The sequence below is a fragment of the Lethenteron reissneri genome, chromosome 20 (genome assembly GCF_015708825.2).
Source record: "Lethenteron reissneri isolate LAM-NWPU_2019-01 chromosome 20, ASM1570882v1, whole genome shotgun sequence".
NCBI classification, from domain to species: domain Eukaryota; kingdom Metazoa; phylum Chordata; class Hyperoartia; order Petromyzontiformes; family Petromyzontidae; genus Lethenteron; species Lethenteron reissneri.
Window position 1 is genome coordinate 16,215,772 of NC_083798.1, and position 123,363 is coordinate 16,339,134.

General features: G+C 48.3%; 2 protein-coding genes across 3 annotated transcripts; both read right to left on the reverse strand.

The window, feature by feature from the left end:
• Positions 1-3,433: 3,433 nt before the first annotated feature.
• GLI2 (GLI family zinc finger 2) lies at positions 3,434-90,485 on the reverse strand. Its single transcript, XM_061555151.1, is given in 21 exon segments — positions 3,434-9,340; positions 10,589-10,934; positions 12,672-13,013; positions 14,641-14,805; positions 15,994-16,143; positions 20,583-20,651; positions 20,653-20,742; positions 21,192-21,305; positions 22,212-22,383; positions 23,310-23,351; positions 23,353-23,524; positions 26,447-26,645; positions 26,647-26,714; positions 27,204-27,324; positions 27,326-27,413; positions 38,519-38,624; positions 54,076-54,111; positions 54,936-55,008; positions 55,010-55,293; positions 73,911-74,054; positions 89,611-90,485. Coding segments are annotated over 20 exon segments (5,550 nt in total). The 5' UTR covers positions 74,023-74,054; positions 89,611-90,485; the 3' UTR covers positions 3,434-6,539.
• Positions 90,486-95,039: 4,554 nt separating this feature from the next.
• On the reverse strand, positions 95,040-102,016 carry C20H7orf57 (chromosome 20 C7orf57 homolog). Of its 2 annotated transcripts, none has more exons than XM_061555153.1 (8): positions 101,871-102,016; positions 100,958-101,019; positions 99,898-100,047; positions 99,263-99,365; positions 98,694-98,853; positions 97,809-97,912; positions 97,162-97,368; positions 95,040-96,377 (listed from the first exon to the last, which is right to left on the reverse strand). In XM_061555153.1, the coding sequence occupies exons 2-8, from the start codon at positions 100,986-100,988 to the stop codon at positions 96,326-96,328; spliced, it is 807 nt and encodes a 268-aa protein (XP_061411137.1). In that variant the 5' UTR covers positions 100,989-101,019; positions 101,871-102,016; the 3' UTR covers positions 95,040-96,325. The 2 variants fall into 2 exon arrangements, with proteins under 2 accessions (XP_061411137.1, XP_061411136.1); XM_061555152.1 differs by having other exon boundaries at positions 99,898-100,050.
• Positions 102,017-123,363: the final 21,347 nt, after the last annotated feature.

Below are 123,363 nucleotides of genomic sequence, written 5' to 3' on the forward strand. Positions count from 1 at the left end.
GAGGAGGGGGGGTATGGGAGGAGGGGGAGGGGGGGTATGGGAGGAGGGGGAGTGGGGGAGGAGGGGGGGGGGAAGGTGAGGGGGGGAGGGAGCGTGGGAGGAGGGTATGGAGGGAGGTAGAGAGAAGGGGAGGGAGGAGAAGGGGATGGAAGGAGGAGCAGAAGGGGAGGGTGGAGGAAGAGGGGAGAGAGGAGACCATGGGACGCCTCCCACGACTCAGAACGCAAAGAGCAAAGGGGGTGGTGGAGGAGGGGGGGTGGAGGAGGGGGGGTGGAGGAGGGGGGGTGGTGGAGGAGGGGGGGGTGGTGGAGGAGGGGGGGGTGGTGGAGGAGGGGGGGTGGTGGAGGAGGGGGGGTGGTGGAGGAGGGGGGGTGGTGGAGGAGAGGGGGTGGTGGAGGAGGGGGTGGTGGAGGAGGGGGGGTGGTGGAGGAGAGGGGGTGGTGGAGGAGGCGGGGGTGGAGGAGGGGGGGTGGTGGAGGAGGGGGGTGGTGGAGGAGGGGGGGTGGTGGAGGAGGCGGGGGTGGAGGAGGGGGGGTGGTTCAGGAGGCGGGGCTTCGTGGGTGGTTGGGGGTAACGCCCCCCCCCCCTCCGGGTCCGCGGCTCAAGGCCCCCCCCACCACCCCCGACCACGTGGCTCACATCGCCATGTGATTGGTGGGCGCGCGCTTTTTTTTTGCCGCATTTTCTGACGTCATAGGCGCGGCGACCAATGACAGTGGAGAATGGCGTTGCGAAATGACGTCATTTTCGCGGGAAATTCCAGCGTGGGTCTTGTTTACATTTGTTTGTTTTGCTTTTAGTTTGGAGTTTACTTGATGTTGTTGGATATCTGACTTTCTCAACTGTTTGTGCATCAATTTAAAACTGTTCGTATGTCACCTTTCACGTTTTAATGCGACAGTGCGAAGTACGGTCTCCATCAACCAAACTATCGTGTGTTCTGAAGAGCCATTGCCTAAAACGTTGGCCCATAAATGATCGCTGTGTTGTTAGGCAATGCTCATGATGAACTTGGTGAGATCTTTTTTATATTTGTGCACGACTGCCAATGTCTTTTTGTGTTTGTGCTGTAATGAGTGGCGTGATATTTTTACTTTATTTATAACCGAGGATTAAAAACTACACTGCATTACACCTATCTGAAACCATAAAAAAAACTTACCAATGAGATTATCTTTGCTGTATTGTACATTGCAATGCATGCGACTGATCAAATCACCCGTAATGCCCCGCGGACTAGGCAGCCCAATAGGACTGAGCCTGAATAGGCGACGTCCCTTACACTTGGATGGGCGACCGCCATGCATAACAGGTGCTATAGGCTGCGGGGCTATGTAGTGGGTAGCAGAGGGCAGTGCACCTCGTCTGTGCCCGCCGCACTGACCGACGTGGTGAAGTATGGTCAAATCCTCACAAACCGCCGCAATGCGTGGAGAGACCCTCACCCAGGAGTGGATTGACAAAGGGCTGTATGTGTACTCAGTTGATGTATGTCTTCACTGGCCTCTCTCCACATAAGCGTAAGCCTTTAATGCAATTTATATTCATGACTTTTACCAAAATGTGTATAAAATATTTTAGAGTCGAGTACTGCACGTATATTTATCCTCGCCATTACCCTGAATTTATGTCCATATGTCGAGAGACATTTGCATACTACAGTGCTATGTAAATATCTGCAGGACATGATGACCTTTTTCTGACCCCATCCTGTGTTTGTATTTTGGCCGTGCTTGTAATGACGTCTTTAAATGGCCCCACACAAACTGTCAAGAACAGTAGTCTGTAAAATGGGGTCAAGATAAGTCCACTAATGGATAAGCCAAGATGAACAAAATTTTGGTACAGTATACCTTTGTGTTGCTAGTAGGGACCTACCCTATAGAAACCCGGTCAAAGGGTTTGCCAAAACTTGGAAAAAAAAATCAGTGCCAAAATAACTAATTGGCCCGACTGCTAACATTCGGCTTCTGTACTGTTAAATAAATACTTCTGAGGATAAACCCATGTTGGAAAGTGTTCCATAATCCATGCATATTCATGATTTTTCTTGCTTTTTATCAAGCCATTGTTTTTGAGAGCCTGAATGTCCTTGTCATGTCTACAAAAGCCAGACAATGGTATTTTAAATTAATTTGTCATTTCAAGAATCTGATAATGTAGAATGTAGCCATCAAGAGAAAACCCTTTTCTGAAACCAGCAAGCATTGAGTACTAATTGGAGATATAAGATGTGATTTTATAAGCCACGTGTTTGCTATGTTAAATAAAAAGCTGTGCATATGTAATTGGTAGTGAATCCATAAATCAGGAAGCAAACCGTCACATTGTTTTACCTTGCTTCCTTATTTGTGCTACATTGAGTGAGTCGTGATTGATGAAGCTGTCAGGCCAGATCAAGTAATCCCAATAATTAGTGTCTGAGCTTATAGACTTCTGCTGGCAATTAAAATTTTAACATTCTAAAGCAAGCAAAAATAAAATCAATGAATGCCAAACATAACTTGGTAGTATGTGCAATAAATAGCAGCTGAACTGGTTACACATACTCTGCATATCCTGGAGCATTGTAGATTCTTTGTTAAATGTACAGTGATTCAAATTAATAGGCATACTTTTTTCAGAGGTTAAAATATTTGCTCAAATACATTAAACATTTGGCTGCATAAAAACTCCAGCTTACAACAAAATTGTAAAGATGGTATAATAGCATACTCCAGCATGCGACTAAATCATCCAGAATGGGCCCGCCAGATCCTGTCAGACCTCAGGATCTAATCAAGTTTGAGCCTGGACAGTGCTTTGATGGGTAACCAGCATGCATAACAAGGCTGTTCGTGACAACTGTGCTACACTACGGGCAGCAAAGCGCAGTGCAGCAAGTCTATTGGTGTGCTGTACTTTTTAAATCCTTTATATTAAGTTCACTTGCTTGCTTGCTTGCGCGCTTACGACCGTGCAAATCTTTCGGTCGTTATTTTACCCACTTCCCGTGATCCAATCGAGCTGACATTTTGCACACAGGCTCGTTGTGCGTGACAATTCATTTTCGTGAAAATTTTTTTCCAAAATTTTACACTTTTTAGGAAAAAAATTTTTATATATGTAATTACCAATTGCTTAATGGTGGCAAGCAATCATCTGACCCATAAGTGGCAGCCATCTCAAGCCAGAGGACGAGAGGACTCTAGCCGCCACGCATATAAAGGATTTATAGTGAAAAACTTTGTTTTTACGGGTTAATTTTTATCCTCCCATATCGGTTCCCCAATTTTACCATCTACACTGACCAGCGTGGTGAATTTATCAATTAACCCCCCACGGCCCACACAGCATGGGGAGATCCTCATACAGCAGTGTAGTGACAGAGGGGCAGCTGTATATGTACATAACAAAATGAAGGGGAGGGGGGAAATGTAGCAAAATGATATTTTTATTTTGTGTAAAAAAATGGGTCAAGATTTTGTAAACGTTCAAAGTTGCACAAAGAGAGGTCGTATAATTTATGCAAGCTCACAGAAGTCGGTGTGTATTAATGGGCCTTTTCACACGAGCACAGTTACTGTAATGTCGACTTAAAAGAGTGTGGACACAAGTTATGTTGACTCAACCGGCACGTGAAAAATTATTATTTCAGTATGAGATGTCGAATTACACTTCATCCTCAAAGGGGTGGGTGGCGCTTGCGTTTTTGTTGCAATGTGACGGCACAGCAAGGTTGCGCACTCTGGTGTAAGGAATATTACGGGGGCCCATATCCCAATTCTGCTCCCCCACCACCCACCACCACACCTATTTGCACCGAGCACCTGGGCCACTCTGACCAAATGGGCCCCGGTGAGTTACACCGGCTGCACACTTGAAAGCTAGGGGGCACTGGGGTTTCGTGTTGGTTTAACTGTGCCGAGTTGCGTAGCTCGTGTGAAAAAAGGCTCGGAGTGGTGCGGGTTATCATCGACTCATCGCTGCGTGTTCATCTCACGTCTGTGTTGTATTTACAGGTGCTGTACGGTTTGCAAATCAGTCATGCGTCAAATGGTGCTTTTGCCAAATAGAAATTGATAAAAATCTAACGTTTTTATAAATGACTTCCACGCGCGATTAAAAAAAGATGTCTTTTCCATGTCATTTTTTCCCCATAATTATGTATGAACCATATTTTTCTCTCTCTCCGAATGCATTATTCTCAATATATAGACACACACGCACCACAGTGTGTCTTTATTTTCGGTACTTAAAATGGTAATGACATGGAACACGTCAGTCATTTTTAAATCAGTATTTAATATTGCTAAAGTTAAACAGCTGGTACCAGCCAACATGACTCGTGACGAAAAGTAAGGCAATGTTAGGTCATGGAAACAGAATAAACACGGGAAGGCGGAGTAGAAATGCTGCTACGATCTGGAGTTTAAGGCACAAGCTTGAAAGTAAACCGCGGGTGGTGTTTGTAAGCTAAATTAAGGCATATTTTTACAAGCTGCTATAATACACGCAGCGAAGAAGAACCATTACAATCATTGCGCATTTCTGAATGTAAAAAAACAGGCGATACAATGCTTAAAAAGTATACAGTATGTAATACAAGCATGCAGTACACAAAACATGGTTTGACATTTAACGTACAGTACACAGAACATAGGTAAAATAAACTGCACTGAGATTAAAAAAAGCCTATACACAGTTGGTAAGTAACGGTGTAACACGACCCCCTATTGGCATAATACATCATCTACGAAGACAAAACATTTGCATGGCAGTGAGCAAAGCATGCTTTTTGTCAAATGTGTTTGTATTTGGTGGTTGAGCGATTGGCAGCAGCTTGCTGGGCATGCCTCTTGTGAATTTGCCAGAGTAGAATGCAGCATGACACATCACTTGGAATGCACCTATCAGAGAACACCGCCTTCCGAGCAACAACCCTTGCCTGAGTTTTAAGATCAATAGGTCGTGTGTTTCGCTTGTCACATTAAGGTTTCAACATCATCTTAAGATAGCTGCCAAACACTGCAACATGTGTGACTCTCGTTCGGTATTTCCTCCAACTGGCATACACAGGTTGGGAATAGTTTTACTCAACACGCAATGGAAGCCTCGTTGGGAGTCCACATTTTGAATGTTGTCAGCCGTTGAGGTTCTGAAAGTTATACAGAATTTTCAAAAAATGTTAAATACCATATTTGCATTTTTCCATTAGTTTGTACGAAAATATAAAGATTTTTGTCGAGGTAAGGCAAAGCACATGTTCAGGGCACACACTGCATGTCCTGGGAGGCAGTGGAAATGCAATCTGGCTCCTTAGGCTAAGGTTGAGTTGCTCTGTGGATTCTCGTGCAGCAGCCGTAATAAACAGGAATGTTCCTGCGCCGGGCGACTGCACCAGAACGTGTCCCACGGGGTCGTAGTCCAAAAAGAAATGACGGCCATCCAGGCAATTACTTACAAACAGTGCATTCATTTTTTATTGCGACGTAGGTTTTCCCGGTCGTGCTGTACAGCTTTCTGACAGTCTTCGCGGGTTGTTGGGCACAATGTCTGTCGTTTTGATCCACGTGCTGGGGTGTTGCTTCAGCATTAAGAGGGAACCGTTATAAAATCACGCCAAACGAAACTTGGTACAACCCAAAAATGCACTCGGCGAGATCTCTATATTATTGTTTGTTTATTTTTGAGCTTTTTTACAATGCTAATTTTATTTTATGTTGTTTTTATTGTAATTGCTATTACCACTGTATTTGGAATTTCATATATCACTTAGTGTTTTTGTGTCCGTGTGACTTCCGCGTGACTTACTCATGAGGAATGTGTTTTACAGGCGGTCATGAAAAGTTCCGCTTGCATAGGGGAATGATCTACAGACTTGCGTGTCACCTACTTTCGTGTCAACCAAACCAGGGTATAGGTTTTGCAATCCACTGGCCAGAAGCAAAATAAGACCATTTTATTTTGGTGGTTTCTCTTTCATTTTATGACATTTCCACCCTTGTATCATCGGTCCTTCAAAAAATGCCTGCACGACGAACACAATCATGCGAGTACTTGTCAGCCAGCAGGACATTCCACCAGCAGTCCTGACCCTAACCCCTTCTTACAAAACAAAACATGTTCCCGATATTAAAATAAATTCTGCATTGTAAAAAAAAAATGGCTTTACCACCTTGGTCAACAACGGCAGAATTATACAAAGGGTCCTTTTGACCAAGGTGTGTTCAAGAAAGCTGTTTAAATTCATCAAGTGTCAACATTCAACACTGCACATCTTTTATTTAATGACTCCTTAGCTCTTGAGGCAAAACGCATCGTTTTTAGACGCTCCCTCAAAGCAAGACCGCCACAGGCCTAGACTCTGCATTGCAGGGGACTAGGAATTAAGGCCAGGGCTTTATTTCAGCCGGGTCACATGTCCAGTCAGCGATTCGGAAAATATTTCCATGCTCGGCAAACTGCATCTTGTATAAGTGGGCCTTTGCTGCGAGCCCACCTGCCTACTCCAGTCAACCAGCGACCCGGAAACTATTCAGTGAAAAAGAAAGCACCACCTAAGGCATCATTGTGAGGAACTTGCTCTCTTCCACCAGTGTTGACAGCATTGAGCTCATGTCTCCGATGGCCATGTTGGACATCCCGGGCGCCACCGGTGCGACGGGCTGGCCGATCCCGATGCCGGCAAGGCCCCCCGCCGACCCTGCGGCCGCCCTGCCTGGCGCCAGCGTGACAGAGCCGCGCGGCGTGGTGAGGCGAGATGAGGCCTGCGAGAGGCTCTGCAGCAGCCCTGGGCTCAGGGGACCGGACACGAGACTGAAGTGGTCTCCGTCGTCCAGGATCATGGCCTCAAAGTCGATCTGCGATGGCAACGTAGCATCGAGGCTTGCCATCGCTGCCGACGTGCTGCTGCTTACTTGCCCGGTGCCTGGCGACAACATCGCCTCTGTGGGTTTCTGCAGACCGGTGGCCGCCATTGACTGCTGCGCAGCGCTGCTCTCCTGGCCGTGGTAACTCGGCGCGACGCTACCGCCGCCGCCATTCTGCTGCCCATATTGCACCATGCCCCCGTCGTACATCTGAATCTGTCCCGTGTAATGCATGGGTTGGCTTTGAATGTGCATGCCGCTGGAGTGCGCCTCTCCCTCCACCTGCATGGGCCTGTTGGGACTGGCGCCAATGGCGCTGTGCGCGGGGCTCAGTCCGTTCGTCAGCTGCCCGTGGCTCCCTGAGTAAGCCTGCTGCTGAACAGCAGCGCTGGTCAATGCGGTGGCAGCTTGGACGGTACCGGGTTTTCTGTAGGCAGGAGGGTGAGGCTGTATTGTGCTTTGGACGTGTTGACCTGGGCCATAGCTCTGCTGTCTGGGGCTCAGCATGGGATTGTGCGCATGCGGCGACTGGTAAGGCACGTGATTGGGACTCTGATGCACTGGCGAGTTGTAGTTCGAACGAGCGGCTGCACCCACCTTCGCCTGCACGTTTCCTCTATGGGCACCCATCATCCCCGCATTCTGCTCACTACCGTGGTTCGCCAGCAGCTGCTGCGACTGCGCGAAGCCCTGCGGAGCTTGGGAAAAGTTCTGGTTCACGAGCGGCTTCCCGGAGCAGACACCAGTCTGCGAGCAAGGCTGCACCCCGGTCCTCAGCGGCGACTGTTGCTGTTGCTGCATGCAGCTGGGATGATGGATTGGGCTCAAGTGGATGCCTCCACACGCTGTAGGTCTTTGGCTGGAGCCTGGATTCAGCGCCATTCCATTCTGACATGAGCTCATCTCAGCCTGGGCTGGGCTCACTTGCATCACATAGCCCTGACCTGATCCTGCTGTGGCTCTCGTTTGCTTGTAGCAATTATACTGGCCCTGCAATTGCTGCTGCTGTTGCTGATGGTGCTGTTGCTGCTGTGCCATGTGATTCCCATTGGGCATGCCTTGTTGGTAGAAGTTCTGCTGTTGCTGCGTAGGATGTGGCTGGTACTGAATGAAAGCCTCGTTTTGCCGAACCAAGCCAAGGTTCGCTTGCGCCGGCCTGCGTGGTGCTGTTGCGGCATGCGCACAGTTGGCGCTGGGATTGTTCCTCACGCTGCCTGAGCTCACCTCGTTCCACTGTATCGGCAAGTTCTTATTCGTGTCCGGCGACATCATCTGGCCAGGCATGCGATATTGAGTCTGTCGATTGGCTGCCTGCCCCGACTGGCAATGGCCCATCATGGGATAGGCCTGGCCGTAGTTGGCGCCGCTGGACATCGCTATGGGTGACTGCTGGGCCTGGTGATTAGCCGGGTTGTACGGGCCGTGGCCCTGCCCGTTGAAACCCGCTTGGAAGCCCTGGCTCGGCTGCTCCCCGTACGCCATCCCGTTTCCCACGGCCCTGGCTGCCATGTTGCTCTCCTCGGCGGCGATGTACTGCATCAGGTCGTCGGGCAGAACCATGTCCTCCTCAGGGATGTGGGCTTCCGATTCCATGGCAACAGCCTCCATGACGACGTTCTCGCTGATGCTGGGCGGCCGCGGAGAGTACGCGCCCCGGTGCAGGCTTCCGTCGGAGCGCGCGTATCCCGTGGCCCTGAGCGGGCCCCCGTGGCGCTGATCCATCATAGCTGGCACCGCGGGGGGGTGCGGCACCAGGTTCAGGCTGTTGTACCTGTGCTGCAGCTGCGGGCCGTGGTGGAGCGGCACCGTGGGCAAGCCCTGCAGTCGGTGCGGTGCCCTCCGCACAGGGTCGCTCGCGCGTCTCGTGCCGATGCCCGGAATCTCGTGCGGCAGTGGTGTGTGGCTCGCGCCGTAGCCGCACGCGCCACCGTCACTGCACCGCCGCTGATGCAGCTGCCCAGCCACCGGTGCCGGATTGAGCCGTGCTCCTCCCTGGAACGGCGACTCCGTGCCCGGGTCGCGCGCGGCTTCCCTCTCGCCGTCCGTTGCGATCGTCGCCATCATCGCCACACGCGTCCGCAGCGCCATCCTCTCCATGTGCGGCAGCGGCGTGGGCGGGGGCCCGCCCGTGGCCGCCGCGTACGTGGCCTTGAGCCGGTACTGCTGCAGCGGCGTGAGGCTGAGCAAGCTCGGAGGAGGCCCCCCACCATCTCCGCCGCCGTGGCTGGCTTGGCTGGATCGGCGCGACGTGTCCGTGGAGATGGGGTCGTACGAGTCGGCCGTGCTGAGGTGGCGGCGGCCCGTGGGCGGGTGGCAGGGCGATGCCCCCGACGAGCGCCGGCTGCTCATGTAGGCCGAGCTTAGGTCGCTGGTGGCACTGTCGCGGCGCTCGTTAAGCTGGTTGAGCGCGGCGACGTCGTTCAGGTACGAGTCCTGGACGCCCGGGTTCTCCGGCAGAATGGTGAGGCAGCCCGAGAAGTTCTGGCGGCCTGCGGAACGACGGCAGAGAAAAGTTAAAAATCTTTGAAAAGCAACAAGGTGTTAATGCCCGAAAATTATACGCATACGTGATGCTCACTGTAGGTGTTTCAATATTGCAGTCGAATTTGCAAGTGTGTGCTAATAGATGGGATGCCTTTTAACAATTTATAGGTACGTGATACTTTACAGCTCTTTGCCAATCGACTGCTAGATGAAAACCTTCCCATGCTGTTTTGGTCATGGGGGTTGTTTGATCCGTGTGAGGTGAAATTGGGCAACATAGATGATGGAGGATAGTTCAGTTTAACAATGGGGACCTGCGGGCTGGTTAAGATATCATTAGCCACTGATGTTAGCTATGGTTAGGAATTGAACTCGTGTTGCTGGGACCATAGCACAATGCTACCACTCCACCCGATGCGTCAATAATATTTCGAGGATAAGTGAACACATTGGTGCAAGATAAGTTTTCATTTCATTCAGAAAAACAAATATAATCTCACAGCCACTGACATCAAAGGGTAACTGCAGAATTCATGCAAACACCTGCACTCACACGCAGATCCGATGCTTCTCATCTGTTACAAGTGATAAATAAAAGATGGGAGCATACAAACAGTCTCCCAAAACAAGAGCATTTCTATTGACAAAAAAGCCTCGCCGAGTCTCAAAATTTTTTTCACGAGGGCCCTGTAATGAGATGTTTGACGCGTTACATTCGTGAGTGTTTGAAATGTGGGAGGAAAACGGATAATCTTGATTAAAAAACATGCATGAAAGGGTAACACATGAAGCTCTGCAGGGACAGATTCAAGCATGACATTTGCTTCGCTGCCAAATGCTGGTGACCTCACAGTCCAAGACTACAATGCCTGGTATTTACTGTCCAAGTACTGACCTGGCAAAAACCACGCTTTGTTTTTAATATCCTACGAGATCGGGCACATTCAGATTGATTTGGTCATAGGCAATAGTGTGTAAACCCAGCCAATTCTTTACTAAATTTACCTTTTAGGTAAGTTGTGATCAGGTAAGTGCACGTGAGCTTACAAAGAAATATGGGTAAGCGCTGCTGAAGAATATCAGCTTGACTGGCATTCTTCTATTCGGTCAAAGCACGGTAATCATCCTTACCAACGTGAACACCGTCCACTCGGTCACGTTATAAAGCCCTAACCTAGCTTCCGAGATCCCACGAGATGAGGTGCACCGAGGTCGATTCGGTCAAAGGGACCCTTGGGAATAAAAAAACGCACCGTTGATGGGAGGCAGCCGTGTGATGGCCGCGCCCTCGGGCCCCATCCGGCCGCGTGCGTCCGTCCCGCCGACGTGCCGCAGCCGTCCCAGCTTCAGCTGCTCCAGCCTCTGCGTGGCACACGTGGTGGCGGCCGAGCGGCGCGCAGGCAGCCCCACGGACACTCCGAACCCGGCCATGCCATCCGTCTCGCCGGGCGCCGCCCCCTCGTCCCCGCCGCGCTCGTCCGCGTCGTCTCCCGGCAGGTCGCCCTCCTCGCCCATCTCCGTCCCGTCGCCCTCCGTGGCCTCGTGCTGGCTGAACGGCGAGAGCTCGCTGCTGCACGACGACTGGCTGCCCGGCGACGTCTGGGGAGGAGGGTTGGCGGAGGGCGTAAGTGGATTGCGAGATCCGTCACGCACGGGAAGATGGATGAGCGCGCGGGGCATCGCGCTTTCCCACGTGACGCGTGAACGTGAAACAAACGACACCACCATTTTGCTTGTCATGCATAAACACGTGAAAGTGAAATGAGCTTACGACATTAACGGGCTACCAAATGCGTGAATGAGCCGCAAAGTGCTCCCGCCACCTACACCATTGGACATCTGTGAAAAAGAGCTTCATAGCTCATCGGATTTCTCCAGGATAAATAAAGATGTTGACTGGCTGAGCACCTCAAACTGAAATGCAGCCAATTTAGGAGCTGCGCAGCCCGAGCAGCAAACGCACGGCCGAGCGAGCGAGCGACTGAGCGAGTGGCCGACCGACCAAGCGACCGAGCGAGCGACCGAGTGAGCAGCTGAGCGAGCGAGCGACCGAGTGAGCGGCGGAAAGAACGGCCGAGCAAGCGAGCGGCCAAGCGACCAAGCGAACGACTGAGCGAGTGAGCGAGCAGCCAAGCGACCAAGCGAACGACTGAGCAAGCGACCGAGCGAGCGACTGAGCGAGCGGCTGAGCGAGCGGCGGAGCGAGCAGCGGAGCGAGCGACTGAGCAAGAGACCGAGTGAGCGGCGGAAAGAGCGGCCGAGCAAGCGAGCGGCCAAGCGACCAAGCGAACGACTGAGCGAGCGAGCGAGCAGCCAAGCGACCAAGCGAACGACTGAGCAAGCGACCGAGCGAGCGACTGAGCAAGCGGCTGAGCGAGCGGCTGAGCGAGCGGCGGAGCGAGCGACTGAGCAAGAGACCGAGTGAGCAGCGGAAAGAGCGGCCGAGCGAGTGAGCGAACGACTGAGCGAGCGGCCGAGCGGTGTTGTTTTCAGTGCCAAGGTCTCCGGGCCTCGCAAGTCAAAATGTGCATTCGTTTAAGCAGGGCGCCGTGCCAGCAGCCACTCATCTACTAATTTTGACACATTCTGTGGTGGCCTCTGACTAACTGAGAGATTCTGGCACAGAGTCAACGCTACGATTTCTTAAGCCAAATCACAAATCATACTGAGGCAAAGGAGGGCAATGAAAACACATTAATATACACTATCGAGAAAATGTGCTGTCATTTTTATGGTTTTAAACCGACTCGCATCAAATGAAGGCAACGGACGATGGAAACAATATTTACAGTAGGCGCTCTCTCATTCCTTATTTGGTCAGTGTTAAATAAACAAATGGTCAGTTATGAAATAGGACTGGTGACTAGCAGCCCTGTGTACGAGCGTTATAACTGTTGCTCTATACACTGCGACGCCGTGGACTGTGTGTACATGCAGAGCCCTATGGTCAGCATGAACATTCATTCACATTTCTTTAACACAGGTGCTGGCTGAGACCACGCGTAGGTGGTGGGACAGCGAGAGAGCACAACATCCTTGACTCGCTTTATACCCGACCCTGTAGAGTGATCTTTTTTTATTAAAGTGGGGGCATACGAAAAACTAAGCCACTCCGCTCCCCGTGCGGTCAGTGCTAAGCAAACTTTAAACAAATCTAAATACAGATTGAGTAACGTTAAGATCTGTTTTTTTCTATCGTGCATTCTGCTCTGACTCTCACCACCCCCTGCCTATGCGAGGATATGCCCATGTACATCTACCACAATGTTCGGTCTTGACTATAAGAATCTAAAAGGGAGGGCTTAGCCTTCAGCACCCTCCAGCCCTCCTGCTCACCACAGACTTCTCCGTCTTCACCGATCGAATCTGCCCATCCTCCGCATCACGTCCCCTCTGCTCCCCGTGTGCTGATCCCGGGCTGTTGATGCCAAGCTTCCCCGCGGTGGCACCGCCGCCACCCCCTCTGCCACCGCTGGTCGCACCGGCGCCGTCCCTGGTGCCGCCACTGCCGCCTCCACCGGCCCCGGGGGGCGCGCGGGGAGTCGGGGCATCGCCGGCGCCGCGCTGCTTCTTGGTGACGTGAGCGTCGGGCCCGTGCACCGTCTTGACGTGCTTGCGCAGGGAGCTGGGGTCCGTGTAGCGCTTGGTGCAGCCCGAGATCTTGCACACGTACGGTTTCTGCGGGGCGGACGCGGGTGGGGTGGGGGAGGGGGATGGCGTGCGGCCGCTGTTAGTGGAGGCGTCCCTCGCTCGCTCAACCGCTCTGTGTTGCCTGCTGGCCCGCATGGCACAAGCCATGGTGGAGACTATTTTAAATCAGTCCACTGCGGGATAAGGGCCTCCTCACACTGTTATCTCGCCATGCCTCACCACGCTTGTCAGTGCTGGTTGGGGAAGATGGGGAGCATCATGGGCGGTGTTTGGGGGGGGGGGGCACGGGGATGGTAACAACCCCCCCCAACTGGAAACCTTTATTAATATATTTTCAGTAGTTTACAATTAAGATTAAAAATACATTTATTACATGCACCCACGATTCCAAATGTGAGGGACAAAGCAAACTCCTGCAAATGGACAAATGCCGCGGCACTCAAAAGCCTTTCTTTGCCAGTCCTGCATCAGAGGTGGAAATTCCATATTTTCATGACGGGAACCGGTTTGTCCGTTAAAAGGACTCGCAAAAACGCGAAACTGTATCCAAGGTTACCATTGCATGCAATGCATTTGATGTAGGCTGAGAAATTACCACGTTGTAATCTGTTGTAAATAACGTACATGACGGTAATTACATTTTTTTGTATTATCGTAAAACACCGCACGGAACATTGTGGTTGCTCACAGCGTTTTTAAAAGTGTCTAGAGAATTCGAACAATCTATGTTGGCCAGAATTAATTAATTCCTTTATTCATGACCACCCAGGGGGGGAGGCCCCTCTGCTTGTGATGCAATATCTAATGTAATTTTAACAATACGTAATAAGGCACACAGCCATTAGAGTTGGAATTATTCACCAACTCCCCAGCATCGTTAATGTTCATGACTTGAACTGGCAATCGATAAGTTTTTCTTACACCGTGGTGAATTTAGCAGCCGCAAGTGTCTAGCGGAGCTTGACGTGGACCTCACTGCATGCAAACATTCACCGATTTCTAATGCGTGCAATTCGCAATTCAATTGCATGCATGATGAATAAAAAAATTCTAAATACTATCATAATAATTGAATCAATGCATCATTACACCTCTAATAACCACGACCGCATATTGCTGATTACGGACAACAAATAACGCTAAGCATTATAGAAACCATGACTTAAAATTTAAAGGGAAATTATCAACGGCACCATGTGTCTCTTTGGCAGTGGAAGAAATTGCCGTGTCGTCAATCTTTGTCCGGATCAACATCACAGCGAACGCTTCGCTTCATCTGGACATATCACGTGAGCATAACGGATTTAGTGCGGGTTTAACGACACATTTATATATTTACCTGATCTAACCCAAGAAACCTGTATTATGGATGATATTGGTCGCGAAAGCCTCCGTGTTAAACTTAGTGCCGGCCACTGAAACACCAGCCAGGTCTTAATTTCTCACCGTATATTTCTAAAGGCAGATCTGCAGTGGGTGGGTGGCCACATAGCAACAGGTATAGTTCGTGTTGTGCAGAAATATTATCCGGGTCACTGACCCAGACCAGACCCAGCTGAAATTAAGCCATGACGCTGGCACGCCGGGGTTCTGACAACGTGAAAAGGTTTTCCGACCGTTTTGAAGAGGCGTTGGCGTCGGTGTGCGGAGTCACCTCGTTGGAGTGCGTGCGGTTCTGGTGCTTGGCGCGATCTGACGCGTTGGAGAAGGCCTTGTTGCAGCCCTCGTGCTCGCACACGTACGGCTTCTCGCCCGTGTGTGAGCGCAGGTGCGTCTTGAGGTTCTCCAGGCGAGAGTAGGCTTTGGCGCAGCCCTCAAACTGCCAATGACGACGGCAACAAAAAAATTAACCCGTAAAAACAAAGTTTTTCACTATAAATCCTTTATATGCGTGGCGGCTAGAGTCCTCTCGTCCTCTGGCTTGAGATGGCTGCCACCTATGGGTCAGATGATTGCCTGCCACCATTAAGCAATTGGTAATTAAATATAATTTTTTTTTTCCTAAAAAGTGTAACATTTTGGAAAAAAAATTTTCACGAAAATACATTGTCACGCACAACGAGTTTGTGTGCAAAATGTCAGCTCGATTGGATCACGGGAAGTGGGTTAAAAAACGACTGAAAGATTTGCACGGTCGTAAGCGCGCAAGCAAGCAAGCAAGCGCGCAAGTGAACTTAATATAAAGGATTTAAAAATGAACAGTCACGAATGCCATCTCGTCATTTCGGTGATGCGTGTTAATTTTATTCTTCTTGCCGTGTCAGCATAATGAAAGGAAATCGTTTCTTGGTGCGATTTTCTGAACGCTACACAAGCATAGGTGTAAGACACACACATCTCTAGCCATCAAGGTTCCTACTCGGCATGTTCATAGATTAAGATTGATTCTTATGCTCACGTTACACGCATTGAATTGCGAATGTGAGAACGGATTGTTTAGGCTATAGACATATTCTAAAATTATCATGTGCTACCATGGCTTTTGGATGAGAGTACTAACAAGTGAAAAGTAAGAACTTAGCAGACAAACAATACAAATGACATGGTAGAAATTAGATTTTAAAAAGACTGCTGTATATATATCTTGAATCGAATTGCCTGCATGGATCATGACAATTCATCGAATGACTATTGACCGCGTACTGAACCACATTCAACATAGGCAATTAGAAATCATCTGCATAGCAACTGAAGCCATTTCTTGGCAATTTCACGTGGACACGGACTTATGCACTGCAAGTCATCCAGCCATATTCAAGACACCATAAGCGGTAGACTGCCGATATTTAAACACTCTTTTACCGCTTACCTACTTTCTGTATTCGTTTTCAAATATAGCCACAATTTTTGTTACTTTTAAAATGGATATGCTGTAAAAGGGTTCAACAATTGACAGCCTACCACTTACAACAAGCGTGGCACCCCTAGTTCATGCGTGCAGGCCTAGTTCAAGTGTTGCACGCCTAAACTAGGCGTGCATGCCAAGTGAGCAGCGCCGTCATCTCACCGTGCACTTATGTGGCTTCTCGCCCGTGTGCCGCCGCATGTGCACCACCAGCATGTACTGCGCCTTGAACGGCTTTTTTTCCCGGCTGCAGTCGCGCCAGCGGCACACAAACTCCTTGCGCTCCCCGTGGATGTGCTCGTTGTTGATGTGCTGCAAGGGGGGACAGGGCGGACGATGGGGTGTTAGCGTTTTGCGCATTCTGTGCAGTCAATCTGACCGGTTTTCAACAGGTAAGTGCCTAACAGCAACACAACTTGATACTAAAGTTGCATTCAGATTGGACCACCTTAACGAGATTTTCCATGCAAGAGATGGGTGTTTGGGAGGTGTAAGGTAAATGGAGTATGCAGAAAAAAGCCACCACGAATATGGAAGGGATCTCTCAAAGCTGTGCACAGATAGATTCAAGAATTTCTGTAAAGCCATCCTTTGGCCACCCAGGCAGTCTCCCATACAAGCACGAAACAGGCTTCAATTTGTTTCGTTTCCGAGATTAGATGCATTCAAGGTGACTTGTTTGTAGTTAAAAATCCGATTGATTGACCAACAGCTTCTGGCACATTTGTGACAACAAACGTCACTGACGGATTAGCATTCAGTGCTGAGAGTTATTCTGCGTGAAGGTCACCGTGGAGAAAGTGAATGCTCAGAACCTTATGACTGATGGCTGTGTGCACCCACACATTCACGCACAGAAAACCAATCTGACTTTCTAGTTTGATCGCCTGCCACAAGAAAGCAGATGGAGAACATTAAAACATTGAGCCAGCAGCAGCAGAATGCATAGCTTCAACCCGACATGAAAAGAAGGAACGATGCTCACATGACGAGGCTGCTAATGAAGAACATTTGGTAATTTTCATAAGGTGATTGCACAGTGAATTGGAAGGGACCACATATAAGTTACTTGATTAGTATATTAAATTATTTCCATTTGTTCATCTCGATCCACAGCATAGGTGCACAATCTCTGTCCCAGTGTGTTGCCGCAGACCATGTTAAGCTGTGCCCAGGTGTTCCGCATTACCCTGAACGTGAACAAAAATTTTACTAGAGGAAGTAAGCGGTTTTCAAAGAGCGCCAATGGAAACCAGAAGTTCCAACGGAGCGTTTTCCTCATTGAACACCGGGGCTCTGGAACCATCGTTCACGCTTTTCGAGATTCAAAATTGGCGCAGCCTTCAGTGCGGCCCTAAAGAACATTAGGTAACATAATCTGAGACTAAACCTGCGTTGCCTGTAACATTACCCACAAGCCACTCACTGTCAGCGCACTGCCCTTTACATAACAAAACTGCCGACAGCTGACCGGCACGCGGTAATTACAGTGGGATGAATGGGAGAGCGGATTGGTGGGGGGCAGGGGAGGTGGGGGGTGCTGCTCGCTCCCAAACAATTTCACATTCGCGCACGTAACTCGACTCCGCTGGCTTGGGCGCAGCAAGTGACCCAAAAAACAAATTAGCCTGTGGGCTGTGCGATCTCTCACTGAGACTCGGTGAGTGGGTACCGGGGGCCATGCTCGCCACCGCTCAATTGGCAGGGCTCGCTCGGTAATTATGAAATCACCACCGCTTGCATGGGTCCTTCTTACCGAGAAGCTCTGGGGCACGGCGCTGACGACAGACTTGGAGGGTGTGAATTAATCATTTAAAAGAGTGCCCAAAGTTTAGATTGCCAACCTGACAAAGGTGGGACAATTGAACCGACTGATACGGAGTGGCAGATCATACTCCGACAGGGCTCGTAATGTGAAACCCCTCGTCAAGGATGCGTGGGAGCTGGACTGTGTAGAAGCAGGTCCGATCTATTTTGAGGTCTTGTCAGTGTGGATTTTCCAAATCTAAACGTGGCACACTTGGCCTGGATGCAGACGGTGTATCTGGGCTGAGGTACAGCCGAATTTAGATTTGGCAAATCTGCAGTGACAGAAGCGTCTGAAAATAGAATTTCCCCTACTTTTAACCCCCTCTCCGTGGGAGATGCGTGTTGTGCAGGGGTTGAGCAGCCAGGGGTTGAGCAGCCTGGGGGTGGCAGGGGTCGGCTCATGTGTTGCGTTATTACAGCCAATGATGCTTTACACGCCAGGGAGGCTGACAGAGGTCAGTGGTCTCGCCCTCGCTGCCCCGGCCTCGTTTCCTTGTGTTAATCTGCCTAGCTTCAGTGAGACCATGAAACGCACACTTGTGCATGTATGCGGACAGTCTCGACTCACTGTGGCCAGTGTTGCCAACTCGCTAGATCTAGCAACTTTTTGCGTCTCCCTCTTGAGAATTTTTTGCCAAAGTGACTACAGCGATAAATCTAGCGCCTCTCTGCAACATCATGCAGATTTTTGAGCGATTCCATAGAGCGTATTTTGGGTCCTGCATCAGCTTATGATATGTAATACTTGCTGCATTGTCTGATGACATTTCTGACGAATTTTAGAAGGTCTGCCGAGCGATCATTTGAGGGTTTGTTTGGCGACCCTCAGCTTTATGGAATTGGCAACACTTGCATTTGATGCCTGCCCGGGTGACAAATCGTCACCGACGCGAACGCCTAAAATGCCAGGGGGCTTCGGGGGGAGCGCGAGGGCTCGCCCTGTAACGTAGTGTCTGCAGGCGCGGAGGCCCGTGGGCAGGAGCTAGCGTTAAATATTTCCAAAGAAAACAAATGAGCGTGACACAACAGCACGGTGGCTTTTGTTTCTACTTCGCTCCGAAGTTGCCGTTGGTTTTCATTCCGCCGAGGATCGTGTCCAGCAGATGGCACTGTGTGTACACGGCGCAGAAACTTGAGAAAACAGCCTCCCACGCGCTTTTCGCTGAGAGTAGGGGAACTGGCAATGGGAGGGAAGGCAAGTGGCGTAGCGTGGTTGGCATGGGCCCTGGCGCAAGGAATGAAATGGGGCTGCCTGGGCAATCCCATCCCCCCCCACCACGACCATCTATTCCCATCTTCATAGCCAGGTGCGTGCTGTGACCCCTCCGACCTGTTGGCCCTGGTGCGATTACACCGCCTGAAGACTGGATGGTTACGCAAGTGAGTGAAGGATGCTGTTTGCCTGTGTGTTGTGCTTCAAAGTGCTCGACTCAAAACGCTCGTGACAGTTTTTTTCTTCTTCTATAAACGACAGTGTACAAATAAATTCACAAGAATGATAATCACCATTATCACAACAAGAAAGCTCAAGTCTTCTTGGAATCCATTTGAAATCCCGAAATCCTGCCTTAAACTCTCTCCAAGGAAAATGTACCCAATGTGTATACTTTTTTCCTCACAATGTCCCCGGTGTATCAGAGTGCCCATGTAGTCCTATAAATATTCAGCACACTAATAGTGGCCGTCCCACGGGACCTCGTGTACAGAAATGTGCACCGGCGCAATCAGCGAGGTTTCCATGTTTAGCGCGGAAACGAGAGGAAAAACTGACACAGTTAATTTACGAAACTATTCCCATACTCCCCACCGCACTAAAAGGTCTTGCGGTGAGAAATCGTAAGGGTGCAGGGCACAGTGCGGGACGAGGGCATGTGCCTTTCAAGACATCGCATTCCTCGCACAAACAGTAAACAGCGTATCAGATTTAAACATTAACTGCTCTGAGAAAGAGCCAATGCCCAAAATGTTATCCGCCGTATTTATTTTTTTCTTTACTATGCGTCTACATGTACTGCCCGTTTTGTGATCCACTGCTGGATGTTGGGCTCCGCACGTCATGCTGTGGGTTTGGTGGAGGAGCATAGATGCGGAAGCATATAAACGAACAGTACAACAAATGCATTTTATGCACTGCCCTCTATTGTCCAAGATGGAGATGTTTGTAACACAGCACTGCTAACACCATCCGTCAAGTTTCATTGGTCAGGTTCGACGCGGCTCGTATTATCATGTCCATTTTTTTTATCTGAAAATTGTCCCCCCCACCACCATTCTATCCTCCGCATATAAACTCTCATGCTTGCGCTCGCGGTCCCCACCTGGATGGGCCAGTGAACCCAATTTCCCCCCCCCCCCCTCCTTAACTCAGGAGCACTGAGCCCTGGGCTTTTGTCTGTGGAGTTTGTGTGCCCCTTCTCTGCGTGGTCACGGTTTTTTTGCTTTGTACCGGGCTCCTGTCGAGTTACACAAAAAAATTACTAAAGAATTAGGTAGCCAAATGGCTCGGGGGTCAGAGCACAGAGCAGGCACCACTAACATTTTAAGTTTGAATCGAACCATAAACCGTGCTCTCAAGTACAGCAAGTCGTTTGGGTGTCGGCCCGGTCGCACTAAGGCTCCTGAAGTGGCCCGCTGAGCTGCAGCCCGCTGACAGATATAGCTCTTTGAGCCATAGACAGAGTGGGATGAGATAGCAACAGACTAGACATGCAAGAGCAGTTGATACGAGGTTTAGGATACACGTTAGCGGTCATGTACAAAGGCTATAACGTCAAGACGCCATGTACATGCGCGAAATAAGACAGCATGTAGTTCCGCCAGCACGCACCAAATATGTTGTGTGGTGCATTAGAACAACGCAGATGGAGAGCCCTGCCGGTCTCGCCAGTCTCGGCGGTCTCGGCGTTCTCGGCGGTCTGTGGCGCGCGGTGCCGGGGCCTCACGTGCACGAGCTGCTCCTGCGTCTCGTACTCGCGCACGCACTCCTCCCAGCGGCAGTTCGTCTCGTACAAGTGCCTCGGGCTCCTGCTTCAGCTCGTCGCGATCGCAGTCGTCCTCCAGTTGTCCACTCTGCTCCAACTCCTGCTGCATCCTCTGCTGGTGCTGCAGACGAAGATAACGCACGGGCAGGCAGGGTTTAGCGATCATATGACCACACTGGCCAGGGACAGCGGGTAACTGGAAATGTGCGCCGAGGTGCGGCGAGATGCCGTAAATTTGGTGTTCGCGTGCGCTGCTGCCCATGTCCGAATCTGAATGTCATGTGCGATGGATGGAGCGGTGGTAAGCACACCGTGCTATGAACCCGGCTACTCGAGTTAGATTCGTGACCGCCGCGAAATAAAAAAACAAATACACAAATTTGTGGTGTACACAGCTTTCGCGAGATTCAGTCTGGGTCTCCCCTAGGTCAGCTCGCACTGAAATGAATACCAGGTGCGGTGTGTAAACACGAGTCACTCTGCATCTGGGAATCTAATAACCACCGGGAAGCGTACGCAAGTTGGACACCCCCAACGTCTACAGCGCGGCAGCTGTGGACGTGGCCTGACCTGTGCAGCGCGTGCGCAGGCCAGTGCCCCCGCCTCGCTCTTGGCCTTGGAGCGCTTGGTGAACGCCTGCGGGTCGCCCGTGCTGCTCACCGCCATCTCGCCGCTCGGCTTGCTCTGCATGACATCAATATCAGGGCGAGAGGCGAGCGCCGGTCTTCAACGAGGCTCAGTGCGGACGATGTCATCATCGTCACGCCGAGCACAATTGCAAGCGCCGCCACATCGTATGCAGGCAGGAGCCGCCGCCAATAAATGTGGTATGAAGCTATAACTCAAATCCTTTATTAATGATACTCCCTGTAAGGTTTTGGCATACCGATGGGGTGACTTTGTGTAAAACCTTCACAGTGAAATGTGGTGTGGCTGCATGCATGATATGGAAGCACGAACTACGGCATTCTGAGCATCGTGTGTCTCGAGCTTCTCTATGATTGACCCAGTCCATCAGTGTCTCTCTGCTGGGACTTTGTGGTCATGTGTCTCTCTTCTCTGTGGTTGACCCTGCTTTTCTCTGTTGTGAGCACTTGGTGAGTGGAGAAGGTCAAGGTCACAGTCATGGGCCTCCTGGCAGCAGCGACTGACAACTGCTGTCAAGGGCTAGGGGGAAAGCAAGGGAAACTCACATGGTGGAATGTGCCAGGAAGGTCCCTGTGGGTTGACATATGACGGTGGATGTTACTACGTAATGTCTGGGCATACGTTCCCACCAGTGGCCATTCAACATTAGCGGCGGGTAGGGCCACGATTGAAACAAATATAAAAAAAAATTTATATTTTATAATATTGATAAGATTTACCTGCTCATTATAAAGATTACAACTGCTTACATCCCCTCTCTCTGCCGCATTCTCCCATCCCCCCCACCCTCCCCTCCTCACCCTTTCCCCACCCCCTCGGGTCTTGAGACATCCGTTCACCACCAATATATTTACCCACCGGGTCGACCGCCGGTTCCCACACTCGGATTAATTCTAGACACTCAACCGCAAATTCCACACTCGTGTTTTCTTTCTTCGCTACCTCCATGGCCTCGGAGCAGGCGCCGGGCGGCGCCGGCGGGAGGCCAGTGAGCGCGTGCCGGGCGGCCGGGTGGTGCGGCAGGGGCGGCGTGTGTCCGAAGGCCGAACGGTGCCGGCTCACCATGTGATGGAAGGCCGCTGGCGTGGCCGCGTGGGCGAAACCCAGGCTGGGACTGCGGCGAGAGTCGGCGCATTAGGAGCGGGAGGTGGGGGGGGGGTTAGCGACGTGGCATTCCTGCGCGCTCTGCGAAGAGCAGCTCGCCCGCATATCAATCATCCGATATGTTTATACGTTTTAGCCCCTTAGATCCGCGGGTTCATTTGACTGAAGTGAAAACCGGGATTTATCGTACAACTGGTGACCAGGACCGAGCCTGTCAAAGTCGCTGCACGTGACAACCTGGTTTATATGAGACTGCGAAGGCCTGTGAATGATCCCACTTGTATATAGAGGCGGTCCAGCCCTGGCGGCTATTAATCACGCCACTGCTGGCAGAAGGGCCTCCACAAGAGAGATCTCGAGAGAGAAAGCCCTTTGCGAGGGTATTCGGTCTCCTGACCAGACGTCTTGAGAGAGGTGGCGGGGAGCCTGCACGTTACCCCACCATACCCCACCGTACCCCACCGTACCCCACCGTACCCCACCGTACCCCACCGTACCCCACCGTACCCCACCATACCCCACCATACTCGTTCTACTGACATGACGAGCTGTGGTGGTGCCCCCTGTTCGTACTGCTGGGTGGGCGAGGGGGCGAGGGGGATTTGCAAACGATGACACCTCTGTGCCAACCGTTGCATGACGGCAGCATCCCACATCTAAATATATTTCTATAAATTACATACTTCTAGAAATCCACTGCTGGATGAATGCCTCCTCATATTGTTCTTTTCATGGTGGTTGTGTGTGACCACACTGGTAAGTGCAGATTGGCGAGGGGATATGGAGGGGGCGGGACCAGTTGAGACATTAGGTGGCCAAGCGTGGTGCCCTCTCATTCGCTGTGCCGGCCTTCACCAGGAGATCGCTAACAGCACTTGCCCCGACAGCCCAAAGTCGTCTAAACCCGCGGGAGAACTTTGCCTCTGTGCAGCGCACCTGGCGGCGCCGGCCGACAGGTGTCCGTAGGAGCCACTGGCAGGCGGAGCTGCTGCGCGAGCTACTGAGGAAGGCGAGGAGCGAGTTGGGCGACGAGCGGATCATGGCGTGCAGGTCCAGACTGCCCTCCGAGTGCGGCGAGATGGACAGCGCGCGCTTGCGGCTGAGCCGAGCGCCGATGCTGCCGGGGCGAGGGCTCGAGTAGCGCGATGCCACTGCTGTGCGGAAAGTTCAGGGGGCGGCAGTCAACGCTTGCGTGCGTGCGGGCAGGCGCGGGCAAGAACGCGCAGGCACGCCACGCGAACACACCCACAGCCACGGACAGACGCACGCACAGTGCAGCCACACGCGCAAACACACGGGAGCACAAATAAGTGCAGTGCAAGCACCGAAATGCACAAGCGCAAGGACTGTGTGAACACGCGTATAATCACACGCAGCCACGAATGTGCACACACTTACAAACACATGCACCCACACATGCCGACATGTGAATACACTTAAGACACAACGTTTGCAAATTTGATCAATAATAAATAAATATAAATCCATGCCTCTTTACACGCGATATGCATATCCCACTATTTCCAACAGCGTCCAGACATGCGGTTGGTTGCATTTAGAATATAATCCACAATGTAAATTGCCAAATGTCCTGAACAGGACCGACGTGAAAACTGAGCCCTGATGCTCGGTGAAGCTTTTGCTAGGAGAGGTAAAGGTTTATTAGATGGAAATCCTTCCTCTTGATAATTGTAAAACTAAATATATATTTGAATTAAAAGGCATTTTACTCAGATTGATTTGGTTTAATTTCTTCAGTTCGTAACTTTGCTTTTCATCAACTTAATTAATTCACCCACAAATGATAAACTCCTGCCTTTATTAAATGCTAATCCTCCCTCTTGATAATTATATTGCAATGTAAAACTAAATATAAGTTTGAATAAACAAGACGCATTTTACTTAAATATAATTGTTTGGTTTTTATTCTTCAATTCATAACTTCGCTTTTTTTATCAACTTAATTAATTGACCCACAAATCATCAACTCCTGCCTTTATGTTCACCATAACGTTTATTTAGTTTCGGTATTAATGCATTCATCATCTTGCATCATAACTTTCCCTGCGGGCCGAGCCCAGCGAGTGCTGCGAGCTAAGGTCACGCATTGCGGCGTGCGGTATTGTGCCAGCAACCGATTACTCCGCGAGGGAAACGCAGCGCGCTCGAGTTATGACAAACGAAGGTAAGCGTTCCCACCGCTGCGCCCGGGGTCCCAGCGACTTGCGCCGGGCCACGGGAATGCGAGGGGCGATTAGAGAGCGCGCCACCTGCATTGTATTAATAACGACGTCAGCTAACCCGGGCTGAGTGACTCCAGGCTGCTCGCCGGCATTCCCGCGCCACGGCCCCCCCCCCACCCCCCACCACTTGATTTACGATCGCGTTGCAGCGGTTGAACGCCTCCATCATTAATTCAGCGTAATTCAGCCGAACTCAACGCCTGCCTCTCCCCACCACTCCTAAAGACTTCCACCCCCCCACTACCACCCTCCAACGCCCCCCACCACCACCACCACTTCTCCCACGCCACCTCCTCTTCTCAACGTCTCCACCGATCTCCTTGCCCCGAAAAGAAAAAAAGGGGGGGGGGGGGGAAACCCCTTGCCAAGCGACTATATGCACGCGGGTAAAGGCAGGCCACGCGTCTGCTCGCTCAGATTGAGATGTATGACCCTGTCACGCGGGGAATGGATGTAATATTAAGGATTTCAAATTCGTGGCAGGAACACGCTATTCGGAGGTGATTGGTTACAGAAAGAAATGCACGGGGTTATGCACGGAGAGCTGGCGCCAAGCACTCCAAAATGCCACGCTTCACATACCTGCCACATTGGCTTATTTTTCACGATAATTTATTACCCGCCCAAATAGCCTTTGCCAAAAAATCGTGGGTCCGCCGAAAACTAGTGTATAATATTTGCCTTTGTTTTATGGTAATGTTATAATAGGTTGAAAGGATTAAATAATTCTAAAATAACAAATTGCATTTTCATTTGTGAAATGCACGCTCCCTGGAGCGATGAAGCAATCGTTACGGTAATTTCTACTCGACGGGGCTGGTGGTGGCAATTAACCTACTACACGAGGAGGGCAGACCCTTGATTTAAAGTCCAGGCTATGAGACCTCTTTTCCGTCTGCCTATGATTGACCGCTACCATCAATTCGAAAGTCTCGCTCGGCACAGAAGTAATTTTCCCCAGGAATTGTTTCCTGCTCAGCTGATTCCATGGAAAAACTTAAGTTTTGGCTACAGAGATGAAACCGTTATCTACTCTGCTCCTCCTAACTTCTCCTCCCCTTCATTCAAAATACTAAAAATCATCTTTATACACCAGAATGTAATAATGCCCAAGTTTTTTTTACAAAGCATCTTGAGATGCAGTCGCATTTATATGCTTCATAAAAAATTCAGACTGTTATTCTATATAATAATTTGGAGCGGACTGATCAATGCCTTGACTCCCAGCAGGGACGACATCCAAGAGCGGGGAAAGTGTCGTGAAATAGCTTTTGGAATCCGGTGAAAGATTAGCACAACCCTCCTCCCGCCCGTTGTGTACAATCAGCAGCCGCCGCCACCGCCGCGTGTCTCCTACACCCCTGTTTCTCAACCCCAGTCCTCTTGACCACCACTCCCCCACCCATGGTATGGCCTTCTCTTTGATTACCACTTATCAGGTGTGTACAGTGTGAACTAGCATAATTTGCATATTTGTAAAGCAGTTGCGCAATGATTAGTGCGCTGCGCTATGAACCCGGTAACTTTAAGTTCGAATCCGGGCCACTGGTTGCTAACATCAGTGGAGAGCAATTTCTGAACCAGTGCTGGGCCGCCATCCTACTGCAACCATCATTCATCAGCGAGGTGAAGCTTGGTCGTGACCGACACCTGTGACCGACACAAAGTGGGGAGGCCCTTGTCCAGCAATGGATTAAGAGTTATTTTTGTTCATGGTCATCGTACGGCCAAGGGACCATGGGAGATCGTGAGGCCTGGAGTTGAGAAGGCCCGTCTTAAATGAGGCCGGGAGCCAAAGAAAATATCCGTGGGGCTCAGCCAGCGTCTTACTCTCCAGGTGGCGCATGAAGTCGAGCGTGGAGGGGGGCGGTCCAGCGGCGGCGGCAGCGGCGGCGGCGGCGGCGGCGGCAGCGGCGTGGTGCGGCAGAAAGCCGCCCGCGTAGCCCGCCCCCCCGTGGCTCGCCATCAGTGCCAGCTGCTGGTAATATTCGGCGGCCGTGCTGGCGGACGCGGGGTGCGGTGGCGGCGGCGGCGGGGGGTGGCGGCGGCGGCGTCGGGAAGGGGTACGCTCCTCGCTCCTTCAGGCCGTCATGGGGGGCTGGCGCAAGGAAGGGAGATTGGGGGGGCGTCGATGAGCCACAGGCGTAATCATGAACCTAGATCGGGACGAGATGTCGCGGCAGCGTTTGTTTTCTTTACGTTAAGCCAGGTGAGAAGACATTGAAAGAAGGGGAACCTTCCGCTCTTGCCCCTGTGGGCTGTGACGCATGAGTGTGCTTGTGAGCGAGCAGGTAAGTGGGTCATTTGGTAAGTTTCGCGATTGAGTGAGAGGGCTCATGAGTGAGTCAGGGAGCGAGTGTATGCTGTAACAAGTAAGCAGGTTAGTAACTGAGTGGGTGAGCGAGCAAGTGAGCGAGTTGGTAAGTCAGTTTGTGAGTGAGTGAATCGGTGAGTTGGTGGGTGGATGATTGAGACAGGTGAGTGGGTTTCTGAGTGAGCAAGCAAATTAGTGAGCGAGTTAGGTGAATGTGCAAGCGAGGAAGCGAACCATTAAGTGAGCGAGCGAGCGAGTGAGCAATTACACTACCATGCGCGGGGCTGAGTCCCCGGGCAGCCGAGATGACAGACAAGGATGGGCTCCCATGCACGGAGCGCAGGTACTGGTCCACATAGGGCCCCACGAGCGCCTGCGCATGGGCGCTGCCGAACTGGGGTCTCCAGGACGGGCGCGTGGTGCGGAGAGAAGCGCAGGAGGGACACGTCCGGGAACACCGGGCTCGCCGAGATCACGGGGGCCCTGCCGCCATGACCGCCGGGGGGGATAGTGGAGGTGGGGGAGGGAAGCAGGGGAGGGGGGTTAAATGCGAAAAACAAGGAGCGCGTTGACCAACTCTAAAGGAGTCCCTTGCCAGGTCGAAACAATATTCCACTCCGGTACCGATTGGTGTGGACTATATTCTCCCATAGTGATGGATGAATATCAATCATCAGCCATTTCGAAGTAGTTGGCCTCATGTGCCCGTAGGTCATAGGGTTGCCACCTGTCCTGGTTTTTCCAGGATGGTCCTCTTGTCAAGGTAGTCTTTCCGGGATATTAAAAGTCAGTTTTTTGTCAGTACCGTAAAATAACACACCACTCACGACAATGCATGGCCAGGAGTCGAGTGCCGATGGAATGACGGTTGACACAGCGCCACGAGAGGAGGGGGGTGGCCGGACGCAGTCGGGACTTAGGGACATCGGGGGCGACAACGACCTTCACACTTCCAACGCGAGATTTCACGAGGAGGACGCCACGAGCTCGAGAGGCCGTGCCTCGCGACGCAGCTCCAGGTGACAAAGACGAGGTCGCAGCGAGTGGAATCGATTGAGTGTCGCGTGACGCTGCGTTTCGCCTGCGACTGAATCATCCCAAAGGCCCTCCCCCCTGTCTCGACAGATCTCGCAAGCCAAGCAGGTTTTGCAGCCTGGATCGTAGCTTGCATAGGTGACTGATGACGTGGATGTAACATGTGTGATGGCAGAGGGCGGATGTAGCAAAATCCATTATTGTACTGTACAATGCGCCAATATCTATGCTCCCTTCCCCATCTTTACAACCTGCACTGACCGGGGTGGTGAAGTAAGGTCAAGCAATGCCCACGACTGACACGGCATGGGAAAGCCTTCAAACCAGAAGTGGACCAACAAAGGGCTATACATTATTAGTAGTCATATTAAAATAACTCGTGTGGCAGATGGATTATAGTTTTTAAGATTGAGCAGAAAATATTCCAAGGGTAATTAAAACCGGATTAACATATTTTGCTCCAGTTGGTATATACTCTTTCAAGCATTTTCATATTAATTTCCAACAACGCATGTGCCACTGTGAAGCAGCATTCAAAATCCCCAATCCATGGAATCCGTAGAAATGCCATTTGTGAGCACACCAAAAACAACACAGTCACATTCCTCGCATACACTTTTCAAAAACATATTTTGAAAAAAATGGCACGACTTTGAAGAAAGACTCTTGTTGGGAATTCTTTCCACCCGATGTTAGGATGAAGTCACAGGCCGTGCTTTCTGACCCGTGTCGGAAATTGCCTGAAACCCACGGCAGTGACAGCCAGATTTGTGCCTCACAGTTTGATTGGACGTTTTGACACCGACCGAAATTGCTGAAGGCTATTACGCGAGGATACATGGGGCCTTCATCTCCGCGGCCAGTGAGAGCCATACTCTTAGGTTTTTTCGGTAAAGTCACGTTGGTAAAAATAAAATAAAAGTTAATAAAAGTAATAATGGAAATAAAATAAAATAATAAATCACGACTTTTCGGAGGCAACACAAGTCTCCGTCATCAGGTGGGACCATCACAGCTAAAATTACTGCATCAAGTGACGGTCCCACCTGATGACGGAGACTTGTGTTGCCTCCGAAACGTCGTGATTCATTATTTTATTTTATTTCCATTATTACTTTTATTAACTTTTAATTTATTTTTACTTACGTGACTTTACCGAAAAAAACGTAAGAGTATGAATCCTTGCAGTCACGAAAGCTTCAAATCTAAAATTAAGTGGGAGCCGTGTTGGTATAGAAGTTGCGCCAGAATGGGGTCCAAAATATCACATTTGGACTACAGCCTAGACTGTTCATCATCAGCCATGATATCTCGATTGCTGTATCATGGCCTTCCCAAGCCGTTGCCATCTGTCATGCACTCACGCACTCCCAACGCAACAATCCACCTGGCAACTGCACACGAGCGGATTGCATCACTTCATCTTCATGGTGGACGTACTCTCCCATTGCACGTTTCCTACTCTGTCCATACCAATTCCAGTTTAGCAACAAAAACACCCAACACGTTCATCAATAATACTGCCTTAAAATTATATATAGAAATAAAATATCTTAAAATATATTTAAATAATATAGAAATATTTCACAGGTCACACTTAAGGCAACGGTCCTTCTTTATAACACACCATATAATGATAACGCTGTTTTGTGTATTCAAGAAAGCCTTGTGGATTCTTTTGAAATCTCATTTCTCGAGAACTGCTTTTTATGTTTAGCTTGATGTCCTTCCCTCGTACCTCCAATTATCGCGGTTGGCTACGTACGGTGCGAAAACAGTTCATACATTAAAAAACAAGACTCCTGTTCAAGAGGAACTTGCACGGAGATGCTTGGATAATTTAATTTCAGAGCGTGTACCACCAGCACTGGTTAATCAATAGACGTTCCCATACTGATCCATGAACCTAGAGCTGGGATGATCCTGGAACCAGTCGCAATGTCACAGGGTGAACAGGAGACACGTGCACTGTGACACCACTCGCATGGTTCACCTTCCCGGCCATATCGCAGCGTTGAAAATACAAAACGTAAGAATAAAGATGTTTTAGTCAAAGTCTAAGCCATGAGTGTCACATTGCAGGATCATGAGATGGCGACAGCATGGAGAGGCTTTCATCCTACAGTAGATAGATCATGACCGGTGAAGATGATAAACTCAGAAAAGGAGCGGGGGGGGGGGGAGGGGGCGGATTGAGCCCATTGAACCTCATGGTTCATTGATTGACCATGGGCACATGGACCCAGATCCTAGTGCTGTTCCTGGGGCATCACTGGCCCACCAGTGCCCATCTTAGATAGTCATTAACATAAGGCATCAGTAACAGAGAAAGCCACACAGGCTCAGCGAAGTGTTTTCTGTGGAGCATGAAGCGACGCCTCGTGTCCTCACTCCAGTGTGCTCTGCCTCCAACTGAACCTCCTTAAGGAAATCATTGCGGCTTCAGGGAGGCATGGCAACACACAACTGGAGACCAACAAGCTAATACAAATATTTTTTCTTCCTTTGTTTTGTTTTTCCATGCTTGGAAATATCGATTCAGATCGCTCGCACAGCAGCGCAACAGTTCGAGTTAGAGCGTGGTCCCCAAAAGCAGACATCACAGGGCTATTCATAATAAAGGTTATTGGGTAAATATAAATGTGTCGTAACCCTCCACCACCCGACACAACCAGTAAGGTTTGTCACGTAAGCAAAAATGTGCCAATTAGTTACTACTGCAGCCCACCAGTGTGTTGGAGAGTAAACGCACCACATTTACAATTTGAGTACGACGTTTCGCAAGTAATTGCATCCAGCATCATCGGGCGATTTGCAAGAATAGTGAAGCAATCCACCTGCTTGCGTTCTTAAATAGAGCGAGATAATGTCGTCACCGTGAGCCAATCGTGGCTACTTCGGACATCGCTTGAAGTGACCTTTTCGAAACGTTTTGCAATTTTAGAGCAGTGTTCGTCGCATTACGAAATGACATTTTATATACCTCAGAGCTGGCATTTAACCAAATTAAGCACACATCGGTTTTTTTTTAAGAATAGGTTTTACCCGAACACTTTGAGACGAGGCTCTAAAGAAAGCTGTCTCTGGACCAATCAGTTTCCAAGACAATGCCAATATATAATTATCAGAGCATGTGTTTTGTTTGCATGTTCACCACAAGTACGTGTGGTTAATGCAGACAGGATTCCTTGCAACAAAAGGTTTCTGTTTGGTGTTTAAACATCTTAACACCTGTTTTATTGCCAGAAAGGGTAAAACCTATTCTTATATTTTGATACTGGCATGAAAAGTCCCATATTGGGGTTTTTTTTCTACACAGCAATTGGTTACCCGGGTGAAAACGTCAACTTGCTACACTTCAGAAGCTGGTTTAATCATAATATGCTGCCTGGATTCGAACCCTATATCTCATAGACACCAGCTCACCATTTGGACTTGTGAGACATTTGGTTACCTCTGGCTAAAATAAAAATAAATGTTTATGAACATATATATGCAGTACTGTATATATGCACGATTTTTAAAAAAAAATTGTACATTAGGCATCAAATGTGGACATTTTACTACCTTATACAATTTTTTTTCCTGTATATCGAATATTAACACAGAAGTTAATGGTTTTCAAATGTGAATAATCCTTCGAAAGCCGATTTTTTTTGTTAATATTAAATACTAAACACCTTAGCAACTCTACAGGGCAGGACTATAAAATAATTACCCCATTTAAGCTGCTTTAAGCAAGCCCTGCGGTAAGAAGGGGCTTGTGATTTTAACACCACATCAATGAGAAGCTAGCAGCAGCTAAATCCATGCCAAGCTGCATATCAAAGCTCTTGGCATGCTCAATACAGCAGGAGGAGCATCACAAGAAGAGTGACGGCTTAAGAGAGGGATCCCACGACATGTACAGACCCTTTCCAATCCACTGCTGAATGAGGGCCTTCCAGCGTTGTGCGGATCACGGCGGCTACTCGGTCACATGTCATCACGCTGGTCAGTGTGGGTTGCTGCATGAGAGAGGGCATAGACGTGGCAGAACACAAGTACTGTGGAATACATCAACACAATTTGATGCACCATCCTCTGCTGTCCACCACACAGCCATGTAGCAACCTGTAGCACCTATTTTATGCATGGTGGTCACCCATCCAAGCACTATTGGGCTCAACACCTGCTTAGCTTTCTGAAATCTCATATCGAGTACATTACGGGAGATTTGGTCATAGGCAAGCTTACACTGAACACTAAATAAACCACTATGCTTTGTGCGTAATGCTAAGTCTCATCCGCAAGTCAGCGTCTTCAAAACGAATTCTGCTTCACGTGCGCGGGTGGAAAAATTGTCAGCGACGCATTCCGTCTCACCGCGCTGTGGGAACAGCATCGCGGGTTTCATCAGCGGTGGTGAACGAGCGATTCACACAACGTTAACTTAAGAAAGTGCCTGACTCGGAGACAGAACCTTGACTAGGAGGGAGGGCCTAATTCATCTGCCTCACATCCCAGGCCATGTTGTGACTTAACAGCTTCCAAATTCCATTCCAAGCCCCCAAGTTGACCCTTCCCTCTCCCCTGCCAACCCCATGAAAACTCCGTTCTCAGATCCCCTTCTGCCCCCTCCCCCCCCCCTAACCCAGTAACACCCTCCCCCCCCCCCCCCCACCTGCTCTGCCCCCCACACGTGTCGGAATGATCACGGCGAGCAGTGGGGCCGTGTCGGAAAGCGAACCATCAGGCCGGGTGCCCAGTGCGAGACAGCTGTGTCCCTTCTGTCACACGGCACTGACATCTCTCCCGCACTCCCGCCGGATGGCTCTATCCTGTCGCAGCGCGGTCCTCAGCGCCCTCTGTGACTCTGTGATCTCAGTCGAGTGTCTGAAAGAGGCTGCCAAGGGCCCAATAGCTACGTCAATGAGAATCAAAGTTTGTCTCTTTCCCAATTTTATTCCCATTGTGCTCTCCAGCGCTATGTAATGAGATGAAGAAGTGCCTATTCAGAGCACTCGCAGGCACAGAAGAGCCACAAAACTACTTCTGGGATCCCGTCAAGTGTCCTCTCAGCCACACTATTGACAATGCACTCTTCCACGTGTCCAGCATTTATCAAGTGGATTTTGTAAAAAAAAAAAAAAAACTGTAAATCAGGAATTATTGATGTAAAAAGGTCCCATGGCATAATGGGCAGTCTCCCATTCTTATCCACCCTACCTCTCTGGCATATGTGCTATGAACAAAGGCCATTTCTATAACATCACCAGTTTCTATTTTTCACGTTAAGGCCATGTCATTAACAAATGTATTGCATTTTCTACTTAAAGAGATGTTCATAGCATATCCATCAACCCTGAAATGTGTAATTCTTAAAGCTGAAATCTTCTCAAATTAAGCGACTAGGCAAATGTAATATGGTGGGGATTGGTGGTGTGTAGAGAGTCATTAGTGATCTGGCTGAGACCAACAATTGCACTATGGATTCAAATTCTTGGTTCTTTCGGTAAAGTCATGTAGAAGGGAAATAATAAAATAATAAAAATAAAACAATAAAATTCTCACGACGTGTCGGCCACAACGCAAGCAGCCGTCCTCAGCTGAAGAACAGGGCTGTTTCAAAGACAGCGTCATTAGGACGTTGTGGCCGAAACGTCGTGAGAATTTTATCTTATTATGTTTTCTTTTTATCATTTTATTATTTCCCTTCTACGTGACTTTACCGAAAGGACCAAGAATATAGTTGCACTATGCTTGAAAACCACGTTTCATGTGACAGACTGAAACCCGGACTCGGACGGATGCAATATCGCAGTGATGCTCGCTCAGTCTCTCAGATCTCCGAGACACCCGGCCACCTCCTAAGGATTAATTTTAACTAATTCCACCATATTGTTTTGATGGAGCATCTTTGGCCACTAAACCATGGCATTTTGATGATCATCAAATAACAGGAAGTTGAATCAGAGGTAACCAACATTGTGTTGCCATCAAAAAAATATTGAGGATCCTGAAAAGTAGAATATCACTGGCAGCGCGCAAACGGTGTTCGGCCACTGAACAGGCCTAATACCGTACACGCTGTGCAAAAAAACTTACTTGGCTTCTGTCTTTTTTCCTTTAAGAATAGAGTCAAGTTTTTACTTATTGTGCAAAACATCCTGAGAATTTTGACCGCAAGGATTCAACGGAAGGATGGTCGAGTCACCGCTCATCACCTCCGTGAGTTAACGCAATGGTTTTCAGCAGTGGAAGAATAAGGGACACGTTTAATGGAGCGTGAATCGGTAACGGTGCCATGCTGTATCGGCTAATCGCGCAGCTTGGTGAGTCACGGTGAACGGCACCATTCATCGGACGAGCAGTTCTCACGAGCTGGTGAGAACGTGGGACTCGTGCACGCTTCAGCGGGGGGGGGGGGGTCATTGCACGCGTGGGCTTTCTTTTCCCCTTCCTCTTTATGTTTCTCCATCACGGCCTGACAACGCAGCCACGCACTGCTTATGACTCGTGAGTAAACCATGTCACGGGGATGCAGTGAGGCAGCGACGGTGTTGGCGGGGATGGGGCTTGCTGCACGCAGTCGATCAACCTCACGAGGTAATTTACCACAGTATCAGTAACGCGCGATTTCTCATTGGGTGCGGCCACTTTCAAAAGCAACTGTATTTCAACTGCCCGACAGATTGTGAGAGTGAGAAAGCGTTTGTGGGCGATACAGTCGATGTTATTTCAACTAAACTGTAGGTAACTCCAACGTCTCCCAAGATGTCTGGCCAGTGTGGATGAGCAAAATAAAATACTCACAAGGGAGGGCTCTCAAGAGCTCCCACAGTGGCTGTCAGCAGCAGCGTCAGCAAGTATTTGCAGGGCGGCACCTTTACGTTATATTATTAATATGCAACTTGTTTTTACCTTTGGATTATTTCATTCGCTTGTACTTTCATAAAAAAAAACTTCAAGTGCTCCAGGAAGTGTTTTTTTTTGTCCTTGCTAACAAAATGATCAGACTTATCGTGCACAGCTTATTCTACGCACCCTCTGTTAGCAATACCACCGGCATTTGCAGGACAACCCCACAATGCACCCCAAAAATAAACAGCTTCAGGCACGGCTTCCTCGGTTTTCAACCTAAAAATCACAAATTTTCGTCGGATTTTTTTTTCCACCCAAGTTGTTTCTCTGTTGCTCAGCCTCAACTATTTAAAGATTTGCGTTATATATTTTCTTGTTGTTTTTACCACTCGCCAAAAAGATCTCCGCCGCTTTTCTTTTGTGGCCATCTTCCCAGGCCGGCTGCGGCGGAGGCGGCAGCGTCATTACGTAAACGCTCACAGTGGGCCCCGGCAGGGGTCACCAGCACGGCCACTTGGCGGGAGGAATGCGAGTAATGGTGCAAACGGGAAGGAGCAGATCTTAAGAGCAGATCTCAGGCGCTGATAACGAACGGGCTCTGGTGAAAAACCGACAACAACTAAAACAAAATGATACATACGGCCACCACTTGCTTGTAACGAGTAAACAATTCATTTTACGGGCCTAATTTTTCCCCCTTTTCTTTACCCCAACGTTTACTCCTGCGATTTGTGCTATTTTTTGTATTAAAAAATAAAGATTGACATTGCTAAAACAATCGTGTAACTTTAACCGCTGATTGTTGGCGATAGTCTATCCGAAAGCGGACAGTATGTTTATAACGCCTAACTCTTGCTGAGATGCCGTTAGCTATTGAACACGTAATGATGCACATATGCATCGATGCATATCAATTCTTAAGTTCACGATATGTCCATCAGGAGCGTCGTTTTTTATTTGTATACATTGTATTGGTAATGAGTTTGTGCGACACCTGCAGCCACGAGTGGCCGCAATTTCACCGCGATGAAAAACAAAATATCGGTTCTCAACTCCTGTTGAGGACCGCGATTCATGACAATTCATCCACTCGCCAAAGTTCTGCATCGTTACACCTCTCCTAGTTGCTATTACTTTATATCCTGACTCCGATTGACATTTTCCTATTGAGTAAATAGACACTGACGTTTTTTGTTGTTGTTGTTACACTTTCTTCAATGTCTCAGCTTATCTCTATGCAATCTCCTGGCCTCGATTAAACGATTAGCTCTTAGTTTCTATCCAGACCTTAAGCTTTCACTGCGTGGCTACAGACAATTTTCGGCAGTTACCTACTCTGTTTCCCATTAGAGCAACGAACACTCAACTGGTGAACAAATACCACCCTCACAGACAGACCACTATCCTGTGGTGGTGCAGCGGTTTGTGCACTGCGCTATAAACCACCCGAGTTTGACTCCCGGTCACGGCCAACGTCATTGGCAAGCGATATCCAAGCCTGTTTCTGAGCTCCCTTCACCAACCTGCACTGACCAGTTTGGTGAAGTATGGTCAAACAACTCCAATGACTGACATGGCGTGGGGGAGGCCTTGATATACAGCAGTGATTTGACACAGAGCTGTCGGGTTTGAAAGCGTATACATAACAGACTACAAAAAAAACATCACTGCATTTTTTTTTTCCCCCTTGTCGATTTAAACACGTTCACTCCGATAATGAATCATGGTTTCCCCATGAGCTGACACTAATGGATGGGGAAGGAAGATGTTAACAGAGTGTAGGACTGCTGCGTAGAATAGCTTGTCAATAGCACGTCTGCTTATGCTCACACAAGTCCGTGACCCCGGAGGGGGAATTTGGATCCCGAGTCCCTGGACGTGGTCAAGAGACGCAGCCAAAGACCGCTCCTCTGCGGGGTTGTCGTGCAGCTCTTCCCACAGCCACACTGCCCCTCCTGTCCCGTCGTCAGACTGATACTGGCGTGGTTGATCCAGGGCTACAAAGCCAAATTCACATTGAGAGCAAAAGAGAAACAGTTGCCCCTTTCGATGTCTCCACACACCTATATATAATATTGTTTAGTTCACAGGCCTATTGGCTTTCCAGACCAATTTTATCAAGCAGCATTTTGTTCCAAGCTAGCAAATCCTGCTCTGGTTTCAACCTTCTGGGTCCCATCAGCAGAGCCGCAGACGTTAAACAAATCTGGGTTATCAGATGTTTTTGGCAAGAGCACTCCTTAAGCCATTTTAAGGAAGATTCAACCCCAAAAAACTAATATTTATTATCTTGTGGATAAACAGCTCTTATCTTGTCGATAAGGACCAAGAAGGACTGTGTTTTGCAGGTTGTCCAACACAGAGTTTGAAGCTTTGATGAGGAACACTGCTTTAAGTTACAGCTGGATGTCCAATTATATCACTTTTGTGATGTCACTGCAATGACACTACCATAACATTTGAATGTCAGTGAATTGAGGTCACCACAATGCTTTGGCGGTGCACCGCATTGCGACTTCAAAGTCTTTCTTTTCTTATTAATTCAACTTTAAACCCAGCGTTGGATAGTTGAGGTCAGACCCAAGCCACGTGTCAAGAAGACAATAGCTTTTTATATTTCGAATAATATATCCATGTATATACAAGTAAAATGTATTTTACTTAAAACTTTCGTGACTGCAGGAATTCATATTATTGGTTCTTTCGGTAAAGCCACATAGATAGAAAATAAAATAAAAATAAAAAATTAAAACTATAAATTGCAAATAATAAAAGTAAAAAACCCACGACGTTTCGATCGCAAAACAAGCGGTCTATCTACGTGACTTTAAAGAAAGAACCAAGAAGTAGAATAAACTTCACAAAAGGCGGCTATGTGTCTCCACGACATGAAGCTTAAGCTTGTGCTCGGAGCCAACCAATCAAAATGCCTTCTATCCATAAGCATAGAGACACTGAATAGCGTCAGAATTTCCATTGCTGTGGATCTACAGCAACATGCAGGGAGATACTACACAAAGCAGAATCATGAACTCAAAATAAACACACATAGAGGTTTATATGATGAATAATTCTAATATGCCATAGCCGTGGTGCGGCTGCCTAATATTTGGTTAAGCACACGTCGCTATGAACCTGGCAACCTGACTTAAACTCCAGGCCATGGTTAACATCGGTCACGATTAATATCTGAACCAGTCCTGCACTGACCATTGTACATTATTATTAAGTTAGCAATACGAACTCGCACTTGGACAGCACTCGAAACGTAGCAACTGACGACAAACCACCTGCAGAACGGGCAAGCCAAGATGACCCCGACAAGAACATGTTTTTCTCTTTGTCATCGTCTTGCATTCCCCTCCCCGTGGCGGTATTTATATGAAAAAGGTTGCGTGTGCGTGCTGCAGACATAGTTGCCACCTATCCTGGTTTTACCAGGAACATCCTTTTTTTGAGGCATCTGCCCTGGAAAATTCTGCAAGTCTGCCCAAGACATTAAAAGTCCACAGTTAAGGTCAACCGCATAACACTACACTACTCAGCACAATGCGCGTACATGTGGTTCTCCTCCCCGCATCCGGTACTTGAGATATATTCGTCTTTTGATGACACGTCCCAGTTGATTACGTATCTACGAGGTGGCAACCTCGAGTGGTCACAGAGCGGCGCAAGCGGGCAAGCGGCCGAGGCTCGGCCGCGCGTCTTACCCATGCAGCGGGTGTAGGGGGGGAGGCTCGTAGAAGTAGCGGCCCTCCTGGTGGCGGCTGTTGATGGGGATGGGGGCGTGCAGCGCATGCAGCAGCGGGTGAGGGCCTGCCGTGGTGGTGGGGACGCACACACACATCATCGCACCTCGTCAGTCCGAGCAGCTAAAGTTGAGAGCAGTGCAAGTATGGGGAGGGGGGGGGGAGAGGTGGGTGGTAGGGAGGGCGTTCAATGTGTCACATTGCTTTAACCCCATCGGCCTTCTCCTCCTCCACGGCTCCTACCTCCGCCATCGACCCTCCCTCCGAGCTGTGCCCCACCGTTCCCTAAAATTAGTTACACAAGTGGCGCTTCAGTGGTTGGTCTGCAAAGTGAATGGTGGGGGTGAAAAGAGGTGCAAAGGTCACCAAGAAATAACTCCCCCCCCCCCACAGCGCTATGAAAATGAACATTCCGCAGCAAACTCCCAACATGTGCGTCGTCTACAGGTTTGGGCAGCGAGCGAGAGTCGTGTTCAATATTGAACCCGAGCTTTTAACATCTCTCCCGGCGGTTGATTGGTCCCCCCCTCCCATATCCTCACTCCCCTATCTATGAACAAATAATAATTGTGTTTCTTCTCTCTTTAAATAATTCACGACATTACATCGTAACTCAAAATCACACCATAATTAAAACAAGAAGAGTGATGCCTTGTTATAACAAAAAAAAAACCGTCTACAATACAAGCACTTTGCAACCGCTAAATCTCTCTGCCACCTTGTGAGGGGTTGCGTTCATTATTTGTTTGTGTAAAGTTTTACGTTTCACTCTTGTGCATGGGCCACACAGCTGCCCTATCTCATGTCCCAAGTCACATTCATCACATTTAATGCTCACAGAGACACACAGACACACGCACACGGCCCCACGATCAATCGGTCTGCAGCAGACAGGGTGCCTGGAGGCTCCCCTGGCAGAGAGGCAGGAGGGCCTTCAGCCAACGTGGGTGTCGTCAGCGTCCAGACACCCCTGACGTTTTTGCACGTGGCTTAGAGATGCCCGTATAACGTACACAAATCACGGACATATTTTTTCCGTAAACATACATATTTATCCCTTCAACAAGGCGACATCAATGTTAATTATGCCGATGACTCAAGCACACAAATAGGTTAGTAGCCAGTAGGTACATAGATTTTATATAATTATAGTGCATTAGAACTCCTCTCGTCTGCGATAACATCGGGGGGTGAACTTCGTGGACACTATCTGTAATCTGAACAATAACAACCGGGAACCAATCACTCGTGGAATCCCCCCCCCCAACCTTCCAAAGTGTGAATGTGCCCCTGCACCGAGGCCCACATCAAGACCGTTGGACTCCACCACACAACAACAAATTCTTCCTAAAACTGCATGCATGCACCGAGTTCAACCATACCCAGTTCTGAGAGATATACATAAAGAATTTGCCCGTGACAGTGAAACTTAATTTCCTACGCAGATATAGATCGCCTACCAGCGGAGCAGGTCACAGACTCGCTGAGCAGCTCGTCTAATCAGATGATTCTGGAGTTGTTTTCTGTTGGGTGCTTTGGGGTGAAATTCCATCGGCATATATAACTGTTGGTGGAGCAGTGGTACAGTGGTTAGTGGGCAGCGCTATGGACCGAATTACCTGAGTTCAATTCCTGGCCAGGGCAAACGTGAGTGGCAAGATACATCAGCAATCATAGCCACCCCTACCCCCTCGTCCCCACTACTTCACCACGCGCTGATCAGTGCGTGGTGAAGTATGTCCAAAAAATCCCAATGATCTATATGGCATGGCGAAGCCTTCATCCAGTGGAAAATTGAGAATGGTTGGCTTTTATTTTTGTGATATTTTATGCAGCACTCCTGGCATGCAATAAAAAAACAATAAAATAATACTGCATTTGTGAAAGGTGTTAATGAAAGACATACCGCACATATGGCACTCCATTTCGAAAATATGAAGTTAATTTACCGCGAGTTGGGCTGAAAATGCAATCCAGGAATATTTGACAAATGTGCGAACGATTCACACACATTTCCCTCATCAGACTTGCACCTGGCCAGGCACCCCTATCACAAAGCAGCAGCAACAACGTGGAAACCACGGCGCTCCAAAGCCCGCAAATATTGAGTGTGCTGTGCCACAATAAGATTGTCACACGTCTTTACTCCGTTTTCTAATCGGGTTCGTCTGCCGTACCTCGTCCGTGCGGTGCTTGCGAAGGACCCCGAGCGAGACTCTCACGCCCGCCCTGCGGGTCCCGTGGGCTTAGCTGCTCAAGGGCATGTGGGCGCGCAGATGGTGCTCGTGAATGTACCCACAAGCGGGGTCCCGCTCGTTTACTCTCTCGCTATCCGGGCTAACGTGTTCTCACGGGCGGGCGGTGCGAGCACTCCTTCGTGCTCACGCGCCGCAAAGCTGGCTCGTGCGAAGCTACGTTACCGATCATCAACCGGATCAGTGAGATAATTTAACACGTAGGCTTTCGCGACCAATATTATTCATAATATAGGTTTTTGGGTCAGATCGCGTTATTTAAAAATGTGTCGTAACCCTCCACCACCCGACGCGGCCAAACAGTAAAAAATGTGTCACGTTTTCAAAGGACAAAATAATTCACTTCTTTAGCCCACCGGTGTGCTGAAGAGAGAATCAACAGTGAGATAATTTTGGTTCATTGTCAGTGCTTTCCAGTTAAGGTTAAAAATGTTTATGCATTAGCGATGTATGTCCACCCGTACGCCCATATGTCTGGAACTACCGAGGGGCAAGTACAACTCCCGTAACGATGAGCGAACGTGAATGAATCTGCAGTACAAGGGTGTGCTGCTTTCACGGACTTAACTTCTTGAAAAATGGCCAAATTGATAAAAGCGCTGCCCAAAAAGCACGGAGACATAAACCAGGATAAATCGGACAATTTTCAAATATGCAAACGCATTTCACCCTGACGGCTACCCAACCAGCTTCCATACTGCAAAAATAAATACTCACAAAGACAAACGCATGTTGAAAAACATTACGGAATCTACGCGCATGCATGATTTTTCATAATTGTTGTTTATTTGTTGCTTTTACAGCTTTATTCCGACTGTGCCACTGAAGTCACGAGGTGAAAGTGTCAGTTGGGAACGCTCAGAGCGAAGTGCCACCCCCGAGTGTAAGGGAAGGAGGAGCAGGAGCCGACCTCTGAGATCCATTTAAGTGTCCTTTGTAATTACACGTTATGCCAGGATGATGGGAGGATAGAAGGATCTGGCCAAGATCGGTCACCACAAGAGGGGGAACAACGCTCAGACTCACGAGAGCTCAGTGTTTATCAATGAGCCCACGTTATGTAATAAGGCAACATGACGATACTTACATTAGCAGGGTGCGGACGTTAAATAGGAATTCAAAGGAAGGAAATTCCGACCTCAAACTCCTGTGAGCACAACTGCCCTGCCTGGCTACTCAAGGTACAAAGCAGCGGCACTGGCAATAATTAACCAATTGAGTGAGCAAAGCCCTTGTAAATGAGCATTTGTGACCCGGCTGTGAGGAGGACAGATAGAAGGTTTTATTGGTGGGGGGGGGGGGCCGGGGGGGGGGGGGGCTTGTCCTCTGGGCCCAGGCTGAGCAACAGCACCCCATTAATTCAGCCGAATAAATAAATAAATAACAAAGTTAAATAAAGCAGTCCCAGGGTCCCCGTAATTGTTTTCTCATGTGACTGGGTTCATGACTGCCCCTGACCGAGAGGGCTTCGCGTGCTGCCATAAAGCGCCAGGCAAGGGGGGGGGGGGTAGGAGGTTGGCGAAGGCGTGGGTGGTGCATGTGATAGAGGGTGGGGGTGGCTGTGGGAGGGTGGGGGGGGAGGGGTCATAGGTGCGTGCACAGAAATGGCTGTGAAGTTCAGGATAGGTGCTCACATTGGCTGTGCCCTCGGGCGACGAGCCAGCCGGCAGCTGTATTGGCACTTCCTGCAGCTGTGTGTCGGTGGCTCTCTCTCTCTCTCCCATCGTCGGCTCATTTCAGCCAACCCCTTGCCCTATATGGCCAACATTCCATTACATTAGTCGGCCTTTTCTTCTCCGTCTTCCCACAACCCCTTGAAGTGTCAGTAGCCACTAAATGTCAGCTAAAGAGACGCACAACTAGTTTGGTTACAGGCCCCTAATTAGCCTTTTGGTCATGATTATTAATCGTTGGCGATCGAGGCAGGATTGACAATGTTGACATTATTCCAAACGTTGAACAAACAGGGGGAAGCCATCGCTCATTGATGAAACATTCCGCGTTGTTTAAAGAGCCACGCTGCTTCCAAATTCAGGACGTTCGGCAGAACCATGGCATTCGCAAACATCAACCTGAAATGTGCCAAACATCAACCTGAAATATGCCAAACATTTTCCTTTCTATCCTTGTTCACGTTTAAACCGCCATTGCTATTCGTGTTTCGGCACAAGACCGGCAGCGCTAGGAAGTAAAGTGTATATTTGTAAATTAACTATAAATCCAACATTGCACCCAGGTTATATAATAAACATCATTGGTTTGTATGTTTTTACTTTTTCCACGTCAGATATTTTCCTGCAATTTGCTCTCAAAAAAACATCCGCGGAGGCAATTTTTTGGTTCCTCCCCGAGGTTTATTTCATTCACCTTGTTTTTTTTACAGCTTCAGTGAAGCTTCCTCTGCTTCCCACTGTCCATGGTCTCCTTCACCCCCCCCCCCCCCCCTCAAGTAATCGTGATCAGAGCACAGGAAACGGCCTCGGAGAAGGCCCTGCATGGTCCTGTCCAAACAATGGCTGTCGAATTGCTTCCTGAAAGCTGCTGGTGATGAGAAGCAATAACGTTAGGGCCGTCTGCGGGGGGGGGGGGGGGGCGTCTGCCCTGCGCGCCTTCGCCCCCCCCCCTGCCGCTCCCCCCACCACGCAAATTCGATGCGAGGCATTGCAGCTATTTTCTCAAACATTTCTTTTAAAGGTCAAAGAAGGAGAAAAAAGTACAACCAAAATTTCAACATCCTCGGAGAAACCACAAAAGCGGTGCAGAACAAGCAAAGCCTGCGCTGACAGGGCGGTGATGAATGGGAGGTCTGATTTTTGCCTCAAAGCCCCCGTGATTAGGGAGAGAAATTAGGCTGTGTGCTGCAGCAGCATCACTGCCAGTGACCAAATCGCCCAGCATTTGGCCGATCTCGTGCAGATCTCGGATGCTAAGAAGGCCCCAGCATGGTTAAGCGCTTGGACGGGCCGCCACCATACATACAAACACAGGCGTTGTAAGGGTGCTGAGGAGCTACATTATGGGCAGCAGAGGCCAATGCTGTCAATTCCGTTGCTGTACTGTACTTCTATGCTCCTGCGTCCACGCTCCGCTGCTTGCAAAGACCAACCTGGCGAGGAACGGTCATGTGACCCTCATGACCCCCACAGGGCGTGGGGAAAAACCTCATCGACAAAAGGGTTGTACGTGTGTGTGCGTGTAATATTACCGTACTCGATAATTATTAAATGTTTCTTTTCAGGAGATATTTTTGTTTGTAATCCATCATTGACGACTTCAAGAGCTCACAGGGCAGTCTATACACGTGGACTGCTCGATTCGGCTTAAATTCAACGGATGAAGTTGTCACGGTCGCTCGTGGCCCAAGAGCAGCCGCCCACAGATGCGTGCGGGAACACAAAACATGCTGCGTGTTTTAACAAAAATACGAAAAAAAACTACAGCAGCGCTGGGGGTCGGCATGTCGGCCGCAGGGCCTCGCATCGGAAACCCAACCTCGTGCTCACGGGAAGTGGCCTCATAAGGAAAACAAAACTGTTAATGAATGGGTGGCGATCGGCGCTGCTGGCTTACCCACACGCAGTGCCACCTCATCGCTGAAACGTTCTTCTCTCTCTCTTGATATTTCTATCAACATGTTGATCGCTGGAAAGCACGTGACTGTATCCTTTTATCAATGTAATTCTGGATAAGGGCCTCCCCATGCTTCCGTGAGTTGTGGGGGTTACGTGACCTTACTACAACAACGATGAACCAACTCCTACTGGTAAACATATAGGCCCGCAAGAACACGACCTGTTTAATGTATGGTGGTCACTCACCAAAGCACAATTCTGGCTCAAAAAATCCTGCTTAGCTTCTGAGATCTGATTAAAATCGGGCGAATTTCTGGTGAATGATTTGGTCATGGGTAGCCACTGGGATACTATGTACTAATTGCGCTAATTAGCCCCGGACAATTCCACTGCTGGGAGAGCCACGGTAACAGCTGCAATCTCTTGTCGCGAAGCTGAGGGCCACATCAGTTTAAGTAAGTGAACCGTTAGTCAATCCACTTACGTGTTAAAAATCAAACCGCAGGCCACCCAATTATGGCACCAACGCTGCATCTCTATTGTTCTCATGTTCCGAACACGGCCAAAAAAACACGGAATCTCTCTCTCTCCTGTGGGGGAACGATGCTTTTGATCTTGTTTGCAAGCCGCCGGTGGAGAACTGGCGGTTTGGGAATTTTTTTTTTCCCGTTCCGTTTCCCCATCTTGACGTTAATCGCCGTGAGGCTTTAATTGCAGGGGGAGATGCAGAAACGCGCAGCCTCGCTCTGACTGTTCTCATGGTCTAATTGTCTCAACGCTGGATTTTAATGAGTCTCCGCGATGTGCGCCATGCTACCTAATCGCCGGATGCCACGAGCCGGATGGCGTTACTGGGGGGGCTAGAGTAGAAGTGGTGGTGGTGGCAGTAGTAGTGGGAGTGTGGGGAAGATGGCGTTACTGGGGGGGCTGGAGTAGAAGTGGTGGTGGTGGTGGCAGTAGTGGGAGTGTGGGGAAGATGGTGGATGGTCGGTAGGTACAGAAGTGGGTGAGGGGGGGTTGTGGGGGTAACCAGTGAGGGAAGAACTGGGGGGATGTCAACCAGAACATTGCAATGTGAACGCCAGCAGTTTTCCCAACATCTGCCAGGATTATCACAAGCGTCCCCTGAGTACAGCAATTACCGTTCTCTGACAAGCCCGCAGTTTACAAACCACGGTAACCGCTTCTTCATCGCAACAGCGGCTGACAACGTTTGTCAGATCCCCCCCTTCCATGCAAACACAAACACACGCGCACGCACGTGCACGCACGCGCACGCACGCACACCAGCTGAGAAAAACTGGTCACGTAATGTGTTATTTAGTTTTGGTAGATAGCGGAGTTAAGTGTATCTGTACAACTAACGTAGCTCTGGAATATATAGATTTGTTGTTATTTCCACCCCAAGATAACTGCGACAACGTAGATACTGAATTAATCAACGTGCTTATTTTGCACGTAGGAACATTTTTGTAAAGGTGCTTGCTCACGGTATTCACTCTCTCATTTAAGATTGTGTTTTCGCTTTTTATTTTTTTAATGTAGAAATATTTAACTCTATATTTTTTTTAAATTGAAGTTGTATTGCTTATTTTCAAATATGCATAGTTGCTGATGTGCATGTTTTCACTTTAATCTATTGCATTTTGGGTATCCCCCCCCCCTCATAGTTGACCCCAGGTTTCTTCTGCAAGAGGGATTTATTTTCTAAGATATAAAGATAGGGTGGCTTTTTTTACCGGGTAAGAGTCAATTGAGACCAGAAGTATTTTCAACAAGCGACCCGAATTTAATAAATATACCACACAGCAAACCAATTTGCTCTCATCTGCTTCAACATTATCAATTTCATTTGATTCCACAAACATCATGCTGGGTCATTATGTCCGGGTAATTAGCTTCGCTGTTTCAGGTGAGCCCGTGAAATCAAGAAGCCCTTTACCCCGCGCAAGTGTGTGTATGGGGAACGATGAGTACCTGGCGCGGTGTGTCACAATCAGTACTATGTCGACAAAGGTGGCCACGTGTGGTCCTGGACACCCACCGCCCCCTCACGTGCCATTCCAGCCTTGAAAGGCGGTCGCTACCAGTAAAGAACTCGCCTCAACGGTCTACGTAGGCCGGGGGTGTCTTTGCGATCACTGAGGACACGAGAGAGTCCGAACGAGGACTTTACTGAGACAGCAGGGGCTGCCTCATGTCCAGTGGCAGCATGGAGCATTACCAAAGTCATCTCATACTGGGGGTCCCAAGAGGCTCAAGGGGCCCCACCAAATGCATGAAGAATATTGAATCAACTTTCTGCTCAAATTCAAATCCGAATTAACATCAACATAAAAAGCGAATTGACGATGAAAGTGAATTAACCCCTCGTTCCTATCTAGTCCGTGTCTCACTTGTCTCATCAAACTGCACCTTTGTCCCCGATGTCTACATCTCTACCACCCTATTGTTTGCCTACATTCCTCAACATTATCTAAATGTGTCTCATCGCACGACATCTAAAACTCACGCCTGTGTTGCCTTCTGTTATCTCACTCGAGAATGTATCGATCGAAAGGGACGCCCCCCAAACATAATATCTTAGAGCCCCCACCCCCTGCCCCCAATGTGCCAGCACCGCCACCGCTGCTAGTGTCCCGGGGTCAGTCGGGATGGGGGGGGGGGTGTACGGGGGGGGGGGGGTGCCCACCCAGAGACTGGACCACGTGGGCGAGAGCCGTCACTCCTCGGTGACGCTCCCAAAACAGGGCATGGACTTTAATAAGGAGCCACCACCTGCTCTGGCGAAGATGAATCATTCTGTTTGACACGACTTTCTGCCACGTGTTAATTGCAATGACCATTACTGGCGCTGATGGCTTAAAACAAATAAACAAAAACCCAGCAGCAGCCTTCTTATAACAACATGAGAATTGTTTTAAATAGGCTTTGCGAGAAGCGGATTGCTGGCACGGGGAAATGTCGTATGCATTCCTCGTGCAACTTTGCATTGTTTCAAATATAAAACTGCGTTTGTGGAACGTGAAAAAGGTGGGGGTGAAAAAAGTGTCCTTTTTATGAGATGGCTGTGTTTTTGAACCCCGCTTGGGATTTCAATGAGACGTCTGAAGAGTTTTTACAGCAAATGCCCCTCTAATCTGAATAACTCACTAAGCCCTGGCGCTTTATTTAAACACTTCTCCCACCCCCCCACCCCACTATTAGTTTGCCAAAGTCATAAACGAGTGCTCTGCTTGTCCATGTGAAGTGCTCTCCGTTGACACAACGGCATTAATCAGCTTGCCAAAAGGCTGGCACAACAGCGTTCGGGGAGAAAAAAAAATTGGATGAATGAAGCGGGCAAATGCTCGTTAACAGAGGGACGGACACCGGTTATGTTTGGTCTTTGTCAATATGGCAAAGCAAACACGCGTCGGTGGCATCTCCAGTCCCCGCTCTAAGCCAAGCAGGGCTGGGCCTCTACATGAGCACCACAATTTGACACTGGGACACCCACACTGACACGCTTCGGAAGTTGGGAAATGGTTCCCACAGGTTAATGGTTAGATTACAGATGCAAAGGAACCCGGTGTTTGATAATACGATCAGACCTCGATGACGATACATGGAAATCTCTTTTTAGCTAACAGATCTCTCCATGAGAGTGAATGAGGTCGCTTTATATCCTAATATATGTATATGCAGGCAAACAGCCACACAGTGGAAGTTGTGGGAATCCTACCAGTGACTGGTTCCTAGTGGTCATTGGTTAAATTACACATAGGTTCCCCAAAGCTCGCCGCCCAACTTTGCAACACATGAGGAATTCTAATGCACTATAATTATATAAAATCTGTGCAACCACTGGCTACTGACTCAAGCACCGAGCGGACTGTTCTTTGCGCGACTGTTTATGTATTTAGAAGCTTCCGTCATCAGCATATAATCAGCATTGTAAAACGCGGGCCCAAAAAAACCCATAATTTTTGTCCAAAACGTTTTGGGCGACTCTTAGCTGTACCCCAACATGCTTGTGGTTTCCGGACGGCTCACGACAACCACAGTGGCCATGCCGCTGAGTCCGCCACGCCGACAGTGGCCTCTCCCGGGTGGACAGGGAGAGACAGTGGCCTCTCCCGGGTGGACACGGAGAGACAGTGGCCTCTCCCGGGTGGACACGGAGAGACAGTGGCCTCTCCCGGGTGGACACGGAGAGAGCGCATTTGCGGCTGGACGTGCAGAGCCGTGCGTGCCAGAGTCGCCGGGAAAACCCAGACCGTTTATAAACAACCCGCCAGAGAAACTTGTGGCGACCAGGCACTGAGCAAGGTTTTTTTTTGTTTTGGCTGAGCCGGGGATGCAGGCGAGCGCGCAAGGTGTTAAAAGACGGGTGATGCCACCGCTCGCTCGGTCGGTCGCTCGGTCGATCCGCTAGCCGCGCGACGTCGTGCAAGCTGGTGGCCCACTCTCGGTGGAGCGCGACGCTACGGGTGGGACGTCACGTCGGTACGGAAGTGAAGACAACGACGACACAGGTTGCCTAAGCCGGGGAGCTGAGTGACTCACTTCATAGCTGTGATGTCATCCATTTAGCTACGTCTCTCGTCACTGATTCGTATTTTTAACCTGCTTTGTCCCTTCATCACAGTGTACAATCCGCCGTGTAACGTGCATATTACATTCAGATAACAGTCAATTTGCGCTAAGACCGTGTGTGTAAATGTGCCTGTGCATGTGAATAATTGTTATAAACTATGTTCTTATTTATCAGAATTTTCTTCGTTACCTGTAACCATTTGGATCAGGAATATGGAAACCGACATGGCAAATGGAACAAAAACTGAAAAGTGCCCAAAGAGGCACGTAGAGATCCACGGTTGTGATTAAATTGAGACACAGAAAGAAGGACATATTGATTAGAGAACATGCGCTAATTCGAGACATCTCATTGACTGCTGAGAAAAATAAGTAGGGGCTTGGGCAGGACATGTAACTAGTGGGGATGATGGCCGGTGGTCGAGACTAACAATTGAGTGGCAGCTAAAGGACAGAATGCGCTCACGAGGACGTCCATGAAGTGATGAAATTAGCTCTCGCGTGCAGAAGCCGGATGCATCGTTACATCACGAGACTGAGAGGGATGGCAATGGCTCTGGGGGTCCAGTCAGTAGTGGACAGAGCATGGCTGATGATGACGACTACCGTAATTATTGTGATTCGAAGCTTTCGTGACTGCAGGAATCCATACTCTTTGGTTCTTTCGGTAAAGTCAATTTTATTTTATACCTACGTGATTATACCTACGTGACTTTACCGAAAAAATCAAAGAGTACGTAATCATTGTCTTTATTTACACTGGAAATCCCCATCAAGTAGCAATGGACCAATACCCTGGATATTTTTCCATGTGGGAGGAAATTGGGGGAGCCTGTTGAGAACCATGCAACGAGGCACGTGCACTATAATTGCAAGGTTACAGGTTACAAACCTCTTTGCTCTCTCGTCTCATTCAAGTCTCACACATGATGGGTTCAATCTCTATGCATTCCACCAACCCCACTGTCAAGTCACCGGATAACAAACATTTGTCACCACCAACACGAAACTCGGTATAAATCCATGGGGCTGATAGGGACACAGGCACACTCTTCATCTCTCTCACAACGCAGACAAATCAGTCTGGCACAGACGTCTGTGGCTTATCGTACAGTGTATCTTGCACTTTCTCTCTGTTGCTTTTCACCTGCGCTTGCCTGCCTGCCTCTCGGAACTGACAAGAGGGGGCACACGTCAAACTCCAAAGCCACGAACATGAGAACAACTCTCTTCACCACGTGAACCCACAGCGAGGGTTGAATCGATTCACCTTTGGTAGATTCGAGAGGGTGGACAACATTAAAACGAGGCGGAGACACAAACGTGTGAGAGGGGGGGGGCACCTCTGGGCAATCCTCGGTGATTGCCCCAACCTCAAGGCCGCGCAACAGTGAAAGTCTAAGCCCTGCTTGCGCTCCCAGGAAATGTCCTCACGTGTGAAGGGGCCCACTGGAGTTGAGCAAACAGCGGTCGGACAGACCATCGCTTTAGCGATCGGTGGCGGCCGGCCATAGTTTATTTGTGCTTCAATTGGCGACAGCCTTCACGTCGTTTGAAACTTGTCACTCAGTAATTTTTACGGCTGGCGGTGGAGAAAAAAACTGCCCCCCCCTCCTCAGGTCCTCAGTGTGCACTGGCAAGCGGGCGTGATAAAGCAAACGCAATAGAGCCACTCTTCAACAATTATATAAAAGGCCAGCACGCCACAATAAACCTGCCAATTGATACCTTCTTTTGCAAATACAGAGAGCAGCATTTCTTGCGATTCCCTCTGAGGGCACGGTTGTGACAATGCAAACCTGCAGAGACGTATGGTGACAAGGAGGCCTTTGTTGAGCCTCTGCTTTAATATCCTGGGAAAGAATGCATCCTTGTGGTGCGCACTCCGTTTGGTTTGGCGCTACGAAAGCGGAGCAGGATTTTTTAAAGTTTCTTCTGGCCAAAAACAAAGAAGAGATCCCCTTCAGGTCGACGCTTACATTTAAGTCTAAGAGCTTTTGTGAATTGGGATTTTTCTTTCGGAATTACATTGAAAAACTGTACGTTGTTTTGAAATAAAAAGGCCAGCTCTGCATACTTGAACAAAAAGGTGAAACATCCGGGCTACGATGAACAAAATATTCATTTCGTGACATGTTAGATTTTGATTAATTATGATTAATTAAAAGATGCCAACATATAACTCAAAAGCAGTGATTTAAATTCCGATCAAAACCAAGCAATGCTTCATTTTTAGCCGCGTTAATGTTTCACCGTGTTCATGTTATCATTTTCTGGCATCAATCCCTTTGCTTATCGTGCCAATTACACATCCTTTGCCACAAAAACCACTTGTAAATGAGCAGATGAGATTAAATGCCGATACACCTCATCGGAGCCACTTACCGACAGACGCAGCAGCAGCCTCGGCTCACGGCGATCCAGAGCACACGGCAACGGTGAGAATTAAATCCCCGTCTCGGGCGACACGGCCCGGGTGACACGGCCCGGGTGACACGGTGCGGATGGGCAGACGGCGGACGGGACAAACCGGGCGGACAGCGCAGGAGATGAGGGGCCGTGCGGCAACACGTCCACCACGCCGCCGTCAGTAAGAGAGCGCCTCGGCTCGCGGCGGTAACCCCAGTGCCTGCCGCCGCCCCCTTTCCAGGCGGCCCCCTCCCCCCCCCAGCCTGTCCCACATGTTTTTTACTTTGGCCTCAGATCGGCGGCGGGGCCCTCAACGTGGGTGTTCTCGTTTAGACTCGGCCCTGCCCCCACGCGACCAATCCCGCATTTCTTTATAAAAGCTCCTCCCACCAGCCTCCTCCGCTCCTCAATTCTGCACCCCGGCAGGGTCCTTGCCACGTTAAGGCCAAGATTCCAAATTTGGCCAGAGATGAACATTGTTTGTGGCTGATTTACAAACCGGCACTCTGCCCTTGGCGCAGAGCCACGGCGTTTGTTCTCCCCTGTCCCGAGAACGTCTTTTCTGCAAATCTGCGTATTTCATTTGTGGCTTTTTTTAGTGCCTCGCTGTTACGGGGGCCAGATCCAGTTTCCGCGTCGCCGCTAAACGCGGAGTTGCGCCAGCAGCTGAGGGTCGACTTTGCCAGAACGGCAGTCCAAGCACGGCGCACGACGTGCAACGATCGTTGCAAAAAAAGCGACGTTAATCAGCCGCCCACTGCCCAGCCGATATAACCAATATTTATAAGGCTTTCGATTAAAAATTAAAATTGGACTTCAACGATACATTTCAGTACAGCGGCATTGTTCAATATGCCGCTGTATATTTTTTCCGCACTCCAGTGCTTGCCGAGTAAACCCTAGCTCATCTGATTTGGCGGACTCCCTGGAGCAGGCGTGTTGTTATGCGTGTTAGCATTTGGAAAAATTCACGGGCAGGACATGCCTAAGTGACACCGCGAAGCCTCCTTAAACCAAAACCGACGGCGAGCCAGCATTCCCCAGGGGCAATTGACTCCACAATGTCTTCATTAGCTTTTGTAACAATCCGCAGGCTCCTTTTTTTTTAGCTCGCAAAGTTTTCGTTCCTAAACATAGCACAACGAGCAATTTGGAATATTTCTCACAAACCATCATGGCGCTTTCCATTAAAACAAAAGCAACCAACGGCGAGACGAGATAAGTGCAAGCTGTTAAAATTCCCCTTCGTGTGCAACAAATTGTTTGCGGTTTTCCGGCGTGCTGCCAGAATATGACGCAAATTCAAGATGAAGTGGGGGGTGGGGAGGTGGGAGAAAGAGAAAAAACAACACTCCCCTTTACCAACCTCCCCCTCCTCTCCCTCAGAGGTACGGGTCAGAGTTCAGAGTTCGTGACAGCATCTGTCAAAAAATGGCCCCCAACCCCAATTACCAGGCTATCCCCGCTGAGGCAGCGCATCAGCGGGGCGAGCCCCTGAAAAAACCCCGCGCCGCGATCTTGCCAAGCCAGGACGCGCCGCCAACCGCCGCCGCTGCTGCCACACGTGCACGCGCCGCCTTTCAGTTCAATCGGCCCCTTTTTTCGCCGGCCGCCTCGATTGCAAAATAAATAATTGATTCACCGACCGCGGCTTTACAAGTCGCACAAAAATACGGCGTGTTGAGATCAGAAACGCACGCAGCGCACGGCCGTCTGCTGGCATACCGCGCGCGAGGCGCTACGTCAGAATGGGCGAGCGCCGCGGCACTTTGCTTTGCGTTGCCTTTTTGAAAATTTGCCATAAAACCCATCTGCGCGAAGGACTTATTGTAGAGATAAACAAAGAGCAGAGTCTGCCCACAGGGGTCTTGGCCTCACGTCTTTGAGCTCCCAGCCTTCGACTAGCCCCAATTTCCGAAGTCATAAAGTTAACAAAAACCCCGTGTTGTGCCCCCTTTCGTGCCTGCGTCTTTCATACAAACACACATATACACGTACATACATGCAGTGACAAAGAGTTACACATATACGTACGGAAATATATACACACATGCGTGCATAGACAGACACACCCTTGCACATACTTACATGCACACGTAGACACAGACAACATACGCACAGTCATAACGGCCCAAGTAAGGGGTCATGAGCCGTGATGCTTCACTCACAAGTTTCTTTTATAAAAGCCCCCCCCCCCTCCCCAAGGCCTGACAACATCACGCCGCACTGACCTTCAACGCTGGCAGAGCTAAACACTCAGTTTGGCACCCACCAAAGGGCAGGATGGGGTCATGTTATTAGACGCGGTCAATAGGAGGGGCACGAGAGAGTGCGGGTTTGTTTCCTTTCTGCTCATGTCCTCTTTTGGAGTTTTGTATTCCCCCCCCCCGCCTCTTATTATTGTTAAACACGAGGCTGTAAACAGCTGAAACTGCCAGCAGCCCGCCTGATGACCTCACAGCTGTCCGTGTTCCATCCCGACTCCCCAAATTAAACCTGCAGGGAACTTTCTATTTCCAGGTATCACGGGCCTGGTAAAAGCAAAGCGGCAAAAGCCCCGATTTGAAACGCTCATCGGTCAACAGCCCGATCAATCTCTGCCCTTAGCGGTGGCAAGAAGCAGAGTTCAAACATGCTCGGGTAATGTGGTAAAAATGTAATAATGCTATTTGACGAGGCTTTTCATTCAGTGTGCGTGTGTTACCTGCGAGGACATATAGATCAGAAAGATGCGTGGAACCTGACAACAACAAAAAAGCAACAAAAAGCTGAAACGTTTGCAAAGCAGCATGGAGCAATGCCTGCTGGGAATTACACTGAACAATATCGAGGGAAAACACATGGGTCGTATTACGCATACAAATTTGAGACGTCGCGTTAAATGTTACGAAATATAAAATAGGTTGGGCAGTACACGTCATTCGAATAGATGACGGCTGATCGTCAAGCCTGGTGATGGAATGGCAGCTAAAGGAGGGAAAATCACCCGAGAAGGATGACCACTGCAGACATGGAGTAGAGAGGTCAGCCACTGTGGATGAGACCATGATGGATTGGTGCCGGCATTGGGATTCCTTCATCTAGCAGTGGATTTATTACGGCTAATGATTGCGATGAAGCACAAGCATGGAATGAAGCAAATCATACAAATTAAGTATACTGACGTACAACAATGGTAGCCATCTTTCATCGAATAATCACCGCCGATGACCGATGCTAAGCTGCCGTGCATTCTTGACGCTGTATGAATTCCCACTCCTTCTGATGTCGATGCAGAGCAACAACTACAATGTCACATGCAGGTGGTCAAGCAAGACAACCGTGTCAGGAGCAGCTGAGTGTATCGTCGTAATGCCTCCTTTGTACTTGTGAATCGGGCATTGCATAGTTACATGTTGTATGGTCTATTCTGGAAAACCATTTTCGATTTGTGCATCAGTCCGGTGAGTGTGGACTCTGTGGACAGTGAAGCGGACACCGCCGTCCCGTGAGACTGGCCCAGCGGACGCCGTCCACTCCTGGGACCCCCTCGCGTGCCAGCGGCGGTGCCGAGCGTTCTCTCACCGTAGGGCGAGTCGAGGCAGGTCGCGCGCGGGTCGGGAGGCGGGTACCCGGGCGGTCGGTACACGGCGTGCGGGACTGCCCGCCGCCGGCACCGACCGTCCCATCGAGGACCTCCGGGCCGACTCGGACGACAGCGACGAGGTGGAGGAGGACAAAGGTGGCCCCACGGAGGGCTTGGCCGGCGCCGCGGCGCGATGCGTGGTCGTGCCCGGCTCCTCGCGGGTCCGGCCGCTGCCGCCGCCGTTGCCGTCCTGGCCGGTGCCGGAGCTGGAGGAGCTGGGGCCGGGAGCGCCGGGAGCCAGCGTGGGGAGGGCATTGCGACGCTCGCGCACGTAGCCTGCGCCCAGCGCCTCGTCGTCTGTAGTGGAGGAGGGCAAGAGGGCATAGAGAGGTTATGAGCACGGCCTCCACGTCTCCCTGGTGCCCGAGGTACTCACGTTTTTCATCCTGGTTAAATGAAAACAAAAATTCAAACGCATTTGTCGATAACACTGTGGCCTTAAGTGAAAAACATGTTGAACAAGGGCAATAAGCCTTTTTTAACGGACGTTTTTTGGTTAACAAATGTAACTGTAATAACAATTAACGGTACATTAGTTTACGTATACAAAATATGCCTGCTAAAAACAATTATTTTCAGACATTCTCAAATTAATAAATGGAGGAAGGCTTCGCCACACCATGTCCAGTCATAGGAGTGTTGTTACCACACTTGACCGAACTGGTCAATGCGGGATTGTGAAGAGGAATGAGGCCCGGACCAACTTTGATATCACTCATGTGCCCACTAATTATAATGCAGCTAAAACTTTAGATTTTAGAGCCGATGAAAAAACTAATTCAGGAAAGAAAAAAAACATCTACGCGCCTGCAGACGTCTCAATTTATTTTCAAATGTTTAAAATGGTCCACAATTTTGGCGATTTGGAATGTTTTGTTTTAAAATGAACATGCAAAACAAACAGCAAAGACGTAGCTCGTCGAAATCAAAACATTACATGTGGCAGCGCAGCCTGACGCGGCGCTAAAAAAAAGAAACCCACTCAACTCAGAAATAAACAACACTGGCACCAAACTTTGTCCCAAAAAAAAAGTAAATTCAAACATTCGGGGGCCACGTGACCACGCGCAGTTTCCACCTCTGCAAACGAACGTCAAAGGCGCGTTCGCCCGATGAGGCCATGAAAACGTGGCTCTGTGCCCATAACCACTTCATTATTGCTTTTTTTAACAACTGCCCCAATCCCACTCACTACCTTAATCCTAATGCATGCGAACAGATGTGTTTCCTTATTAAGTCATTTTTGCAGATTTAATGTTACATGACTTTCCATTCCAGGGGAGTTATTTCAGAAAGACGCTGTCGCCGGGGGTTTTGAAGCCAAGCCCGTTACATTTTGAAATCTGCACCGTGCACTCTCCCTACTCCCCCCCCCCTCCTTCACTTGTCCCCTTACTCCCCCGCCAATCACGGCACACCGAATCCCCAACGCTCTCCTTTCAATGCGGGCGAATGGTGCCTGCGGTTTTTTCTTTTAAGGATCCTGCAGTCTTTTGTTTTGTTTGATGTGTTGTACATTCCAGCTGTTGATAAACGCTCTTCATAAAACACTTTCCCGACCACCTACTTGTCTCCAGCCATCGTCTCATTCGCACTCGGCCACACATTTCCTGCGGGATGCGTATTTCACCGCGCCACAGTACGATGTGGGCGAGAGCAAAGCACGGCGCGGGGACACCCACTGGCGTCTGCGGCAATGGTGATGTGGGTCGCAGTAAACACGGATATTTACGTCTAGACAGCGAGTGCCATCACACGCATAGTCGTCGTCATCGTCGTCGTAAAACGCGTCTGCGGTGTCCGTTGGTGTGGCAATTCGCTGAGGTGTCTCGCGGTTTCAAAACAACAACGAAGCGAAGGCACGACGAGCAATACTGCTAGCAGGAGATTCAATAATGCAGATCTTCTCATCTTCTGAGCACCTGTTTTATTTCCGTATTTTTTTCTTTTGCCGTTGTTAAATGAGAGAACAAATAAATGTACAACGTTAAACACGAAACGGAATGAGTAACAACGCCATCTGATTTTATCCGTCGTGCATTCTGCCCAAGCTCTCACCTCCTCTGTACAAGAGGAAAGGTGGTGGCACACATCCATTAACTTCAAACATTTTCGTATTTTTTGCAACCCCAGTTCATATTCCAATTAACTTGGCCATAAGAATTGACAGAGCGGGGTTGGAAGGCAGAGGGGGGGTGTAGCCTCCTCCGTTCCTCCACGCCCTGCCCACACTACGTGGCTGGCGACGGCACTTCATCAGAGGAACTCTTTGAGCAGGCGTCGTGACGGAGGTGCCACCGGGCTGCAGTGTGCACGACAGTTCCACAGCGGTGATCACAGAGGCGCTAAGCCCCCCGGCCTCTCCTGCACCAGAGTATCTTTCAGCCGAACAATCTGGCACATTTCCATATGAAGTCCGCGCGAGCCCTGATCAGAATTCCGAGTTCTTTTGTTCGCACCCGGGCTCTCTTTCCGCGCCTCTGCGCTCTTTGCCGCGAGAGAGGCTTGGCGGCCAATTATTAAATCAAGTCGCACTCCCAATGGCTGTTTAAGATTCATGCCAAACTCAAGAGAGACACGCAGAAAGAGAGCACATGAGAGGGAGCCAATGGGAAGGCAAACCCGCGCCTGTGTGCGGAGAGAAAGAGGGTCTATTATCCTCGTTTACTCCAGACAAATCACTTCACAAACGCGCGGAAGGAGAGGGTCAATAATAGACCTCAATGGGCAACACAAACTTTACAAAAGGACGAACCAACGCTGCAGAGCGCGCGCGCGCATGTTAAGTGTGCACGCACACATGCTTGCTTGCTTTGCCCACGCGCGTGTGCGTGCGTGTGTGTACGTAGGCGATAAACGCGTGCGGATCGGGGTAGCATCGTCTCCAGTCGATGTGGCTGCAGATGAAGCAGCGTTTCTACTCGGCGAGATGTTGAAGAAAAAAACAAATTCCGGCGCTGTAGGTTTCCGAGAGCTGACTCATCATCATCAGCTTATCCTGGGCCGCTCCGCACTTTTACAGAACCTTTTCCCAAGGGTCACCCTTTTTTTTTCATTCTCCACGTCCTTTCTTCCGCGCACCCCCCACGCCCACCCCACCCCTGGGCTCCCTCATTCTCGAGCTGGCACAAACTACCCACAGCCCGCCCCCCCCCCCCCCCCCGGCGTCAATGGAGCAGCTCATGCATGAGAAAATCTCTTTGGCTTCTAATGGCGGGGTGGGGGGAGGGAAAGAGGGATTCCATCAATGTCTTTTCATTGCTTGCAATTTTTTTTAATAGTCACAGCTCCCCATTGCACCCCCACCTCCCACCAACGTCTCTCCATCACCCTACAGCTCCTCTTCCCATCTGACTCACCCCGAATCTTCTTCCAAGACGGCACCTCTCGACCGAATTCTTCCGACAAAGTCGGTCTGCTGGTGGGAGATGACCCCCCCCCCCCCCCACACCGCTTGTTGCGTGTGCGCAGTGAGAGCCGCGTTCGAAGAGGGAGACGCGAGCTCATCTCCCGACGTGACTCACGCCGCTCGTTTTCCAGAGCGGCGTTTTTGTTACGGGGACCGATGCGAGCCACTCGTGCGGCTGTTAACAGCCTCTTGAAGGCGCGCGAGGGCTACTTGGTGCCACTTTTGACCGCGGGTGTAACGCTCCCCCGCGCGCTCTCTGGCCGGCAGTGTCTGGCGACTGCGCACGCACGCGCACGGTCAGCATTCCTCGGGGAAGTGTTTAACGCAGGGGAACCCTTCCCTCCTGAGGCTTCTTCTTATTTCCCCCACTGCAAGCACCGGCACAAAGACACGTTTGGAAACACCCACGCTTTGCCAGAATGACCCTTATCTGATCAATCATTAACGTTCCAGCAGCATAAATTGCCCCTTATCCCGTAATTGCGAATTAAAGTGTAACCCAATCAGTAGGTGGTGGTGGTGATGGAGGAGGCATGAATGAGGGCTGGCTTGGGGTGTGTTCTCCATTCAGTAAGGAGAGCAAGAAATCTTCTCGCACATTTATCTTCCTATTCTCTCTACACCGATTACACTCGGAGGCCGTGCACATATTACATTACTGCCTTTAGAGGAGATTAGCCCAAAGTAATAACATTTAAAGGTAAATAAATTATTGAATTATATAGTTTTTCTTTGCAGCTGCTTTCAGGAAATGGAGGTGACGTTATTGATGGCAGACCATCCTGCGTGTTTCAACACTCGTAGTCCGATAGCCAGGAGCAAAGCTAAATGTTTTATTTGGCACTCGAAAGAGGATTTCATGTTTCTATTATGTGATTAATGTAATGAAATGTAATGAAAATCCAGAACCTCGCTACCGGCTCGCAATAAAGTGTAATTTTACTTTTGGAGCGAATTCAAATGTGCACGGCTCTTTTTAAAATTCTTCTCAGGTTCGCTGGCATCTTCCAAAACTCGCCACTGTTACAATTAAGTCCTCCTTCGTTGTTGAATACGTTACGCACAAACATAAATGGTTTACTTTCCACGCTTAGTTTGTGTTAGGTACCAAATTTATAATAAAAACCAAATGCAGTCGATAATTCTGCTTCTTGGGGAAACTACCATGAATAAGTGTCCAGTAACGTGAATCAAAACGATTCAAATAAAATGGTGTGAAATTTAAAACTGCGACTGGGAAATATGTACTGAGTAGTATAGACGTTAAACCAAATTAGCAAGAGCTGTAGATACGAGAAAGTGAAATAAAGTAAAAATCTAAACAGTTTTTTATGACGCTTTACATTCCTGAAATTAAAAAAATTAAGCAAGGTGCAACCCAAAAACAAACAGCCCTTAGCTCCCAAATATGTGACTAAGCTCTGCATCCTAATCTGTCTGGCACGAGGGTTTAAGTTTTGTTAATAAGAAAATAAACTTTACATCGTGGTCAAACGCTCACACAGAGCACTCCATTGACATCACTGGACTAACATGCTATTAAATAATATGGAATGATGTCACTATAGTGTCATCATTACGTGATTGACCGCAACTTTAAAGTATTTTATCCATGGAAAAGAAAGATTCACTCGGACAGCCGGGGGACACAGATTGTCGAGGTACAGGATCTACAAGATAAGAAGAGTTTGTTTTTCGAGTTGAATCTTCCCTAAATACATTAAACAAACTCCAATCCGCTATGCACTACTCAAACTCATTGCTTTGTGAGTTGAACGGGGGCCCCATAATTTCAATAGAGTGCTCTTGCCAATAAGATCTGGTAATCCAACGGCCTTTGTTTAACAAGCCTGAAACTGCTGATGAGACTCAGAAGGTCAAAACTGCTCCAATTTGCTTAAACTAATTCGGCTTAAAATGATTGGTCTGGAAAGCCAATGAAAATGATGAACTAAACCAGGGGTTGTGCACCAACATAACAAGAGCCATTATTTTACGAATTCGGTAAAAAAAACCCTCAATATTTCAAGAGCCGCAATGCAATGTGTGTTGAATACGAGACGGTGGTCCTTAATAAATAACGTCACGAAGCAGTCCTTAAAGGGCCGCATGCGGCTCTGGAGCCACAGGTTGCAGACCCCCTGAAATGAGCTAAACTAAACAAAGTATGTTGTATTTTGTATTTGCAACATTCTTGTCGGTTTCATCAGGGTGACGCGTCGGGCCCGGAGACGCGGCATGGCCTGGCAGTCCCACTCAGGGCCCACAAGGCTCTTGAGCTCAGCACACGGGGAGGCCAAAGGTCTGGCACCCAGTCAGGGGAGGAGGCAGCGAGGGGGTAGAAAGCTTTGCAGAAACTGGATTAACTTTTATTTAACGCGGCCATTCCAGGCTTTACTTCTTATTGGTGGGGGCGGGGTGAGGGGGCGGGTGGCACCGGGAGGGAGCGAGAGAGCCGGAGACGTGAGCCCTGGATAATCCCGCATTCCTCCTGACTCCAGCAAGCAGCGAGCAGCCATTGCTGACACCAACTTCGCGAACCCCGGCAAAAGGTCATCTTGGATGAATTCAAAACTTGATTTGTGATTAGTAAGGAGAGAGTCAGCTCTTGGCAAAAAAATGTGTCCGTATGGGGAAGAAAATGACAAAAGAAAAGCTGAACCGCCACAGTAAAAAAAAAAACCTTAAATAAAAATCTGCCGTGGAGAATTCGCTCGTAAGGGATGTTTCTGGCGATTCCGTTATTAAAAGCAGACTTTCTCAGTGCCGCTCATTGTGCTCTCGGCTAGACGGGCTCGCCGCTGCCACACAGCGCCAGAGGTTTTATAAACACGGCCGGCGTAACTCTTATTAAAAACGCCACGAGGTCGGCCCTGGACCGGGAATGCAGAGCCCTGATCAAATTCCAGCTGTTAGACATTTCCTACTGTCTTCTTAACAAGTCCCAAAACTATAAATACACGCAGGTCCGACTCTTGCTCACAGTAAGCAGTCTCAGAAATCAGCAGAAAGCTGATCTGGAGTCTACTAAAAACCTCTTGGAGCCATTCTGGCTCTCAACATGTGTCTCGAATTTATGAATTTGCGATGATGAACGACAACACGAGTGTTTATTTCTGCTGGATGCTTAAATAGCGTGCGGCTTTGAAAGTCTGTTGACTCAGTGTGTTTAGTTACTTTTTTTTCATATAAATATCATAACAGTGTTTATTGGTAAAACATTAAACTGTTATACCGGCTCATTAACACGTAATAGTTGAAGAGCTTTGCATATCACTTTAATTGCCAAAATATGTTATTTGCTTTTTCCCTCCAATTATATTTCAAGAGCGTTATCAGAACCACGTCATGGGAAGAAGAGCTTTCAATTCAGATGCTGTGCAGCGAGCGGGCAATGTAACACCGTGACAGAGAATAGCCCCAGAAGATGACGTAAAAAATACTTTTGAAGTCACGTTAATAAACATCTGTATCCATACCAAGAGGACACATTTTGCATGCCCTGCAAAGAATATGTGTCCCATGTCATTCAAAACTGAATTTGTTAATTCTCACGGCTGGAATAAGTCAACTGAATTGACGAGCAATAAAAACACTTTTTTTTAGGATGATGCCTTTTTTCTACGGTCATTGTTGGCTGATGAGGCCATATATTCGTACACTAATCATGGGTGACTCAAACCCAGAATAGAACCCAGGACCTCCGCAAGAGAAGTCAAATGTAGGTGGACACGTTGAGGCGAGCACACGTTGCGGTTATATTTAGTTTCTTCACATGCTACATTTAGGGAAGGTTTCTTTTTATTTTCACTGAACACACATTTTTCAAGACGTACTTTTTTTTGTTTCATCGCTGCCACGAGAGGGTAGACCAGGTCTCTTGGCAGAACAAGCAGTGAGCAAAAAAAGCAAAGCGTAATACCGTGTTGGCATTTCGGGCAATTGCTCTTCTTTACAGAAGAGAATTTCACGTCAAATCCTGTAGGAAAATGCTAAACAAATGGTCCACAAGAGAGACTCAAAGCTGGCACGGGCTTCCGAGTCGGAGTTGATCACTTTCACTCTACGATGACAACAATGGAAGCGCAGTGCACGGCAAGCGCATTCTTGGTGGAAAAAGAAAAGGTTTATCTTTGAACTGTACCAGGGGGGTGCGGAGGACAGACAAAGCAAAAAATACGAGGGATATTAATATTTCTGTAGGGAGATGGGGGGGGCACGGGGGCGACCACTGGGTGTCCGGGAGGAAGAGAGCTGGTGGGGAGGGGGGTGGGTACAGAAGTCTGCCCCACGGCAGGGTGCTCGGAGAGGGAGTCTCGTACAAAGGCAGAGGATGTCGGCGTTCATAAAAATTCCCTCCTTTCGCCACCATCAATACCTGGGCAACGTGCGGTAGCGGACAGCCTCCACGCCACAGACCATCCTGCGGTGACACTGACGTGTCGTAAACAGAATCCTTTCGCCATTGAAACCGAGTGCATACTCACGATTCTCTAATAACGTTTTTTCAGGAAGAACAAAAACAAATGCATGCTTTCATTGTTAACGAATCGTCAGGATTCTCATTTTTTTTTACTTGTTGAGGAATGCTTTTTTCAACTTTCCTCTTTACAGATTTTTAGGGGGCTGTGAATCAAGGTGTTTTATGACAATAGGAGGCGGTGGTGAGATGGCCCATGAGAGGGTGGCTATAAATCTGAAGGCCCTAGTCCTCGATGCTATTTCCTGACTTTGATGTACATGTGCGTGCACTCCCTCGCCTAGCGAGCAGGGAGTCAGCCCAGCGAGTGAGTGTGGGGTGAGTGATCGAGGCCCCCAGTGAGTGAGCGTGGGGTTAGTGGACATGGGTGACTCTTGTGTAACCATGGGAATGGCCGCAAGACTTGCACCAGCGTGGCTTTTGCCCCCCCCCACCAAACACCCACCCCGACAACGAGCAGACCCTGCAAGCAGATTAATTAGTCCCAGCGGAAATTTTTTTGCAAAGAATTTCAGATGAAATCCTGGAGAAAAATGCTTTAACAAAGGGTCTACAAGAGAGGGCCCAAGCCAGCGCACACTTCACTGCACCCACTGCATCAATGAGCATGAGGGTGGAGAGAATTCAAGCTGTTTTGCGCACCCAACACAAATATTTTCCTTTGTTTACAAAAACGTTCCATTTTTTCTCGTATTTTTTTTTCATTCGTGGCGACATATCGATAGGTATCATTTTTGCTCTCTCTGTGAAGCGTAAACATGCATACCCAAAATAACATTTAAAAAAGGCTTGCAGCTCTCGCGCCTTCTTGTTTTGCCGTTGCAAGCACGTTGCCCTTATTGTCACGATAACCAAGGTTTGAATCCTGCTCTGTGGCATGACCAATAACAATAAGAGTCCAGCAAAAATAATAATGATAATCGAGGACATCAACGCGGGTCTGTCCTCTGGATGCGGAGGCGAAGCTGTGACCTGAGCCCCCTCCGCTCAGTCGGCCGAGCAAGCGGAGCAAACAGCAGCCGCGTTCTCCGACACCGCTATTTACAAGGCCACTGACAGACACGCCAACGGACAGCCCCGTCACGCTGCCTTCACTCGCTCCCAGCAACACGAGTGTTGAGTAAACCCTGCCGCAGGTCGTGCGCGTGAGGCATGCGGAGCATCTGCCCCGAACGTGTGTCACATGGTCACGCCGTGCAGTGGCGGCAACCGGGCAGGGCCATGGAATGGGGCGGCAGGCGGAGGAGAGATGGGGGTTGAGTGGTGGGGGGGGAATGGGGGAAAGGTAGTTGGGGGGATAGGGTTGGGGGACCAGGGGGCACAGCTTTCCGGAGTCGGGGGGGGAGGTGAACGAGCTAAATAAAACCCCACAAGAAATTGAAAACTAAAATCTCTTAAGAATCAAAAATCCTAAAGAAAGCCGATGGGATTGTGTGGGAGTTCGAAATTTAATTTCGATGCTCGGGGGGACTGCTGTGAAAACCAAACCAATTTTTTTTTTTTAAACCAGAGACAGCGACTTCAGACAAGAGATGTATTCAACAGTCTCCGTGGAGTTGCTTCAAGAAGAAGAAAAATATTAACCACCAGCGACCCCTATGCCTCTGAGTCACGCCCAGGACACACATGGCAGAGAAGCCACTGCATGCATCACGGGATGAAGTAAACACTTTGCGGTGTGTACGTGTGTGTTGAACTTCTTTTGCAGCTAATCGGAGGTTGCTCATGAAACCGGAGCGTTGAGATCAACTCGTCTGGGGCAGACCTTCGTCCGGTACATTTCACCATCGCTGCGACAATTTTACACGTGGGAAAGATTATGGAAATTAAATAAACATTTAATTATTACAACAATAACTATTCAACAAGTACTGTAAACATCTCCAATGTAAAATAATCGCCTGTAGAGCAACGCAAGAGATTGCGTGCCATCGTTGCATTTGTATTACCTTCTCTTCTGCACGAGTGCTGCTGACCCAGAGTATTACATATACAAACAATGCAGAGAATACTGGATTAAGTAAATATTCAAATGTACGCCATGAAGAAAAACTTGTATTTACAAAAATGTACGCCTACATATTTACATTTGAATAAGGGGCAAACGAAAACATCCAAAGTAAAATTAACTTGAGATAGACATTTTTACAGGGGCCCAACATGAGCCATTCATTACTCACTAAGCCTATCACAATAACGACTGCATTGACGAGAGGGAGAGAGAAATAAATACTCATTGAAAATAAAGCAATAAGATCCACCGAGAGCCCACTTTTAATGAATATTCTGCCAGGAAAAGCTCTTTGGCCACCGTTCGTGACTAGATCGCGTGCCCTTCGACAGCAGACAGCCACTTATACAACCGAGGGTCAACGCGAGCTCCTCCATGCAGTTCCTGAAGATGTCAGCACGTGGAGCGAAACGTCGGACATCACGCCAAACAAAGCACGGTACAACGTGAAAACACGGTACAACGTGAAAACACGGTACAACGTGAAAACACGGTACAACGTGAAAACAACATGCAACTGATGCTATCCTGCACACACTGTACCAAACGGCCGTCTGGAGGCACACAGCCAGGATCACACATTCGGCCCGTCGCAGTTTATTTTAAAAGTTTATGATATTTTTCTTTCTGTTATCAACGGTGGCGAGTCAACGTGGCCACACCAGCCTGGGAAAGCTGTGCAGGCTTTCCTTGTGTGGAACTAATGGAGCATGAGCCGCCTCTCTGCTGGGGGAATAATTTATTGTGGTGAAGCATCCAGACTTTGTTGTTTTTTTTTCTCTTTTAGCCAAAAACAAGCCTCGCCACCTCCCTTGTGACTCTCCTTAAATCTTTCCAAAAGGTTTGTTTTGCTTTAAACGATCCAGGGGGATGCGGAAGGGGTGGGTGGGGGATGCGGGTAGCCTGGGGGGGGGGAGAAGGGAGCAGCGGTTTCTGTCTCACACCAGTGCCATTAGAGAGCGGGCGTCGAAAAACATTCCAGCCTCCTTAATTTTTGGGGGGAGAAGATTGACAAGGACGATCGGGGGTTAGTGACGCCCGGCGCCATGCGCTGGATGCTCAGCTTCCTTCCCAGCTGCTGACCTCCAAGGCTCTGCCAAAGCCTGGCAATTAATGGTTGTCAGCAGAGCTTTTAAATTTCCCCACCCGGCATAGCACATCCAGTATACTTGTCACGGTGGATGTGGGTACTAATGAGTCATGTGTCACCGACTCCAGTTTACCAGCGACCCGGGAAATATTCAATGAAAAGTTAAGTCCAGGCCATGAGTGTGGAGGCTTCAATCATCAACATCTGTCAAGTGTGAGAGAATATGCAACAGACCGCACAGTGTTCACGATTGGCGCTCATGATTTGTCGCTTGTGATGATGATGATGATGACAGCACATAAGGATCATAACAATGATCATTATGATATATATTTTGCAACCAACGCAGGAATTGGAATTTTTTTTCACTGAAAAATGTGTTTTTATACTGTACAAGCAAACATAAGCCAGCATATAAAATGTCTGGAAAAGCTCATAACATATAAAATATGTGTAAAAATGTATTTCCAAGGCAGTAAATGACAAAGGAACATGGAAATCAAAACAACACAAAGCTATTTTCTTTTTTAAAGTATTCGCAACCGAATACTGTACTCGTTGGCCATAAATTTCACTTAATCTCCGCACATCTGCAAATATCCCTTGAGTCAGATACCGCACGTCAAAGCCCACTGTGTGCGAGGCACGTTATGCGGCTGTGCACGATCAAACTTATAACACTCGTGCTCCAAACAGTCAAACACTCCCATCAATAGTCACACTACGTTAGGAAAAAGTTTAGCCGGCTGGCTGTAAGGATGGACGGACAGTCACATCCAAAGGACGCGCGGGCTGCTGTATTAGGAATACGTTTTGCTGGCTGGCTGGCTGGCGGGACGGATGGACGAATGGATGGTCACATCAGCAGAACGTGGGGGCTGCTAGTTGTAATAATAAGAAAGATACAGAATTACATTCCAAGTTGGCTGGAGGCTGTTCATCCTTGCAATACAGTATTCAATATCAACAATACAACTGTACGAAGAAAAAAAACACCCGTAAAACATTACAACGATGATCTTTACTTTGGGCCCGTCGCTCCACCGCCGTGTGTTTTTTTTATTAACGGTTTTGCCGCAAAATCTCATGCGGGGCTCCGCATGCGGCGAGGAAAGCATGCCCCCCCCCCGCTCCGCTCCTGCCTCGGCTCTCACGAGCGCCTCCCCCTCCACGGTAAGTTCCGCCGTGAGCTCGGCAAAAGAATGCGGGGAAATTAAAAGCACCTGTCGGTAAAAACGAAAGGGGGGGGGGGAAAGCCAGGCCATTACCCTAGTCCCAAGTTGGAGGAGACTTGGATCACAGTGGCGAATTTCCAGTAACCTGTTACCCACCGATGCCTCTTGACCAAATGCAACAATTGAACGCTATGGTGGCCACACAGCATGCGTCCGAGATCTAAAACAACGAACTCGTCGCTATTATATTTGATCGAGGGTTGCTAAGCGCATGCTTCCAAAGGCCCACAATGCCAAATGGCCAGAAACAAACAGCACCAATGAAGATGTAATAGGTAAGAGTGAACGCGTTTCTTGAATTGAGCAAAGTTATTCGAAGAGATCAGGAACAGAGATGATGGGAGGGAATTCCAGAGTCGAGCAGTGGTGGGTAAGCAGCAGAAAGAGAAGTGTTTTGACCTGCAGGGTGGAGGTTGAACACAGTGTGGAGGAGACAGACGAAACAGTCAGTGTCCGGTGAACCAACATTAGTGGAGGAAAATAATAAAATTATAAAAATAAAACATAATAAAATAATTCTCACGACGTTTCGGCCACAACGCAAGCAGCCGTCCTCAGGTGGAGAACAGGTCTGTCGAGAAGGCAGACAGACCTGTTCTCCACCTGAAAACGGCTACTTGCGTTGTGGCCGAAACGTCGTGAGAATTATTTTATTATGTTTTATTTTTATTATTTTATTATTTTCCTTCTACGTGACTTTACCGAAAGAACCAAGAAGATGAATCCCTGCAGTCACGAAAGCTTTAAATCGAAAATTAGTGGAGGAATCAATGAGTGAAGCTCATGTGCAAAAGTAATCACGGTAGAAGAGTGATAGGTAGGCGACTGACCACCGGTGTGTGAGTGACGAGAGCAATAATGCAGCAGCAATAATAATAATAACGATGATTAAGAGAATGGCAGTCCCATTGAATCATGCAGTTTAATATCTAGAGTTTCCAATGTAACATCTGTTGCTTTTAGAATTGTTGGCACGAGTAACAAGGAAAACAGAACACAGGATTGTTTTGCATTAAATGTGTAGCCCATTTCTCTTGTTCCTCTACATGGAGAGTATTTCCCCCTCACTCTACCTTGGCAAAGAAGACTTGTCTCAAAAAGCTCTCACGTGGTTATAAATAAAGGATAGAGACTTACTGCAAAACAACTCACATTTGCAAGGGGGAGTTCCGGGGAAGCAGTGGTTAGCGCCCTGCGCTGTGAACCCAGAGAAATGAGGCCTACCTCGAAAATCTTGATTTCATGCCACGGCTAACATCAGTGGCGAGTTCTATCCGAACTGGTCCATGGAAAGTCCTGGCCCACCCAATTCTCTTCACCGATCCGCACTGAGCAGTGTCGCCAGGTTACGGTCAAACTACCCCCACATCATCACAGCCTTAAGCCAGCAGTGGATCGACAAATGCTGTAAATTATTAAGGGTGTGTATTTATCACCATCATTCATAAACAAACCACTGCTGGATGAACAACTTCCCAAGCTGTGATGTCATAATCCACACATCACCTCCTGCACACGAGCCGATTTGATGGCTCCATCTCCAAGTTGGCCCCTTTCGGAAGAGTTCCATTCCTTGGCTGCCACTCCAACATTATGTCTTGATCATCATCCACCATCCCTTCTAGCGGCAACGTGTCCTGCCCAATTCCACTTCATTTTTTTGTATTATTAACATCCAATGCGATGCGACCGACCTGCGTATGTTCTCTAAACATTAATTACTTTGGAAGACAAACGCATGTTGAAAAGCGTTACAGCATCCATGCAGAGGCATGTTTTTTGTGTATTATTTATATTTGCGTCATGGTGGCGGACCGTACGGCCGTGAGGTTGACGATGAGCTCTAAAAAATATATATATACAAGAAGAGATGTCCCTAAATGGCTGCTGGCAGTGGCTTTGGCTCTCAGCGTGGGTCTGTTTTGTGCGACGCAAAAGCCCGATCCCTGTTCCATGGACACAAGGGTACGAGCGAGGGCGGTCGGAAGGGGGGGGGGGCAGAGGGGTGGGCGGGGGGGAGTGGGCGGAGGGGAGAGGGGTGAAGACTCTGGATTTACTGCACCTTCAGCCACAACCGGCACAAAGCGGGAGCCATGGCCTGGGCTGGAACAAATCGCATTATCCCGGCCCACGTGGACTTGAAAAGCTTATAATGAAAAATCCCTTTTTTTAAAGCCCGTTTTTTTATTTTATTTTTTTGCTCCTTAAAGGGTTTGGACATTTTTAAGCAACTCTTCCAAGAGAGGGCCACACACGACGCTCATTCACTCACAATTAGAGAGCGCAGTCAAGCATAAAGGCAAAAGGTCTGCAATAAAGTATTTTTTGGGGGGGAATTGAATGAAAATAAAAGGTTTTGTTTTGTGTTCCTTGTAAAGTGCTCTATTTATTTTTAAAAAAACGTTTTCACGATTAACAACTGATGCAACATCTCATTTACGAAGTGGTCTGGGCGTTTTAATAATTAGCAATGCGTTGTTGCCACTCATCAAAGGGTCCGAGTTATCTACAGTTTCCCTAATTGGCAGCTCAGGCCCGTTGTTTGATACTAATTATTATCAATTATCCATAATTACTGATCTGAAAAGATTTGAATTCAGCGGAGCAGAAAACTTCAGCGCAATGACTTTTGGGCATTTGGCCATCTCACTGAAGTCAGACTGCGGTCATTCGTTTAGGCATGTGTATGTACGTGTATGCCAGGCGGTTGCTGGACTTGACAGCAGCTGTTCTACAGCAAATTAACCACACATCAAGGCGCGCAGTCATATTTCAGCCACCGAGATGAAAAGTGGTTGCATTTATCGATATCGCCTGTGTGTTGGAGTTGCCGAATGCATTTGTTAAACCGCAAGCTGTGTATTGCCCATTTGATTTGCGAGTCCTACACACATCTCACTCGATTGGAAGAGAAGGCTTTAACTCAATTGGGTGTCAGAGGGTCCACAGTTTACTTTGCGAAAGTCTTTGCGTCATTGCTAAGTTCCTCGGAAGAGAAAATCATTCAGTTGGTTGACCACAGGTTGAGCTTCCAACAATCTGATAAATAGAAATGTGCATTCGTACAAGGGCCAGGGTGGAGGGCGCATTTCATAATTCCCTCCCACGCGCAATCGAATTAATTTGCGCGCACGTGAAACTGCCGTCGTGGTATTCTCCATTCCGCACTTGATGCTCGCGATCCATCTAACCCGCCGCCCCCCCCCGCCTTTGGCTGCCCCCCCACTCTCCTCGCCCCTTCCGTGCCCTTAGCGCTCGCACACCCCAATGCCTCTGAGCTGAGAGCCAGACAGGCCCTGTTTACTGTATCGCGTTTCTCTCCCCCAACCCCCCGGAACCAACAACACTGGGGCGGGCGGCCCGTGAACACGAGCCGCCCGCCGCGGCGGCCTCTCGCGCCGCCGGCCAGCGGCTTTGTTCTCACCTCCTGATGGATGAGCCGTGTTGTTTTAATGGAGAACACAAAGTGTTTGGGAGTTCAAATGTTTTCTCCAACAAGGCCATTTTTTTCCCCCTTAAAAAAAATAAAACATTACTTAAGCTGTCGGTAAACACCACAATATATTTCAACGCAAGCACAAGTGTTTTTTTTTTTTACGGATATAACGTGGAAATGGCAGCATCATAAAGTATTTTGGTATTTGACCATTTTCAAGTTTGTGCGGAGGGCATTAAAAATGTTTATTATTTTCATTACAGCAGGAGGATTTATTTACGTAGAATTATGCAAACTAAACAAGTCTCCACTATCCAACATTCAAACTAAAATTGCAACGCCTGGCTGAGAACATTTAATGTTCTGCAGCATTGCACTCCAAGCACAAAAATAAAAGAAAACGAGTTCACACAAATTTACCACAGCCTGCGTAAAGATTTACTTCAGGGTCTCTCAGTGTTTTTCAGCCATAGTCGATTTATTTTATTGCTTTTCTCAGTAAGGTCTCACTTAAGAGCACACAGTGCATAAAGGTAAGTGTTTGTTGACCGTCGGACTGTTTAAAGAAATTTAATCCGAGTTGACCACTTGGAGGGTTCAGCAACCCCAGAGCTCAGGCGAGATTAGGGCTCAGAAAACGCGGACAGATATCCCGCGCCTGCTCGCTCGTTAGGGTTTTAGTGCCTCGGACTATCGTCCATCTCCACGTGAAGCCGTGTCCGTCGGCTCGAGCCTGGGATCCATTATCGAGATATTCGGGGTCGGTCCCCCAGACCGCAAGAAGCGTCTGGTGTCTGGTCTCTCCCGTGCCTCACCCTCGACGGGTCAGCCTCAACATCAATCGCACGTCAAGCGATAAGCGCGCCTTTAAATCCATACCCAACAGCCTTTGCCAAAGTCGCCGCGCGAATGTCAGAAGAGACAACGGCTCGTCTGTCGCCACTGACGGCGCGGAGCACCGGGGGTGAGCGCCGCCTTGAGCCTGTTTTTTTTGCAAGAGCCGGCGGAATATCTCCAAGTGAAAGCAGGCGGAATGAAGAAGCCAGAGCCTTAGCGGGGGTTACCATTATTCTTGAGAAGGCAAGGGAGGCGAGAATCAGGTGGTTTGGGCACGTGTTGAGAAGGCACAAAGAAGATGCAATTAGAAGGACTACATGGATTAGAGCATGCAGAGACTCACACAGAGACCCACAGATGCACACGAGACCCATAGATTAGAAGGGCTATGGGGATGTCACCGGTGCAGGGGCAGAAGGAGTAGAGGGAGAATGAGGGTGACGTGTAAGGATGCGGTGGAGCGAGATATAAGAATGGATGTGAATGGAGAAGAGGCACGAAACAGCAGCACGTGGAGGAATATGTTTGGCTTAGAAGGCACAAGTGACTACAGTGGTCACTGCTTAGCAAAAACGTCATCAATATGACATTACTCCACTGCGGGAAACACTACACATTCGTGGAGAGTTGGGCACAGTGCAACTTTCACAGAGTTGCTAGCACATCTCATGCCAGTGCTTTGATTATGCCAGAGACAAGACGGGAGCAAATCCGTACAACCCTCTTAACCTCTTTATTAGGCGAAATGCAACACCTCCTTTGACCCCGGCCGCACAATGCTTTGCGATGACGGCGGACATGAAAGACATTCTTTAATTCCCTTTTGGGCGCGAGCCCTGCTGCAGCGTGAGTAATGAAATTTGCACAGGTGCGAGCTGAATGCGCCCTCCAGATTCAGCTCCCAAGTCACTGATGAATGGGTGGCGCATTTCCGAACTGGTATTTTTTAATAAAACAGGGTCAATTACCTTCTATTTGTCCTTCACCATTCCCCGTGTTTATCTTTGAAGTACGCACGCGAGTCTTTGGCAGATAAACACATTACGCACCTAAGCGAGCAGAAAGCGGCATTTTGTATCGTCGCGTAAAGCCGTAGTGGATGCCTTCTGAGCGAGCGCTGCCCAGTTGGGAACTGTTTCTTGGCTCGGCACGTGAGATTGTGGGTGGGCAGCATCACGCATGCCCCAGCGCGCTCATTCCATCGCCAGCAGCACGTACGACGCTGGCTTTCGTGTTTCAGCCCGAGGTGACCCCCAAAAGCGGTCGGTCCTCGACAGGTACAATAGCTGGAATGGACCCCAATTTTTTTTTGTACAAAACAAGTGCTACACCAGCCTTGGCTGAGCATAGAGAATTTAATTTGTGGGGAAGGGGGGGGGTTGCCTTTTCTGCATCCCCTCATTATCGACAGGAGCCGAGTGTCCTTACAAAGTACGATCGTAAACTTTTGTTCTAACGTCTCCGAGGTGGCAGGAGAGATGACATTGTGTCAGCGCGTTCACACTCGAGTGCAGTTTCACCTGCGACTTGGGCACGGGCTCTATGGTCACAAGTGAGTTCGCATTTAAATTCAATGATATTCCAACATACCCATATAACCCTGACCAAAGCACCATCATGATGAGCAGGGAGACATGGGGAGAGAGTAAAACGGGAGAGAGAGAGAGAATGAGACGGTGAGAGAGATGGGCAGTACGAGATTAAGAGTGATTGAATAAAAGAGATGACAGAGAACTGGGCATGGGGAGATGGGGAGAGAAAGATGCGTAGAGAGCAATGGGCAGAGAAAGCTGACCAGGGAGAGATGGAAAAATGAGATATTCCACAAGAGAAAGAGAGATGGTCAGGGATTGTCAACTTCTTTTTGCGTTTAGTATGTTATACTTCCCCCGGCACCTACGATTTGCACAGTTGGCTACGCATGATGCGAAAACAATTCAACACATATATACATGCATAAAGAATAAAGAGATGGGCAGTGTGAGATGGACAAGGATAGATGGATGGAGAAAAATTGGACGGGGAAAGATGGGCAGGGAAAGATGGGCAGGGAAAGATGGGCAGGGAAAGATGAGCAGGGAAAGTTGGGCAGGGAAAGTTGGGCAGGGAAAGATGAGCAGGGAAAGATGGGCAGGGAAAGTTGGGCAGGGAAAGTTGGGCAGGGAAAGTTGGGCAGGGAAAGTTGGGCAGGGAAAGATGGGCAGGGAAAGTTGGGCAGGGAAAGTTGGGCAGGGAAATATGGGCAGGGAAAGTTGGGCAGGGAAAGTTGGGCAGGGAAATATGGGCAGGGAAAGATGGGCAGGGAGATGTGGACACGGTGATGTAGCCAGACGGAGGCAGAAAGCCGAGTGTTGGGACCGGCTGTGAGGTGCAGCGCTGCGATGGCGTGTGGGGGTGACGGCCGTGCCGGGCTGACCGTGAGGCGTGGTGCTGGAGGCCGGGGCCCTCTCCGCCGCCACGTCCTCAGCCTTGCACCCGCCTGGCGGCGCTGCCGCCGGCCGCTCCGCCGTCTCCATGGTAACCGGCATTGCTCAGGGCCCCATCCCAGAGGGCAGTAGGCCTCAAAGGACAAGAGAAAACAACAAAAACTGAAGCAAATGCCGAGATAAGTATTAGGCAAATGTTTACTTTTGAATTTTTCATATATACACAAACAGTGTAGTGTTTTCACAGTGGTTAGTGTATTTCACCTTGATCCCAGCGACCTGCGTTCGATTCCTGACCAAGGTAACATCATGAGCGAGTGATATGTGAATAGGTGATGTTAATTCCATTATTCACCAACCCACACTGACCAGCATGGTGAGGTCTGGCAAACAACCCTTATTCACTCATAACCAATATGTTGTTGGGAAGCATTCATCCAGCAGTGAATTGACAAAAGATTGTAAATTGTATATACAGTATTCATTAAAAAAAGACCTTTGCATAGGGAAAATGTACTCAGCAATTACCTAAGAATGTACCTTGGAGAAATTTGATTCACATTGCATCCAAATACAACGACGCCTCAAGATTACGTTTCAGACTGTGATTCTAAATAGAGGTTCAGGTTAAAAAAGTGAACAGATGTTTTGTCCCCAAGGGAAATGTTTAGTTTGTGGAGGGAAGACAATTACTGCTAAAAACCTATCCAGAAACCTACTTACTCTACTGCCTCCTACAGGCACAACTCTGTCCCTGCAAGCGGGTATCTCATGAACACAATCTGGTCACGATCCACTAACCCCATCGGTCAAGTCACCGCACTTTGCAAACCATTTCTAAACTGCGCCCCTTTGTAGAGAAGAAAAGCAAATCCCCCATACAACCGTTTCGAGTCAAACACTCCCCTCCACCAGTCACTTCGCCACACACGCGCACACACAGGAGCTGTGACCTTTGAGAAGCAGCGATTGGGAGCTACTAGCCATAATTAAATTTCATAGCTGTATTGAGGAAATTAAAGGCGAACGGGGGGGTGGGTTAAGTCAAGGGCCCTTCTCCTCAGCTGCTGGAGAGCCCTCACACGTGTTTGCTCTCCGTTCTGGTGGCGAGTGGCAGGGCGGACGTCACCCCCATTGTGTCTCCCGAGAAAGAGCAAACACCGAGATCATCGTGCCTCCTCCGCATCGGCGCCGCACTCTGCATAATGACGATACGTGCCCTCAGTCGCTCGCTCGCCCTGCGGAGTGTCTGCCAGCCAGCCACACAGGAACCACCGCACTCGTCATTAATGCCGGCGGATAGCGGGGGAAAATGTATACAGCCAGCCAGATGTTCCAAGCAATGGCCCTGCTAAATCAGAGGGAACAGAAAGTTTGACCGACTTAGAAGTAAAACGGCACTCATAGTCGGAGATAGCTCCCGCAGTGTAAATAGGGTTTTCCCCTTTTTTCTGGCAACAAAACAGGTGTTAAGATGTTAAAACAACAAACTGAAACCTTTTACAAGGAATCATGTCTGCATTAACCACAATGCTTGAGGTCAGAATGCAAACAAAAAACACTCTGATAATATATGCATTGTCCTTGAAACTGATTGGTCCACACCAGAGACAGCTTTCTTTTGTTTTGTTGCCAGAAAAAAGGGAAAAAAACAATTATCATATTTTGGTACTGGCAAAGGAGGTCCCAGATGCTCACCCCGAGGTCTCATTACTCTGATAGTGCATTGTCTTTGGGCTATATGCCTTTTGGCGTCCTCTGGTCGAACACCGTTTGAGACAAGGCTCAAAAGAAATCTGTCTCTGGTGTGGACCAATCAGTTTCAAGGACAATGCATATATTATCAGAGTATGTTTTTTGTTTGCATTCTGACCACACGTATTGTGGTTAATGCAGACATGATTCCTTGTAAAAGGTTTCAGTTTGGTGTTTTAACATCTTAACACCTGTTTTGTTGCCAGAAAAAAAAGTGGGAAAACCTATTATCATGGGAGCATAGAATTATCATACAACAAATATTTTTTGCGGCAATGCCCTCTGCTAACCACCAAAGTGCACGGCCTCTCAGCCACCTATGACAACCTGGTATGCACAATAATCACCCATCCAAACACTTATCCAAGCTCAAATCCTGCTTAGCTTCTGCGGCCTGATGAAATCGGTTGCGTTCTGAGTTATTTGTTCATAGGCCAGTCAACTATTCTCAAACATATACAGTATTAATTACAAATATGCCGAGTAGTTTTGAGTTGGGCCTCTGCACGACTGCCAGTGCAGTCCATTACACTTCTACCACACGTTGCTCATCACGCAACACATGGCCACACCACGACCTCAATCGATTTCTTTTTTAAATGTAGGTTAATTTGCTCTGGAAGTTATCAGCGTGTCAAAGCGAAGACAATTTGTATATACATTCAGATGTACTGTAATTATGTTGCTCTCAGACATATTTTCCTATGTGTACTCTAAATTTTAGGTCTGGCAGAAAAGGGAAAAGCTGATAGAAGCGAAGAGAGCCAAGGACAGAATCATCGTGCTGGGAATTACACTCAAGAGACAAGAATCTGAATGCAGAGAGCACATGCAATTCAGACACATTACATTGACTGTAATGAATGTGGGCTCGATAGGGATGATGGCCGATGGACAAGAGACTAATGATGGCATGGCAGCCGAAGGAGAAGAACACATCTGAGAGTTTTACCATCAAAGAGAGGCAGCAATGAGGTTATGCAATGCACAGGAGTGAGATGGTTTGTGGGGTCAGAGTAATAAGTAATCAGTGGCGTTATAGGCTGGAGCCCTCGACACAGCATTGCAGAGCTCGTTCAGGGCAATGGGGAGACCTTCGTCCAGCAGTGGATGGACCATGGCGGCTGATGATGATGATGACGATCCGCACTCCACCAAGACAACTTACAGCGCGTTATTTATTGGGCTGTGCAGACACGTTACGATTATTACCACAAATGTTTAGGTCTTTTTTTCGTAATTTTGGATGTTTCGCCAATACCGATTCCATTGTGTGATTGTTGTTTTTATTTAGTTGTGGGAGGAAACTGGAGAACCCCGAGGAAATCGATACTTATCGTGGGGGAGAACATAAAGACGCCAAACTGAACGGTAACCGAGCCAGAAATCGTATCCAGGGCCTCTCTCACCACGACGCACAAGCGTTCCTGCCACGTGTGTTACTGCTGCGCCACCCTGCTGCTCAGAATCACATGCCCTTTCGCTTACGAGTGCCAAGTAAGTTCTGCAACGACTTGCTTAAAACGCCGGCGTATGAACAAATACAGATCTGTTCATGGGCTGGGCAATGGTTAGCCCTGCAGACTAGAACTCCCCATTAACAATGGTAAAATCCAAGTGTTCCAAACCTAACACTGCCACCTCACACGTGCCCCTGTCCCCCGGTGGATTCAAGAGGCAGTGCTGCAGGTGCGAGGGCAGGACAGCGCCAAACTGGAGCACATTGTTGGGGCTCCTCCAGCACCACGCGTTAACACCGGTCCAGAAAACATCTCTTGTTCGCCGTGACATTCCAGGCAGTAAATTATTGGGGCACCGTCGGCACGCACGCAGTAGCTGTGCATGTGTGTGCGTGCATCATTGCTAGAACAACACATTACCCCATACTGCCGACACAAACTATTTGATCAAGTGCTATTATCGAGCACCTATTAAGGCTTGCACAGTATACGACGGGGTGGTGTGGCCGAAAACAATGCCCGGCCACCTTGATCTCCACAGTGTTGAGCTTCAAACACCACACCAGCTACAGATTTATGTCCCAGCCGACTGAGGGGGGACTCAGGGTTGGTTCAAATATTCACGCCGCTGATGTTCGGAGTGGCTGCGAATGAAACTTGGTTGGCCGGGGTTCATAGCGCCGTACGGTTTTAATAGGTTCAGCACTTGACGCAACAGCCTGTGTCGGCTACATGGGATATCGTTGGCTTTTCTAAAAAAAAGAACACAGTGGGTTGGTATTGCTGTGGCTAGCATTGCATTGCGAAAGGAACGAGGCCACCTGCTACGACTAACAATCAGTGACAAATATCTGGACTAGTCCTGAACCTCCCATAGCCGGCCGAAGCACTCAGGAGACAAATCTGTCCGTGCCTGGAGCTGGCCACACCAACCCGCTCGCGTGCACTGCCAACCTTCATCGCCACGCACGAACAGCACTTGCCCCAACAGCTTGTGTCGGCTACACTGGGGAACTTTGTCATTACTTCGTGCTGGTGGCGGTGGGAAGGATTGGGGGAGTGGAGGGGGGTATGGAGGAGTTGTTGCAGGGGGCAGTCCCAAGTGGGAGTGAAGGGGTAGGCGGAGTGTGAAGGATTTGAGGGGGTAGATGCGAGGTGGGGGGGAGTGGTCTTTGTGAGCGCCTGCCCGGGTAGGATTATTCTCACGTCGTTCACCCCGAGCAGGCATTGTCGCCACTCACCAGGGTGGAAATAAAAGGCTTTTTTTTTAATCGGAATGCCAACGCCTACACTTTGTTTTACTCGGTCAGAGTCCTATTAGGGCTGCACACTGGGCTGAAAACAGCAAGAAGCACAATTTTCGTAGCCGAATAAAAAAAACAACTCCCGCGGCCGCATCTAAAAGTATAAACTCGTACATTAAGCACGGCGGCATCTGAGAGGTGGTACCGTGGTCCCTGGGACAGTAGGTAACGTCAAAATGAAAACCCCTAATAGATATCATGCGCAGCCGCATTCCACTAGAGCAGGATAAGATCTCCTCTCTCTGTGGGTGTGAGTTTGAGCGCGGGCCGCGTTCACAGAGGCTGGTGGTGCGGTCTAAGCCTCTGCCGTACATCTTGACTAAGTTTGAGCCAATTCCCGGCAGCACCCCAGCACATCAGCGCTCACTCCACCCATATGGTCAGCGTTCACCTCCAGCGAATATTAAAAATTCATATCGCGTGACTGGGAATTCATCTATAAAACCTGACTTGCTACAGAGCCAATGTGTGTGTGATTATATATCCAGTGGCCCAAAACTTAATTCCATTGTAGGTCTTTGCGGTTGTTCTGCATTGCTTTCCGATGGGTGTTTTTTTTCAAGGTTGTACTGTGTGTGCTGCGGTTGAGTGTGATGTCCGACGTTTTTTACAACATGCCTAAAAAGTTTATTTCAAGATGTGGAGCTGAATGTTGGACATCGTGCCGCATTTATTCCCGGTGTGCTATTGGCACCATGTCATGACACAAATAATCAATTTAGAAATCGTACAAAAGCAGTGTGCCCTGTGCATCAGAGAAGAGATCTTTTCACAAGACATCACGGCAGACTCTTTATCCTTGACACACTAGGGGCGCACTTTGTCAGCCTCGTGAGATTTTCGCAAGATAGTTGAAACGAATGTTTTTAATTCTCGCCGTTGGTACTTACACAAATTCGGAACAAATGCAAATTTGACAAGATGGCTATTTTTGCGCGACTCGGCTAGACACAAACTAAGCACTCGAGTCACGAGACTCAGTGAGGTTCTCCTGGGTAAACAGGCATAATAAATTTCGATTTAAAGCTTTCGTGACTGCAGGGATTCATCTTCTTGGTTCTTTCGGTAAAGTCACGTAGAAGGGAAGTAATAAAATAATAAAAAAACATAATAAAATTATTCTCACGACGTTTCGGTCACAACGCAAGCAGCCGTCCTCAGGTGAAAACCAGACTCTGTCGCCTCGACGGACCTGGTTTTCACCTGAGGACGGCTGCTTGCGTTGTGGCCGAAACGTCGTGAGAATAATTTTATTATGTTTTATTTTTATTATTTTATTACTTCCCTTCTACGTGACTTTACCGAAAGAACCAAGAAGAAGCATAATAAAAATAATAAATAAATAAATAAAAAATAATAATAATAATAAATAATAATCACGAGACCTGATAACCCAATTTACATCACGGGCGGCTGCTTGGATTCAAATCCATGACCTCGGCAACTCAGCGCTCTGACCTCTGAGCCACCCAATTACTTATCACCCCTTTCCTAAAAAGTGAGCACGACCTATATCTAGGTTTCTAGTTCGTTTGCTTTTATACACAAGTGGTATTTTTCCCAATTGAAAAACGCTGGCAAACAGAAATGTGTAGCGTCTTCCACAAAACATGTCCTGCTCGCGAACAGCATTCAAACAAATTACAGTATAGCCTTTATATTTGCTCAATTAATGCATTTTTAGTTGAGAAAAAACTACTCCATGTAACATATCTATTCCATACAATCACAGACAATTAGTACTAGTACACAGCTGTAAAGGACGCAGGAATCAAAGGACACAAAACTAGCAGCGGCTACTAAAGATAAATAATTTTGTTTTGCAAATGGCGAGGTGCCCATCTTATATAAATACAGTACGGTACATTTTTACAGGGTGGCAGAATGGCGTCGTGGGAACACTTGGTGCCTCAAAGCAAGAAGGGAATGACTTCGACTCGGATGTCTTCCTGTGCGGAGTTTTTATGCCCTCTCACTGTGCTGCATGGGTTCCCTCTGGGTTCTCCAGTTTACTCCCAGCACTCTATAGAAAACAAAAACCCGTGTGTCACAGCTGTTGGCCAAACATCCCAACGAAATGGACTGCAAAGTACAAGATTCGAATTACACATCGCAACATCGCCGCCCCCTATTGTGAGACCTTGGCAGGGTCCTCCTGTAAAATGAATCTTCAGACTCAGTGAGGCTTTCCTGGATAAGCAAGAGTAAATAGAGAAATAATTAGAAAGAGAGAGAGCTATTTCTTCAAATTATTTCATGGAAATCCAGCATATGGAAAGCCACGCCAATATTCGAACCACAAGCTGCTGCAGGGCTCAACTGTGCAATGTTGCTGGAATCAGTGCAAAATCTGGGAGAAAGTGCCTCTGCAAAGTTGATGGCATTTTGTTCAAAGATCCGGCGGCTACTGTTTCGCATTCCTCAGAGGAACAGGCATGCGGCAAAACGCACCTATCGTTCTCGTTAACTCCGTCCTCGTTCCCAAACTATTCTCGAACTGACCCCTGCTCTCAGCACTACAGGCAATTATTTAAGCAGAAAATTAAGGTCTAGACCAGGTACACATTTGCCGCAAACAACGCCTTCTAACTTGTTGCAGATGCCACCAACTGGAGCAAGCCTGACTCCAGCCATGTGTGACTCGTTCTCGGGTGGCTCCTCTGGCCCTCTGACTCATGGGCTGGTGGAAAGACCGGTGTCAAAGTTCAGAGGTCAGGGCCTCAGCCATGAGCCAATAACTCAGGGCAGCAGTAAAAAAAGAAGCTTTCATCTGGGCAGAGGTTTCAGGTCTCCATCCAGCGGGTCACATTGTCATGGCCGAGAGCAGGAAAGAAAAAACGCTGCTCCAACTACAAACTTCACGTTTCTCAAACCACAATGCGGTGGGGACTTCAGGGTCAAATTGTTACACAGTCCTGAAAGAATTTGTTAATTTCCAGATGTGTGCAAAATAAACACTTAGGAATACTGTAAACAAATAAAATGCTTCAGCCTGGTATGCAGCTAGTATTATTTCTGTTACCCTAATTTAACCAACTGGTAATCATATTAATGAGTCTTTAAATATGCCGTACAGCGTGCATACTGGATTTTTCATGGGATGCAAGAGGCTTAATTTACGAGTTTCTTCAAATGTTATAAATAACAACATGCACAAAATATGTCCAGCACCAACAACAAAAACAAACATTTTTGCAACCTCGATTCCAAGTTCAAGAATGGCTACAAACACACTCACTCTTTCTGCCCAGCGACAAGATATATTTATTAACTTTGTAAGACCATTTGGCAGGTGAACTTGGGGCCAGAATTTTTCAAATACTAGCTTGTCAAACTGTAATGCCAACCCATGGCTTGGTCAAAAAGGGGGCCGGGGGGGGGGCTAACAATAAATCATCATTAGCAAACTTTCCACCTAGAGGGAGGTCTGGAATTGCCATCTCGAACGCAACCACAAACGCGTAGACATCCGACACCGCTAATTCACTTAGCAAGTGCCCTTGTTGTTCGGCGAGCTTCCTCAAGTGGATATCTCACTTCAGATCCTACTGTACGCGATCATTTCAAATGATCGTCCCGTAAAATTATCAGACGTTTTGGGGGAAAAAAAAAGATACAGTTCCCTAGTTTAAAGTACGGTAATGTAAAACTCGTTCCTGCACACTTGGGGGGTTAATAAGGTGGACACCGCAGTTGGCGCCATCACTAATTAATTCGACGCGCGAATATTTGACACGCAAAAATCTGCCACTGCAGATTTGCCACAACCAAGTTCAATTCATGGACAACACTCGTTCGATTTACTCTTTTCTTGTAAGTTTAGACAATTCTCCGTGCATCTTAACCATGCATTTATGTATCATGTTGCACGCTACAGAGGGCATAATCATCATCTTCGTTGACAAACAGCGGGTGGGACTCAAATGATCATTTGCCACTCCTTTCACCATGAGCAAAGAATACACCTCGCCACCCGTGCCCTGCTCGATGACACGGGCTGCGATTGCGACAACGAACCACGGGGCAAATGGCACTCTGCGGCCACAGAGGCATCCGACTCGACGACTGGGCAAGCGAGCGAGCGGCCTGAAACCCAGAGGTCGCAACCGGGTACCCGATACCCGTACCCTACCCGATACCCGGCTACCCGTACCCGGCCGGGAACGGGTACGGGTAGCCGTTTGCGACCCTGGTGCGGCCGGGTACGGGTACGGGTAAGGAATCAAACCCCGTTTGCGACCTCTGCTGTAACCCCACAAAACCCAAACACAAAGAGCAAAGTTGTCTGCTCGACCTTACCCCCGAGCGTACCCCACACCAACCCTCAGCCCCGTCTCCCAGCCTCGTGCACCCCAAAGAGCAATAACTCGGCTGTGCTAACCCTGCAAGGGAGGGGGCAGAGGCTGGAGCGCAGACCGGAGACGGGCGGAGGAAGTGATCTCAGATTTACTGAGCACTTGAGCGGACAAAGGCGGAGCTCAAGCAGGCTCTTTGTGGCTGCCTTCATTTCTAAAGGTTTATTTTTATTGTGCGCTTTTTTTTTACTTTATTGAACTTGGGTCGCGCTTTTCAAAACGAGCCTTTTTTTTGTTTGTTTTATTTTTTTCTCTCTTCCAAAATTGTGATTCAATCGGGAGATCACTACTAAACGAAAACAATCGCAAGGCCAACTTTAAATGCGCTTGGAAAAGTTTGCGCAGAGATGTTTGACGCGTAACCCGATACAAATTCCGTAATGTCAGCAGGGGTTTCAGAGATAAACTGACCATCTCATCCCATGCTTACCTCGCCACCAAACCGCGATGATTTAACGCAGAAAGAATGCTTTTTTTTTTTTGCAAGGGCGCATATCACCACCAATACGGTCTGTCATGAAGACAAACCACAAATGTGCCACTTTGTGATGCACAACATCAGATGATGCTTTGTCCCATGGGCACGCATGCTTCTGTCATTCATCACCAAACATCCCACTGGGGAGCTTTGAGCGCAGCTTTACGTCCTGTAGGATTATCAATTCTATCAAATGGTCCAGACAAAAAGTGCAGGCATAAGTGTAGGTGCACCATCTCACTGATTGTAAGCGTTATTAATATGCAACACAGTGGGGATGGAGTGGTTACATGGTCGTTAGCGCAATGAGCAATGAACCCGGCCACCTGAGTTAAATTCCCAGCCACGATTAACATCACTGATACCTCAGCTGATAATGGGCCGTACCCTACACCAACCCGCAATAACCAGCGTGGTGAAGTATGGTCAAAACACCCTCATGACCGTCACAGCATTGAGAGGCCTTCATCCAGCAGTGAACTGACAAAGGAGGATGTGAGTAAATTACACAACAAAGGGGATGTTTTATCCAGTGGGGCTGGAGCAGGTGGGCATGGTGCATAGGCGTGTTGAGTCCTTAACTAGGTTGAACAGGAGCTCCTCCTGGGATGAATTGACCTTGGAAAAGGACCATATTTTAGGGCAAATATTTACTTAACAAATATAAGCAGCACGTTTAAAATGCATTTATATTTGTGGGCAGAGCAACACAGAGGCTTGGGCACTGCACTGTGAACCGTGCTGCCTTGGTTCGATTGCGGTGTTTGAGTGACTCGCAAACAAGTCCTGCGAGACCCCCATCCCTTCACAAACGTGCACTGGAGCTGCGGTGGTGACGCACGGCCAAACAACCCCCGTGATTGACACCGCACGGGGACACCTTTGTCCAGCAGGGGACTGATGAAGGATGAATACGATTGGATAATCTGGCAACGCCACCAATACACCTCTGCTGCGAATGTAAACCATCATCGGCAGAGCACCGACTGCACACGGCCAGTGAGAAAGTTGCATTTAAATGAAGAGTACCTCTACACAGACTTTGCTCCTCCTCGACTCAGTAGGGACCATGAAAGGCACTCGAATGCAGAGGTCCTTGCCATCCCATGTGTGCGCAAGGGGCATGTGCAGCCCCTTTGTGATGCCACTGCTGGATGAGTGCCTCCCCACGCCATGCGGGTCACGGCGGTTATACGACAACACTTAACGATGGTCAGAGCGGGTGGGTCGACGGCGGGGAGCACAGAAGTGGGACCATAGAAGTACAACAACAGATTGCGCGGCACTACCCTTTGCCGCCCATCACGCAGCCACGCAGCCCGTAACACTCGACATGCATGGAGGCCGCCCATCGACGCACTTTCCAGGATCAGACCTGCTTAGCTTCCAAGATGTGACGAGATCGGGGCGCATTCCAGGCGATCCGGTGCGCAGGCGCGCAAGGGGACACCCTAGCGAAATATCACAACAAGCTCAAGAGCACGACGGCGCGACGCAGAACTCTGTGGAACGGCGCATGACGAGCGCTCGCCGTGCCCCCCCCCCCCCCGAGCCGGGCGGCTGAACACCTGTCATCACCTCGTGGGGCTGCCACGTTGGGAGCGTGGGGGAGGGATGCGACGATGCTGCCTTTCTCATGTTTGTAATTGCACCCAGGGACAGCGTGCAAGTATCTTAATTACACTGAGCTGAAACAACATTTGGCTGCCTTTAATTCTCTCTTTCCCCCCACCACCACCACCACCCCTTGTGCAGGATGCAGCAATTTGTTGTTCGCGTGTCACGCTGCAGTGCGTGCGGGATGCGACGGCAGCTGCCTCGGCTCTTCTGGTTGTGGCGAGAGGTCAGGAGGAGGCCGAGGGGCAAGCGCACAGCCCTCGGAGAACACGTTCGGTCTCAGTCGCGAACCCCAACACAAAAAGTAGCAACATTTGCTGATGGTGCACGCAGCGTGTCAAAGTTACCAGCGAGATGCACAACGCGTGGCTACAGCGGCCGGCCAGTTGGGACCGCAGACTCAGCATGGAGGCAGCCTGCTAAAAGCAAAGCTTATGAAAACCCAACCAGCAAAACCGAAAAGATCTGCTCAGGAATGTGAGTAATCACATGACTGCAAGCAGCCAACCAATGTCCATATTTTAAAACCTCTGGTTTCCTGAAGGAAATAGCTCATGGAGTGCCCTAGAAGCAAAGGAACTGCAGTGTGCAGCATGGGAACACACTTTAGGATTCAGATAGAGCTGATAAGTGCCCTAGTGTTCTGCACGCTATCGGGTTTGAGGGGGTAGAGAATGGACGGCTGCAGACAGCAGGTTTGCCTCCTAACAAAATACGTCCATACTGAAAGACGAGGAACGAACGGATAATGGACGTTTATTTATTTAGCTTCCACAACCTTGCTGAAATTTGTACAAAAAATATTATTTATGAGCTAAACTAAACACTTATATCTTTCCTCAAAGGGATACATTTTTAGATAACGTATATATTTAAAACATGTTGAAGACAAACCTCCAAAAAAATGAACCCATGCTGAATCATCTCGTAACCATGGTGCAAATTTTCTAAATTAGGAAATGCGAGCGCATGGATGCTGATCAGTGGCTCGTGTAAAAGTAAACCTCTTGTGAAACAATGCTTTCCGGTTCTTTTATTTCCCACGTTTTGTTTTGGGTTCTTTTTTATCGCCGACCAACAGCGCTTCGCAAGGGAAAGGCTAAACATCCTGACGGCAATGCTTTTTCTCAGACTTTAACAAAAACCTAAATATTTACGACGCATTTCATCATTCTATCATGCTAAATATAATTGCCAAGGCTCGGCTATGATGCAGGCCCATCTACATGACCAGTGGACAGTGGTAGACCAAAGGCACAAACGTAAATGTGTGAAGCATTACTGCGGTTACCAATAACTGTTCAAGCAGAGGCCCCTTTGCAGTTGCTTTGCATGCCAAGCTCACCATTACACGTTTACATCTCGTTGTGATAACTAAAATGTATAACTTGTTTCATTTAAAGTCCTTTGCCAATTAATTGCTGGCCGAAAACCTCTCCCTCGCCAAGTCGGTCACGGTGGCCGTGTGACCATACTTCATTGCTGCGGTCAGTGTGGGTTGGTGTAAGGGGTTGGGAAGTCCAGGACCAGTTCAGATCTCACTACTCTGCGACTGATGTTTGCTGTGGCTGGCAGTAAAACACAGTGCAGTGTGCTAACCACTGCACAACCACGTCTCCCACTACCAAATAATAAGGAAATAAGCAGCCATGACTGCATCTCTCCACACAAAAGTAAGGAAATTGTATCCATTATATGCATCACGATGCCCCATGACGGTGCACGGTGGGTTTTTTTTATGAATGACGGTCAGACATGTGGCAAATTTATCGTAAATCACGAGAAACACCTGCATTTTTTATTGCAAGTTCCTAAAGCTGAGAATTCCAAAAATTGCCTGCCAATGCTGAAAAACAAGCGGGGGTTAAATGAATATCTGAGGGTAATGCAGTTGTGAAGTTGCCATCGTAAAAGCAACACAAGGCAGACGCTTGTTTCACACACACACGCGGCACCGCCATCGCAATGGCCCGAACAACCGCAAATCACTCTTCACACTTGTGCCAAGTTTGTAGGTGTGGGAAGCAGTTTTCCTAGCCCGATGCCTCAAGGGAAAATGGATAACACAGTTCTGAGTTTGATCGCCACTCGGCAAATTGGCGGGCGGCTGGCAGTTTGTTTCCCACCGTCGGCGTTATAATTTCTAGAAAGAAGGAACCAAAACGTGACGTCTGGCAAGGTTGGTGGCACACGATGTGCCGCCTTCCGACCGTGACACAATTCGCACATTTCAGAGAATTTTTTGAAGCCAGATTCACTCCACAAATTACTACTTTGACAATTACCCGAAAACAAAAACCCAATACTGTCTGCGCGATATCTAGGTCACCCTCATAAAAAGAGAAAAGTAATCCAAATTGGCCCTATTCCCTAACCCCTGGGGCCTGCCAGGTTAAATAAAGAACATTGCAGTGAACGCTACGTGTGCGCTAACGTTGCGCTTTCTGCTTCGCAGCATGCCTTTGGGTCTCCAGCGGCCCGAGAGTTTGTGGGGGGGGGGGGGGGGTAACACGGGGAGGAGGCCGAGAAGGATTGAATAAGTAAATAAATACAGAGCGGCGAGAGAGAGGAGGGAAGGCACGGTGGTGATCCCAGGAGAGAACTGGTGGCAAAGTCAACTGAAAACGCAAACGGGTGGAGCGAAAAAACTAATAAACTCAAGCGCATCCCAAGGATGACCGAGAGCGAGACTCGACACAGTGACGAAGACAAACAGTGGCCAAGGGCGGCATTCTGGGATTAGGGTGCCTGCATCTGCTTGTGATTACAAGACTCAAGCACAACTTGGCTCCGCCAATTGAACCGGAGTCTGATCTGGTCCTGGCTTTATTGTCCACGGCCGGGGATGGGGCGAGGGTTCGGGGATAAGGAAGGCTGTGGATTCTAGATTTGAAGCTTTCGTGACTGCAGAGATTCATATTCTTAGGTTTTTTCGGTAAAGTCACGTAGGTAAAAAATTAAAATTAATAAAAGTAAAATAAAATAAAAAATCACGACGTTTCAAGTAACAGCTGTCGTGGCTGTGACGGTTCCACCTGAAGACGGAAGCTTGTGTTGCCTCCGAAACGTCGTGATTTTTATTTTATTTTACTTTTATTAAATTTAATGTTTTACCTACGTGACTTTACCGAAAAAACCTAAGAATATGAAGGCTGTGGAGTCAATTGTGTTGAGTTACATTCGACCATCGTCTTGTTTCAAATGAGATGCCAAGAATTTAATAAGCTGCCCAATTGCAGCCTGGGCTAGCGTATCAAGTGGGAGACACAAGAGATAGTTTAATATATCCCTGTAATCGTAGCATTGTTAGTTATACACATACAATGTATGTTAAACATTATAGTATGGTTTTACACATCATTGGCAGTGGTGCACAGGCACACCGTTCGGCACTATGCAGTCTCTAACTCTTATCCACTCTATCGGCTTGACCACTCTCGATAATGTGCTATGAAGAGGGGTCATTGCCCGAAACGTCGCTAATTATATACTTTCCCTTTCAAGGCCACAATGTAATTGCCAAATGTGTTGAGTTTATTATACAACTCAAGTCGGGTTTTATTTTCTCTCAAAATGTGCACTTATGCTGCAAAGTATTGAAATGATAAACACTTAATCATTATCAATTTCGTTTTATCAAAATATCAGTTATATATTTTAAAAAATTACATTGAAACCATTACACAAGCCATCAATTCAACATCAATTTACAGAATGTGATATAAAAAAGATAAAATCACAGTACTCACAACGTCGAAACAAGATAATATCCGGCAACTATATTTTAGACGCTATTTGTTGTATCATCCCACCAATGTTGGAATCGATATCTGCAAATCTCTTCATCCGGATACAAACAAGGGCGGGCGGGCAGGCCGGCTGACACAGGGCTCGAGACGACGACGACGACAGTCCAACTGTGGTCGGGGTGGCTCTGCAACTTCACAGAGTGAAGCCCCGGATGGGGATGATGGAACGGGGATGGATCATTGGACATCCATAGATTCGGCGCCCGGGGCCCCCTCACCCGTCTCTTGCTTCCACACCGACGTCCCCTTCACGTCAGCCACTTAATGGACTCCGCAGTGAGCTCAGCGCTCCCCTCGCATTTACATAGCCCCATTGTGACACTCAGAAAAGTGACAAAAAAAAACAGAAACAAGCACACACCGCCCCCCCCTCCCCAACACGGCACGTCCCTTTGTTACTCAACACATCCCCCCCACCGCCTAACCCCGTCGCTAAACGTGGGCAGCAGCAACAAAGGCACCGCGAGTGTAAATAAATAGTGAGCTCAGAACCGCGAGTCAGACTATGTCGATATTTCCCCCCTCTCTCTCTTTCTCTCTGTTCTGACAAAGAGTCATTGCCCGAAACGTTGGTCTACTTAGACGATGCGAATGGGCATGATGTGAATTGGAAGCGGAGCACAGCGGGGTCTTTTATTTAACGAGTTGTTTATATTGCAACAAGGCTCGAAGATCAGAACCATCATCAGTCTGGTGATGAATTATCAATTTAATCATCATACTTCAACGCGACTGCGTATAAATCACGCTGACCATTATCACAATATCCTCCCAGCAGACCCAAACGAGTTACTTTGCTCAGATACAAAACTCGATTTTTTTTTTAACGAAATGTATATGTTCTGTGTCAATGATGAACGCGGTGTGAGCGTGGAGCTTGCGATGTGGTTCATGGTGGCACTGGTGCCTTACCTGTCCCCTCCTCGTGGGCACTGCGAACGACGACGAAGAATATGATGATGATGATGGACGTGGCGGAGGAAAAGAGGAGCCAACCACACCGGCAACTCCACCACCATAAAACCGCTTCTTCTCTCTCCCAATGCCTCAGCCGCAGCAAACTTCACGCACTTGGCTTCACTCAATGAGCGCACTCATTGATCCTCATCCCCTAGCACGCGGTGTCTCGCACGGCACTCTCTCGCTGTGCCTCTCGCATTGCAGACACGCACACACACAGAGCCACACACACACACAGAGCCACCACACACACACAGAGCCACACACACACAGAGCCACACACACACACAGATACACACACACACAGCCACACACACACAGAGACACACACAGAGACATACACACAGAGACACACAGAGCCACACAGAGAGCCACACACACACAGAGCCACCACACACACACAGAGCCACACACAGAGCCACACACACAGAGCCACACACACAGAGCCACACACACACAGAGAGCCACACGAGACACACAGAGCCACACACACACAGAGAGCCACACACACAGAGCCACACACACACAGAGAGCCACACACACACACAGAGCCACACACAAAACCCACCGCCCGCTTCTACACAGAGCCACGCGCAGCACTGGCAGCAGTGATAATCCTCATAACTCACGGCGCTCGCACGCACCCCCGTGTGCCGAGCGCGACACGTGGAGTTTGTAGCTTGGTCCGAGACGCTCTCCGGTATGGGAGCACTCTCAACAAAGTACTTCCACCGACCAGTCGCTTTTAATATCGCTGCCACTCCGCCTTTGCAAACTTCTCAAACTGCTCCGAGTTGACATGTACCCTTCCCCGCAGTGAACAACCCCCTGCCCACAACTACCACCACTACCATCACCACCACCCCCTCCTCCCTACCAGCCAGCCCACCCCGTCCACCCACTGTGAGATCCCGTCCTCCTCCCGTCCGCGCCACGCTTTCACCCAGAAAGCGCACTCCTCCTCTCCCTCCTCCTCCTCCTCTCTCCCACCACCCCCACTCCCAACGCGACCTCCATCCTCCCTGTACTCCCTCTAGTCACCCTGCCCCCCATGCACACCCATCTCCTCCTCCTCCTCCCCCCCTTCCTCCATCACACAAATGCCTCCACTGCCGCCGGCACGGATATCCAAAGCCAGGACAGACACATTAGCGCCCGGACATTACGCGATTTCAAAGGGCAGCAGCAGCAGCAGAAACGAAGCGCTTGGTCACGGGTTTGAACTCGCGCTCGGATGCATGGGGTCCGTGCGTGTGTCTGGGCGTTTGTGACAGACATCTCAGCGAGTCAACCCCGTGGCACCTGGGTCTGTCCCGTGGACCCCCTGGCCAGCAACGAGCCTTCGATTGTTCACGTAGACTCAAGGTGAACCTAGCCTGGCACAAGCGCCGTGGTGACATCACCGCTATTTCGTGGAGAACGGCTGTTGTCTGTATACATGTTCCATTGATTTAAAATGTTGTAACACAGTTGCTGAGCACTGGCCTAAAACATCAAACGACCAGCAATAAGTAGCACTACCATCATTCTGAATATGCGTACTGTATTCACACATGAACGCCTGAGTCTCAACTCCCTTTCAGGAGGGTCCTGCCAATATATCGCAGTAGGGGGCAATGTTGCTATCTTTAATTAGCAATTGAGTAATGCAGAGGCCCTCTTTCGGAAATGGGATGTTTGGCTAACACACCAGTCACATTAGTATCAACGGTGTTAGAGGTAAGAATAAACACGTACGAACTTCTTTAGCACCGCACGTAGCCAACCGTGTTAATCAGAGGTGCGAAATTGAACAATTTTATTATAAGAACTTGGGACAAAATACGACGGGGATGGAATTCAAACGTCTCAACGGTGCGAGGGAAGACCCAGCAAGGGAAGCATCGTGCCCTGCAGTGCGGTTCGTGGTGGTTGGGACAGAGTAAGTATGAGACGAAACATTCAGTCTGGTAGACCAAGTCCTCAACATGGGTGGATGAATCAATGAGTTCAGTTCGTGGAGAAAGTAACCACGGCAAGAGTGACAGGGAGTTAACAGGTCGGCGGTGAGCGAGTGACTTCAGTGCATTAGTGAGTGATGGATGCTCGATCAACACAACTGCTTAACATTGAATCCTGTCCAATACGGTGTGGTAAGAAATTGGTACCCGACCCAAAATAACAGCAACAGTTTTCTAACTTGGGCAGAATTTGCGCTTTGTGTCAGTAATAATTACTCAGAGCTCCAGAAAACTTTCCAACGGAGAAGAAAACCACGCGTATTCGGTGCCCCTTTGGTCAGATTGGTAATATAACCGTGACCGGTATGATGAGATTGTTGTCCCAAGCAAATGCATGACTTTATTGTGGATAACTGGCGAATATTGTTTAACTATGATGATAGGAAACGTGGAATTGCCAGTCTTGAGTGAATTTCGAAACAACACACGCGCACAAAGAAGCAACGCATGGTTTTCCGAGCCGTGCAATGTTTCCGTTGTGATTGGGTTTCTCGTCATTTACAGATGTGATTGTTTACTTGGGCCACGTTTACGGGCCCCATCGTGTAGAGAAGTCGGGACCCTTCATATGGTTCCCAGAGGCAGACTTTGCAGCGTTGAACATTGGTGACTAAACTGTGCTGATGAGTCCTAACGAAGACAAAAACGAGTCCGCAGTTGTCTCTCACTTGCTGAAGTCAGGTCGGGCACATTTGCTCAAAACTTTTTTGACGTGTCACGTAAGAACAGAGGACCACGATCCGGGTATTTAGTAAGCGCTCATGATTTTGCATAATGCACAATGGCTGAGAGCTGTTCATCATATTATATATGTAACGTTTACGAATATAGAACTTGCAATCCACATCAAACACCACTGTTGGACGAAAGCCCTCCTCCCCACGTCGTGACCATCTACTTCACCACGCTGGTCAGTTTCGGGTTTGTGACTGGAAGAAGCTGGACCAGACCCATTCTAATATCAGTTATTTGGGTCTATTGCAGCGGTCGGGAATCTATGGCTCGCGAGCCATATATGGCTCTTCCAGTGACGGCATATGGCTCCCAGACAATTTTGAGTTGAAACAATAATTTAAAAAAATAAAAAATAAAAAAACAGTTTGGAACTAATTTAAAAATACTTGTGATATTACTTAATAATACTGTGTCATTTTAAAGTAAACAGAAATTAGTTTTGAAGATACATTTCACGGGTCACGCCTGCATGAAGCTCAACCTCACCACGTATGAACCAGACTACAAGGCCATCAGCAAAACCATGCAGCACCAGAAGTCGCATTAAAAGTAAGACATATTCAATTTATTATACGTTAAAAATACTATATGGCTCTCAATGAAATATATTTAGAAATATTTGGCTTTTTATGGCTCTCCCAGTCAAAAAGGTTCCCGACCCCTGGTCTATTGCATTCAGTACACGTGGCTTTAAAACTAGGCTGCATCACCAACGAGCGTGCGTCAATCAAATTAAACTTTATCCCGTATTATCCGGACCACAAGAAGCTGCTTTGGAGGAAGACGGAACCCCGAAAGTGCGGATGGGGTGTCAATTGAGTTAAGCGCTCGGTAACGCACTACACCTACCGGATTATAAGAACACGCACTTGAAACTCTTGCTTTATAATAGGTGGGGGGTCTTATAATAGAATAATACTATAGCCATAGTGTGCCATTTCACGTGTGTATGAAGTTTACTGTGTCTATTCTGCACACACACAAACTCACGTGATGATGCAGCGTGTACATTACTGGTGTGTGTCCAGCCTCCATACGATCGAACTTATTCTCATCATTTGCAGAATCCGTTAGAATTGGGGTCGAACTGAACGTAAACTGAAAAGAGGGGGGGGCGCACATTCCAGCGAGCACGCCAAGACGCCGCGTGGTTTCGCAAATCCATCACGGCCTCTTGTTCCCCACCTTTGGTCACGGCGGCTCCTGCTCAGTGGGGCAGGTACGTGGGGGGGCATTCATCACGGCCCGACGCCTACCCGCCCCCTGTGCTACTCACCCAACCCCCCCCCCCCACCACCATCACCACCCCCCATCACCACCATCATCACCACCATCACACCACCCCCCACCACCATCACCCCCGCCCCACCACCACCAACCCCCACCACCACCATCACCACCCCACCACCATCACCCCCCCCCCATCACCCCCGCCCCACCACCACCAACCCCTCCACCACCATCACCACCCCCCACCACCCCCCACCACCACCCCCACCACCAACCCCCCCCCCACCATCACCATCCCCCACCATCACCCCCGCCCCACCACCACGAAGTCCCCCCCGCCAACCCCCCCCCCACCACCAACCCCCCCCCCACCACCATCACCACCCCCCACCATCACCACCCCCCGCCACCAACCCCATCCCCTCGGGCGGCGCGACCCCCACGGTATGACAATGCTTTGTTTGGCTTCGTCTCGTACAATTGTCTTCTTTGTCGCCGTTATATCCTGAAATTGTGCTGTAAAATTACGTATTCTAATAATTATATGATAATAATAATCGTGGGTGGAGTTGTGGTGGGGGGGGGGGCATGTGGGAGCAACGCACTCCCCCAAACTGGACACCTTAATTTAATTTCAGTAGTTTACAATTAAGAGAATAAATTATATTCTCCCTCGATTCCAAATGTAAGGGACAAAGCAAACTCCTGCTACCCGCCCCCAAATATAGAAGTAAAACTCCGCCTATGATAATAATAATAATGAACGCCTAGATAGTAACGTCATTCGTGCAGTCTGCATCTCGCAGCGCGACGCAATCTGCTAACAAGGTGGTGCATATATGTCCAGATGTGTTTTTTACTGGGCGTTGATACAATGCTATATCGGTGTGTCACGTCGCGGCACCGCACAATGAAATACTGTGACATCTATTTGTAACGTTGTGGTCGCGGGCAGTGCCCAACTACCTCGTGTCAGAGAACGGCTTCAGACGATGGCGTCAGTCATGGAACTACTCTTGAAGTCACTTCAATCAGCCTCTTCATCCAGCCACGGGGCAAGCCTCGCGTTTGTTGATCGGCAATCAGAGCTAGACTCTTTTATTCGTCAGAGCAGGAATGTTCATAATTGATTTAATTAAATGGCAAGCTTTACAACTGGTGTTGGACAACAATGCACACACTGCCCCGATATGCATATATAGTAAAATATAACATTCTATGGCTACGTCTCATAAACAATACATTTTGCTCCGAGAGTCAAGTGCCCAACATCTTTGCCGTTGTACAACACTGGCAATGCAATAAATGTTTGTATTTATATTTTAATGAGATTGCCTCAACATTTAATAACGTGGCTCTATAACAATATAAAAACTTAGTGGTTTCTATATATAAAAACAAGACTTCACACGTCGCGGTATTTGCATACATTTTATTTTTGGACTTTTTAACGTAGCATACTTGTTGTTATAGTTGTGTTATACAGTTACATACTAAACATAGCTTTAAAAATCTTTGATTAAAAAAAATTTAGCATTAAATATTTTACAGCATATGTCGTACAGTATTTGTCATAACAACCATAGGTGGCAAAGTGGCTAACAAGCTACCAAGGCTTGAGCCCCCTCGAACCCGTTTACCAGCTCCAGCATTCACACAGCCTCTAACCACGCGGTCCGGCTTGCGACAATCTCGCACTCTCGATTTTTGGACATTTAATTTTCAAAATAAATTTTATCTACCCCCAAAATAGTTTTCACCTGCCACCTAAAAAAACACGCGTGTGCTTAACTCAGAAATGTAATTAAATGCTTTGCGTGGGTATTGGTGATGAAATTGAATTAAGTTATCCTAAGCAACTCAACGCGTTTTAACATGATGTCTTACGGTGCCAATGGCGCGTGCCATGAAATGAGTTGGACAATTTTATTAGCACCTTTAAACAAGCACAATGACCATGGAAACAACGTTGTTGAGTTAAGAAACCTGTGTGCAGTCACGCTTGGGTGCTGCGCGCAACTGGGTGTGCTCGCGTGAACCGATAAGTGCTCTGAGCAGATGGCAAAGCTGGTGCCTATATCCAACAAAGATTTCCACTTTCCAAAAACATTCTAGGCGAGGTCACTTCGGGTGGAGAGGTCACACTGGTTTAGCTACTTTTTTGTTTGTTGAATATTGTGACTTGTCAACATCGTTACGTGCACTCTATTACATCATCATTGTCTGATAGATGCGGTCTTCTGGATAAATGGAACAATTTTCACCCATAAAATTTGCCCATCCCATCGAAAGTTATTCCACGTGCATTACAGGTTCAGCACGTCATGTGTTTCATTCGGGAAGTGGTGCATTAACAAGGCACGCGCGTATACATGTGTGTTCGGTGTTTCATCCGACCGGCGGGATGATTAATTCCACCTGAAGGATTAGCACGTGGGGTGTTGTTTTATTCATTACCTCCGTACCTTCGTAAGCCAAGTCATGTGAAGACGGCCACACAGACAAGGTGCCTTAAAGTTGTGCTCTAGCCCCGCCTGCCGGTAAAAAGCCTCACACTGCCTCGAAAGGGGGCTCGCTCATAAACACAACACAACCTGGAGCGAGCGCGCAGTCCCAATGCGGCATGTATGGTCGCTACGTGGCGCAAGTAATGCAGGTCGGGGGGACAGCTCCGTCTGCCATGGAGCTGGGAGTCGTGGAGCTTAGAATGTGGGCCCGGCACTGCGGCTCCCATATCTCTTCACCATGTCATGCCTGCTTGACACAAAGGAAGACGCGAATGTGAGCACAAGAGCACAATGTACGTCGCAGCATCACACACTGCACGTGACGTGAATACTTAGCAAAGCATTATAGAGACGAAAATGTGACTCCGAGTTGCAGTTTTCCTGTAACACATTCCTGCGGAGGGAGCTGGTAGGAACGTTGGGTTGCTCGGTCAATGGCCAGGATCAACGGCGGCATGGTGTATTCCGCAAATATGCCCGACTGTGAGGGCGGGCACAAGCCGGCGTGAGTAGGTTAAACGTTGAGTTTTATAAGGGCACCACGGGGTGACCAGCCCCTCCCCACCCAGCCCCACCCCTCCCACCCCCCACCCAGCCCCTCCCCACCCAGCCCCACCCTCCCCACCCAGCCCCTCCCCACCCAGCCCCTCCCTCCCCACTCAGCCCCTCCCTGCACGACGGACACAATAATCCCCTGTGGGCTGGTGTAACTAGGTTCCTACCAGTAAAATATATTTAACCTAAGCTTCATGTTGTATATTATTGAGTCACTCCGATATAAGTAATTGTGCAAAAGCAATAATATAAAATAAAATCTAGGCATGAATGGAATAATTTCTCTCTCAGCACAATTAAAAGTTAGAATCCTAACACCTTCTCATTCACTCATGCAGACAAGCAGGTGCCTGGCATTTATTCCATCCCCACCGTTCGTGAGAAGAAAATGCCACCACCTGCTTCCTCTCGTGGCCTCATTATTGGCACTCCAGCTCTTGTACCATCCTGTACCAACACCTGCCTTGTATACGCACCTCTTGAGATCATCGTCACCCTTGGCCTGCTCCGCTCCCTTGGGGGAGGCTGGATCGGTGGCCCAAGGTCGCTCCGTGTTTCCACCCTGGGACGAAAGGGCTTCCGACTCCTTCGCAACGCTCTGGTGCGGAGCCGAGTCACCCGTGTAGCCAAAACTCATCAGCGTCCACATGTTGGTCTCCTCTCTCTGCCGTCTGGGCGTGGCACTACAAAGTAAGACGAGTCAAATGGCGAGGTTTACGTCTTGACAACAGTGACATGGAATGGTTGGCATGGGTCATGGTGCAGGGGCCGAAATGGAGCATCCTGTCCAATTTCAATCCCCCCTACTTCATAGCCCAGGGCCTGAGCCCTTCCGGCTTGTGAGTCCTGGTCTATTTGTACCGCCTGCACACTTAATAGCGACAACGCTGCTGGACAAAATGGCTTAAACACCACCTTGGAGATTTGTCCGTTGACTTTGGCGATTTGTTTGACACGTTTTTTTTGGCAAATGCCAATGTGCAGCTCGGGCCCATGCTCAGGTGAGCATTGAGCATTGCTTATCGCTGCAGTGTGTCCATTGATTGAAGGCAGAGTTTACGGTAATAACGGTGCTGCAGTTTTGTTTCTCTCACTCACATTTCACTTCATCACCCAATCTTACTTGGATTTCAGGGGAGGTGGTTTCCCCTCGAATGCATGTGTTGTTGAGACTGTATTCTCCGGAATGGAGCTGATGCTCCCACTCCTTTCATTGGCACTTCCAACCTTTGGCATCACAGACAGAACGAACCCTGCATTACTTCCAAACGTAACACTGCACACCCGTGTGTATGATTCGTGTGTATGATTCATGTGTTAATTTCTCGACAGCAATGGGTGATGTTTGTGACCATCTCAGTTCTCCCATGATAACTTGCGTGTCACGTGACATCACCATGCTGCATGTTTAGTGCACACAGCCTTGTTTTAGACCACCTAAGATTGTCTTTGAAGTCACTCTTTGCGTGTATTTATTTTCCAGTGTGCAGTAATTCTTCTGTTTAAAGAGTTCCTCATTGTTTACAGAACGTGACAGAGACTAGTTTAATTCACATGTTGGTGGATAGTCATCTAAGTCTGGCCGGTGTCGATCTTTGTACAACACACGTAGTAATGTACCCAATGAGCACTCTGCCAAGTTTAAACGGTACTCACCAGTTCTGTCAATCACATCCATGTGTGTGTTTTTTTTTTAAATACTATGCTTCCAACATGACTTTGCATTAATATTTACTCAAATGACAGCACTATTTATAGCTCATCCGTATTTACTTCAATTGACTAAACAATTACAGCTATTCAGCGCTGATTCTATTAATGAGTTTATTATTTATTATTATCGCTCTTCTTCAACCAGGAAAGCCTCACGGGAGGGTCCTGCCAAGTTTTCACAGTAGGGGGCGATGTTGCTGCTGCAGTGTATTCCCAATTGGGCAATTTGCAGGCAATATTTAGTATCATTTGGACGTTTAGCTAACACCAAATAATATAATACAACCTCCCATACCCCGTGAGTCGTTAGCTTATCCGCGCCTGGCGTCTGCTGACGCAGAGACACAGGGTCGGTGGCAAAAGGCGCCTCCCTCGTCATGTACTTGGCCTTGATGTCACTCCAGTTCAGATTCTCCTGCGCAGGGATTCCCATTGCCCTGGCAGTTACGGATGTTCTAAACAAACAAAAAAACAAGACAAAAGTATGCAACCTATTTAGCAAGGATCCCGTTTTACGTGGCAAATTTAATACATTGTACAGCCATGGATACAATTGTGACCCAGCAATTAGGCTTTTAAAATCCCAACATCAAAATGTCACAACACAGTGGCCTGGAAATATATATTCGATCACAAACCACGTGATGAATTAAGCACTATAAATCTCGAAAAGATAATGTGAGCCAACCTGCAGTATAAAGTTGTCATGATATTAGGGACTTACCTTGACAACTGGCCATGATAAAAAGGTTTTCCCAACTTATCGACTAACACTAGAACAAAAAGGATATTTGCCAATACACAAATACATTTTATGCTTGGGTACTCGTCATTTTTCCTAACTTGTTCATAATCTTATCTTACTCCTGTCCACTGCGAGTTGGCGGGTTATGATTCAGCCAGCCCGGCCGGTTGTAAGGAACGGATGGGTCAGCCTCTCCTGAGTTGTCCGGCATCTTGAGCAGATCTGTGGCCAATGAGAGTAGCAAAGTAGCAATACAATTTCAAGATTAACTCTGCTATTATATAGATTTTTTTGGTTATTTTTCGATAATGATGTCGTATATCAAACAAGCAGTGGCGACTAATGCCACTACCTATTTACTTAGATAATCTCCAATTAGTCTCAAGACTCTTAAAGAAGGGCCCTGCATTACGATGTCTGGCCAAATCCATTTGAAATATAATTTTGCATGTTGGAGGAATAGCATCCAGGGAATGCCGATACATCTGAGAGGACAACTCTCAATCGTCTGCACACATTCATTAATGAACCCACTTTGCTGTACTGCCATCTGCTGGTCACCTCACAAATGAGGAGTAACGGCAAATGAGTGATCCCACCAAACGTTTCCTGAGTGCACCACCAGACATCAACCTTTGCTGAAGTTGCACATATTTAAGGTGGCCATGCAGCACACGAGTGAAATGACAAATAAGCCTCTGCCGTGGCACCATTATAAATGGGCCCTGTTTGCCACCTGAACCTTGACGCTCACCGCGCTGGCCGCCTTGCCTTGCCAGCTTCACGTAATCGGATTCGGGCTCCCCGATGGGCCCGCGCCTGTGCCTCACGACTCCAAGATCCTGTGCTCCTGCCTCTGGGTCGTCAATCCCACCGATGGCACCCAGTGATAACTCACTTCTACCTGCTTGGGGGGGGGGCACAACACAAGTTAGGTTGGTGGTGATGGTTGGTGATGGTGGTGGCAGTTGCTCGAGGGGGCCGAGAGAAGAGGAAGACAACGCGACCACAGCTCCACCGTGCTCTGCATCCGAGAGTGGCTATCAGTGGTGTGGCGTGGTTGGCATGGGCCCTGGCGTAATGAATTAAATGAGCCCCCCTCCTGTCCAATTTCCCCCCGTCTTTGTAGTTTGGCATGTGGGCCCTTCCGTCATCGCCTTCACACTCGATGACTACGCCAGTGGCGTAACGCCACTGGCGGTTAGGTTTGTATTCATGCTGCAGTAGCATTGCTGGAGAGCGTGCATGAAAAACAGAAATTTGTTTACTCAGTAAAGCTTCACTGAGTCTGTAGAGTTTTTTTTTGTCTGGAGGGTCCTGCTTTGAATGCTTGGTCAGTTTCTTTAGGAGTACTTATTTTCATGCGGCAAGAGACGGTTGCAACCGGAGAACACCGATAAGTACTCTGGGAAGGCACTCAAACTGCACAGATTTTCAACATCACTGCAAAGAGTGTCTCACATGAATGAGCTCGATGAGCTGTTGGGTTACAAGCATGCCGTCCTGGCCACACCTGGAGCGTAATGCATCAACAATACACTGGCAACCCTCCATAAGATGAACTTTAAGGCGTCAAAAGTTTCAAAGAAAGCCGTCCCTTGGTGTGGACCAATCAGTTTCAAGGACAATGCATATATTATGATAGTATGTTTTTGTTTGCATTTTGACTGCAAGTATTGTGGTTAATGCAGACATGAATCATTGTAAAAAGGTTTCAGTTTTGTTGCCAGAAAAAAGGGGGAACCCCCTATTATTACGTCAAAAGTTTATTAAAAGTGTTTGACCATGTCACAGATGCTGCGAAGATGTCTCACCTGCATTCTGTGACCGCTCTGCAGGCATCATGAACACTCACGGATCTGTAACACACACGGATCTGTAACACACACACAGCACGCAATTACTATGCATCATCCATGGTCAATCCACTGCTGGATGAAGGCCTCCCCAAGCCCCCAGCACCGACATCTCTCGCGATCAGGCGATGATACCACCTAGCACATCCATACCACACGATTCATGGCTCCATCTCTCAGGTGGACGTCTTCTCTGATGGGTTAATTGGCTGCCAATCCGTTGCGCAATTATTGCAAACACCCAATTGATCATATTCAAAACTCCACATTACACAACTGTAACGTGCATGCACACACATGTCGATATAATATATATTCACAATCACGCTCACACAAATGCAAAGACCCCCCATATAGCCTTAAGAGACGGATGGTGGGAGGCCAGCACCACGCCCTGGCCGCCTTTGTCTCCCCAGTGGTGATGTTTACACACCGCACCAGGTACGAATTTGAGGCTGAGTCGACCTAGGGAAGGCGCAGCACCGGTTCAGATAATTTCTCACTTGTTTCTGGAATCGAAGCAGTTACACACGGCAATGTAAATTAAGTATATATATATACAGTAGCGCCTCATATACTCTACAATGTGCACAACGTTACAGCACTAATGCCAATCTAAATCCCCGACGCTTTGCAGCATATCTCTCTGCTCTGCAGAAGGGCCGTTCACCCGAAACGTCGCCACTAACATCGACAGCACACTGTACATGATTCTGACGCCTGTGAAAATGTGTTGGGTTCGCGCAGCCGCTCGCAACGTGAACGCGGTCTGTCGCATCGACATCGCGTTGCCGCGTTAACAACATTTACATCAATCGTGGCCCCCGACAGATGAGAGCCAAGAGCCACTGGCGTGGTGAAGGCGACTCGCCTGCGATGAAGTCGACACGAGATGAAGTCGACACGATGAAGTGGCACGAGAGGAAGCAGGTTGCTGAGGATCTGTAACCTGCGACTCGTGGCCTCGACCCGCTCAACCGTCTGTGTTGTCGTCGCTGGTTGCCGTGGAGACGGCGTGGGTTGTGGTGGGGGAGGGGGGTGGGGGTGGCGTGGGTGGGGGGGGTGTAGGTGGTGGGGGGGTGGCGGCGTGGGTGGGGGGGTGATTGGGGGGGTGTATGTGGTGCGGGGGGGGTAGGTGGTGGGGGGTGTAAGTGGGGGGGGGTAGGTGGTGTAGGTGGGGGGGGGGTGTAGGTGGGGGGGTGTAGGTGGGGTGGTGGTGGGGGGTGTAGGTGGGGGGGGTGTAGGTGGGGGGGTGTAGGTGGGGTGGTGGTGGGGGGTGTAGGTGGGGGGGGGGTGTAGGTGGTGGGGGGTGTAGGTGGGGGGGTGTAGGTGGGGTGGTGGTGGGGGGTGTAGGTGGGGGGGGGTGTAGGTGGTGGGGGGTGTAGGTGGGGGGGGGGTGTAGGTGGTGGGGGGTGTAGGTGGGGGGGGGTGTATGTGGTGGGGTGTATGTGGCTGGCCTGCCTACGATCCATCCTGGGTTTAACCTGCAGGCTGGATTGTGTGAGGAGCTCACAAATCCTTGAAAGATCTGGGCAAAGTCCCATCGGTGAGCTCCTCCGGCAGGCAAGGCTGCGTTGGCTGGGCCATGTAGCCCGCATGCCCAGCCACCGCATGCCGTAACAGCTTTTGTTCGGCCGGATCGAGGGGGCTAAACGGGCGCGGCACGGGCTGGAGAAGAGATGGAGTGATGTGGTACAGGAGGACGTGGAGCTGAGTGGACTTGCCGATGACTGCTACCAGCCGTGTCAAGATCGGCCTCAGTGGAGGAGGCTCGTGAAGGACGCTACTGGGCAGTTGGAGGCAGTCGCACTCCAACAACAACGGAGGGCGGAGGAGCGACGCTCACAACAACGAGCGGAGCGCCGGGTGGCTAAAGCACAGCAAGTTGACACAATAGGGGGCATAGGTGGTGCATCAGCCAGTCATCTCGGTCATCTCGGTCAGTCGACCCGTGGCACCTGCTGGGTCTGCCCCGTGACCTCCTGCCAGCGGGCGTTCGACACTTCACGTGGCCTCAAGGTGCACTTGGCCTGGCACAAGCATCGTGGTGACGTCACCGCCACTTAGTGGCGAATGGCGGTTGTTGTTGGTGGTGGGGGGTGTAGGTGGTGGTGGGTGTAGGTGGGTGGGGGGGTGGTGGGGGGGGTGTAGGTGGGGGGGGTGTAGGTGGGGGGGTGTAAGTGGTGGGGGGGGTGTAGGTGGTGGGGGGGGTGTAGGTGGGGGGTGGTGGGGGGGTGTAGGTGGTGGTGGGGGCGGTGTAGGTAGTGGTGGGGGGGTGTAGGTGGTGGGGGGGGGGTGTAGGTGGGGGGTGTAGGTGGTGGGGGGGTGTAGGTGGGGTGGTGGGGGGTGTAGGTGGTGGTGGGGGCGGTGTAGGTGGTGGTGGGGGCGGTGTAGGTAGTGGTGGGGGGGTGTAGGTGGTGGGGGGGGGGTGTAGGTGGGGGGTGTAGGTGGTGGGGGGGGTGTAGTGGGGGGGGGGGGTGTAGGTGGTGGGGGGGGTGTAGGTGGGGGTGGTGGGGGGGTGTAGGTGGTGGTGGGGGCGGTGTAGGTGGTGGTGGGGGCGGTGTAGGTGGTGGTGGGGGCGGTGTAGGTAGTGGTGGGGGGGTGTAGGTGGTGGGGGGGGGGTGTAGGTGGGGGGTGTAGGTGGTGGGGGGGGTGTAGTGGGGGGGGGTGTAGTGGGGGGGGGGCTTCTCGCGCCACCGAGCGCGGGCTCAGTGCCGCCCGGGGCGGTGACCCTGGCGAGTTGAGGGCCTCCAAGTGGCGCCCGCGTGGCGCTGACGCACCTGAGATTCGGAATCTTTATTTAGACTGCAGGAGGAATCCGATGAGCTGTCAAGCTCTTTTCCCCCACAAATGTCCAATCACGGGGCGGGGTCAGAACGTTATGACAACAACAAAAAATACAAACAACACGATAACAGTGCAAAGTATAGGAAACAAAATATATATAATTAAAACTAAACTCTTTTTGTTATCTTATCAAGTAAAGGCCACTGAGCTATTCGCTTCTTTTTCAGAAGCGACCTGGCCACAAATGATGATTAGATGCTTTCAGTATTTTGGTTAAAACGAGGTGCATGAGAAGTCTACACACAGAGGAGGATGAGTTGCGTTTGCACGAGTGGGTTTAACTTGAGCTGGCACACCCAACACATGTCAGAAGCAACAACAAAAACAACTGTTAATGTCCAGCAAAGAAGCAAATAGAAATCGGAAACAAAAACAACTGTTCCACGTGACAAATCTAAAATGTTTACCAAGTCAGTGTTAAGTAAAACACATTCCCTCGAATGATTGTCGGCTCAGACACGTTCTTATTTTAAATAGGAACATAGTATAATTATGATATTAAGTTACATAAACATAGAGTGAGTAAAGACGCTCTTTTAATATAAATTATATATTATATGTAAATGTAATTGCGAGTGAAGTTCTCAGGGAGTGGACAGCTTAGCATCAAATTGTAATTTCGATGGTCGAGTAACCAAGGGCATTTGATGGAATTCCAGGTATTTTGGGGATTAACAGAATAAGTGAGAACCATGTGAATGTGTTCTCCTTCATACAATGCGCTTTGGTGTTGTGGGGAATCTAAGATTTGGGGCATTTTGGTCCTGAATAAATACTTTGTACATAGGTATGTGGGTGTATGCAATACATAAGAACTTGGAACATTGAATCTCCCTCGGATTTGAAAGAGGATGATAACCGGTCTTGCAGTAAAGATCTCATTAATGAGTGTAGTCATTCGTTTGTAACATAATAACATAATGCACAAAGCAGAATTAATATTATAATTCAGAAAATCCAAAGTGGGGTTAGAGGTTGATTTGTATATGATGTCTGCATGGTCTAGGAGAGGCATCAAGGCAGTGGCTATAAAATGTATTCATGTAGAAGCTGTTTCTATACAAAGTCGCTATCTTCATTATTTAATTATTGTATACAAAATTAAATTTATTTGAAGTTGAAATGAAAATCGGGCCAGATGCCAAGATACTTGAATGAGTAAAGTTAGGGCTCATAAATTAAACATCGTCTTGTTTATATTCTGGTGGAGGTTCAAGACGATTAAAAACAAATGTAATGGTTGTAAAGTCAAACATTTAATCAAATAATGCAATCGACAAAAAATATGTTTTTAGAATTAGATCTATGTAATGCTATATTATCCATATAGATTAACATTAGAATATAACCAAGCACAGAACCCGTTGGAATACCTGAGTGGAGGGATATGTCAGAGGAAAGCTTTCCCAAACACAGTAAGGGGCAGCACGTTCCCACCCACTCTACCGCCGATGTTAATGTTCATCGCACAACAGTCATGCTGACATTGTTTATTCTCAGGTCGAATTCAGCCAAATTAAGTGCAGAACCAAATTTAATGTTACGCGTTCTTTTGTGCGGTTTATTAGTGAGTGGGCTCAGGGCATCAACTGACTACAATCGAGAACCCTTTTAATCACAGGTGGGTGAAACGTGAATTCGAATCCAGGATCTCAACGGTGCCAGCTCAGCGCTCTGACCTCCGAGCCACCCTGTCACTGCACTATGGGTTCATTTCTAATGGAAGGAAGGAGACTAAAAACAAATTCCATGAAGGTCATTGCTTGCTCAGCTGTATTGAACAACTTCCTTCCATTGATCCTGATGTGGAGGAGTGCAAGGGGCAAGGCATTCATGCTTTGCGAATTACACTCAACCATTTGTAATGACTCAACGCATGAGGATGCTGATCAAGTTCGAGGACATAATTGAACCTTATGGCGGGACCCCAGGGTCCCGAATAAACGGAAGTCAAAATCGTAATTAATCCATTTCTTTTTGGCGACTCCGTCCCACCGCGCACATAAACGCCGCAGATCATTCTGTTGCCGTGAATGCCGTAGTTATAAACACAACTTTTAAACACTGATTAGTGAATCGAGAAATACATTGCCGTATTGTTCGCCTTCAACAGACATACAATAACGTCGCAACGCAGTTTATGCGAGAGCCGGGGGCTTATGGGACCCCGAGGTCCGGCCATAAGGTTCATATAGACAAAGGCGCGATCGTTATAGCTCGAATGCTGGAAACGTCCTCGGATATAGATATAGATGCGAACCTAAGCTCATGCTCCCCACTAAGTGGTAACACCATTGCATTGCATTCCAATATCATCCTGGAGGACTCATAGCGTGTGATAGAACAAGAAGAGAGACTTAATTGTACTCGCTATTGATCATTCGATCATGTGCTCCACGCGAGATGGTGTGTCACCGATGTCATTCTGTAACCATTGAATGGGTCTCACGGTGACCTTGGTCTCATGCCCGTGAGGGTTATTTTTGTCATCAGAACACATCATGGAAAAAAAAAACACCTTTCCCCGTTTTCATTGCAAACTCTCTCCTATTGAATAAACAGTCTCTCATTTGGCATTTAATACATATGTATACCACTTTGTAAAGATGTACAAAGTGACACTTTACCGTGTTAGGCCTCGGCAAATAGCATCCTATCCCAAGCAGAATGCACCACTATAGACGCTAATGTTTTATATACAGATATATACAGAACCGGCCCTCGACCTTTGGGGGCCCTAAGCAAAATTTGGTTGGAGGCCCCTTTGATGTATGAGTTTTTTCATCCACAAGCTAGCAGTGACTCTAGGGACCCCTCTGCTGGCCACGGGGCCCTTTGCAATTGCAATGGTCGCTTAGTGGCTGGGCCGGCTCTGGGTATATACAATACTCAATGTGCACTGAACAACGCTATGCCGAAAACGACCACTATGACAACCACAACAGCAGCAGCACCAACATTGCAGGCTTGATGTAAACTCGCGTAAATGCGTTTGAGTGGCTGCTTTAATGTTTCTCGACTGCCTGAGCACTGTTGTTTACATTATATCATACCGTTTCTGCAATTCCATGGCTACTATCTGCCTAATTTAGTCACTTTCCTTTCAAAAAAGATTTTCTTTTGTATATACAGTATCCATAATGTTGACTTCAATTAACCATTTTTACTTTGCCTTATTCACATTGTACTGTATTAATTTACTGTTAAATGAATGATTGTATTAATTGTTGTCTACATTTGTTACATTTAAATAAAGAAATTGTGTACAATTGTTATCATTCCAAACCAGTTCCCACTTGCAAAAGAGGCAATAATTCATGCACATTAATGCGTTCATTTAATCTCCTGGCTAGATAATGGATACAAGCAAAAAAAAATAAACATTATCTTAAAAAGTATGACTTGTGTCTTTCGGGTCGATACGGACGTGGTCTTAGCATCCCACAGGTATCGGCTGATGTTTCAAATAATGATGGGTCGCGTTACTCGCTTTCTATCGTGTGTCATCGTGCAATTAGACGGGACTGCTTTCAAGTTAAGAGCGGCTGCCAAGGACTTGATGGCCGGCCACTCTCCCACTTACAGAGAGGGCAACTATAACTCTCCTAAAGGTGAACCGATACAACGCACAACTTGGATATAACGTTGTGCTGTCATCAGGGACTTCCCCGATTGAAACCCGGACAAATTGATGTGAGGTAAGGTTGGGGGGGGGGGGAAACTGTAGACAAAAAAGCAGAGCACAAAGGCTTTCACAAATAGGCAAACGTATTTTTCACCGACAGGCTTGCTAGACAGCTTTGGTACTGATAATTCAACTATTACAGACTTGGAAGACAAATGCATGTTGGATAAGCGTTGGATTCACCATGTGTACGCATTATTTTTGTTTCTATCTTATGCGCACATCAATACGAAGACGAAAGACCACCCATTCACAGCGTACAGCTTACATAGACAAATGTTGCGACTGTTGTTAGTGAGCACCTATTAAGGCGAGCACGACGCACGAACGGGTGGCGTGGACCACAATCACATCTAGCCGCCTTTGTCTCCCAAATTCTGCTGATCACACTAGCACCGGGGTACTCATTTAAGGCTGAGTCGACCTATGGGATTCTCGGTAAGGAGCTTATTCATCCGTTGTATTGCACCCTCCACATGCAGCAATGCGATGCTGTACAATTGTTCGCTGCAATTATGATATTAAGCATTACCATCAAACTATAGACGCACGCATTTAACAAAGCAAATAGTGATCGTAGTCAAGTGAGTATAGATGGAAAGTTGAATTATCTTTAAGGTGGTAATGTAAAACGATTTGCCAATGCCAATGGCAAATCGTATTTGCATATTGTGGCGAAATAGAGGTCCTTGCCATTTGATGTCGCTGTACATTACTCAAAACTGTGACCACTTGTGAAGTGAAGATGAGATGGCCAGGAGATGGCAGTGCAGCATTGGATTTTTAAATCCATCTTTGCGAGGTTTGTTATCTTCTTGTATGCGTGCGTTCCTCTGGGTTTCTCCCCCAAACACAAAAACATCACGAATGGAATTTGTCAGACATCGCAATGCAGGACCCTCCTGAAAATATGTCTCGAGACTCACTGAGAATGTCTTGGGTAATGGGAATACGACGTTAAAACATTATCTATTTTTTTTTATTCCACAGCAAATAATGACCTATTTTATATCATACATGACGATGTAATACATCAATATATACAGCCCCTTTGTCAATCCACCGCTGGATGAAGGCCTCCCCACGACGTGCCGATTGTGAACGCTGTTTGACCATACTTTCACCTGGATCAGTGCGGTTTGGTGAATGTTGAGGGGAAGGGGGGTGGCAGGACTGGTTCCGATATCATTTGTAGTTGATGTTAGCCGTGAACGTGAATCGAACTCGCGACTCCAAATTCATGTAGATGCCCTCTGTTACGGTCACTAATTGCTAGGCTTAAATTTCGATTTAAAGCTTTCGTGCCTGCAGGGATTCATCTTCAGTATTTTATTACTTCCCTTCTACGTGACTTTACCGAAAGAACCAAGAAGATAATTGCTCGGCCCTTGCACGCCCTTGCCATCCAATCACTCTATTTTTGTACCGCTTTTAAACTATGCAAAGTGCCTTGAGCTGAGGCGGTCTATAAATATGAAATAAGATATATACCATGTCTGGTATATATCCAACTGTTCATAACTAAAAATCCATCATCTAAACTCTCACACGCGTACACGCTCTGGAAACAAAAACAATCGTGACACACGGCACCTGTTGAAGCAAAGCAACAGGTACTTGCTGATTGCTTTTGAGATAGGAGCGAGAAAATATAAACCCTTCTTCCAAGACAAATCTTCTTACTGGAACCTTGATTGGCGTTGGATGGATAAGAGACAGGCGAGAAGAGATAAAGATACGGGCGGGTGTGGGCGCCAAGGTGGAAACCTTGTCCGGTTTTTTCCCTTCCACGATTCTCCCCTCCCCATTCACTCTCCCCCTTCCCCTCCACTCCCCTCCCTCTTCCCCACACCGGCACCACAAACCCACCTCACCTGCCTCCCTCTTCACAGGCACGGGTCTCCTCCTCCTCTCCACCGCTCCGCTCTCCTCTCACTCCCCATGCACGCCTCTCTCTCTCTCATGTCACACCTGTTTATTGCGCTCAACAGCTCTGACATCACCAATTCAATTCTGTATATTGCCAAGAAAACAACGAATGAAAAAGGGGGCTTAGCGGAGCGTCACAGATGATGATGATGGGGTTAGCGGTATAATCACAGCCAGCGCGAGGGTGGCTCGTACTAGCGGCCAATTTGGTTAAAGTTAGGGTAGGTGCCTTGTTGGCGAATTGATGAGTGTCAGGGTCAGTGAGAGGGCGAGTACTCGCGGCTGGTTGGCTTGAGTTAGGGGTAGGGCGAGTGCGTGCTCCTCCTCTACATTGTCAACGCATCATCATCATAATCACATTTTCACTTTTCGTCGCGCTTAGATCGCGGTCCTCGCAGCGCCCGTGTCGCGTCACAGTGGAGAATCGCTCTCGCTGGAAGGTTCAGAGACAATATCTATAAGCCCTCCGAGTCGTGACGAAAAAAAGACCCGGCTCAGCCACTCCGCATGGTTGTGTCACCAAAGCCATCAACCATCCCTCTTCTTCCTCCACCCATCTCCTGCGGCTCCGAGTGTCAGCTTGCGTGTCGCCGCGTCGGCTCATCGCAGTAATCGAGGCAAATCATCGGCGGCGGCAGCAGCAGACCTGAGCGTTCGGTGATAAAAAAAAAGAATATATAATAAACAAAACATATGTCTGTGCTGAATTCTGGACGGGACGAGAGGATGGGTCAACCGATGGCAATTTTACGCGCGACCGCGTGAAACGGTCAGAGACGAGACGACAACGAAAACCCATCACAGCGACAGCCACAACAATCAAGGACATCAACAAGCCGCAGAGGAAGCAGAAACAAATCATCACGACCAGCAAGCAACTGTCCAGTGTCTCGCATCAACCCTCCTCCAGCCACCGACATGGCACCACCTCCTCTTCATCTGCCGCCCCGTACGCCTCTGCTGAGCGCTGCTCCTGCTGCTGATGGCGGTGGTGACAGCGGAGCATCTGGAGGACACCTCCTCGGGGACGCGGTGCGCGGCTCCCTGCTCAAGGCGATGCGGTCACTGCTGGAGGCCACGGGTGAGCCCCTGCAAGGACCCGCGCCGCGAGGGCTGCCCTCGTCCCTGACAGAGGCCGGGGGACAGACCCCTCCTGGCGCGTCGCTCGCCGCCACCACGGTGGTCACCACGGAGCTGCGGGAGATGACGCAGGAGACACTGATGAACGGGGTCGCGAACGGGCCCCAGGACCAGCTGCCCTTCGCGCTCATCAAGGCCATCGTGCTGGTGATCGTGGTCACCATTCTGCTGCTGTCCACCTGCAAGCTTCTCTTCAAGGTGATGACCAGCTCGCCCATGATGCGCGACATGAAGGACTGAAGTGGGAACGCGTGTCGCCGTCCGCGCGCAGACACACGGCCAGAGACACACAGACACACTGGCAGAGACACACAGACACACTTGGCAGAGACACACAGACACACGGCCAGAGACACACAGACACACTGGCAGAGACATACAGACACACTTGGCAGAGACACACAGACACACTGGCAGAGACACACAGACACACTGGCAGAGACACACAGACACACTTGGCAGAGACACACAGACACACTGGCAGAGACACACAGACACACACTAGCAGAGACGCACAGACACACACTGGCAGATACACACAGACACACACTGGCAGAGACACACAGACACACACTGGCAGAGACACACCGACACACACTGGCAGAGACACACAGGCACACACGGGCAGAGACACACAGACACACACTGCCAGAGATACACAGACACACTGGCAGAGACACACAGACACACGGCGGAGCAGGTGGAGATACAGACACAGAAGGAGCCCACCGAGACCCACACACGGAGGAGTCGCATTTTGTCTACACTCACACCGCACACCAACACATGCCGACAAAGACATATACAGAGGACTCATTCTTTTTGGAAACATCAACACCTATCGATATACACACAAGGACGCATAAACATGCATGCACACAAATAAAGACACACGCAGACATAGAGGGGAAAAATATCCCCCGTATAGTCACAAAGAATGTTGGAACAAGTGCTTTTCCTAACCAACTTGATAAAAACTGGAAATGCGCACAAGCATATGGTGTAGTCAGCACCACGCAAAGCCACATTTGTCTTGTGTGCTGGTGTAAATGAATACGTCCCATCACACCTTCATAGTTATATTTTCAGTGGCCTAGCAATCGGACCCAGTTCGCTGGATTTGTGGCATACTGTGTGCCACAAAGTCAAATTCACCAGGCGGTGGTGGCTGCGCACGTGACCTGTAGTCCAGCACGGTGGAGGCAGTGAAGGGGGTTGGTGGGTCACAAAGATGTTGCAAAAACTCTCTTCCCGTGGGCGTCGAGGACCCATACCTCTAGTTCGCCAGGAGTAGGCAGTACAGCAAAAAGGTGGACTCCACCTGTTCCGTGTTATATGTTATAGAGTGTTGCCTCCTCGCCCAAGTGGGGTTTCTCCGGGTACTCCAGTTTCTCCTCCCACACGTAAACACGAACAATCTTAATATGTAGGGGACTGCTGAGCTTGGGAAAATGTTGGCGCCGGCTGACCGCCTGTGGCTGCCTTGCCGCTTGGTTTGTAGCTTACAAAAGCGAATACTTTGAGCGTTACAACTTGAATTTATTATTATTCTCACACCGAAAGCTGCTAAGACAGTCAGAAACACGGCTCATCATTTCCGAATATACCGACAGACACAAAAGAGATGCCAAACAAACAATCACCGAGACAACACACATACACACACAGAGTCGACAGACAACACACACGAGCAGACAACAACAAACACGTAGGTCAGATAATGTTGGACCCATACACAAGCGCAAACACAAATCCTAAGAGGGAATTACTTGCCTTTAAGCTACGCGCCTGTTTCAGGAGTCGAACCTGACGTATCGAGTTCAGCGGCTGGACAGCGACAGAGCAAACCTGGCCTTGCATCTCGGTCGTCAATTCAGCCGTCACAACGCCTTCGTAAAGGACTGAAGCTCTTCTTCTTGGTTCTGTTGGTAAAGTCACATAATAAAATGTTTTATTTTAATTCTTTTATTATTTCCCTTCTAAAAACATAATAAAATGTTTCATTTTTATTATTTTATTATTTCCCTTCTACGTGACTTTACCGAAAGAACCAAGAAGATGAATCCCTGCAGTCACGAAAGCTTTAAATCGAGACTGAAGCTCTCTTGAAGGTTCTTCATGCTTTTAGTGTTAACATATGAGGCTCATAGGGCCACGTGGTTATGCCCATAAAGTTGCATTGTACTGTGTGTGAAACTGGACAAATCGTCGTGGTGTATGTTACTGTACATAAATAGTTGTAAACACTATTAATGTTAATTCATTATATCGTGTCTATAAAAGCACCACCCCCTGTTATGGAACACGTGGTCTCACCCGCTGTTAAACTGAAGTCGCTGATAGATACGTGGCTGTGTAATTATATTCCGGTGACGTGTAAGAGTGTAACCAAAGTCGTGTGCCTGGCGCCGATTCAAGAGCAGCGTGACAGAGAGTCGGCCCTGAGAGCTGAGTCGCATGGGGCCACAACAACCACCACCACCACCACAAAAAACCATGACAACAACCACGACAAGAACAACCCCCACAACAAGTTCAAGTTCATGTATTAGGTACAGAGCCCTGTGAGCCATTCGGCTCTTGAATCGGGTGCAACCGCAACAAACAAATAACAAAAACAAGGAAACATCTTAAAGGGAATATGTGACTAAGTGTAAACAGAAAATCCAAGAAAAGACAGCAAAATATTGCAGAAAACAACACCGTACACCAACGCTGTGTGCAGAAAAACAACCACCACAACCACCACCACATAGCGTCGCGCATCTCCGTAAGCACGCCCAATCGCGTCGGTGGTGGACATTCCACGTTCATATGACGGGGACATGTTTTTTGATAGCAACGACTAGTTGACTTCATGCAGAGTGCTCAATGCCTTTACCATTGCCAGTGGAGTACGGGTTACTCATTGTACCGACTGATGATGATGAGTTTCCCATTGCCAGGATACGAACTCGCGTGTGTATCCCGGCTGTCCCGTACCACCACACTCATTGTGCAATGCGTATGTGCTGTTGCTATGGTATTTTTATATATATATACCATATGATTCAACGTAACAAAATAAAGCATTGTGTCAAGCCACTGCTGGATGAAGGCCTCTCTGCACCGTTTCGGACATGAGATTTGACCCATACCTCACCACGTCGGTTTAGTTATGGCTTGGTGTATGGAGAGGGGATGTGGTGATAATGCCCCTAACGGTTCAGATATCTCTCGCCACTGGTGTGAGACGTGGGCTGGAATTGCCGTCGGGGTGGGCCGGCTCATAACGCAGTACGCGAACCACTACGCCAGCGGTCGGGAACCTATGGCTCGCGAGCCATACATGGCTCTTCCGGTGACGGCATATGGCTCCCAGACAATTTTGAGTTGAAAAAAATAATAATAAAAAAATCAGTTTGGAACTGATTTTAAAATACTTGTGATATTGCTTAATATCACAAGTGTCATTTTAAAGTAAACAAAAATTAGTTTTGAAGATAAAATTTCTCGGGTCACGGATCCCGTGACCAGAAGTCGCATTAAAAGTAAGACATATTTAATTTATTATACGTTAAAAATACTATATGGCTCTCAATGAAATATATTTAGAAATATTTGGCTTTTATGGCTCTCCCAGTCAAAAAGGTTCCCGACCCCTGCACTACGCCATCGCTGCCCCTGCCCGAGGCAACAGAGAATCGGAATATTTGTTAAAACTGGAGGAAGCCGATGAGCTCTAAAGCTCTTTTTCACAGATGTCCAGTGGTGGTGGACATCTGTAAACATTGCTTCGATCACAAAACACAGCGTGATGCGGTAACACACCGTGTATGAGGCTGTACGTAAGGGGCGAGCTTGGCTCTGGGATATATATATAAATGGAGATTTGCATTATGTATGTATTATGAATACATTAATGTTGAATGTTGCGTGGGCGTGTAGCAGCACGATGCTTATCTGTACAGCCCTGTACAACCTGTGGCTCATATAGGCGTTACATTTACTTTTAATTTAACGCGTTTGGGTCAGTGTAACACACATATAAGTCGTAGGTTGTACAGGCTGTCCATAAATGTACCATCCATCATTGGAGATTATAATGAATTATAATATAACGGAAGTTTGAGCTCGGTTGAAAAAATATACTACGCACAAACACAAACTTGGTAATGTGAAGATGTTTCATGAATATCTGTAAACCTCCCCGCATCTGCCATGGAGTTGGTGACACACGCAGCATGAGACATTGGAGAGCGTCCCAGGTAATCCACATCTGTAAATGACGAGTGCAACAAATCATCGTGACAGGGACATTGTGCAGGTCGGAAAAAAACCCATACGATTCAAACAACACAGAGACGCGTGTAAATAGCACTCCGCCCTTTTTTGCATTGCACACTCTGCATGGTTCCCAGAGGCAGACTTTGCAGCAGCGAATATTGGTAACCGAACTGTTCTGATGAATCCTACTAAGTACGAAACCGGTCACTGTTGCCTGTTGGTCGGTCGCATTTTGCTCAAATCTATAGCTGATGGTGGCCCTAAGAACAGAGGATGACAACCCAATTATTCAAGAACCGCTGATGGTTTTTTTTTGCAAAAAGGCTGAGTGCTTTTGAAGCGTGGCAGGTGTTCGCCAACATCTCTGGGTGCGATTGTCTCGAATGCTTTTCGAATGCAATGTTGCCGATCATTCCAATCTTGTTGGTAGTAAAACAAATAACTCAAGGAACATGTTGCCAAGATTGAAACCACGCTCACGACTCTCATTTCTGGTGGATGATACATTTAATAGACTCTACTACGAGGTGGACTTGCATCGCACGACCTTGGGCGATGGTGGTGACAACTTGGGGAAAGCCTTCATCCAACAGTGGATTGACCGCTGCTGATGACAATGTTTAATGGACACTCTGTGTTATCGAATCACTTAACTTGCTGTATTACATGTGATACGCGGACAAGTAATTGTGGTCGTAAATCGTGAATTACGCATTAAATTGTGCACACCCCAAGCAAGCTGATGAGATGTCGTTTGTCTTTTTGACTCGTCCAGTGAATGAACTTTGCAACACCTCCCCTACCGAAATCAATAGCCGTGTAACGATGCATGATCGATTCGTCTGTGTGTTGTTTGAATCATCGAGTCATCGTTATTCACACTCTTAGGTTTTTTCGGTAAAGTCACGTATGTAAAAAATAATAATAAAAATAAAATAATAATAATAAAAATTAAATAAAAATCACGACGTTTCGGAGGCAACACAAGCTTCCGTCTTCAGGTGGAACCGTCACAGCACGATTGCTGTATTCACTTCACACGATACACGCATCAAATCACGCGTCTGATTTGAACTCTGTAAATCCGAGCCCTTTGTCAATCCACTGTTGATGAAGGCCTCCGAAGGGCAGTGTCGCCATGAGCGGGGGAGGGGATATTTGACTTCCACGTCGGGTCAGTGTGGGTTGATGGAGTTAGGAGGAGGACCCAGAACCGGCTCATCTATCACTTGCCACTCAGTTTCAGTTTATTTCAGTTGATTTATTACTCATGTTATAGTCGTGCCCGGGAATCGAACTCAGGTCGCCGTCAGGTTCATTTGCGCAGTACGCTGCCGCTCACAATGAAACACATCCACAGTGTAAATTTCGATGTAAAGCTTTCGTGACTGCAGGGATTCGTCTTCTTGGTTCTTTCGGTAAAGTCACGTAGAAGGGAAGTAATAAAATAATAAAAATAAAACATAATAAAATATTATATTATATATTATGTTTTATTTTTATTATTTTATTACTTCCCTTCTACGTGACTTTACCGAAAGAACCAAGAAGATACATCCACAGTGCATTTGTCACACACGATCACGCCCAGAGCAACGGAGACATTGTCCTGCGAGTGGAAGCTCGCGCACACAACACCGCGCAGCGCCACCTGCACACTTGAGAAAGCACCACCCGGGGCCACGCGGGACCACGCAGACGCTTCGCGTGACAACTTGCCCCGAGGAAGTGCTTTCCTATATCACTCCACTCGAGCCTTCACTGTGCCTGTAATGTATAGTTAATGACGCGGCAAAAGAGATCCTCCATATCAACAGGCGTCCGTGGCGGGTGGAGGGAGTGGTGGTGTGGTGTCAACAGCCGCACGCCTCAAACCGCTGTGCCCTCTGCGGCGATTTTGCAACACAAAGCAGCAGCTAGTATTGATGGGCCATCATTACTGAGGACCAGGGCTTAATGTTTCATGGAATATATATCCGAGGCTCCTCAACTCCTGACCCCCCGGATCGGTTGGGGTTGGGGGGGGATTTTCCGGAGTTCAGCCCTGGACAGCTCCTGCTGAAATTAAACCGAGCCGAAAGCAACATTCAAGATGGATGGGCCATCATGCCATCGTCACCGAAACCCCCCTAATGTCTCTCGCACCCAGAGGTTCCGGCGCAAGCTGTGGATTTGGGGCGCTGCGGATGAGATGGATCGTGCGAAACGCAATTAGCGCGCATTAAGCGGCGCTCGAGTTACGGGCGTACTCTGTGTGTGTGTTTGAGTGATTTACGAGCGCGCCGAGGCCAAACACAGAGCCGCAAGTCTCTTCGTTTTGAGGAAATAATATCTCAATAATTATTGGTAAAAGAAAACAGCCCTGGATATGTTTAAGTTTGAGCATTACTTACATGATTATAATAATGATCCTATTATATAGAGCGTAATTCATGCACAATTGCATCTTAAAGCGTTGTTGAATTTGTAAGGCTCGGAATTTTCATCCGGAGGCAGGGGTGAGGGTATCACAGACAAGGCTGCCAGAACATGCGCCAACAATTGCCCAAGCTCTGCTGTCCTATATTTGTATGATTAACCGACCACATCAATGAGGGTTTATACGTGTGGGTGGAACCCAGAATGTCCAGAGAAACCCCACGCATATACGCGGGGTCGGGGCAACACTCAATCTCGGTATACATGAACATTAATCAACTTGCTGTACTGCCATCATACCCTGGCAAGCCAGGAGAGGGTGACCTGGACGCTCACGAGTGTGGAGGGAGTTTCACCAAAGTGTGTGTGTGATCCACCTACCGTCGCTGCCTCCACAGTTCTGGGCTACACGCCACTTGGAGCATCACCACCATGCAGTGCCCCGCAAAATGTCATTTTCGTGTACCACCAGTCTGTATATTGTTTATCGTGGCTTGTGATCAGGTCACCTGCAATGTTGCTGCGAGCATACACGTGGGAGCATAGGACTACAGTACAGGGTGGTCAAGATGTCTTGTGCCCCCCAATGAATTGACCCCTAATTATGTTTTTGCTGTGCATATTAATTTCTGTTTTAGAGAAACCCCACTGAACAAATATAACATTTTAGAGAGTTAAATGGGAGTCAAAAGACATCTGGACCCCCCTGTACAGATTTCTGGAGATAAGCAATTTTGAGCCTGGATAGCCCTTGCTTGGATGGGTGATCATCATCTATAACACCGGTGCAGGAGGCTGCTGAGTGAGAGCGTTGTGGGCAACAGAGGGCAGTGCCGGAAAATCCATTGTGTAAAAAAAAAATCCGTTGTACTGTACTTTCATGCTTTCGCGTCGATCTATGCTCCCCACCAACTCTCACTGACCAACGTGGTGAAATATGGTCAAACAACCCCAACAAGCCACACGATCTCCGTGGGAGGGCGGCTTCATCCAGCAGCCGACTGACAAAAGGGCGGTTACGTGTTCCTGTTGCTCCATTGCCCACTCGCAGTTCAGTGGCAAAACGCAACAGTGTCTTTGCTTATGAAATGTTCTCTTCGCATTCGCCATCCTTCTTGTTCACGCACACCGCTGAAGGCGTGGGCGCTGCAAGGCTGCCTTTTGTTCGATTATATGGCGATCGCAGGCATTTATAGACGTTTGTCAATCCACTGCTGGATGGAGGCCTCCCTACGCCGTGTCCGTTATGAAAGATGTTTGTGACCACACGTGTACTTCACCACGCTGGTCAGTGCAGATGTGTGATGGGTTGGAGTGCACCAAGGACCGGTTCAGATATCACTCGCCACTGATGGCTTGTATCGATGTTCAGGGTGGTCCAGATGTCTTGTGGGCCCCCATTTGATTCTCGAAAACGTAATATGTGTGTATACCACTGCGTGTAAATGCAGAAATGAATATGCAAAGGAAAACATGTTCGGGGTCAATTAATTGCGGGTCACAATACATCTGGACCGCCCTGTATGTTGAACTTTTTTCGCACCGTACGTAGCCAACCGTGCTAATTGGAGGTGCGGGATGAGGACAACAGACTATAAACATCATCGACCGGTGCGCTAACCACTACACCACCGCTCCACCTCCGTCCTTGTTAGATTACCCCGCGCGTCTGGATTTTCAGTGTAATTTCTGGAAAAGTGGAAATTATATTCGCACCGCACGATATAAACGTTTCTTCAAACCACGGCTGAGCAAAGCCAGGCGGTTTTGTTATTTTTAGAGCAGTCTGTTTTGCAAAAGACGTCACCGTTCTCGCTGCTCCCATTCGCCTGTGAATTCGATCAGTGGCGTTTGTTGTACGCGTCTGGTAATAGTAATGGCCTCACGTCGATGGCTTCAAGTGGAACTTAATGTGGCCGTGGTCTGGCGAGCGAAACTTCGAGTGTCAGCTCCCCCCCCCACATAGAGATTCGTAAAGTGATCTAACGAGGCCACGTTCATCAGCGTATTTTCAACGAGGCCACAAGGTTGGTCGATTAACGTCTGAAAGGTCAATATTTCATTGTACGCGTGTAGTGTCGTTGTCAGACTGTAAAATGCTTGTATCAATTAGCCGACGGACAGGATTTCTAGAGCACGCGGAAATAAATATGTAAGCTATGGCATGGTAACGAAAATATATAAGACCAATGCAGTCATATGTCTTCATCAGCAGCCATCAGCCATGCGCTGCTGGATGATGGCCTCTCCAAACCCTCGCCATCCCTCATAGTTCTGCGATGTAACAATCCATCCGGTACTTGAGCAAAGTATCCATAGTTCGATGCCATTGGCTCTTTTGTGCATTGCATCAAGTTACCACGTAAGAATATTTAAAATAAGTACTGTTTGTACATCTTGACTTAAAGCTTTCGTGACTGCAGGAATTCATATTCTTTGGGTTTTTCGGTAAAGCCACGTAGAGAGAAACATTTATTTTTCTATCTACGTGGCTTTACCGAAGGACCCAAAGAATACTGTATGGACATTTTTTTAACTATAAGAATTCGATATTATATTTATGATATATTTTGTGATAGGTCTCGTCCCAAGCTCTCATTCTGTTGCCATGGAACTGATCACATATATTGGCCACACTGCTACACTTAGATAAGTACACCAGCACTGCTGGTTTCATTATCAGCCCTGCTCTATCCACTGCTGGGTGAATGACTCTCGCACCGCCTCGCGAAACAACAATGCATCTCAGCTGAGTCCATGGCCCCATCTCCGCGGCCGACGTCCTGCCAATATCGTTCTCTCCCATGACTCTCACTCCACCGTTAGTCTCGGCCACCAGCCACCACAATCGTCATCATTTCTCGCAAATTCCTAACACCCAACCTCAATTTACTTTTTTCGTACCGGTTAAATGTGACGCATCTAACTCTGCGTAAGCGCTCGAATCCGCGTGCTCTATCTCTCGTCTCTCAGTAAGTCCGAGCGTGCATCTGCTTACCACTTTATAGGCTTTAAAACGATCTGTGGAAAATGTTCAACATCCCTGCGCTGCTCGGAAACTGACCAAAAGCACAGGCGCCCAAAGGGGTCGAATCTCCCCCCCCCACCACCCCCGATGCAGCATCTGGCATCGACTATCGCTTGCTTGCAGAGCGGGCTTGTGCAAACCACACACAGCTTTGCACGTGTCAGGCTAATCAAGGCCACACGTGTAGTATTTACTCTGATGTAAAAATCACCTGGAAACTATTGCACACGTCCCGTTAATGAAAACACACGCGCACGCACATGACTTGAGTGTTTTTGTTACTTCAACATCGAAGAGAGGTCGCTGAACCCTGCATGTTGAACGGGTAAAATGTGTCCTATGAAGTCATAGCAATGTTATTATTATTATGCAAGTTACGTGATTGTATTTGTAAATACTGCGTCACGTGGAACGCGCGTTCACTGAGATCTTAATCTTACTTTGAAGCATCCTGCGTTCATTGTTTAGAGCGTCACGTGGGACGTGTTTAACAATCATCGGGCGGGTGCAGCGTGGACCGAGTTAAGCTTTATTTGAATGCGGAGGAGTACATTGGTAAATGCGGAAAGACGTCGTGTGTGATCGCGAGCACTGGAGTTTGGGAACTCTATGTTAATATACATGTTAGTGATTGATAAGAGTGGCATTGCATGATCATTGATGTCAACATTTTCGAATTTGTTTCGCATGTAGTAGGCTTTCCTGACCAATATTATTTATAATAAAGGTTTTTTTGGGATAGATTGCATAAATATGAATGTGTCGTTAAACCCGCCACCACCCGACACAGCCAATTAGTAGATAAAACATGCCAACTTGCTACTAGTACAGCACTCCGGTGTGTTGGAGAGTAAATCCACAACATCTACAATTCGAGTCCGACGTTTCGCCAGCAATTACAACAAGCATCATCAGGCGACAGCCAACTCTTTCACGACGCATTCACATTTACGCGATCCAACCCAAAAACCTCTGTTATGGATTTTCGAATTTGTATTTCACCACAAGCGTCACCTTAAACGACATCATCTCATCGCCGGCGCCATTAAAAAAGCCGGCAGATTAAATGCATCCACATGAGCTCACTCCCTGGCTCTGACTTACCTGGCTTGTTTGTGTGCCGAGGATTGGGATTACATTTGCAAGTAAATATTTGGTCACCAGCTTTACATTTCAGCCGTCTATTTATAGGCAAAGCGGCACTTATCATAATATAAAGAATAGGTTTTACCCTTTCTGGCAATGTGTTAAGATGTTAAAACACTCAACTGAAATCTTTTGCAAGGACTCATGTCTGCATTAACCACATAAACTTGTGGTGAACATGCAAACAAACATGCTCTGATATTATATGCATTGTCTTTGAAACTGATTGGTCCCATGATGTAGCTGCTCACCCCGAGCTCTCAATGTCCTGATAGTGGCAATGTCTTTGTGCTGTTCGCCTTTTGGCGTCCTCTGGTCTAACACTGTTTGAGACGAGGCTCTAAAGAAAGCTGTCTCTGGTGTGGACCAATCAGTTTAAAAGACAATGCATATACTATCAGAGCATGTTTTTTTGCATGCTCACCACAAGTACATGTGGTTAATGCAGACATGGTTCCTTGCAAAAGGTATCAGTTTGGTGTTTTAACATCTTAACACAACTGTGTTATTTCCGGAAAGGGTAAAACCTATTTTTATGAGTTGTGCATATTCAGTTGCACAATTATTTTCTGTAAACACGAGCCATTTTTGTGAAAGATACTTTTCTAAAAATAGAATAATAACCACCTTCCGCTGCATTACCTCGACTTTCCACTCCCATTCTGTGCATTGAAACATATGAATTCAGTACAGTGTATATCCATTTCCCGCTATTATATTCCAATGGTACACAACCATGCTTTAATTGATTTTGTTTTAATACACGTATTAAATGTTTATTCTGGAAAACAAGTATAACAACACATACTCATTGAGCACATATTATTTATATTCTTGGTTCTTTCGGTAAAGTCACGTAGAAGGGAAATAATAAAATAATATAGATATAAAACAATACAAATTCTCACGACGTTTCGACTGCAACACAAGCAATCATCATCAGGTGTGAAATCCACAAATGTTCTTGCTGTGGATTTCACACCTAATGATGATTGCTTGTGTTGCAGCCGAAACGTCATGAGATTTTTTTAAATATTTATATTATTTTATTATTTCCCTTCTACGTGACTTTACCGAAAGAACCAAGAATATGAATCCCTGCAGTCACGAAAGCTTTAAATCACATATTATTTATTGTTCTTCTCATGCACCTCCCATTACCATGGTTGGCTACGTACGGTGCGAAAGAAGTTCAACATACATACGTACAATGCCCAGTCGCTTGCGTACCGCACTCTAAACTTAGCGTGCTGAGTTTGACTCCTGACCCCCACTCCACCACCCACCGCCCTTCACCAACCCACGCTGCCCAGCGTGATTAAAGACTGTGTGGTCAAACAACTCTCAGGGCTGATATAGCCTGGGGAGGGCTCCATCCATCAGTGGATTGAAAAAAAAATGGCAGTAAAAATGTATTTATAACTTGTGCATGATGTGTGTAGTACACACATTTTTCACTTCCTACGTCTGCAAAGATCAATACGATACACGTCACGACATTATAAGCACACTTTGCCGGTGACCCAAGTTGACCGGGTCCCCCTCGTCCCCTCCGATGCACAAGCGGCTTTTGGCGAACCATTGAACAAAGGTGGTCATTGCATCGCGCGCCTTCAGATGGGCTTCTACGCAGTGCAGGATTATCCTAGTAGCACAAGTAGCTACATATTCTCCGGTCCCCGTACTTTCAAAGGCCCCGCGCTAAATGCTTTCAAGCTATCAATTCCGGTTCAGTGATTCTGCACTTGCTCTATTTCTATAGTACTATACCGCCTTCGACTTTTATGAACAACTGGGTGTTTAATGTTAGCGATTTGTCGTATTATCTGGCTGTATAGCAAATGAAAAAATACAATTACTTTACAATGCAAGTAAAAAAAAATTGTGTTTTAATACGTATGTGTG

What these genes read in the sequence shown, in the direction of transcription:
- C20H7orf57 (XM_061555152.1), bottom strand. Translation starts at nt 100,988, where the DNA reads ATGATGCCTGCAGAGCGGTCACAGAATGCAG. An exon ending in AAGGCAAGGCGGCCAGCGCG is followed by an intron (nt 99,366 to 99,897) that starts GTGAGCGTCAAG and finishes CATTGGCCACAG; the next exon opens with ATCTGCTCAAGATGCCGGAC. An exon ending in ATAAGCTAACGACTCACGGG is followed by an intron (nt 97,913 to 98,693) that starts GTATGGGAGGTT and finishes GTGATGCCAAAG; the next exon opens with GTTGGAAGTGCCAATGAAAG.